Below are 144,179 nucleotides of genomic sequence, written 5' to 3' on the forward strand. Positions count from 1 at the left end.
AATTTATTTTCAATAACGCTGCAAATTTCATTCATTGTTGTTATATCATCTTCAACCAGTGGTATTGGAACAACAGGTTGTCCAAAAGCAGAGGAATGTAGTTGGATATTTTTCTTTTACTGTGTAAACATATAATTCAAGATGGTTAAGAGTTAAAACTATGAAGTACTTAAAAGAAAACTAGAGGGTAATTCTCCATAATATTGGATTTAGCAATGGTTTCTTAGATACAATACCAAAAGCACAAAAGATAAAAGAAAAATAGATAACTTAGAGTGGATAGAAATGAAAACTTTTGTTTATCTAAGGTTACTATCAAAATACATAAAAGACAATACACAGAATGGGAAAAATATTTGCAGATTTGATCAGGGTCTGTTATCTAGATAATATAAAGAAGAATTACAACTCCATCACAACCAGACACTGACAGACAACTCAATTTAAAAAGTGACTAGATTTGGAATGGACATTTCTTTAAAGAATATATACAAAAGACCAATAGGCACATGATAAAATATTCAACATCATTCTTCATTGAAGTAATGCAATTCAAAATCATTATGAGATATTGCTTCCTATCCAGTAGGATAGCTATGACAAAAAAATGGGAATAAAACTGACAGGTGTTGCTGAGGACGTGAAGAAATTGGAACCCTGTGCAATGCTTGTGGAAATGCCAAACTGTATAGCCACTTTGGGAAACAGCCGAAGTGTAACTTAAACACAGACTTTTTACATGACCCACAGACATCACTAATTGATATTTACCTCAACTTATCTGAAAGCATGTGTTCAAAACGAACTTGTGAAAGAACATTTATATCAAATTATTTAGAGTAGCCAAAAGGCATAATCAATGAAAATGTCAATCAAGTGATGAACATACATGTATTATTGATACAAATACAATAGAATATTATTTAGCCATAGAAATAAGTTATCCACACTACAATACAGAGATATCTTGAAAAAATTATGACAAGTAAAGGAAGCCATGCTAGAAGGGTTACATATTTTATAATTCCACTTGTGTGAAATATACAGATTATGTAAATCCACTAATATAAAAAAAACACATTATTTATTCTCAGATTATGGGGGTAGGGAGAATAGTGAATTATTGGTTTAAGGGGTATGGTTTCCTTTTAGAGCAATTTCTGAAATGGTAGCGTTTTGAAGGTTGCATACAATAGCAAATGTACTAAATGTCATTGCATTGTTCAATTGCTACATGTGTGAATGTTTTTGAAGCATGTATTTATTTATCTGAAAAGAAAAGCATCAGAGATGGAGGGTTGAGAGAGAGAGAGCAAGAAATCTTCCATCTTCTGGTTCACTCCCTATATGGCTTCAACAGCCAAGTTTGACCCATGTCAAAGCCATGATCCAAGAATTCCATTCAGGCCACCACATGGGTACAGGGTCCTAAGCACTAGGACCATCATCCATGCCTTACCAGACGCATTAGCAGTGAGCATTGGAGCAGAGTGGCTGATACTGAAATTGCCACTGTGATATAAGGCACCTGCAGTGCAAGCAGGGACTTAAACTGTTGAGCCACAACACGAGCCACCCGATATGGGAATTTTACTTTAATATAGAGAAATAATGCAGATAAGAATGAAATATTTTCCAGGTGCTTCTTCCACATAAGATTCCATATTGTGTTTTCAAGGCTTGTTAAGATGTAACACTGAGTAAGCAATCAGCAGATATGGACTAATTCACCTAAGTTTGTAGCCTTTTCCTTGTCATCCTGTGATGTGTAAACATACAGTGCTCATACACCAGATTCCTTTCACTGTAAGATTAATTAATCTTCACTATACCCTAAGGCAACTGATGAACATTATTTTCACTCTTAGAAAAATATCTAACATGAATATGCTCAGGAATTATTTTTAGTTTCTTAGGATAAGACACAATTCACATTATAGAAGGCAGTATAAACCCACTTATAGTAACTCTTCTATCTGTCATGATATATGGATGTATATTACATGAAGGGACCCATGAAAAAATAAGTTTATATGGGTATATTTTTGTGGCACAATGTTTTTGTTATTTTCTTTTTCTTTTTGAATTGTCATTTGGATCGTTTTGTGATGATCAGGATCAGTTCTTTAACTTGCCCTTAAATCCAGCCTTCCACAATCATTTCAATGGAAAGGTCAATCACTCCTTTCAGGTGCTGTCCTGAAATAAGGCAAATGAAATAAATGAATAGCCAGTAATTAAATGAAGAGCTCTTAAGCAGTATTCATTCTGAGTCCAAAGAGAGTTTAGTTTAATTACATTCAACCTGCTGTGTAATTATTCAGTGTCTGTAATATTAGTTCCTACCTCTGCTCATTATGTATCAAAGAGGAATTATGAAGGTAAATGAAATACTTGGACATAAAATACATGGAAATAAAATATTTTGATAAGATTTTGTATTCCACTAGAAATATGCTTTCTTTACACATTTACACATAGAATAAGTATATCATATATTTTATGAAATGTTTAAGTTCATATATGTTACATTCACTTCTCTGCTTTATCCTTCCTTTTCATATTTTCAACTTGATTTCCACTGCTGACAGAACAGTGAATTGTTTACTTCAGTCTGATAGCAAAGTCAGGCATTTATCCCATCACACACAGGCCCCAAACCCAACAAAACTGTATGGATATTTGCTAGGCCAGAGAGTTACCTCTTCCTGATTCCATTTTACAAAGTAAAAGGATTGGCTCACCAAATAAAAATAAATTCCAAATATCTTCTGTCTTTTCAGGTTCTTTCATTTTAATGTGATGAGAGGGTAAATTCTGGGGCCTGTACTGTGGCATAGTGGGTTAAGCCACTGTCTGCAGTGCAGGCATCTCATATGGGCGCTGGTTCAAGTTTCAGCTGTTCCATTTCCTATCCAGCTCCCTGCTAATGTGCCTGGGAAAGCAGCAGAAAATGGCTGTGGAAAGAGGAAACTCTGGAAGAAACTCCTGGCTTTGGATTGGCCCAGCTCTGGCCATTGCAGCCATTTGGGGAGTGAACCAGCGGATGGAAGATTGCTCTCTGTCTCTGCCTCTCTCTCTGTAACTCTGCCTTTCCAATAAATAAATAAATTTTTAAAAAAGAAGCTAAATTTCTGTTATATGTTTTTACTGTGTTTTTTAAAGATTTATTTATTTATTTATTTATTTGAAAAGTAGAGTGATGGGGACCAGAGGGAGATGGAGAGAGACCATCCATCTATTGGTTCACTCCCTAAAAGGCTACAATGAAAAGGCTGGGCCAGGCTGAATCCAGGAGCCAGGAACTCCATTCAGAACTCCAAGGTGGATGGCAAGGTCCCAAGCACTTGTACCATTCTCCACTTCCTTCCCAGGCACAAATCAAGGAGGTAGATCAGAAGCAGAACAGACAAAACCAGGTGGAATGGCATAATGTCTGGTTTTGACTCGGTGTTTCTATCTATGGGTTGTGCGACATGTAAATGTTATATATTTTCTCTGCTTCCATGTCCTATCTATTTAATGGTCCAAAACTAGTATATACTACAAACATTTTTGCATTTATTCAATGGATTAACATTTGCAGAATCATTTAAAAGACTATTTGGAATGGAATAAGATTATACAATTGTTCACTGATGCTTGACTTAAAAGATGTCTGTATCAGAGATGTTTATGTTTAGTCCCCTTGCTAGAGCTCACTGTGTTAGTGGCTAGCCTTGTAAACTCTTTATTGAATAAGCAATAATTTACCACTTATCTCTTTGTATTTTAGCTCAGGATCTTCTCTGAGTCAGGAATAAATAAGGTCTGTTAGATAATTTAATAGAAATAACAACACAAGCACTTCTATTAAAACTGAAAATATTTTTACCACATTTATATTTGTGACAAAGTATGATGAGTAAGAGCTGAGTAGGAAATGATTTCTGTATGAATTAAATAGAATCAGCATGTACTCGTGTTTCTTTCATCTCTGTAGATGAGTGTGCACTGTGAATTTTATTTGAAGCTTAAGATTCACTGAGCTTCTTGGGATCTACCATTAGTAACTCCTAGCATAGACTGCTCCCTTTGGAAAAGCAGGCATTTTAGAGGTAAAGTAAGCAGGTGCCCTTTTAGCATATTGTGTTTCTTTTGGAGTTGTCCTGACAGAGAAGAACTAAGATAGAAAGTGAATATTTGACAAAAGCTGAAAATATCAGACACTTTTAGTTTTTCATTTCACTCCCTACCTGGCAGTTCTGTTCCGTTGAAATCAACGAGAATCTTTAATGTGGGAGAGATCTGTTCAAGGCCAAGGGAAATGAAAGTCTGATCCATAAAGACCAGTATTCAATGAAAGATTAAATAATGCCCTGTCATCATTTTTATTAAATTATTTTTCTTGTCCCTATCAAAACAAATGAATTTGAGGGTAGACAGTTAGCTAACAACAGTAGTAATCTGATTAATTACATGGTACTAATTTACCTAAGGTTTAATTCAGCTTTGCTATGAATTAAAATATCCTGCAGATTTACTTACTTTATTTATTTCAAACAGTTACAGTAAGGAGGTAGACACTGTTACAGTTACAGTGAGGATGTTGACATTGTGATGTAACTTTAGGCTACTACATAAGGATTATTGAACACAAGTATTGTGATACCATCACCATCAATATTATAACCTAGGTGGCTACTATGTAACTAATGGCACATAGCATGTACATTGTAGTTTTTGCATTGGTAAATTAGCTAGGTGTGTGTATAAAGAGATTGGGTGAGAGAGAGGAAAGAGATGGAAGTGGATGAGAAAGACTTACAGAGTAACTGATTCAAACAGTTATGACAATTGAGAATTCCCACCACAGATCTTCTAAAGTCCTAAGACTCTGGAATGCAGGTAGCATGGCTCAGCTGAAGCCCAATAGCTTCTGAAGTGGGGAATCCAAAGAATCACTCACTCAACAAAGGGACTGATAGTGTTAAGTTCTAGAATCTGAAAGTCAGCTATGCATGTTGGGGACAGAGGGTATATTGCATTTCTTCACTGTATCTTCTTTTCAATTTTGCTGTAAACTATACACTACTCTTAAAAAATGAAACATATCAGCCTGGCATTGTGGCATAGTGGGTAAAGTTGCAACCTGTGATGCAGACATCCCATATTGGGTGCTGTTTGTCCCGGCTGCTCCACTTCTGATCCAGATCCCTGCTAACGGCTTGGGAAAAGCAACAGAAGATGGCCCAAGTGCTGGGGTCCCTGCTATCCATGAGGGATATCCTGGCTCCTGGCTTCCACCTGCTCCAGTCATAGCTTTTGTGGCTATCTGGGGAGTGAAGTAGTGGATAGATGATCTCTCTCTCTCTCTCTCTTTCTCTCTCTCTTTCTCTCGTGTGTGTGTGTTTGTGTCTTTGATAATTTATTTATTTTTAAAGATTTATTTATTTATTTGACTGTCAGAGTTACAGAGACAGAAGTACACACACACACACACACACACAAAGAAAGATAGAGCGAGTGAGCGAGCGAGCCTGGTGTGTCCTGGAACTTATAAACTGATTGTGTGAGATCTGTGCTTGCTTTCTAATGACTTTCTAATGTATATCAGGAAGATTTTTATCTTAGATTTATTTTGTAATAACCTAGTATGTGGGCAGCTGTATGAAAGTAACTAATCCTTGTTTGCCTCAGTTCAGTGGTACTTGCTACAAATTATTTGTGCAAACCAAATTTAACCAGGTCAGATTCAGCAAAATATGTAACACCATGCTTTCACTCTCCTGTCATTTAAGAAAGTAGATTTTATTTCTAGACTAAAATAATAACTTTTACAGAGCTATAGATTGTTAATTAAAATACAATTAATTTTGTATGTTCACAGACATTACCATTTACATCTTATAAAGCAGATTGCACATTGAGCTAGGAAAACACTGCCAAAGTTATTGAATTTTTAAAAATAAAAATTCCCTTATAACTAAATAAATTAGGCTAAATATTTACCTACATAAAATGCAAATTTGAAGCCAGTATATGGCCTCCAGAAAAAGTTATTAGTACTCATTTCAAAGATTTTATTAATTACTTACTGCTCTAGAAATATGAACAATGTACATTGTATTTTAGTTTGTTGCAGCAATGCTTTTGTTAAATCTATTTACACATCCAATGCATCTTGTGGCATAAAGATTTGTAAATTTAATTGTAGGTGGCTATTAAACTAATAACCCAGTATCTTTCCTTGATTTTTTTAACTTACATTTCTTCATGCAACACCTTTCCTCAATCAGTTATTTTGTTGTGTCTTATTCATTGTGTTTGAAGAAATCTTTCTGAGTTCATCCCTGGCAATGACACAGTTTATCCTTTCAATCCAAAAAAAGAATTGTATCTCTTTAAAAGTCCTGTTATTGGACATTTCCCATACTTAAAAATGTTTTGCCTTACATTTACATAATCTAAAATCTTACTTAAACAGCTTTTTAAAAAAAATATGAACAAGCCGGTGCCACGGCTCACTAGGCTAATCCTCCGCCTTGTGGCGCTGGCACGCCGTGTTCTAGTCCCAGTCGGGGCGCCGGATTCTGTCCCGGTTGCCCCTCTTCCAGGCCAGCTCTCTGCTGTGGCCAGGGAGTGCAGTGGAGGATGGCCCGAGTGCTTGGGCCCTGCACCCCATGGGAGACCAGGAAAAGCACCTGGCTCCTGCCATTGGATCAGCGCGGTACGCCGGCTGCAGCCCGCCGGCCGTGGCGGCCATTGGAGGGTGAACCAACGGCAAAGGAAGACCTTTCTCTCTGTCTCTCTGTCTCACTCTGTCTCACTCTGCCTGTCAAAAAAAAAAAAAAAATGAACAATCACCAAAATAACTTTGTTTTTTCAATTCTATGTAAGATGTCATTGAGAACACTATATTTTGTCTGAAAGAGTGATCAAACTAAACTGAGGGTGAGGTCCAGAAATAACAAGCACCTTATTTCAAAGGAATGGAGGGAGAGTGAAAGAGACTTCATAAAATTTCAGCTTCATTATGCTAAAAGTATTTTCAGTATTTAAAATTTGCATTAGGTACTTATAGGTTGTAACTTATTAATATGGAATATTTTTTCCCTATTTTTCCATGAGTTTTTCTCTTTTCTCCCTTTTATTTTCACTTTCTGACTCTTTGACATATTTCTCCTTATTTCGTTTCGTTCTGAGGACTGAACCCACCACGTTCCACAGAGCTTGGTAACTACCTAAAAGCTGGCAAGCTGTCCATGAAATATCAGATGGTAAATATTTTAGGCATTGTAGAACAGATAATCCCTTTCCCAGCTGCTTAATTCTGCCACTGTTGTATGAAACTGTCATGGAAAACTGTAACAGATGAGGGTAGCTGTGCTAATAAAACTGTTTTTATAGACACAGACTTGGATTTTCTATTTTCCTGTGCTGCAAACTATTATTCCTCTTTAAATTTTTTCAACCATTTAAAATGTAAAAGTATTCTTAGCTGATATGATGTAAAAAACAGGCAATAGGAATGATTTGGCCTAAGGGATATAGTTTACTTACCATGGATTTACTTTTTTCCACTGTTTTCATTACCATAATATTACTGCTTCAGGAGACACTTGCTCATGAGAGTTGAAATTTTATTTTCTTTCCAGAAACTACTGGGATGGACCATTTTTGCTCTTGTAAAGGAGTTTCATATTTTTAGAAAAAAATCTCAGAGCAGGTAATTTAGCCTGGTGATTGAAATTCCCATGTTGCACATCAGAATGCCTGGGTTCAATTCTCAGCTCGAGCTCCTTATTCCAGCTTCTTGCTGATGCAGAGTTAGTGGCTCAAGCACTTGGGTTTCTGCCACCCCACCTAATTAGGAGACATGGATTGTCTTTCTGATTCCCAGCTATAGCTTTGGTCATTGCGGGTTTTGTGGAGTGAACCAGAGCATAGGAGCTGTCAGACTCTGTCTCCCTGTCTGTCTGTCCCTGTGTCTGTTTGCCTCTTAAACAATAAATTAGTACGTAGTCCTTGTTTCCAAAATGAAAAGAGACTTTTCCTGTTCTCATTTTTCATACAGGAATTCCTTAAGACTTATAATTTTAAATATATTTTCTGTCAAAATAATATATAGGTACACCTTTTAAAGAGTGAATTTAAGTGGCCAGTGCTGTGGTGTAGTGAGTAAAGCCTCCTCCTGCAGTACTAGCATCCCGTATGGGCGCTGGTTCAAGACCCAGCTGCTCCACTTCCAATCCAGCTCTCTGCTATGGCCTGGGAAAGCGGTAGGAGATGGCCCAAGTCCTTGGACCCCTGCACCCACTTGGGAGACCTAGAAGAAGCTTTTAGCTCCTGGCTTTGGAGCTGCTCAGCTCTGGTTGTTGTGGCCATCTGGGGAGTAAACCAGCAGATGGAAGACCCCTCTCTCTCTCTGCTTCTGTGTCTCTGTAATGTGCCTTTCAAATAATTAAATAAATCTTTAAAATATTTTTAAAAGTCTGAATTTAAGATTGCTACCAGCATTGCAAAGAAGAGATGCATTTCTTAAGGTCTTTGGAGTCATTTTTGTAGTATGAAAACCAAGGAAGACAGAGTCCCTATCTGTCCCCTTTTGAGCTTAGGTAAATTATGTTCCCTCAGACTTGTAATAAAGATAGAAGTTGGGTCAGGCATTTTGTTCTGTGGTCAAGCTGCCTCTTGGGAAGTCCACATCTCATATCAGAGAGACTCAGTCAAAATCTCAGTTCTGTTCCTGATTCCAGCTTCCTGCTAATGTCTTCTGAAAAGCACTGGGTGATGCTCAAGTAGTTGGGGCCCTACCACCCATTTGAGAAATCTGGATTGAGATCCAGGCTCCTGATTTCTTCCTAGCTCAATCCTTGCCATTCCAGGCACTTGGAGAGTGAACCAGTGGTTGAGACATCTGTATCTGTCCCTCTGAATAAAGGAAATTTGCTAACAAATGACCATCTGATATACTAGATGAATTTAGGATAAATTATGAAAGAACATACAGCAAACTGTGTAGTGAGGTCCTTGGATATGAAGACATGTTTTGGTTGGTCTTAAAAGTATGCATGTGATGAATAGTATCTACATGGCACTATAAAGGATGAGATTTCTTGCTCCTTTGTAATCTCATTAGCACATTGCCAGTGATGCACATCACAGTAAAGCTTAAGGCTGAATCTCTAAAAATATTGTTTTTTTTTTCTTTACTTCATTTATGGAGAGATCTTTGAGTTGGACAAATGTTATATTTGTATTTTTCCTCCAATATTGCATCTACCAATCTAAAATATCATAATATGATTCGTAATCATTACTCAACAACTTTCACTTGAGACCATTAATAAGCTATACATCAGGTTTAGTATCTGTCTATCTCTGTCTCTCTGGATAAAATAAATTAACAAACACAAATGGTCATCATGTTTACAAGAAGAAATTACTGGTCTTGTCATTCCTATTCAGAGATGTTATAGTTGTCTCTGTTTTGATAACAATCTCCCTTCACAGGAAAAGAAAAAATGAATTCATCTAAACAATTAATAGCTTTTAAGAGATTTAGAAAGCTTGATTTTGACATCCCCCTCATTTTTAAATAGCATTTTTTTCATTTTAAAATAAAAGAACAGGCCGGTGCAGTGGCTTAATAGGCTAATCCTCCGCCTTGTGGCGCCGGCACCCGGGGTTCTAGTCCCGGTTGGGGCGCCGGATTCTGTCCCGGTTGCCCCTCTTCCAGGCCAGCTCTCTGCTGTGGCCAGGGAGTGCAGTGGAGGATGGCCCAAGTGCTTGGGTCCTGCACCCCATGGGAGACCAGGAGAAGCACCTGACTCCTGGCTTCGGATCAGCCCCGTGCGCCGGCTGCGGCGTCCCTGCCGCGGCGGCCATTGGAAGGTGAACCAACGGCAAAAGGAAGACCTTTCTCTATGTCTCTCTCTCTCTCACGGTCCACTCTGCCTGTCAAAGAATTAAAAAATAAATAAATAAATAAAAAAAGAACAGATTTCATGTATTTCCTAGATACAATTCTTTTTTTTTTTTTTTTTTTTTGACAGGCAGAGTGGACCGTGAGAGAGAGAGAGAGACAGAGAGAAAGGTCTTCCTTTGCCGTTGGTTCACCCTCCAATGGCTGCCGCGGCCGGCGCACTGTGGCCAGCACTGATCCGATGGCAGGAGCCAGGTACTTCTCCTGGTCTCCCATGGGGTGCAGGGCCCAAGGACTTGGGCCATCCTCCACTGCACTCCCTGGTCACAGCAGAGAGCTGGCCTGGAAGAGGGGCAACCGGGACAGAATCCGGTGCCCCGACCGGGACTAGAACCCAGTGTGCCGGCGCTGCAAGATGGAGGATTAGCCTAGTGAGCCGCGGCGCCGGCCTGGAGCTATAGCTCTTAACACTCTACAAGATAGATTTTCTAGAAGCTGCCAGTTCTTTGGAACTCTTAAAATTGAGTCTGCTCCAACCAGCTTGCAGGTGGTAGATATAAGATTGACAAATCTTTTCTCTAAGATGTTGGAGAAGCAGCTTGAATAGCAGGGAGTACAATTCATGGAGAAAATGTGTGGTAGTTTTGACTTCCCATTGGAGGATGGCTGTGGGGGTGAAGGAGTGGCTTCAGAGGTGAATGTGAGGAAGCACAAATGATAAGTGTTTCCCACATGGGTAAAGGTTGACTGCACAATCACAGTGGCTGACTGGGTGTAACTGGTGTAATGACTGGTGAAATGAATCCTCAACCAGCTTTGTCTCAAGATTAATTTAAAATCATTGTCAACATGGATCCAGTTACGAAGTTCTAAAATCTTCTGCTTCAGCCAGGCAGAGCTAAACTGTAAGAATACTCTGACTACTTTTAAAAATCACAGTTATATTAATATTTATCCAGGGTTTACATTGCCAGACTATAGACTGAAATTCAGCATTGGCAAATAGCGTGAAATACATTTGTTTTTATATGAACACTCCTGTTTTTCTTAAGCCTGAGTAAATCAAGCCGGATAGTGTACTACTGTTTTGCTGAATCACACACAACTGTGCATTACTAAGTTGATATGGTCATCATACTTTGGGATAAAATTGAATTTCAAGATAAAATTAGGAACAGTAAAATCCAAAAATAAGGTTAACAAAACCTTCTAATTAATTTTTGCTCAGGAAAGTGTATCTAAGGGTTTTTTTTTCTGAAAATTCAATTTAAAAGCTTTTCTTGAAATCTTCAACTATTACTGTTGAATTATATATCACTCCCCTTGTTTTATTAGTGTTGTCTCACATATACTAAGATTCTTGATAAGGTACATATATGGTTATACATTAATATATTAATTATTAATATATTCTCCCAGATCATTGACTCTATTCCTGTGATAAATCTCATTTATCTCTAGTAGAACTTTTAATTTTAATGTCTATTTTATTTACATTAGTATAGACATCTCACATCTCCTATGGTTGATCAAGGCAGAGTAGATCCCTTCTACTTTTTTTACTTTCACTATTTCTTTGACTCTAATATCTACTATTCTATTAAGTATTGTTAGGTTCTTGTTATCATTCTACCAATATTTTCATTTTCATTATATTGTGCAACCCTGTCACACTTAATGCTATTGTTGCTATGTCTACATATATGTATCTTTTTTACTAGCCATACTAGTTACAGCATATAACATTTGATCAACAGTGTGATGCATATATAACAGTAGTATATTAAGGAGCTGAAAAAGTCTTATTACCTGGTGATATTGTAGCTGCCATTATGTGTAGAGCAGTACATTAACCATGTGTTTGCAGTGATGTTAATGAAAACAAACATATTGCATGGCCAATTGTGCAAATATATAACACACAGAACTATGTACAGTACATAATATTTGATAATGATAATAAATAATTATATTACTGATGTGTGTATTTAACATATGGGACTTTTTTATTATTAAAGTGTACTCCTACTTATACACAAAAAATTTTAAAACTAGTATGATATATTCCACCTGCAGTATTTCATAAACATTGTGTTCACTGTGTCTCTGGATTGCATTGTTTTCTCTTAACCTTGATTTAGTACATTTGGTTTTGTTCATCATAGCCATGGGAGCAATATACAATGCCATATATACACACACAAGTGTGTGCATGTAACATATAGCTGAAATATAAGAGAGTTTATATTATCTGGGTTGGTGAATGTAGGTGCAGTGTTTTTCACACAATAATGAAATCACCTAATGACATATTTCTGAAAACATGGTTATTAAGTTTCAATACTATTTTCCACAGTGGCTGCAATAATTTACATTCTAACCAACAATGCATAAGAGGTTCCCTTTGTCCATATCCTTATCATTATCTGTACTCTCTGTCTTTTGGATAATAGCCATTCTGACAGAGGTTACCATGAAGTGCTATCTCATGGTGTTTTTTTTTTTTAACTTTTATTTAGTAGATGTAAATTTCCAAAGTACAGTTTGTGGATTACAATGGCTTTTTCCCCCCCATAACTTCCCTCTCACCAGCAACCCTCCCATCTCCCGCTCCCTCTCCCATTCCATTCACATCAAGATTCACTTTCAATTATCTTTATATACAGAAGATCAATGGTTAGTGATGCTGAGCAGGTTTTCATATACTTGTTGGCTATTTATTTTTCTTTTTATTTTTATGTTTTTCTTTTTACTTTTTTGAAATCACTGGATTGGTTGTTTCGATGTTGAGGTTATTGGGTCCCTGATATATTCTGGATAGTAATCCTTTGTTGGATAGGTAACACACTCTGTTGAATGTCTCTTCACTCTATTAATTTTTCCTTTGCTGTGCAGAAGTTTCTGAGTTTGACATAATCCCATTTGTATAGTTATGCTTTCAATGCCTGTGCTTTTTGGGGTCTCATCAAAGATGTAATTGCATTAATGTCTGAGAGCATTTTCTTCCAGCAAAATTATAGTCTTATTACATTTAGGCCTTTTATGTATCCTGAATTGATTTTTGCATGTAGTGAAATATTTTTATTTTTTTGTTCCTACATTCCTATGTTTATGTACATTAAATATGTATGTTCTGATACACTGTTTTAATAACCTTAATGGTTTTCATAATCTGAGATATTTTTCTCAGTGATTTTACTCTAAAGTTTAAAATATGCATCTTAACTTATTAGCATATGATTGGTTTATGGTGTAAATTATTGCTCTTAAGAATGAGGAACTATTATCTTCACAATGGTAAATAGGAATGCAGTTTCCCAACCTTTGTTTCATGTATTCAGTTCTGTGGAAAATCATAGAACTTATTCTTGTTATGGTTTTCTTCTCTCCCAGCATTAATCTCTGTTCTTCTGCTCCGGAACTGAGAACATGGATACCATGATCTGCTTTTTTAGTAACAACCTTACTCTACAAACAGAGTATTGGCTGCCCATTGTAATACTTTTCCCTACAAGTGAGCTGCTGGAGGGTAATGGAGCCTAGAATCCTTCGCATACTGCATTTGGATCACACAGAGCTTCTTCACTGCAAATGAACCCTGGATAGACAGTACAGAGAGAAAAAGGGAGTGTGAGGCCTTGCTTGTGATTCTTCTATAGACAACACAGCACTGCTGCTGCAAAGTAAGATTGAAGGGATGAAAATGTTCTTGGACTACTTCTCCCAAAAATTCACTGTCTCTGTAGGTTCGTTGCTGGGGGAGAAGGTGCCCTGTTTAGAGCTAGACTAGAACTTCCATCCCACAGAGCTGATAAAGGCATGGAGAAGGTTTTAATTCAAATGCCAACAATTTTCAACATTTTTACTTAAGATTTTGTAGATGTCCTAAAACACATCTCTATTTTCTATATGCTCTTAGGACAATTTACATTTGAAATGATTTTTTAAGGAAACATATGAAGAGATAAATATATTTACCCTAATTGGCCATTACACAGTATATACATCTATTGAAACATCATATAGTACCCAACAAATATGCATAATTTTGATGTCTGTTATCATTAATTTAAACATAAGTATAAATAAATAAGTAGCATGTAAAAAAGAAACATTTTTCACTATATTTTGTTGTTATTTTTCTGTGGAGCTCTCCATACTGTCATTTCAGAGTTATTTTCTTTTGCTATAAATTATATGAGAACCCCATGAAAGTCAATCCATCAATAGGAAGAGGAAGTGAAATGAATTTTTAGTTTCACATAGAGTATAAGGTATGTTTCAGTTGGTTTAGAGCTATTAGGCTGCTGGCAATAGTAGAAATTATTTGTACAACTATCACTTATTCTGGTTTAGAGCTATTAGGCTGCTGGCAATAGTAGAAATTATTTGTACAACTATAACTTATTCTGTGTGTCTTTTAAACAGCCCTTAGAGTTTTGTGTTCTATGTTTTTATGCTCTATATAATGTTGAATTTTCCAACTATAATTTTCTATATAGAAATGTGACATGGGTAAAAAATACATATATTTTAGTCATAATTTGCATTTTGAAATTTATTTCAATAGCTAGGAATGAACGGCTAAGTTGTACAAACTGAAATCTATAGGAACTATTCAATCAACTTGCAATAATTACAGATAATATATTTTCTTTATTTCTATTTGCTACTGGCTATTCCACTGTCCTCAACTATATATCACAAAAACTGAGATGTCACTTAAAAGTAATGACAATACATGCAATTGAGGAAATACTTGTGTTTTAGAGAAAATATGTAAGCATAACAGTAATCTCTCAAAACACTTAAAAGAATGATTTTGAATTCATTCTAATTAGCTGATTTAATATTAATGTTTAAAATTGAGTGATTTATTGATTTATTATAAAATAATTTATATTAATTTTTACAGTCCATATGTTGTACTATGAGTTGGAAAACACTAATTTAATAGGAGGCTATAAGATAATTTGAAGTATTTAATATTTACTTGTTTGTTTATTTTCTTAACATGTCAAGTCTCTTAAAAAGTTATATTTATTGCATTTATTTTAAAGACAGAGCCACAGAGTGCAAGAGCAGTAGAGAGAGGAAAAGAGAGAGAGAAAGATCTTCCATTTGCTTATTCACTCCCCAAATGCCTACAACAACTAGGGTTGAGTCATGCCAAAGCAAGGTGTAGGAAACTTAACCCAGATTTCTTACATGAGAAGGAACTAACCTACTTGTGTCATCATTTGCTCTTTCCCAGTGCCTGTGCTAACAGAAAGCTAGAATTGGAGGTGGAGCTGGGATTCAAACCAGGCAATCCAACATGTCAGACTTTTCAACCTCCATGACAAAAATCTGCCCCTGAAATTCCTTCTAATAAACGATGAGTCTTCACTATTTTAAAGAGCCAATTGGAACCATTACAAATCAATGAGTTCATTACTTTCTGCTGCACCTGATTTCCCAGTTTTCCTCCTAGATAAAGTATATAGATTGACTCCCAACAGGAAATTATAATTTGGAATCTAATTAAAATATAATTAATTTTGTGTGTATCTTGTTTTATAGTGCTTTAGTGAAAAGGACTATCATACTATCATATCTGAATTACATTCAGGTTGATACTTTACTATATGAGTTATACTACTACTGACACTACACTTTAGATCATTAACTTTGACAATAATTAGTAACATTGATGTTTTACAGAGAAAAATACACATAATTCTCATGAAAACTGGATGATGAAAATTGGATGAAGACAAAAGAATATTAGGTAATCATTGGCTTTATAACACTGAAAATATTTAAGTAGAAAATATTCTGGTTAGCAATAGCAAGCCATTTTTTTACATTCCAGATAAAATCATAATTTTAAAACACATTCTTTAATGCATTTTAAATTCTTTAAGTCACATTTGTACTGTTATAGTTGAAAATATAAAAAGATTGTGACTTTTTCTAAAAATATATTAGAAAAACATCAGTTCTGGGAGAATTTATTTGTAACACTCTACCTTCTTGCAACAAAGGGCCTGAGGTAATAATTCTGTCAACATACATTTATCTATACAGGGAATGACTTAGTTTATCTTAGTAACTAATGGAATATGTACATTTAAGGTACTGTTTAAGTGACTAATTCACATACCACTGCTCAAAAATAGATAATCAGATCTCTGCCTGAAGATAATGTACCTCAGCATCTTATCTTTCCTATTTAAGAGACTAAGGCTCAGAGGGTAGATATAATTTACCCAGGGTTCCACTGTGCTTTATGACACAATTGTTTCTGGAAAATAAGTTTCTTCATTTGCAGTCCATTGCCCCTTTCTCGCACATTATTTTGTCTCCCTTGTAAACTGCTTTTGAGGGTCCAATTAGAAAACATAGCAAAAAATATTTTCTTGATATTTCTTACCCTATTCAGTGTTACAAAATTGTAACACTCTGAACACTGAAGCATAAGAGCATTAATCTTGCATTCATGTTTTTATAAAGCTCACCTGTCTCTGAAAGTCTATGGCTATTATTTCGCTCCATTATATTATCTCTAAACCATATATTAGGATTTCTTTTGCCCAGTCTAAATTGTCTATTATGGAAACCTGAATTCAATGAATAATTGTGTAACCCTTTGTTTCCTTTGTCTAGAAATGATTTTAACATTTTCTCATTTCTATTTAGACAAGTAGAAGATATTGGTATCTGCTTTTCTCAGATTACTTTATTTGTCATGGCTATCATGCGATCTTTGTTTCTACATAGGATTTCACAACATTTGTAGGGAGGCTTGCACAGAATGATTTAGATCATATCCTGGGTGATTTTCTAATGGTCTATAATAAAAGAGTAATTGCAATGCTAACATAAAAGGTGTCAGGCATAAAACTAAAAGAGCATCTTTTTTAAAAAAATTATATTGGTGACGAGTGTATATGATAATGCTTTTCCATTTATTTCTCAGTAATTCAGGTTGTTGCTCAAAGGTATATATTGGCTATTATAACATCCATTTTATGTATCTATCCCGTATTAAAACATATCTTTTAGCAAATCCTTCTTTAGATTTGAACTGATGAGAGAAAGTTAGGAATTAATTAGATAATGTCTGATACAAAAATATGCCTTCAAAAGCCAAATTAATCTAAAAGTTACATATCTGAAACAGGTTAAGAAGGCTTTGCTATGAGGCCAGTATTGCGGTGTTGTGAGCAAGGCTGGCACATGCAATGCCGACATCCCTTATGGGCACCAGAGCATGTCCCAGCTGCTCCACTTCCCATCCAACTCCCTGCTTATGACCTGGGAAAAGCAGCGGAAGATGGCCCAAGTGCTTAGGTCCTTGTTGCCTTCATTGGAGACCTTGAAGAAGCTTCTGGCTCCTGGTTTTGGCCTGGGCCAGCACTGGCTATTGCCACCATCTGGGGAGTGAAACAGCTCATGGAAAGTGTGTCTCTCTCTCTCTCTCTCTCCCTCTTTCTCTCTGTAATTCTGTCTTTCAAATAAACAAATCTTTAAAAAGATTTAATAGCACAGCAAAGCTTTTCTTTAAAAGAAAGATTTATTTATGTTTTTTAAAGAGAAGAGAACGAGCCAGGCTGAAGCCAGGAGCCTGGGCCTCCATGTGGGTCTTCCACTTGGATTCAAGTGGCCCAAGCATGGGGGTCATTTTCTCTACTTTCCCAGGTGCGTTAATAGGGGGCTGGATCAAAAGCAGAGCAGCTGGGACTTGAACCAGTGCTCATATATGATCTTGATGTCTATGATGGTTTAACCTTCTGTGCCACAATTTCACCCTTGTGTTATTATTCTTAAATAGCAAGGTCAGTGGAACAGAGTCATCCATCTTTTCAACATCTATTGAACACCTAAAGTATAAAGTGCTCTTTGAGCTGGTGGAGAACACACAAAGATGAATTAGAATCACTACTTGTGGGAACAAACTACATACTAAGGAAAAATGATATATAAAACTAATTTCTTTCACTTTGCTGATGTTCATTTGGAGGAATTAAAGAATAGGAATGAGAATTTGTGTTACCTGAAGACCTTCATTATTCAATTTCAAAAGTAATACTGAATATTTATTAAGTATCAGGCTTGCTGCTGGTATCAGTAAGCATATTTTGTTTTTAAGTGAGATGGTAGTATTTTTGTCCCTATCTTACTTCTGGGAAAATGATAACACACAGGAAGTAAGCAACTTTTTCTGAGTTCAAGAGTATTGGTGCCATACTTAAAATCTGGGTCCTGCACACTCCCTTTCCTTATATGTCTGGGAACATATATGCAATATGCATAGAAAAGTGGGTATATTGCATTTAGTGAAACATGTTAGTGATAACTTTTTCCTTATTTTCTTCATTTTACTAACACTTTCCAAGATTTAAATCACTGTTGTAAACAAGTTTACTAGGGTGCTATTCTATTTTTATAAAATGGCACTTCAGAGTTAATTTTAGAATGGTATTTGTTCCTATTAGGTTGTGTTAAAATACTTTTATGTGATCCTACATCAAGTTTTTTACAACAGAAAGATTTAACACAAATGCTAGGGGTCTTTTTGGATTGTCAGAATTTATTTTGCTCAAGAAATTTTTTAAATTGCATTTGTAAATTTATATTTCATTTTAATTGAGACTAAATGAGCAGTGTCAGGGGAGATACTGATTGCTTTTTAAATGTGCTGACAGGGAAATCGATCTTATTAGATAGTTGAATTGCATAGATTTCTGTTTTGAATACAACATTGAAAATATATTAGAAATTAAAAAAATTTTAAGGTAAACAAATTTCATGTGTTTAATATATACAGATTTTGGAACATAGTGATACTTCCTACATTACTTTCCCTCAGACCCATGCTCCCACTCTTCCTCCTCCTTCCTTTCTTTTTCTCACTCTTAATTTTTACATCTTTTTAATCAGTCATCAGTTTAGGGACATCTGGGTTGATTCCATATCTTAGCTATTGTGAACTGAGCTGCAATAAACATGGGGTACAGATAAATCTTTCCTATGCTGATTTCATTTTGTTTGAGTAAATTCACATGAGTGGTATTGCTGGGTCATATGGTAGATCTATTTTCAGCTTTCTGATATATCTCCATACTGTCTTCCACAATGGCTGCACTAGTATTTGTTCTTACTGTGAGTGGATTAGGGTGCCTTTTCTCCCACATCCTCACTAGAATTTATTGTTTGTTGATTTCTGTATGAGAGGCATTCTAACTGGGGTGAGGTGAAAAATGATTGTGGTTTTGATTGGCATTTCCCTAATGGCTACTGATCCCCTAAGCATTTTTTCATGTCTGTTGGCCATGTGAATTTCCTCCTTTGAAAAATGCCTATTCAAGTCCCTTGTCCACATCTTAACTGGATTGTTTGCTTTGTTGTTGTTGAGTTTCTTGAGCTCTTTATAGATTCTTCCTAGTAATCCTTTATCAGTTGCATAGTTTGTAAATATTTTCTCCCATTCTGTTGGTTGCCTCTTCACTTTGCTGAATGTTTACTTTGCAGTGCAGAAGCTTCTAAGTTTGATGTAATCCCATTGGTTTATTTTGGCTTGGATAAACTGTGCTTCTGGGGTCTTTTCCAGGATGTCTTTGCCTATGCAATGTCTTGCAGAGTCTCCCCAATGTTCTCCTATAAGAATTTGATGGTATTTGGTCATAGATTTAGATCCTTAATCTGTTTTGAGGTGATTTTTTATAAGGTGTAAGGTAGTGGTCTTATTTCATACTTTTGCATATAGAGATCCCTTTTCCCAGCACTAGTTGTTGAAAAGAGTGTCCTTGCTCCAAGGATTGATTTTAGCTACTTTTTCAAAGTTTAGTTGATTTTTAACTCTTGAGCTGATTTCTATAGTTTCTGTTCTGTTCCATTGGTCTACATATCTACTGTTTTTTGCCAATACCGGGTTGTTTTGATTATAACTGTCCTGTAATATGTCTTGAAATCTGGTATTGTTTTTGTGTTTAAGATTGCTTTAGCTATTCAGGATTTCTTGTGTTTCCATATGAATTTTCGCATCTTTTCTAGATTTGAGAATGTTGTTGGTGTTTTGATTGTGATCACATTGAATCCATAAATTCCTTTTGGTAGTATGGACATTTTGATGATATTAATTCTTCCAATCCGTGAACATGGGAGATTTTTCCATTTTTTGTGTCTTCTTCTATATCTTTCTTTTATGTATTGTAATTTTCATGGTAGGGATCTTTCATCCTTCATTAAATTTATTCCAAGGTATTCAACTCTTTGTAGCTATTAGAATTGCTTTCATCTTACAAGTTATTTCTCAGCCATGGCATTGTTTATGTATAGGTGTATATAGAAAGGCCACTGATATTTGTGTGTTAATTTTATATCACACAATGTTATTAAACTCTTTTATAAGTTCAAATAGTTTCTCACTGGAGTCTTTTGGTTCCTGTATAGATTCCTGTCATCTGCAAATAGGAATAATTTGACTTCCTCCTTTCCAATTTGTATCCTTTTAATGTATTTTTCTTGCTTAATGGCTCTAGCTAAAACTTTAAGAACTATATTGAATAGTAATGGTGAAAGTCAACATCTTTGTCTGATTCCAGATCTTAATAGGAAGGCTTCCAACTTTCCCCATTCAATAAGATGCTGGCAGTGGGTTTGCCATAAATTGCCTTATAGTGTTCCTTCTATACCCAAGTGGCTTAAGTTTTTTTTTTTTTTTAACATGAAAGGGTGTTGTATTTTATCAAATGCTTTTTATGCATTGATTGAGATAATCATGTGGTTGTATTCTTCAATTTGTTAATGTGTTGTATCACATTTATTGATTTGCATATGTTGTACCATCCCTGTATGCCAGGGATAAATACCACTTGGTGCAGGTGAGTGATCTTTCTGATGTTGTTGGTCTCAAGTAAGTAATAGTTTGCTGAGGATTTTTGCATATATGTTTATCAGTTATATTTGTTCTTTCATATATAGGGTTCTTTTTATTGTATCTTTTTCTGGTTTTGGAATTAAGGTGATGCTTGGTTCATAGAAGGAGTTTGGGAGGATACCCTCCCTTTGATTGTGTTGGAATATGTTAATTCTTCTTTAAATGTTTGGTAGAATTCAGCAGTGAAGCCATCTGCTAGTGGAATTTTCTTCGTTGGAAGGGTCTTTATGATTGATTAAATCTACATCTTGGTTATTGGACTGTTTAGCTTTCTTTGTCTTCATAATTCAATTTTGAAAGATTGCATTTGTCCAGGAATCCATCCATTATTCTAGATTTTCCAATTTGTTGGCATATAGCTGTTGGTGATTCTTTTATTTCTGTGGTATCCATTGATACATATCCTTTTTCATCTCTGATTTTATTAATTTGGGTCTTCTACCTCCTTTTGTTTTGGTTAACTGGTACAATGGTATATAATTTTGTTTATTTTTTCAAGAAAACAGCTGTTCATTTCACTGATCTTTTGTATTTTTTGTTTCAATTTTGTTTACTTCTCTACCTTTAATTATTTACTTCCTTCTACTAATTTTGGGTTTTGTTGTTGTTTTTCTAGATCTTTGAAATGCCTTAATAAATCATTATTTGGGGCTGGTGCTGTGGTGCAGTGGGTTAAGGCCCTGGCCTAAAGTTTTGGAATCCCATATATGCACCGGTTCGAGACCCAGCTGCTCTACTGCCAATGCAGCTCTTTGCTATGGCCTGAGAAAGCAATACGAGATGGCCCAAGTCCTTGAGCCCCTGCACCCTTGTGGGAGACCTGGAAAAAGCTCCTCGCTCCTGGATTCAGATCAGTGTAGCTTCGGCAGTTGCAGCCAATCGGGGAGTGAACCATCAGATGGAAGACCTCTCTCTCTCTCTCTCTCTCTCTCTCTCTCCTGCCTCTTTCTCAGTGTAACTCTTTCAAATAAATAAATAAATTTTTTTTAAATAGCTCATTATTTGATGCCTTTCCTATTTCTTGATATATGCACCAATTGATATAATCTTCTCTCCTTAACACTGTTTTTGTTTTACCCCATAAGCTTTGATATGTTGTATTCTCATCTTCTTTTGTTTCCAGTATTTTTTTATTTCTCTTTCATTTTTTGTTGTTTTTTAACTTTTATTTAATAAATATAAATTTCCAAAGTGCAGCTTTTGGATTATAGTGGTTTTTACCCCAATAACCTCCCTCCCACCCACAACCATCCCATCTCCCACTCTCTCCCATCCCATTCACAACAAGATTAATTTTCAATTATATTTATATACAGAAGATCAATTTAGTATATACTAAATAAACATTTCAACAGTTTGCACCCACAGAGAAACACAAAGTGTAAAGTACTGTTTAGTACTAGTTATATTGTTCATTCACATAGTACAACAACATTAAGGACAGAGATCCCACATGAGGAGTAATTGCACAGTGACTCCTGTTGTTGACTTAACAAATTGACACTCCTGTTTATGGCATCAGTAATCACCCAAGACTCTAGTCATGAGTTGCCAAGGTTATGGAAGCCTCTTGAGTTCGCCAACTCTTATCTTATTTAGATAAGGTCATACTCAAAGTGGAAGTTCTCTCCTCCCTTTGGAGGAAGGTACCTCCTTCTTTGAGGGCCCATTCTTTCCAGTGGGATCTCATTCACAGAGATATTTCATTTAGGCCATTTTTTTTTTTTTTGCCAGAGTGTCTTGGCTTTCCATGCCTGAAATACTCTCATGGGCATTTTAGCCAGATCGGAATGCCTTAAGGGCTGATTCTGAGGCCAGAATGCTGTTTAGAACATCTACCATTCTATGAGTCTGCTGTGTATCCTGCTTCCCATGTTGGATCATTCTTTGCTTTTTAATGCTATCAGTTAGTATTAGCAGACACTAGTCTTGTTTATGTGATCCCTTTGACTCTTAATCCTATCATTATGATCAATTGTGAACTGAAACTGATCATTTTGACTAATGAGATGGCATTGGTACATGCAACCTTGATGGGATGAATTGGAATCCCCTGGTATGTTTCTAACTCCACCATTTGGGGCAAGTCCTATTGAGCATGTCCCAAACTGTACATCTCCTCCCTCTCTTATTCCCACTCTTATATTTAACTGGGATCACTTTTCAGTTAAATTTAAACACATAAGAATAATTGTGTGTTAAAGAGTTCAACCAATAGTATTAAGTAGAACAAAAAATATTAAAAGGGATAAAGTATTAAGTTGTTCAAAATCCATGAACAGTAGACTGGATAAAGAAATTATGGGACATGTACTCTATAGAATACTATACAGCAATAAAAAATTAAATCTGGTCATTTGCAACAAGATGGAGGACTCTGGAAAACATCATGCTGAGTGAATTAAGCCAGTCCCAAAGGGACAAATATCATGTGTTCTCCCTGATTGGTGACAAATAACCAAGCACCAAAAGGAAACCTCTTGAAATGAAATGGACACCATGAGAAACAATGACTTGATCAGCCCTTGTCCTGACTGTCGTGGAACAACTTAATACTTTATTTCTCTTTTTATTTCTTCTATGACCTACTGTTCATTCAGGACATGTTGTTCAGCCTCCATGTATCCGTATGTTTTCTAGAGATTTTAAGTTGTTAATTTCCAGCTTCATTCCATGTGTCATAAAATGTGCATTGCATGATTTTAATTCTTTTGAATTTTCTGAGACTTGCTTTATGGCTTAGCATATGGTCTAGCCTAGTGAAACTTCCATGTGCTTATTAAAAGAATATGTATTCTGCAACAGTGGGTTGAAAGGTTTTTTAAATATTGGTGCATTTGGTCCATAGCATGGATTTGCTCTGATGTTGCCTTGTTGATTTTCTGTCCTGTTTCTTTGTTCATTGATGAAAGTGGGTTGTTTTAGTTCCCCATTACTATTTTATTGTAGGCTATGTCTTGCTTTAATCCATTAACATTTGTTTTAAAAGCCAAATGTGCTGGCATTGGGTGTACATGCATTTATTATAGTCACATCTTCCTGTTGAAGTGATCCCTTAATCATTACATGTGCCCTTCTTTATTTCTTTGAATAGTTTCTGCGTTAAAGCCTATTTTGTCTGCTTTTAAAATGATCATACTTGCTAGTTTTTGCTCTCATTTAGCATGTAATATCTTTTTCCATCCTTTTACTTTCACTCTGCAAGTATCTTTGTTGGCGAAGAACTTTGTTGGTGTTTCTGTAGGCAGTAAATAAATGGGTCTTGTTTTTTAGTACATTCAGCCAGTCTGTATCTTTTAATGGAGAATTTTGACCACTTACATTCAAGGTCACTATTGATAAATGACTACTTGGTCCTGCCATTGTTCCATAAATATTCCAATGGTTTGCTTTGGCTTTTCTTTGTGATTTTACTGTGTGATTTTCTGTTTTTACATTCTTACATTATGGTTACTATCTTTCTGTGTTTCTGTGTGTAGTACATCCTTAAGAATCATTTGTATGATTGAACAAGTGGTGACAAATTTCTGCTTGTTTTAGAAGGTCTTCATTTCACCTTCATTCATAAATGAGTGCTTTGCAGAGTATAATATTCTGGATTGACAATTTTTCTTTTCTTTTGAGACTTGGACTATGTCTCTCCATTCCCTCTAGCCTGTAGAGAATCTGATGATAAATCAGCTATGAATCTAATTGGAGTTCCTTTGAAAGTAATCTAGCATTTCTCTTGCACACATTTTAGAACCTTTTTTTAATGCTTCACTATGGAAAGTTTGACTACAATGTGTCATGGTGGCCGGCCGGCACTGTGGCTCTCTAGGCTAATCCTCCGCCTGCAGCGCCGGCACCCCAGGTTCTAGTCCCGGTTGGGGCATCAGATTCTGTCCTGGTTGCTCTTCTTCCAGTCCAGCTCTCTGTTGTGGCCTTGGAAGGCAGTGGAGGATGGCCCAAGTGCTTGGGCCCTGCACCCACATGGGAGACCAGGAGGAAGCACCTGGCTCCTGGCTTCGGATCTACGCAGCGTGCCGGCCATAGCGGCCATTTGTGAGGGGGTGAACCAACGGAAGGAAGACCTTTCTCTCTGTCTCTCTTTCTCTCACTGTCTAACTGTGCCTGTCAAAAATAAAAATAAAAAAGACTACAGCAACAGTCCATGTAAATGGCCACTGGTGAGAAGGTCTAAAAATGACAGTAAAAGTAAAAAAAAAAAAATATCATAGTGAAGATCTTTTCTGGTCATGTGTATTAGGAGAATTAGCAGGAAGCTGGATTGGTAGCAGGGGAGCTGGCTTTCCTATACCATATGCAGGGAACTCAAGCACTGGCTTAACCAGCTATGCCACAATGTCTGCCACTTTGGTAGATTTTTAAATGAGAATGAGGGAAAATTTGTAAATAGTGAGCGATATAAATATAGACACACTCTTTAGCTGATGAATGGCAGTTTGATAGTACAATTTTCATGTCTCCTATGTGGAAACAGGATGAATGTACTCTCAGAGAATACCTAGACAGCATTTGCCCTGGCTTTATTCTTTTCCTGTCCTTTCTTCTTCTCTCCCTAACCATTCTCCTCATATAGCACTTACTTAATAAGTCCTTTGCACTCAAATCCTCATCCTATGAAGTGTTTATATGTGTGAAATACAACCTGTGACAGTTGGTAAGAGCCAGATTATGTTCTAAGTACTATCAATGGAATACTAGACAGAAAAAATGTGCTTACCTTTGTAGAACTTCTTAGTTGAGATTATAGAATATACAAAAATTGAGATATGGAAAGTGGAAGAATTGTGGGTAATGGAGTGGATGGGACAGAATTTTTGTTTCAATACCCAGCTCTAGTTCCCACTCCTGCTTACCTCTGATGCAGACTGTGGGAGGCAGCTGGTAATGGTTTAAATGACTGGATGCCTGTCACTGACAACAGAACCCTGGCTTGAGTTTCCAACTCCTAACTTTAGTCCCTGGCATTAGTCTCTCTCTCTCTCTCTCTCTCTCTCTCTCTCTCTCTCTCTCCCCTTCTTCTTCTCCCTCTTCCCCCACCTCTGTCTCCCTATTTCTCCATCTCTGTACCATACCCCATCTGCCTCTTAAATTAGGATGCATACATACTTAGATAAATAGATAGATCGATCGATCAATCCTGAAACTTGATTTTTGTCTTTGGATAAAACATTTAAAACATGTCCATGATGAAGGACTTATATCCAGAATATGAAATTCTTATAATTAAATAGTAAGACAAATAACTCAATTAAAGTTTGGCCAAAAGTTTGAAAAGAGGGGCTGGCTCTGGCATAGTAGGTAAAGTTGATGCCTGCAGTGCCAGCCTGCCATATTGGTGCCAGTTGGAGTCCCTGCTGTTCCACTTCTGATCCATTTGTCTGCCATGGCCTGAGAAAGCAGTGGAGATGGCTCAAGTCCTTGGGCCCCTGCACCTACACGGGAAGACCGGGAAGCAGCTCCTGGATCCTGGCTTCGGATTGGCGCAGCTCCGGCTATTGTGGCCAATTGGGGAGTGAACCAGCGGATGGAAGACCTCTCTCTCTCTCTCCCTCTTTCTCTCTCTCACTCTCTCTCTGCCTCTCCTTCTCTCTTTGTGTAACTCTGACTTTCAAATAAATAAATAAATCTTTAAAAAAGTCTGAATAGATATTTTACCCAAGAAGATATACAAGTGGCTAAGCAGCAAATGGAAGGATGGTCAATATTCTTAGCAATTTAGAAAGTGCCAAACTGATCTTCTGTATATAAAGAGAATTGAAAATGAATCTTGATGTGAATGGAAGGGGGGAGGGAGAGGGAAAGGGGAGGGTTGCGGGTGGGAGGGAAGTTATGGGGGGGGAGCCATTGTAATCCATAAGCTGTACTTTGGAAATTTATATTCATTAAATAAAAGTTAAAAAAATAAAAAAAAGAAAGTGCAAGTTAAAATCACAGTGAGACACCATTACATGCAAAATATAATGGCTATAATCAGCAAGACTATGAAAGTCAAATATTTTAAAGGATGTGGAAAACCTGGTATGTCTATAAATTGCTGATGCTACTATAAAAATGGTATGTTCGCTTTAGCACCTGTTTGGTGATTTTTATTCCTTGAACATATATCAACCATTTAATTGTTGTAACTTAACATAGGAAAAATACAAATACGTATCCATCCAATGAGATGTACAATGTCGCTCCCCCTCTTCACGGAGGAACGACACAGGACCCTGCGCTGTTCTTTTGTCTGCTCGGCCCTTCCCGGGTTTGCTGCTGGTTCTTCCCGGGTTGGCTACCGTCCCTCCACCTCCGTGGAGGGGCGGGCCCCCTGCCACTTTCCCCACTTCCGCAGGGGAGCGGCACACCGCCGGCCGGCTCTCTCGGGGGCTGCACAGGTGTTCCTTCAGATAGATGTTCCTGGTGCATGTTGTCTCTCTCCTCCTTTATAGTCCTCTTCCACCAATCCCAACTCTGCTACCCACACGCCGAGTACGCTGCTCTCCTCCAATCAGGAGCAGGTCCTGCTGTTTATTGGTTGAACTGGAGGCAGCTGTGTAGAAGCTGTTTCCTCCCTTCTCAGCGCCATATTGTGGGAGAGCAGATGCATAGAATAAGTCTTAATTCCAGTAACTTAGTCTAGTCCAAGTTGCTCCCAGTTGCTCCCCACAGTACAAAATTGTTCATATCAGCATCATTTATAATAGTCCCAAACTGGAAACAATCAGCATCATCAACTGGTGGATGGATAAAAACACAGTGCAAAATAAGAGAGTATTAGTTAACAAAAGAAGAAGGAGGAGGAGCAGGAGGAGGAGGAGGAGGAGAAGAATGTAATATTGGTGGAAGCTATCAATTGAGTGAATGTCACAGTCATAATAAATGAAAATAGACATATGTAAACAATACATATGTGTGATTTCATTTATATTGGATTTTTTTTAAAAGTCTAGTGAGAAAGCTCATCTTGAATGCCTTACATATAGTAAATTGGGATTAAGGAATTTCTGGTGATGATGGAAATATTTTGAAATAGATTTGATAAAGTTTGTATAGTTATATATATTTGTTAAAATCATTGAAGTGCATACATTCAGTGGGTTAATTTTATGTTGCATAAACTCCAATAAAGCTATTTTTTAAAATACCAATCCACAACTGATGAGTGGTAGAGGCAGTATTTCAAACCAGAAAATTAGCTCCAGAATCTGTCTCCAATTCCTGTATTATATAGCCTCTTTCCAGTGTCTCTGGTATCTCTGAATATTTTTAAATGCCTTGCTTTACTAACCTGTGTACAATTGTTATAAAGACGGTATCATTCTTGCTTCATCAAAACACAGAAGAAGTAATTTTTCTTTAATAACATACTGGTATACAATAACGCCCACATGAATTTCTATGTGCCTCGTATAGCTAAGGTAATATAAAATCTATAAACATTATATTCTTCAACATTTTACTGTAGAAGAGTAAAAAACTGTGAACACCACAAGAATAAGGATTGTCTATACAATTGAGAATAAAATAAAAGAGTGGAATTTTCTAAATAAATAAATACTCTATTTTTTCCCTTATGTGTCCTCTCCTCTCACGACTACTATGCTTTTTTAATATTTTTCCCTAGCTCTCTTTAAATGTCATTATTTATTGCTATATGGATTAAGGTTTTGTTGGCCATTATAAAATACTTATATTAATCTCAAAGAAGGTATTTAGTCATTGAAAATTTGATAATAATTTAAAGTGTCTGTTTAAGAAGCTATTTTTAGAAAATCTCTGACAAATTTGATTATCTATATAAGTAAAAGAAAACTACCAATATATATTTTGGCTGATCAGTACATATAATCTTAGAGGGTATGTTCACTATATTCTTTCAAGAGTGTATCAAAGTCTAAAGAGTTTGTTAACAAACTTCAACATGAAGTGCAATTTTGCTGACCCAAATACCATTTTGTGCCATCTCCTTTTTCTGCAAACTGAAAGTCACATCTATTACTTCCAACATGTTCTTTACCAACAAAAGTATTGAATTTGGATTTGGCATTCCACATATTAGAGTTTGTCAAATCTCTATTCCAGAAATTATGAAAGAGATCATATATTTATCCTCGTAATGTTCAGTGACAGAGTAAGTAATTATACTATTTTGGATACTTGATTCTATAAATGATTATAGAATAGTATCTATCAAACTAGTTCGACCTCTATTCTTTCTCTTATTTTTTAAAGTCATTTTCAGATTTTTTGATTTAGATTCTATATTGTTCATCCAATTTTCTTGAATTTGGTGATCTTAAGGGCCAAGAAGTCTACTAAGCATTTTATAGACTTTATTTAATATATTTATAACAATACTGTGAAGTGAATATTTTTTAAAGATTTGTGTATGTAATTACTTGAAAAGCAGAGAGAGAGAGATCTTCCATCTACTGGTTCACTCCCAAATTTGCTGAAATAGCCAAGTCTGTGTCAGGCTGAAGCTAGGAGCCAGGAATTCCATCGGAGTCTCTCTCTTGGATGGCAGGAACCCAGGTACTTGGAACAATCATCCACTACCTTCCTTGGTGCATTATGAAGAAACACCAAAATCAATTTTGTTTTTTACTTTTTTTAAGAATTTATTTATTTATTTGAAAGTCAGAGTTACAGAAAAATGGGAGGGAGAGAGACAGAAATACAGACAGAGGGAGAGAGGGAGAGAGAGATTCCCAGCCACTGCTTCATTTCTCAGTGGCCACAATGGCCAGGGCTGGGCCAGGCGAAACCTGGAACCTTGGGCTTCCTCCAGGTCTCCCACATGGATGCAGGGGCCCAAGGACTGGGCCGTCTTTTGTGGCTTTCCCAGACACACTAGCAGGGAGCTGGATCAGAATGAAGTAGCTGGGACTCAAATCTGCACCCATATGGGATGCTGGCACTGCAGATGTCGACTAATCCACTGCACCAAAGAGCTGGCCCCAATCCAAATCAACTTTAACTGCTTTCCTTCCTATGGTACAATATGGAACAACTTTTATAAAAATAGACATCTAATGCCTCATCTCCTTGCCTCTCCTGGGACTTTCCTCTTTAGTCTTTTATTTATCATTTTTTCTATTCCTAGTGGCTTCTTTCCTTCCATCTTTAAACACGAGTCTTCCCAGTCTTCGAAGGTCCTGCTTTGTCCCCTTCTTCCTCCCCACTACTTAATGTCTTTGTAAAAACAAAGGAAAATGGATCTTCCAGGTTTCCAGCTAACTCATTCAAGCTTACTACAGCTAAGAAGAAAAAAAAAAAAATTGGCTTTAAAACCCTGTGAGCCGCTCCTCCTACTGCCACACAAGGTCTTTCCATAGCCATTGCTATCACAGCACATGGCAGCATTTGCTCCATTGCTCAGACCAAAATTCCAGGTGTTGTCTTTGTTCAGATTGTCTCCTTCCAGTTTGACATTCAATTAGTGCTCCCGTTAATAATCCAGTCACCCCTTACAATTTCTCCTGTTTCACTCCAAGAGCAATTTCTCTTCTGTCCCCAGCTCACAATAATGTCCTCTCCAGCTTTCTTTACTTTTTTCATAATAGCCACAGAAAAGCCACATTTCTCTTTCTAATTTGTTCATGTATGTGTATTATGTATATGCCATACATGATGACCTAATATGTATCTCCTGCCTGTATACTTTTTATTGCTTCCCATAGCGATGTAATTCTACACTAATCCTCTATTTAAACTGCAACAATCATATTACAATGCTTCGGAGAACCAATAGTGATCATATAACTTATATAATCTTGCCTCCATACCTAAATTTAGCCACTGCAATTTTCCTCACATTAAGTTAATCATGGCCATTTAGTTTTTATACTGATTGTGTATAATTTAAGTTTAGTCTTTGCACTTACATTTCATTCTGCCCAAAATTTTACCACTGATGTTCTCTTGCCTTTCCCGTTTTCCTCATCTATATTCCTTTATAAATGTAAGCCATTTAAGAAAGATTCTTCTGATAGTTTTAGCAGGTAATTTAGTTTTCATTCAACTATTTACTGTAACTTCTAAGAGTAATTCTGTTTCATTTTATATTTTAAAAATATTTTATGAATTTATTTGAAAGGTATAGTTACAGATAATGAGAAGGAGAGACAGAGAGAAAGGTCATCCATCCACTGGCTCACTCCCCAAATGGCCACAATGGCTGGAGCTGAGCCGATCCGAAGCCAGGAACCAGGAGCTTCTCCCAGATCTCTCATGTGTGTTCAGGGGCCCAAGGACTTGGGCCATCTTCTACTGCTTTCCCAGGCCATTGCAGGGAGCTGGAATAGAAGTGGAGCAGCTGGGACTAGAATAGGCACCCATAGGGGATTCTGGTCCAGCAGGTGGAAAATTAACCTACTGGGTCACAGCGCCGGCCCCTTTGTTTTATTTTTATCAAATTTCTCAACATCTGAAATCCTAATTTTTTTACATTTGTGTGGATCTCTTGCCCCACCAGAACATACAGCCCATGAAAGTAGGAAGAAATTATGAAGCTGACACACATATATAAAATAATATCTAGTACACAGTAGATTCATATTTAATATTGTTGATTGAAGAAAAGACTTGTATTACAATGATTCCCATGGATCTATCACCATAAAAATGAAATGAGACAACTGTATTTAGAAATCTAAGTGTGTTTCATATATTTATCAATTTTAATAAATATATGATGAACAAGCTCTATTTTTAAAAATCTATGATTCATTTATAATGAAACTGTACCTGATAAAGGCATATTACTAATTTTGAGTTATTTAGCTTATAATATTTTAACAATGAAAATAGAACTGAATACATCTGAGAATTTATTGATTCTTAAAAATGATTATTAAAGTTTATTTTTCAACTTAATAATATTTTTTCTTAAATAACAGGTTTATTTATGTATTTGAAAGGCAGAGTTACAGAAAAAGTAGGAGACAGAGAGAGACAGATCTTCTATCTACTGCTTCATTCCCTAAATGATTGCAAAAGCCAGGACTGCTCCAAGCCCAAGCCAGGAGCCCAGAGCTTCTTCCAGGTCTCTCATGTGAGTGACCTGGACACAAATACTTGAGCCATCTTCTACTGCTTTCCCAAGCCCATTATCAGGCAGCTGGAGTGGAAGTGGAGCTACTGGGACAAGAATCAGCACCCCAGTATGACATGATGCCAGCATTGAAGGTGGTTGCTTAGCCTGCTGTGCCAGCCCCCTAAATCATATTTCTCTAAGAGCCTTATTTGCTCTTGATTCTGCTATTCATCCTTTACATTATTAATTTGAATTTCAGTCATGCTTCTCCACTAAATATAAAAGATCATATTCTTTTTGGATCTCTAAATTGACTCTTTATCTTCTGATAAGTTTCACTTTTATATGAAATTTAACTCAATCTTAAATTACAAGCAATATTGTGTTCCCAGTGTCCCTATTTACATCTTTATATGGACAGTACTGAGGTATTTAATTTAATTACTATGTGGTACTATGTGGTTCATTTGTCTCTTTCAAAATTTTAGTTTTTGTTTTTATTTACAAGTAAGCAGGGATCTCATATCCACTAGTTTGCTCCCAAGATGCCTGCAACAGCATGAATAAGGCAGGGTAAACTCAGTGGCCAGAGACTCAACCCAGGTCTTCTATGCCTGTGGTAGGGATTCAGTTACTTGAGCCATCGCTGCTAATTCCTAGGGTGCACATTATCAGGAAGCTGGATTTGGATTGACCAAGTCTAGTCTAATATAATCACTTTTAAAGACCACACCTCTAAATATCACTGTTGGATTAAGTTTCTACCCTCTTAATACCAATGACTTTGGGGATTAAAGTCCTACATGAGTTTGAGGAACTATTCATACCCAAACCACAGCATACATAGGTACAATGTAGTAGTTTGAATTTAACATAGATAGTTCCCCCTAAAGCATTTGATCCTTGGCCCTAATCTTCTTATTTTTAAAATTAGTGATTTAGTTATACTGTCTCAAATAATCGTTCAAGTTTTTAACATTATGTATCAGCAAATTACTCATAAATTAGCATTACATACTCAGAGAATATGATTTAATTTATATTTACTTTTATTTATTTCAAAATTGTGGGAAGATTTTTGTTTTGTTTAGTTTTGGAGTTATTTGCTGATACAAAGCTGCAGGCAGAATATGTATTTTTCATGTCATTTATTTTTACCATAGGTCAAAAAATATCTATATTCACTACAGTAGAGAAATTGCGTTTATGCTGTCATCCCTTCTCCAGGTCAAAGCATCTACCCCTTGTGAACATTACTGATTTGCAATGTAGGATTGTAATAAGATGTCAGTCTGTGAAACTTGGCAGTACATGAAATCACGGTGGGAAATCTCTTAGATTAAGGAGCAGCCTTTGTTTAATATCTTTGTTCCCTCAACAGAGCTGTGGGACTAATTGGCAAGTTGGATTACTTACAAAACCCAAGCATTTATCCAAGTGATAGCAGGAGGTTTTAGATAAATTGTAACCTGTATCTTTGAAATTTCTAAATTGGTGACTAAGCAGCGTCTGATAGCTGTTAAATGTCTTTTTCATTCTCAGTTACAATCCAAGCAACTAAAGTATTTGCTGTTTTGAATCAAATATACTCTAAGTGTAGATTTTATAAAGCAAAAATGTTTATAAAATAGTTTATGATATTTTCAAGTGGAAAAAATTTAGTTATTACCATGCATTCTTTCTCACAAAAGGGTATTTGAAAATTAATAAATTTAATAATAGATTAAACTATGACCTCGTAATAATTAAAAAAGTTCATACCATTAACTGGCTATTAGTTTTTATTTATTTATTTATTTTAAAGATTTTCATAAAATTTTATTTAAGGTATACCAGTTTCATGTATTTCATATATAAAATTTAGAAACATAGTGATCCTTCCTACCTACCCTCTTTCTGTCCATGCTTCAACCGTTTTTCCTCCTCCTATCCCCACTCTTAATTTTCACATGGATCTATTTTCAGTATACTTTATACTTATAAGGTTAACCCTACACTAAGTAAAGAATTCGACAAATAGTATGAAGAAAAAAAAAAAACACTATTCCCAGACAATAGAGACAAGGACTGTAAATTATCATCCAATCTCACAATGTCCATTTCACTCTAATACATTACATTTTAGGTTCTCTATTAGTTCCCAGATCATGGAAAACATATGATAGCTGTCTTTCCAAAAAAGGCTCTAGTTTTTTAATGCTGACATGGTTCTTAGAATTTTAAAACATTTAGTTGTTAAATACAGAAAAAGTCCTGTAGCATGCTTTGTCAATGGCTTTACAACTATTATTCTTTAATTTTCAGATCAAAATATAAAGTGTAACCATTTGAGTTCAAAAGTGCCTTCAAAAACATTGTGAAATCTTTTTATTAAGCATTTTCAGAATGTGTCATATACAGATAATCACTAATCAAAGCCAAATATATGTGGTCATCATTATGGATAAAATACCACAAATTGGCATCAGCATACTATTGTCGTCTAGGAAGTCACTGCTGTGTTCATCGTTCATACAGCCTAGAGATTTTGAAACCACTTTTACAGATAAAGCAAATAATTAATTAGATTCATGAATTTAAATCCTTAGGAAGTCACATTGGTTAGCAATATGTATTTATAAAAACAAGTTCATAGCCTGAAAGTTCTGTTACCAGAGTGATGTATTTATTTAGTAGAATATATAGTTTTTGGAATAGAGTAACACTGAGAGGTATAGTAAGAGAATTTATAATGTTTCCCTCATGCATTAACCTCTTTTATTATCATAGGATGTTCCTATTTATCTACATTAATGATCTTTGCCTTAAAATCAGCATTGTATGATAATACATATATAAAACAGTTTTATTTTGCTTAATGCTTGAATACATTATCACATCATATGGCTTTCCTATTGCTATATAATATTGTTTTAAATTATTCTCTCTTCCTTTCTCTCAATTTCTGTTGCTCTGCCTGTCCAGTAGACAAATAGAAAGTAGATATTTTTAAAAAGGGAAAATACATATAGGAGCCATTACTTCAAAGCCTGAAAAGCCACAAAGATGAATCAAAGAGGTTTAGAACTCTCAAAAAATAACATTTAATATATGATATATATGAGGAAGACAAAGAGAACCTATTTAAATAAATGAATGTATTTATACATGAAGGAATATAATGTTGATGAAATGAGATTTAAAAATTATGCATAAAGCTGGGATTTATTGGAAAACCCAAGGACCATCATAAAAGGATTATATACACAAAATATAATACATTACTTGATTAAAATGGGATCAAGACAGCTTTCTCTTTTATGCTCTGTGATAATCATGTGGTGAAATTACTATAAGGACTGATGTCAGCGAGACGGCAGAATAGTAATTTCCAGCATCTGCTACCCCCTCCAAAAAACCAAGTTACAACTATCCATGTGCAAAAATGTGTTAACTATAACTAAGGAAATAAGGTGAGAGGTTACAGCACACAGTGTAGCAGAGGACAAAGAAAAAGACACATTGGAGATGATAGGAAAGACATCAGCTGTGTCAGTCTCCGAAGCCTCAGGGAGTATAGCATGGAGAAGGAGGAAAGTTTTCCTTGCATCTCAACATCAAGTCTACACCAGTAAAACTCAGATCCACAAACACCTCTGCAGTCATAGATGGCAGTACAAAGGACCAAGTCTCTAGGCCAACTTAATGGGTAGGCAGGCCCCTGCAACCTCATATTTCAATACCTGGCAGCCTCCCACCTCCCTAGATTCCAGGCCCACAGTGGTAGATTCAGCTTCCAGGCCTGACCAATCATCAAGCTAGCCATGCAGCATCAAACTGCAAATCTGCCCAGACTTAAGCCCGCTTCAGAAGTCCCAAACCTTATGCTGTCCCTTACAGATTCAGGCTCAAGGCCTACCCGACTTCCAGGAAAACTCTAGTAGCTCTAATATCCTGACTTCCTCAGAACTGAACCAAGTCCCTTAGCCCTAGGATTCATGCTTACCAAGTTACAGGCTGCTTCTTGTTCCACTAATTACCAGATTGAATGCTAAAGGATCAAGATTCTAGGCTGGTTTTCATGTCTCCATGGCTTTCCTTAAAGGGCTAACTTCTAGACCTAACCCAGTGTCAAACCAGGATCCAGATTCTAGCTATAGGTCAATGCCTGCTGACCCATGCCTCAGTTTGTATCTGGCACTTGCCCTGTACCTGAACTCCAGGATATAGTCTGGCCCCAGAAAACTCAGTCTCCAGATCTATTCCAGTTATATTTGGCATCCTTGAATTTCAGGTCCAAGCTGACCACTATGGCATCATGCTGATGCTCCCAAATCAAGCCTTTATTCCAGTCATCACAGACTTTAGGTCCACAAGGCTGGACCCCAGACTATACCCTATCAACCAGCTTCTAAGACCTCCCAAGGGCCAAATCATCTCTGTTGACTCTAGGCTGCGAGCCAGCTGCTACAAATCCTGCTTCCAAGCTAGGACCCATGAATCCTGCATGCAGGCTGTTACCCATGGATTCAACCTCCTAACTGATGCTTATAGCTGCTGGAACAAGGAGAATACCCAGTATTCTAGGATCAAGGCTTTCCCTAGTAGAGGCCAGCCATAGGATCCAAGAAACTCTCCATGGCTCCAGTTCCAACTGAACCCTGCATACGGGCCTGCTCCACAAGCCTCAGGGTCCAGATCCATTCCAGTAAAACGTGCAATCAAGCCAGTCACTACAGACTGACTTCACACTTTGGCTGGATTCTTGACTTGGCCTCAAGGCTGTCCCTGTGGACCAAGGTTCTAGGCCCATCTGGAAAATAACTACCAACTACTGACACTGGCTCAAAGTTGACCCTATCTCCATGGACTCAGGCCTTAGATTAACCACTGTGGACTCAAGATCCATTTCTACACCAACAGAACAAACTCTGGGTCTCTGAGTGGTCCCAAGCTCCAAACTGAACCGCAAACAGCAAAAAGCCAAGTTGTTTCCTTGGTGACCAGGGCACAGGTCAGCTTGCTGTAGGACTCCAGTAGCAAACTTACCCATGCAACATAACAAATAGCCTTCCTAGAATCTCTGAACTGTGCTAAATTTGAAGGGCTATCCAGAAAAGGGAAGCATGCACGCAAAGACTAGAATAAGTACTTACTTTCATACTGACGCTAACTCATGCCCACAAGGATCATGAGCATGGCAAACACAGCATCACCAAAGGAACAAAATCAAACATTAGTAACTGACTTGAAAATTTATGAGCAGCCCCAAATTAATTAAAAATAATTACTTTAATGAAGCTCAAAGAGCTACACAAGAATACAAGTGGATAATTAAATGAAATCAGGGAAACAGTGGACACACAAAGTGAGAGGTTCAAGAAAGATAAAAATTACCAAAAAAAAAAAAAAAAAAAAAAAAAACCAGAAATTCTGAAGCAAATAAATACAGTGACTGTAATGGAGCTCCCATAGGAAGCTTAACAACAGATTCAATCAAGCAGAAAGATTCAGATCTTTTCTTAAAAAGATCCAGATAGATGAACAGAAAAAGAAAGGAAGGAAGGAAAAGATGGAAGGAAGGATAGCTGGACAAAAGAGAGAGAGAGAGAGGCAGGGAGAGAGAGAGAGGGAGAGAGAGAGAGAAACAGAAACAAAGAAAGAAAAATTGAGAAAGAAAGAGAAAGACTATAGGAATTAAAATACATAATTACATGAATCAATATACACATTATGGGTATCCCAGAAGGAGTAGAGAAAGAGAAAGCAAAAGTAAGCTTTTTAAAAAATATTTATTTCTTTTATTTGAAAGACAGATTTACCAGAGAGAGAGAGGGAGAGAGAGAATCTTCCATCTGCTGCTTCACCCTCCAAATGGCCACAATGGCCAGAGCTGTGCCAGACTGAAGCCAGGAGCCAGGAGTTTCCTCCAGGTCTCCAATGTGGGAGGCAGGGACCCCAAGCACTTGAGTCATCTTGCATTGCTTCCCTAGGCACATTAACAGGGAACAGGGAGCTGGATTGGAGGTGGAGTGGCTGGGACATGAACCAGCACCCATATGGGATTCTGGCTCTGCAGGTGACGGCTTTACCTGTTAACTTCAGTGCTGGTTCCAAACTAAACTTGTTTTTAAAATTGTTAGAGCCGGCGCCGCGGCTCAATAAGCTAATCCTCCGCCTAGCAGCGCCAGCACACCAGGTTCTAGTCCCGGTTGCCCCTCTTCCAGGCCAGCTCTCTGCTATGGCCCGGGAGTGCAGTGGAGGATGGCCCAAGTGCTTGGGCCCTGCACCCCATGGGAGACCAGGAGAAGCACCTGGCCCCTGCCTTCAGATCAGCGCGGTGCGCCGGCCGCGGCGGCCATTGAAGGGTGAACCAACGACAAAAGGAAAACCTTTCTCTCTCTCTCTCTCTCTCTCTCTCTCTCACTGTCCACTCTGCCTGTAAACAAACAACAACAACAACAAAAATTGTCAGAAATCTTCTCACATCTGGAGACAAACATCCAAATTCACAAAGCCCCCAAAAATTCTGGGTAGATTAAAGATAAAGATATCTTCTCTGAGACTTACAGTAATCACTCAAAAATTAAAGACAAGGAATACTTTGAAAGCGTAGAGAGAACAGCAACTATTTACAAGCAAGGGAACATCTGTAGACTATCATTAGATTTCTCAGCAGAAACGTTGCAGACTAGGAGAAAGTGGTTTGTTATAATACAACAGGACATTCTTAACCACAGTTTCAATTTCTGTAGTTTCAGTTACTCATATTCAACCACATACCAAAAATATTAAATTGAAATTCCAAAAATAATTAATGCATAAATTTTAAATTATGTGCTATTCTGAGTCATGTGATAAAACCTCACATAGTTCTGTTACAATCTATATGGAATTTGAAGCATTCTCTTACCAGGTTTAGCAACACATTTTATGCTACCTGCCTCCTTAATCACGTGAGAGCCATTTTGGATACCAATTTGATCTTCATGGTCACATCACTAGTATTCAAATACCCAGTATTCTTGTTAATAGGGGTCCCAAAGAACAAAAGTGTTAATGCTGGCAATTTGAATATGCCAAACAAAAGCCTTAAAATGTTTCCTTTATGTAAACATTAAATGCTCTTGACTTAAGGAGTGCTAAGTCTATGGTAAGGATGAGTCTTCTATTTATGACACTGTGCTAAACAGGTGCTAGTGTTATTGTTGTACCTCAAACTGTAAAAGTTTCAGTCACAGTGTATAATAAGTTTATAATAAGTGTATAGTAAGTGTACAATAAGCTTTGTTAAAGATGGAAAGATTATTAAATGCATGGGTGGAAAACATGATCAGAAAATGTGTTTTGATTTTTGCTGGAGTGCTGTGCCCAAAAGCATTGAACCTATAAAAAGACTTCAGCAAGACATCCCTGAAAAGAATGCCAGCAAGATATTTACTGAAAGTGAGAGTTAGTTGCACAGATTCAAAAATAACTTTGGAGCGAAAAGTACAGCAATTACTGGACAGGCGTGTCTCTAAATGAAAACACTGCTGCCACAATTCCTACAGAGTTGATGAAGCTGATTAAGGACAAAGAGTGTCACCCAAAGTAAATCTTCACTGAAAATAGTTGGAAACAGATGCCCAGTTGAAGCTAAATTCATAGAAGTTCAAATGAAGCACCTGAGCATAGAACATGAAAGGGCAGGTTAACTAAGCTATGCTATGGAAACCCTTCCAGGCAAATGATAAAGCCAGATATGATGCATAGAGAAAATAACTCATGCATTTCTGTAAAGAAAAACAATTGTCTTTATTTTGAAAGAGAGATAGATGACATTCATACAATATTTACTACAGTAAAATGTTGTTATTCTATTTTATAATCAATTATTATTATTAACCCACTACTATGACTGGCTTACTTTATAGTAAGTACATATGTATTAGAAACTCATAGTACTTATTGCCTTTTTAGTATCTGCAGTTTCAGGAATCCATTAGGGTCCTTAGAATGTATTCCCCATTTATGAAAGGAACCACTGCACCCAAAATGCTCAAAGAAGGGCCTGTGCTGTGGCGTAGTAGGTTAAACCTCCGTCTGCAGTGTCAGCTTCCAAAAAAATTGGCCTAGGTTTGATTCCCAGCTTCTCCACTTCTGATATAACTCCCTGTTAATGTCCTGGAAAAGCATCAGAAGGTGGACCAAGTGATTTGGTCCCTGTAACCGCACGGGAGACCTGGAAAAAGCTCCTGGATCCTGGTAGCTGTTGCGGCCATTTGGCAAGTGAATCAGCAGATGGAAGATCTCTCTCAACCTCTCCTTCTCTCTGTAACCCTGCTTTTCAAATAAATAAATAAATGCTAAAAGATAAAGTTATTATCCCAGACAACTAGGCTTAGCAAGGCTGTCTTCCAGAAATAAAGGAAAGATAAGGATTTTCCTGGACAAAGAAAAACTGGGTAATTCATCAACACTAAACTTAACCTGTAAGAAAGTCATTTTAGAGTTCTTCAAGTTGAAATAAAAGGATGCAAACTAACACAAAAACATGTAAAGCATAAAATTCACTATAAAGATAAGAATATAAACATATTCAGAACACTCTAACACTGCAATAGTGGTACCTAAACTACTTTCAATTCTAGAATGAAAGTTAAAAGGCAAAATTATTAAAAGAACTATAGCTTAAATAATTTTTAATGCATACAGAAGATGTGAATCATAGCATCAATAGCCCACAACACAGATGAAATACAAGTAACTAAAAGCATATTCTGATGGTTGGCATTGACACATGCTTTCCCTATTAAAGTGCTGGTTCAGGTCCCAGCTGCTCGATTTCTGATCCAGCTCTTTACTAATGCACCTAGGAAGCAGCAGATGATAGCCCAAGTACTTGAGTCCCTGCCACCCATGTTAGAGACCCAGATCCTGGTTCCTTGTTTCAGCCTGTTTCAGCCCTAACTGTTGCAGCCCATTTGCAGAATAAACTAGTGGATGAAAGATCTTCCTTTCTGCCTCTCCCTCTCTTTATGTCACTCTGTCTGTCTTCCAAATAAGTAAATAAATATATTTTTAACTGATATGTTGTTGAGGGGCTGGCTCACTCGATTATTCCTCCACCTGCTGCACTGGCATCCCATACGGGCACCAGGTTCTAGTCCCAGCTGCTCCTCTTCCAGTCCAGCTCTCTGTTGTGGCCCGGGAAGTCAGTGGAGGATGGCCCAAGTGCTTACGCCCTGCATCCACGTGGGAGACCAGGAGGAAGCACGGGGCTCCTGGCTTCGGATCGGCGCAGCTCCAGCTGTGGCGGCCATTTGGGGGGTGAACCAAAGGAAGGAAGAACTTTCTCTCTGTCTCTCTCTCTCTCACTGTCTAACTCTATCTGTCAAATAAAAAAAGATATGTTGTTGAAAGCCTTATGGTAACTACAAGTCAGAAACCTAGAGTGTATTCACACAAGAAAAATAAAATTTTAAAACTATGCCACTACAAACTCATCAAGCCACAAAAGAAGACAGCAAAAGAGAAAGAATAGAAAAAAAAAAAAACTAGAAAGCAAGTAACAAATATTCATAGTAAATTCTTATCCACTGACAATTATTTTAAATGTAAATATTTTAAGTTATATATTCAAATGACACAGAATGGCTGAATGGATGGTGAGTCAAACTCCAACTTTAGTAAATTCCAGACTTCAATACATTAACTTGCAGTTTTTCAAGCTTAGGTTGGTAAAAACACAATAAGCATTCACTAGAAGCCATACTTCAAATTTTGAATTTTAATTTTCTTTGGACTAGCAATATATGGCATGATTTTGGGCAGCTGCAGCAAAATAGAGGTCCCAATCAGCCATGCCATCATCAGAGTGAATAACATACTCTACAGTATTCTGTGCTGCTAACCTGTGCTATTGGATAGGTTATTTGTATAAAATGAATTTTTAGCATATAATCTTTTCAACTATGATAAGTTTATCAGGATGAAACCATAATATATGTCCAAGAAACTTCAGTACAGACATGTATCACTTCATTGTGCTTTGCTTAATTGTGCTTTCCAGATACTGCACTTTTACAAATTGTAAGTTGGTAAGAAATCTACACTAAGAAAATCTGTTGACCACTATTTTTCGAATAGCATGTGCTGTCTTCACATTTCTGTATCACATTTTCCTATTTTTGCATACTATTTTAGTTATGTTAATTATATCTATTTTGATGATCTGTGATCAGTGATCTACTATAATAATATTGTAATTATTTTTAGGTACTACAAACCATATCCATATAGCGGGGCAACCTTAATCAATGAGTGTTATGTGCATTCTGTTTTTGTTGTTTTGTCTCAATAAACGGTGAAGAAGAGAAATCTTAGACATGAACCATGTGTAACTAAGGACTTGGCAAATCCGGTAGGAGATGTGTTATACTTAAAGCACTAATAGTGAGAGATGCTGGATTAACCAAATAAATTTTAATGACGAGAGCGCAACTGTCATAAACCAGGTATTCTCTGTCAAAGATTGGAACTACTCCAACTTATATTACTGTAGAAAATTCCTGCAGAGATAAACCATGTCTTTTAGTGAGTAGGGATTAAGATTTGCTAGAAATATAAATTGCATTATGTGCCTTCCCCCAAGCTTATGTAGTGAAGCCCTAAAATCTAGTAAATCAAAAGGTAAGTATATTGGAGACAGGATCTAGTTTTTGTATAATTTTTAAAATTTATTCATTATTATTTATTTATTTTATTTGTTATTACATATTTTATTTATTCATTCACATATTCATTATTTGAGAGAGAAAGCGAGAGATCTTCCACCCACGATTCACTTTCCAAATTCTAACAGCCAGCGCTGAGTCATTCTGAAGCCAAGAGCCAGGAACTGCATTTGCGTAGCCCATGTGTGTGTCAGGGACTCAAGAACCTGAGCCATAACCTGCTGCCCTTAGGAAACGGAATCAGAAGCAGAGCTGGGACTCGAAGTCAGGCACTAAGATCAAGGATGTAAACATCCAGAGTGGCTTCATCACGACTGTGCCAAATGCCCACTCCAGTACTATTTGCCTTACTGTATCTTGTTTTAGTAAGAGATACAGAGGAGGGAAGCAAAGATAACTACATCTGCTGGTTCACTACAGAAATGTGACAGGCCAACAGCTGGAGTCAAGAACTCGATTTAGATCTCTCACATGGGTACCAGAGACTCAGCCCAGCTGCCTCCTGGTATGCATATTAGCAGAGAGTGTGAGACAGAATAGAAATAGGACTCATGAAACCAATCCACTTCCAACTGATGTGTGTCCATCTCTGACCATGGGTCTTTTCATTGGGCTCCACACCAAACAGGAGCATCCTTACTGCCACATTAGAGACTTCCCCAACCCAGCACTGCCCAGAATTGCCCAGCACCACTAATGTACGACCTCCTTGGGGAGGTGGTAGAGAGAAATACCACCACTCAGAGCATGAAATGTGCAAACGAAGCAGCCAGGCCTGTGCAGCACATCATGTCCACTACAACCGGAAGTACTGTGTGCCAAGGGTGACAAACCAGAGAAAAAAATGTTGGCCATGCTGTCCCAACCCAATGAAAACACCAGTTTTCTCTCCCACAAAAGAGCTATAGATAGAAACTCTCTCTGACATGCTGCTTCACTTGTGCTGCAGTTTAAAATCCAGAAAAAAATTTTTTTGGAGTGAACATGGATCTCTTGTCAATTTCTTTCTGTAAGCAAACCAAGAAACCCTGGTTTGGTATGAGCTGGTAATGGGAGCAGAGCTTAAATTAGGCACTGTGATATTGAATGTGGGCATCCCAGTCACTGGTTTAGCACCAGACCAAACACCCAGCACTGGAGATTAGCATTTTAAGAAGTCATTAAAGTTAAATGAGATCATATGGTGGATTCTAATCCAACATGTATGATTGTCATTAATAGTTAGGGTGTTCTATGAGTACCTTGTTTGTATATGCCTGATAGGAGAATTGTGAGATCACTAGAAAATATTTTCCTGAAGGTGTATGTGCCATAAGTAATATAACCTAATATATCTGATTTAAGATACCTTGTGTAACCAGTGTACTGTAAAGCACTGATAGGCTTTCATGACACGTAATTGCATATAGAATATTATGACTTCCATACTTATGCTCCTCACTAAAAAACTAGGTAAGAAATAAAAGCGATCCAACTTGTTATTTTTCATTCAAAAATAGAATGGAAGAAATCTCTCAGTAAGGATAGAGGAATAGATGTTATAGAGAAGGGATTGTTTATTAGAATTTCTTCAAAGGGAAGAGCTAGAGAAAGTTTACATACAGTCATTGATTATGTGTAATTACTAAATGGTTCCTTTTAAGACTATTTAGTATTGAACTCCTGATGTGATATAATTTTCTCTATTTAATAAACAGTATAACAGTAACTGTATCTGATAGATACCAAAAGCAAACCTAAAAAATATTATCATCCCACTTTGAAAAAAGTAGACATTTCTTTTTTTTCTTTTTCTTTTTCTTGACAGGCAGAGTTAGATAGTGAAAGAGAGAGACAGAGAGAAAGGTCTTCCTTCCATTGGCTCACCCCCCAAATGGCCTCTATGACTAGTGCTGCACCAATCTGAAGCCAGGAGCCAGGTGCTTCCTCCTGGTCTCCCATGCCAGTGCAGGGGCCCAAGGACTTGGGCCATCCTCCACTGCCCTCCCAGGCCACAGCAGAGAGCTGGACTGGAAGAAGAGCCGGACAGAATCCGGTGCCCCAACCGGGACTAGATCCCCGGGTACTGGCATCGCAGGTGGAGGATTAACCTAGTGAGCTGTGGCGCTGGCAAAAGTAGACATTTCTTAAAGAAGTAGTATTTTACTGGCAGCTCATTTACTAATGGATAAAAATTTCAAATTAAAGATGACAACAGAAATTTTTAAAAAGATTATTTTATGGTTAAATTCATTTGATGTTTTCTCTGTGAAGATTGAGATTGATTAAATTTCATAACACATAGTGATTTCTAAATCTCACAGAAGTTAGGAAAACATGTTTTCTTTTATGTTATGCAGATTTTACTAAAAGAGTTATTAATTCTACAGAATGGCATTCTTTTAGCATGAGAGGTAAACACAGTGTTGTAATCTAGTATATTCCATAGTATGTGTGATAGTTCACCATTGAAACAGAAAATTTTGGGGTATTGCTAAGTGTATCAGTTCCTGAGCATACATTAGATTTCTAAAGTTTTGATAAAATCCTTTCAGATAACAAAATTTGATGGTGTATCAATGTTAGAGAAAAGTTTTAAAAACAGAAACCATAATATTATGGAAAATAATGTCAATATTTCTATTTTAAAAATGTTTATTTCTTTAAAATGCAAAGTCACACACACACACACAGAGAGGGAGGGAGGAAGAGAGAGAGAAAGAGAGAGATGTCACCCACTGATTCTGCAATGACCAGGGCTGAGCCAGGCCAAAGTCAGGAGCCAGGAACTCCATCCTGATTTCCCATAGCGGGGCAGGGGCTAAAATACTCAGGCCATCTTCTGCTGTTTTCCAAGGCACATTCACAGATAGCTGGATCCTAAGGGGAGCAGGTAGGACCTGAAACAGCACTCAAATATGGGACGCCAGTATGGCTCAACCCGCTGCCCCCCAAACATTGGCCAGACAATATTTCTTAGTGTTACTGTAAATAAATTTTTGGCTGTTTTAGATATGAATACAATGCCATGAAAACTTTTTGCAAATTGATCTAAATGTTACCTTAAATGAGAGGCAATATATTGGTGAATACTTCAAAAAGCTTGTAGAGGAATGAAAGTTTGGTGTACAATTTCTGAAATCCATACAGGGGCCAGCACTGTGGCATAGTGGATAAAAGCCACCATCTGCAGTGCTGGCAATCCCATATGGGTGTCGGCTTGAGACCTGGCTGCTCCACTTCCAATCCTGTTCTCTGCTGTGGCCTAGGAAAGCAGCAAAAGATGATCCAAGTCCTTGGGCCCCTGCACCCACCTAGAAGACCTGGAAGAAGTTTTTGGCTCCTTGCTTTGGATTGGCCCAGCTCTGGTTGTTGTGGCCATTTGAGGAGTGAACCAGCAGATGGAAGATCTCTCTCGGTCTTTGCCTCTCTCTAACTCTGCCTTTCAAATAAATAAATAAATCCTTTTTTTAAATAAATCCATACAGGTTTTGTAATACAAAATTTCCAAGATTTTTTTAAAATATTTATTTACTTATTTTGAAAGTCAGAGTTACAGAGAGAGGGAGAAAGAGAGAGAGAGAGCACCAGGTCAAACCCAGGAGCCAGTACTGAGTTTCCCACATGAGTGACAGGGGCACAGGCACTTGTGCCATCTTTTGTTTCTTTTCCCAGGCCATCAACAAGGAACTGGATCCTAAGGAGAGCAGCCTGGACACTAACCAGCGCACATATGAAATGCCTACGTAGCAGGTGGTGGCTTTACCACCACCTTCCGGACTTTCCGTAAACTTTTTGAAGCTACTTGTAAGCATGGATTTCAATAATGTTGCATAAAAACAAACTTATCTTTTATTTCATTATTCCATCAACTTTTAAAAAATATTTACAGATTAATTTCTTTTCTTTTTTAATGATTTTATTTATTTTATTTGAGAGTTAGAGTTACAGACAGTGAGAGGGAGAGACGGAGAGAAAGGTCTTCCTTCTGTTGGTTTCTCTCCCCAAATGTCCATAATGGCAGCAATGGCCAGAGCTGTGCCGATTCGAAGCCAGGAGCCAGGCGCTTCTTCCTGCTCTCCCACATAGGTGCAGGGGCCCAAGGCCTAGGACCATCTTCCACTGCTTTTCCGGTCCATAGCGGAGATCCGCACTGGAAGAGGGGCAGCTGGCACTGGAACGGGCATCCATATGGGATGCCAGCGCCACAGGCAGAGGATTGATTAACCTACTTCACCGTGGTGCCGGCCCCCTGATTAATTTATTTTCAAAGTCAGAGTTAGAGAGAGAGAGAGAGAGAGAGAGAGAGATCCTCCATCTTGCTAGTTCATTCCACAGATGGCTACAATGGCCAAGGCTGTGATTGGCAGAAGCCAGGAGCTGGGAACTTCATCTGGGTCTCACAGCTGGGTGGCAGGGGCCCAAGTACTCAGGCCCTCCTTCATTTTTTTCTAGGCCAGTAGCAGGGAACTGGATCTCATATGTCTAAAATGTTTACTTCAAGAAAGGAAAATAAAATGGTTTTTATTGATGTAGTTGTTTTTAAAATGATTAACAACGTGTAAACTTGATCAAGAGCAATATTTTGTAATAAGAGTAAGCTTATGTATACATTAGCCATGTATACAAGCAAAGCAACACTTCATAATAATAAAAGTAGCAAATATGACTACACAGCCAAGTCCTGATTGGATCTCTAGGAATATAATGTTAAACAACAAAAACATCAAAAATAACAACAAACTAGCCAACGAAAGTACTAACATAATGTAAATATAAATATAGTAAAATCAAATTTTATTACATTATTTTGTGAAATACTGGGAAATTCAATAATTTTCCACTTCAAGTAAAAGCTTTAAAAATCTCACTTGACACATCCTTGTGAAATATTGCATATATCCATTTTATCATTTCATGTTTCTCAAAATATATTTGCTACTCAATCTCAATAGTTATGTGCAAAGTTATATAACTGAATCAACAGAAAATTGTTATTTTAGCCAGGAAAAATCAACTCATAATACTAGGTAAGGAAAGAAAGAATTGTATGAAATTAAATTACATAATTTTGTAGTTGAAAAGTCCCTTAGAGGTCATCTAAATGTTCAAATGTCCAATTTTACAGAGGAAGAAGCTAGGAATAGTAAGTCATAGCATATAATTCCTCAAGTAATTTACTTTTCCTTTTTTCTGTTGTTCTTAAGACAAAGGGGGATAAATGACTAGGTAGAAAGAAAAGTGAGTTTGGAAATAAAGGTCAGGTTGTTTAGATGACCTTTGAATAAGTTAGATGATTTCAAGGGGCCCGGGGCAAAACAAAATACAGGCTCAAAAGCTGCTAGCATATTACAATCAAAATTTGTTTGTGATGTAGGATCACATAATTGGCTGTAATATTCCTTTCTTGTAGATTTACTTCTGAGATAACTACTGATATATCTGCTGTATCTACCAACAGTGCTGTGGCATGGGCAAGGATTGGAAAGATATGCTATTGTCATATTAATTTTCTCATTTAACTTTTTATTGAGGAAAATGATTTTTCTAAATTGGGAGTAGAGACTTATTTGATTTTGATCTTCTTTTTTTTCCCCAGTTCATTTTAACTTAAGATCTATGGTTTACTACTTGCCAGAATTTCTCACAAGCTTTTGACAAACTTTTCTAATTCATTAATGCAATACATACAGTGTCATAAGACTCATAGAGATAGAAATTATAGGGAAGTCTATAAATAATAAAGCAATGTGATACTGCATAAATTTTATGTATCATTATTAAGCAATTAATATAGTTTGTCCTGACGCAGGTCTCTGGTGCATTGCTTAACATGCCATGTGGGGTAGCCCTGTCCTCTTTCAGAGTTCTGGATCCAAATCCCATCTCTACTTCGGATCCAACTTCTTCCTGCTGCACACCCTAGGAGGCAGAATCTGATGGCTCGAGTATTTTCACCATATGGGAGATCAAGATTAGGATCCAGGCTCTTGGTTTCTGCCTGGTCCAGCACTGGCAATTGCTGGCCTTTGGGGCAGTGAATCAATTGATGGAAGATCTCTCTGTCATTCAAATAAATACATAAATATATAAAATCTTTAAAGAGAGAAATATTTATCAACAATGCAAAGATCTCCATGATCTCTTCCAGAAGACCCGTTATTATCTAAAGGAAAACTTTTTTTTTTCTTTTTTATGTACAATTTCAGGCATGTGTATGTGTACATGTCTGTCTGGCTTCTTTCACTGTATATAATATCTTATTCCTTTTAATTGGCAAAAAAGTTCCATGTATTTTTAAACATCTACAATTTGTTTAATCCATACTCTTTGATAGATATGTGTTGCTTAGTAGTATCTTTCATGAAGAAAAATAATGATAATTATTTTGGAATTCTTTCCTCCACTTGGTATATTCTGTAGTTAAAGCTCTCAATCATATTTTTTATTTCACTGACTAAAGATTTCATCTCCAAAATTTCTACTTTGCTCTTAATTATTTCTATCTAGTGAATTTTTCATTCATGTCACTCACTGATTTCCTTCTTTCTTTAATCTATCTGTATTCTCTTGCATTACACTGGTTTTCCTTATAATCATTATTTTGAATTCTGTTTCTCAGAGTTTATAGATTTCCTTCAGATCAGAATCTAATTCTGGAAACATGTTTTCTTCTTTTAGAGGCATAGTGCTACCGCTACCTTGTTTCTTCATGTTTCCTGTGTCCCTACATTGATGTCTGCATATTTGGTGGAAAAAAATTTATGGCTTAGAAGGAACACATTCTATCACTTTGCTTTTTACTTAGGCTTTGGTTCTAGGTGAGCCCAGGAATGTAGCCTCTCATTGACTTCTTTTGCTTTAATCAATGTCAATTGTGTCTATAAATGGCATAGTGGTTTAGAACACTGCCACTTAGAGGGGTAGAAGTGTGACTTTGAAGTGAATGTGAACTTTCTAATGTGTATATCTTCAGTTCACAGGGCATTCAGTGTCAGTTACATTTATGATTCTGATTGCCAGGACCTTGTACTTGGTGCTGAGAGAGACAAAAGGAACTATCCTACCGACAAGCCTGAGTGACACTGGGGCTTGTGACATCAATAACCTTAGCTTTAAGATAGTGTGATATGGACAGCCCTTCCTCAGGTCCTGTTAGGAGAGTTAAACTCTCTCTGGGGCTTATAAAACCAACAGCCATAGTTTCGAGACCAGTGAATGTGATTCAGCATTACATTATGACAACAAAGTATACAGGAGATTTTGTCCTGGCAGGTATGGGTACAGAGATGTAGAATACAAGCAGATTCCTCCCTAGGTCCACCATGTAGAGTCCAGTGGGTTTGAGGAAATTAGCTCTGATTGTTAAAGTTTTCAAGTTGAATGATACAGTGAGGCCATTAGCTAGATCTCCCAGAATGGGAGTCAGGTATTTGCAACAGGGATGATCACCTGTATGAAGCAGCACAATATAGGTAGTGCAGATAGTACATTCCAGACCTCATGAGTGAGTACAAATAACTCTAACGATTATAACAGCAACAGCAACAGTCCTAGTTTCACAAAGCACAGATGAAACTGCCCCCAGATCTCAAAGCCAGGAAGAGTGTTGCAGGGATTTGTGCCTGGGTCTAGGAGATGTGGAGGGAACTACTTCAGGCCGGGTCTAGGTTTTTTAATGCAATGCTGCTGGTGCTAGCCCCAAGAAGCTGAGCAGAACCTGGATCATGTACAGTGAGTGAGAGCAGCTCCAGGGTTTATGCCTTAAACTCTCACAGCTGCAGAGGCAGGGGTTCTGTTCTCTGCCTTGCAAGTTTCCCTCACTCTGGCTCTGATCAGTTCTGGCAGCAGCTGAATGGAGATTGACTCTGGGACTTTTTACAGTGCAGTCATGCTGTGCATGGGTACAGAAGGCAAGGGAGATCATGTGGCTTCCCTTCTTAGAGTCTAGCAGGGCTCAATCCTAATCAAGTGCCCCAGGCTGGAGTTAAAATAAGTGGTGACTTTAAAATTCTCCATCACGTAAAGCTTCAGGTGGTGGAGAGAGCAAATCTTCCAATCTTGACAATGGAAGTTGGCATCTCCTAGCCGGCAGCTGGCTGTGCCACTCAGCTGGCCTCAGTAGCATGTCTGTCATCCTTCCTCACTGTCCCAGGAAGTCTTTTTCACCCTGTAATTTCTCCAGTGAACATTTCTGCCAGTCAGATCCCTAGAAATGTGGTCCTTCATTTGCTTCTTTCATATGCTATTGCAGGTGGAGTCAGTGTGGCCCGCTTCTTCCTAATCAACTGTTTGGAACCAATCCAGTTAAGAAATGGACAAAGGAACTCTGCAGACATTTCTCAAAAGAAGAAATACATCAAATATATGAAAAAGTGCTCAACATCAGTAGCCATCGGGGAAATGCAAATCAAAACCAGAGCATGAAATCACATAACCAAGAATGTCTATTTTATCCAAAAGATAGAGTAACAAATGCTGGTGAGGATGTGGAGAAATGGAAAATTTAAAGCACTGTTGATGGTAATGTAAGTTAGTGTAGTCACTGTGGAAAATAGTATAGAGATTTCTTAAAATAAGAAATAGACATGCCATGTGACTCAGCAATCCCACTTCTGGCTGTATACTCATGTATAACCATGAGACATGAACACACTGTATAAAAGGGAAACCTGCACCACCATGTTTATAGCAGAGCAATTCACAAAAGCCAAGATATAGAGTCAAGCAATGTGTCCATCATCAGATGAATGGATATAGTAGATGAAAATATAATGTACACACACACACACACACACACACAAAATGGAATACTGCACTGTTCATGATGAAAAATGAAATTCTACTGTTTGCATCAAGATGGATACAACTGGAAGACATCATGTTGAATGAAATAAACCATATACAGATGGAAAAATTTTACACCTTCTCCCTTACATGTGGGAGCTAAAATTAAAAAAAATAAAAAGAAATGCCTGTTTGAATCAGTATTGCTGCAAATACAGTTTTATCAAGCTTTGTTTTATATTTTTGTCAAACTAATGGTTAAGAATTATATACTATCATAGCTTTAACAATCTGTGATTATTTTAAGGTTTACTTTATATGAGTGAAATGGTCACAATTCATTTGATTATTATTTATAGCCCTTGGCTATTTCTTGCTGAACTAGTCTTTTTTTTTTTTTTTTTTTTACTTTTTAATTGTTGAATTCTTTATTTAGTGGTACATTAAGCTTTTGACTATAATTTAAATTAAAATATGTTATCTCAAAATCTTAAAAATAAAAGAAAGAAAGAGATAGGAAGAGTGATAGAGAGAGCAAAGGAGAGAGCATTTACTTTTGATCACTTTCAACCATTTTTTTTTAAGATTTATTTATTTATTTGAAAGGTGGAGTTAAAGGGAGAAAGAAGGAGAGACAGAGTGAAAGATCTGCTGGCCACTAGTTCACTCCTCAGATGGGCACAACAGTCAGTGCTGGATCAGGTTGAAGCCAGGATCCAGGAACTTCTTTCAGGTCTCCAGTGGGTGGCCATCTTCCACTGCTTTCCCAGGTGCATTAGCAGGAAGCTGGTTTGGAAATGGAGCAGCTTTGACTGAAATTTTGTCTGCATGGGATTTCTGCCTTGCAGGCTGCAGCTTTACACACTGTGCCATCATTTAGATCAATGACATGCTGGCTCCTTCTCAAGACACCATTTCTCTTTCCCTTTCTTTCTATAAGAAGTAGGAAAAATGTCTCCACTTCCAGGACTCATTTTCTTACATTGGTCCCCTTTTACAGAAAATCTCATAATATCAAGATCTCTAATCTTAATTATCTTTTCAATGTTCTTGAATTACACTCACAGAGTCCAAGGATGAAGACATGGGAGTCTTGACAGCTGTTCCACATAACACACTGATATTGCAGGCTTCTCTATAAAAGCCATTACTCAGAGTGTTACCATAGTTGCTGAGATATTTTTTTTATTACAAATGAACATTAAATTTTGCTTAATTCCGTTTCTTCAGTCTATTGAGAGGATCATAAGACTTTTTGTCTTTATTTTCTTAATATTGTGAAACATATTTTTTGAGTTTTCAAATGTAGGATTGACTTTATTTAAATAATACCTCTTGTTCATAACACATTCTTAGGTCTTATTTTTATGCTTTTGTATGTTTCCACATACTGCTCCAAGATAAAGTCAGAATCCTGAAAATGTAATATATCTGTTCCCCATTGAAATACCAAAACTTCTGAGAAAATTACACTAATGTGAGGAAAATAATATTCTTGGAACAAACATCATCTCATATACATTTGAATGTTTTAATTAGGAAACTCAGTATTACCTTAATGTTCCTAGATTCTGGTAGTCTTCACTGCTTACCATTCAACTTTGATTAAATCACAAATGCTTCGTAAATGCCTCATTAATATTGAAATTAGAATATAAAATTTTGAGGTAGCCATTTTAAATTTAGCTGAATTTTTCAAATTTTAGTTTGAATTGGTGAACTATTTAATTATAAATTAAATATTAATATATGATTTTGATCAAGTATTTTCAAATAAGAGATTTTTACAGTGTAAAGAACAACACTATGAACTTTTACGTAATAAACTTTTCTTTTCCTTTGAATACAACTTGTTGTTAATTCCCTTTAAAAATCCTTGGAAATTCTATCAAAGGAATTAAGTAAACATGTCATGTTAATTTTGCAACACCAAGTACATAATTTTCAATTGCTATGGAAACAAAAATAAGAAATATTCTTTTTCCCTTTTTCCTGGGTAAAAATCCTTTAGTTGAACTGTACTTTCTTCCTCTCAACTATTTTTGGTAGAGAGTTTGTGATTTATTTTTGTCATTTGTGTACATAGGTTTTATTATCAGATACTAAAAATTGTCATAGTACAGTGGTTTTTTTTTAAATACAATCTATATAATTAGAACCATATTGGATGCTTAAAAATCAAGATTACAAACTGCCCCAGAAGGTGGAAGTAGAAAATGAAGGTCCAACAAAAGGAGACTGTATTCGAGGTCACTTTTATTAATAAGGATTCATTTTCTATAGTATTTACTCTGTATCGGGTGGAAGAGTAATTCTTCTAGATAGATATTTTAATTTCTACAGAGTATATGAGTAAATATACTACTTTTCTTTCAAATTTCAAGTGAACATACAGATTTTTAAAAATCATAATTTGATCATGGCCATGCAGCAAATAGGCTACCTACTCAGAACTTACCAGGTACTGTAACTTAAGATCCTATTTTGTCAACCACAGTACTTTGAAGCAGAGGTAAACCTGGCTCTGTGGTGTGTGAGAATCAATATTGATGTTATATATAGCAGAGCCTTGTAGTATATTTAAGGATTTTCTAGCCATATAATTTCTGTGGCAATAATTCATTTCTGTAGCTGTATCACAAAAAGCAACTTATACAAAACACAAGCAGGCATGGTGTGTTTCTAATAAACTTTATTTACAAAATGGGCAATGGCCCAAATTTAGCAATGTTGTAGCCATACATTGCCAATTCCTGATAATAGCCCCAACAGGCTATTGTTTTATTCTTTTGATCTCAAAAAAAAAAAAAGCAAATAAAATATAGTAGAGTTGTTTATATTTTTTTAAGATTTATTTATTTATTTGAAAGATGGAGTTACAGAGGCAGAGGCAGAGACAGAGAGAGACGGAAAAGTCTTCCATCTGTTGGCTCACTCCCCAAATGGCCACAACAGCTGGAGCTGGACCTATTCAAAGTCAAATGCCTGCTGCTTCCTCTGGGTCTCAAACATGGGTGTAGGGGCCCAAGGACTTGGACCATCTTCTGCTGCTTTCCCAGGCACATTAGCAGGAAGCTAGATCAAAAGTGGAGCAGCCAGGACTTGAACACATCTGCATAAGGGATGCCTGCACTGCAGGCTGGGGCTTTATCGGCTATGTCACAGCGCTGACCCTGAGTTGTTTATAGTCTATGTTAGAATAATTTTTATAGCAAAATTAACATCTTATATACCCTTGTGTAGACACATCTAATGATATATATATAACTAGATGATGGAGGTTCTTTTAAAAGTTAATAGAAAATGCATGTATAAAAAATTATGTATGAATTTTATCTTTTCATACCAAAATAAGCTTGTCTTTCAATACTATTTTCCATGGTCTTCTTCAAGTGCCCTCTCATGTGACTCCTTTGGGTGTTTGACGAATAACTTAAAGAACAACACTAGGAAACCATGTGCATGTTTCTTGTGCCTCTTCACACAATTCCATCATTCATCAAGCATTTTTTGCATCATAAACCCATCTGTTAGACAGATGATATAGAGAGCCATAGATAGATGTCATGATTAACTAAAATGGATCAAGTTGTTTTGGAAGCCTCTTATCTTCAAATTTTTAGCTTGGTCCACTGACTTCATGAACATCATTGATTGATCAACAGAGTAAGAAATCTCATTTTAACTAATTACCTCTGCAATTTCCGTATTTCCCAATAAATTCTGAAATATTTAGACTTAGAAATTTACATATGAGTATTATGGGGGAGAATAAATTTTAAATCTAATAATATTTGTCCTTGAATTTTAAGTCAATAATGTTGATTCCCTTCTTAGAAAAAAATGATTCAGTATTAGGGGACAATTCTGATTTACCTTTGGCAATTACTTAAACACAGGGTAGGTATGCATCGTTTTCTAGAATTATAGAAATATATTTTTAAAGATTTATTTATTTGAGAGGCAGAGTTATAGAGAGGAAGAGAGAGAGAGACAGAGAAAGAGAGAGGTCTTCCATCCACTGGTTCACTCCCCAAATGGCCACAATGGCTGGAGCTGGGCTGATCTGAAGCCAGGAGCCAGGAGCTTCTTCAGGGTCTCACACATGGGTGTAGGGGCCCAATGCTTGGGCCATCTTCTACTGCTTTCCCAGGCCATAGCAGAGAGCTGGATCAGAAGTAGAGTAGCCTGGACTTGAAACCCATATGGGAAGCCAATACTGCAGGTGCTGGCTTTACCCAGTGTGCCACACTGCAGGACCCAAATTATAAAAGTATTTTAAAATTTCTTTTTAGTATGAAATACTGAAACTGGTTAAATAGAAGTCCATTTTAAGATATTAATACATTGGCCCCCTGATAGTCTAGTGGTTAGGTTTCAGCACTCTCAAGATATTAATACACCGTTCTTTGAAATATAACAGTACCATAAGGAAAAATAAAATTCAAAGACCCATGATTTAATGATTGGGTGGGACTTACTGGGTAAAATTAGTTAGGATATATGTATTTTTAAAAAGATTGCATTTATTTATTTGACAGGTAGAGTTACAGACAGTGAGAAGGAAAGATAGAGAGAAAGGTCTTCCATTCGCTGGTTCACGCCTCAGATGCCTGCAACAGCAGAACTGGGCAGATCCGAAGTTAGGAGCTAGGAGCTTCTTCCAGGTCTCCCAAGCAGACGCAGGGGCCTAAGCACTTGGGCCATCTTCTACTGCTTTCTACTGTCGTTAGTCTGGCAATAGATATTTTAGTATTATGATAAGATTACTGTAGTAATTGCCTAGAATTCAATTACAGGTAAAATTATATTTATTGATATAGTTCAATACTTACACTGATCATCTAAACTGAATGTTGAATTTTCTTAGTGTTTATTACTTGGCTATTATCATGTAAATATTCCCTACATTTACACAAGTGTTTCATTATAGACTATCTGAATCATTTTTTTCTTTTTATTTGAGTTTCATTTTGAAATGTTTTTTGATTTACAGTGCAGTGGTAAATACTGTACAGAGGTTTCCTCTCTATCTCTTACCAGTATCCTCTGCTTTTTCCATTTGTGTATTTACCTCAATTCTCAATTTGTCACCATTTTTACCAGTTAAAGTGTTCAATTCATTGGTTTTTAGTACATTCACAATGGTGCATTCACAATGTTATTCATCATTGCCACTGTCTAATTCTAAAATATTTTCAGAACCCTTCAAATAAACCTTGTACCCATTAGCACTTACCATCCATTTCTTCATTCTCCATTCTTAGTGAATATAAATCTGCTTCTGTCTCTATGGATTTATCTCTTATGGATATTTCTTGAAAATGGAATCATGCACTATACAATTTCTGTGTGTGGTTTATTTCATTAAACATGATGTTTTGAAGGCTTATCTATTTACAATGCCTTGTTCTTTTTCATGGCTAAATAATAGTCCACTGTTAATGAGCTTGCTGTACATGTGTGTATAATACATATTTCTTATTTGCTTGTGGCAATGAGCATTTTTGTTATTTCAACTTTTTAATTATGATAAATAATATGGACATTTATGTGAAAGTTTTTGTTCAAAAGTATATTCTCAATTCACATGAGTGTACGTTTAAAAGTAAAATTTTTGGGTCTTACGATAATTCCATTTTCAACTAATTGAGAAAACAACAAACTGTTTTCCATAGCAGCTGAACTGTTTACATCACCACCAGCAATATATGAGATTCATATCCTACCAACACTTGTTATTTTCCTTTTATTGATTTTAGCCATTCTGGGGGATATGCATTTCATTGTGGTTTTGATTTGCAGTTTTTCTGACTATTGTTCCATAACATCTCATGTGTTTATTGGCCATTTGCACATCTTCTTTGGATATTTTATGTCTCCTCAAGTCTTTCACTCAATTAACTTCATTATTTATCCTTTTGTCATTGAATTTTAAAGTTTAAGAGTTTTATATTTATTCTGTATACTAAATAGTTGCAAGATATATAATTGGAATATATATATATATACATTCTCCAAGCGGCTATGTTTTGTCTTGATATTGTTCTTTGATAATTGGAATATATATATATATATATATATGTATATATATATTCTCCAAGAGGTTATGTTTTGTCTTGATATTGTTCTTTGATACACAAAAATATGTGGTTGTCAAAATAAACTTTACTTCTTTTTTGCTTGCTTTTGGTGTCACAATTAAGGGGCAATGCTGAATCAATGGGGATAAAGATTATAACTATTTTTAAGTGTTTTAAACTTTTAGCTATTACTTTTAAGTTGTCCCATTTAGAGTAAATTTTTGAATAAGGAAGTAAAAGCTAAATTTATTTTGGCCAAAAAATTTTAGAAGTTTTATCTATTTACTTTGAAAGGCAGCATTATAGAGAGAGGGAAAGTCAGAGAGAGATCTTCCATCTGCTGGTTAATTCCCCAGATGGCTGCAATGACCAGCACTGGTCTAGAACAATAACAGGAGCCAGGAGATTCATCCAGGTATCCCAGGTAGCAGGGTCCCAAACACTTAGGTCATATTACTGTGTTTTTCCCAGGCCATTAGCAGGGCACTGGATCAGAAGTGGAGCAGCCAGAATAATAACTGGCACAATATGGGATGCTGGTGTTGCTGGTTGTGGTTTAACCTGCTATGAAACAATGTTTTGTTCTAGTACCATTGGTTGAACTCTGTTATTAACACACAATTATTATTAGGTGTTTAAATTTTAACTGAAAAGTGATCCCTGTTAGGAATTTGGAAAACATTATGCTGAGTGTGATAAGACAATCACAAAGGGAAAAATACCACTTGTTCTCCTTGATAGGTGACAACTAACTGAGCACCAAAAAAGGAACCTGTTAAAGTGAAATGAACACTAGGAGAAACGGTGACTTGATCAGCCCTCACCCTGACTGTTGATGAGCAACAGTATTTTTTTTGTTTGTTCTACTTAATACTTTTGGTTGAATTCTGTAATCAATACACAATTCTTCTTAAGTGCTGAAACTTACCTGAAAAATGATTGCTGTTAAATGTAAGAGTGGGAATAAAAGAGGTAAGAGATGTGCAATTCGGGACATGCTCAAGGTGACTTACCTCAAACGGTAGAGTTAGAAACATAACAGGGGATTCCAATTCAATCCCATCAAGGTGGCATGTACCAATGCCATCTCACAGTCCCAGTGATCAATTTCTGTTCACAATTGATCATAATGATAGGACTAAGAACCAAAGGGATCATATAAACAAGAATAGTGTATGCAAATACTAACTGATAGAATAAAAAAGGGAGAGAACGATCCAACATGGGAAGCGAGATACACAGCAGACCCATAGAATGGCAGATGTCCTAAACAGCACTCTGGCCTCAGAAACAGCCCTTAAGGCATGCGGATCTGGCTGAAAAGCCCATGAGAGTGTTTCAGGCATGGAAAGCCAAGACACTCTGGGAAAAAAAAAAAAAAAAAAAAAAAAAAAAAACAACCTAAATGAAAGATCTCTGTGAGTGAGATCCCAGTGGAAATAACAGGTCATCAAAGAAGGAGGTACCTTTCTCTGAAGGGAGGAGAGAACTTCCACTTTGACCATGGCCTTGTCTAAATATCATCAGAGTCAGTGAACTCAGGGGGCTTCCATAGCCTTGGCAGCTCATGACAAGAGCCTAGGGTGATTACTGAGGCCATAAACAACAGTGTCAATTTGTTAAGTCAACAACAGGAGTCACTGTGCACTTACTCCTCATGTAGGATCTTTGTCCTTAGTGTGCTGTACATTGAGATTTAATGCTATAACTAGTATTTTTCACTTTATATTTCAGCAAACTGTTGAAATCTTTACTTAATGTATGCTAAACTGATCTTCTGGATATAAAGAGAATAGAAAATAAATCCTCATGTGAATGGAAGGGGAGAGGGAGTGGGAAAGGGGAGGGTTGTGGGTGAGAGGGACATTATGGGGGGGGAGCCATTGTAATCCATAAGCTGTACTTTGGAAATTTATATTCATTAAATAAAAGTTTGAAAGCAAAAAAAAAAGAAACAATGCTGGCAAAACGTCTTGAAAATGTCAACAAAAATTTCATGGAAAATGCATTTCCTGAAAAGTACACATATGGATTTCAATTTTCATTTGCACAAAACAAATTCATCTTTTTATTCCAATTTCCATGTAATTATTTTAAAGATTTATTTATTTAATGTGTTTATTTGAAAAGCAGAGAGACAGAGGATACAGATTTTTACATCCTCTTGTTCGTTTCCCAAATGCTGATATGATCAGGGGCTTGGCCAGGCTGAAGCCAGGAGCCCAGAACTCCATCAAGGTCTTCCAGATGGTTGGGAGGGACCTAACCACTTGATCGGTAATCAGTTGCATACCCAGGTACATTAGCAGAAAGCTTGATGGTAAGCACAGTAGCTGGGATTTAAGTTGTCCCTCCATTCCCATAAGGAATATGGGCATAGCAAGCGACCACTTAACCCACTGTGCCACTACACTTTCCATGTAATTGTTAATATTTATTTATTTATTCATATGAAAGGCAGTGACAGAGGGGAGGGAAGAGAGAGAGGGAGAGAGAGACAGAGACAAACATTTTCCATCTGCTGGCTTACTCCCCAGATAGTCACAACAGTTGATGTTGGGCCATGCCAAATTCAGGAACCCAGAATTCCATTCAGATTTCCCATGTGGATAGCAAGGACCCTAGAACTTGGGTCCTCTTTTACTGCCTCCCAAGGCACATTAGCAGGAAGATGGATCAGAAGCTGAGCATCTGGGACTTGAACCAACATTCCCATATGGGATGTGGGTGTCCTAAGTGGTGGCTTATCCCACTGCGGCACAATGCCTCCTCCACCCCAAACCAAAGTACTTTTTCTTTTTTTTTTTTACATGGTGCAAGATATGTTCCTTGCTGCATTCTTTTGCATTATAAATGTTCAATTTTCATAGAATCATTTGTTGAAAATACCATTGTTTTCTCCATTGAATGGACTTGGCATTCTTGTTCAAAATCAGTTTTCCACATATGTGTGGGCTTATTTCTGGACTATCAATTATCTAGTGATTATCTATATGTCCATCTTTCTGCTAAAGCCACATTATTACTTGTCAGTAACTTTGAAAATTCAGAGGTATGAGTCCTCTAGCGTTATTCTTTTTTAAGGATTGTTTTGGTTATTTGGGATCACAGCAACGCCATACGAATTTTAGTATTAGATAATATATTTATACAAAAATGGTGGGTGAAATGTTGATGGGTATTTTATTAAATTTGTAGATTAATTTGGGAAACTTGCCATCTTATCAATATCAAATCTTTAAGTCCATGAAAACAGAATATTTTTCTATGTATTTATGCCTCTTTAATTCCTTTCAATAGTATTTTGTGGGTTTTGTGTGTACATCACTTTTCATCATTTGTTTCTTTTTTAAAGATTTTCTTATTTATTTGAAAGAGCTATAATGAGGGGAGGAGAAAGAAAGAATTCAACATTTATTTCTTATTTGCAGTATTATGATTGTTTCTTCCTTATGCTTTGTGTATCAATTGCAGATCTGAGTAAGAACAACTCAGATTCAAGACACTGTTTTCATTTGAAAAGCAGAAATGGGAATTATCTCAGCAAGCTAGAAAATTTTATCAGCACTCAGCCAAAAACAATTACTTCCTTTCATTTCATTTGTGAAATGGAACAACGACACACCATTGGTTTGGAAATTACACATGAACCTATTTCTTTCCATATCTTTAGGGCACTCAGTATTTTAAAAAGCAAGGCCTTACATTCCTTTAGGAGGCAGGAGAAATTGCCAACCTGAAATAACCACCTCCCATGGCATTAGCTCATCTCAGCACAGTGGCCTTTTTCTGCCGTGTGCATGTTTTCTTTCTTGTTTTACTTCCTTCACAATTTATTCTCTCATTTTATTCTTTGAGTAATATACTTTCCTCTTTTTTTTTTTGCTCTCTTTATCATAATTCCCTTTTAAACTGCATTTTAAATTCAAGAATTATATGTGAACAAATAGATTTTTATTTTCTGAAACTATTGACTCAAGGAGTTCCAGAGAATATGAAGGCTGCTCAGAACATCCATACTTCAAGCTTTAGAACTAAACTCTCAGCAAGTTTTGCTGGGATGCAGACTATTGTCCTAGTGCTTAAGACACCAGCTGAGACACCTGCACCCCATATCACAGTGCCTGAGTTCAATGCCTGGCTTTGTACCTTGACTCCAGCCTACTGCTGATACAGACCCCTAGGAGGCAGCAGCTCATGGCTCAAGTGACTGGGCTTCTGCCACACCATTTGGGAGATGTGGTTTGAGTTCTTGGCCTTCAGTTTTAATACTAGTTGAGGGCCATTGCAGGCATTTCAGGACGGAACCAGTAAATGGAATATCTGTCTGTCTGTCTCTGTCTCTTTCTCTCTCTGTTTCTCAATTGAAAAAAAAAAATAACAAAACTATCGCTGAGAGTATCTTTAATCATAAATTTCCATTGAGGGCCCCTTCTTATCATTCAGGTTTCATGTCCACTCTTATGTCCTCAGTGAGTTCATCCCTCAGCACCAAAGGTCAAGATTTTAAAGTAAGAGAGGGCAAGCCCAAGAATGTAATTGGAAAGATGGTGCCCCACTGGAGCCGTACTTTGGAAATTTATATTCATTAAATAAAAGTTAAAAAAAAAAAAAGAAAGGCAGGTGGACAGGCCTTAGTGAGTGGGCTGTCCTCAGTGGCCCTGGGCTGCTAGGTGTCTGAACTGATTCAGGATGAACCTGTCATTTGAGACCCTGCAGAGCCTGCTTGCCAGTTCCTACTCACAAGCAAACTGATGCACAAAGTGATAAAGCTCATTAATAAAACACGAGGCCCTCAGGTGCAAGAGGGGGGGTTGATGAATTGCAAGGTATTACTACAATGAAGGAAAAAGAAAACAAATAACCATTGAAATTGGTGGAGAAATTTGAAAATATAATAACTTTCATCATTTAAATCACTCAAGAAATTAGAGATAGAAGTTCCTCAGCTGGATAAAGGACATCTATAAAACTGACAGCTAATATTACCCTTAATATCAGGTTTATACACAAATATGAAGATTTATATATAGTTTAAAATGTAAACAATCATCTATTTATGTTTTGTTAGTAAAAAAGCTCTTCAAACAGACTATGGGTATCTTTGGAGGGCCCATTATTAGCCTGTCCCAGTTTCTCTTCTAACTCTCCAAAATTCATGTCTGACCCACGACTAACATACTTTACTCCCTTCCAAGGTCTCCAATATTCTTAATCTACTACACCCTGTAAACTAAAAGTTATAAATGGCTTAAGAAAATATATAATTTTGCATGTTTTATTTATGTAAATATGTGATTATCTTTTCAGGCTTCTACAGTTCTTCAGTGAAATTGGGATAAACTAATAATTTTTTACACAGAAACATATCAAATAAGGTTAATAATTGACAATGAATTCGCATCTGAATGAATAATTGAAATGGTAAATAATTTACTGAATACATTTGATTGTTTGTCATATTCTCATGTCATAGCAATGAGTTTAGAGTACTTTGATATGAAGTACTAAATGGACATTTCCTAAATGTCCAGTAAGTTTAATAACATAATAAGATCCTTTTTTTCATGATAAGTCAGGCTTACTAGACATAAGGACACTAAACACTGTATATAAGATATCAAACAACTGGATATTTTATGTGCTTATCTAGCCATCGGCAGTTAAATATTTCTGTATTTATCAAAATGATTATGTTGGGGTAGTTGTCTGGCCTGGAGGCTAATGGTTAAGCATCTGGTTAAGATGTTCACTTCCCATATCAGCATGCCTAGGCTTGTTCCCAGCTCTGGATCCTGATTCCAGCTTCCTGATAATGCATACTCTAGGAGGTAGTTGATGGCTCAAGTAGTTGGGTGACTGCCACCCATAAGGGAGATCTGTACTGAGTTCTTAGCTCCCAGCTTTGTCCCCCTCCTCCCAGCCATTGCAGACATTGGGGAAATGAACCAGTCTCTCAAATAAATTTTTAAATGATTTGGAGTTATGGTTATGTTTCATGGTTCATTTAGGAAATTATTTAGGTAATTGCAAGTTGCCTAACTGATCATCATTACATTTAAAATATGTATTGGAGTAATATTTGTTATCTGTTCTACCCTGAGGAATTTCAAATACTAAAAAAAAAAAAAAAGAGTAAACACAAAATCAGGCTTGAAGATAATAAATAATTGTAATCAGGACCCACACAAATTCAGAGAAAATAAAAATGATTGGAATTGTGTTGTTAGTAGATGAAAAAAAAACAGGTTACCAAAAAACACTTTTCTTTTAGAGAAATGACATTAGCTGTCAATTTGAGATTTTATGGCTCTTAGTTCATATTTCCGTACACAGACTTACTGTAGCTGGAGTGATAAATTCTTTAAAAAGTACCCACAAATTGCTGACCAAGAACATAAATTTCTTTTCATATATATCCAAGAAGTATAGTATCATAGTCATCTATCAGTGCAGAAAATGATATATATGAAATTCGGAAAGAATACAGCCAGGCCAAATCTTAAGGATTTTTTTTTCTTAGATGTATGAAAAACACAATCTCTCATTTTGCCCTGCATGCCCCAAACTATAAAGAATATAAGGACCAAATTTCACATGAACATAACAAATAATACCATGTGAAGAAGCTATTTATAGTATGCTATTTTCTTTATAATTTACACTACATGAACTAGCTTGCCAATGTCCTATAGCTACATGATGTTAAATTAACATATTTTCTACTTGACATCCTATCAAGCACCATGTTCAATAAACAGTAGATTCCTATTCAAAGTAGTCAAATAATAATTTTCTGTTATTCATGAACTCCATATGGAATTTTAGAAAGCAGAAACATTTTTTTATTTTGTCCCAAATCCTTGATTTCTTCCAGGATCATCCTCAGAGGCAAAACACCATAAAAGATTCATAGAAACCCCAAAGAGGGCAAGAGTACCTGTCTGCAACTTTTCCAGTGTGATAGTACTTGATTTTGCTGAGAATTACAGCCCCGGCATATAACAAAACTAAATAATAAACTGTATATTTTTTCACATCCGAGTAAGCCATAGCTGAACTTCGGTTCAACCGTCTCTTGAATTTCCCCAGAAAGATTTCTCATGCCAGTTATGCACATCTAAGGACAGCATGAAACACCATTCACTTTGGGATGCACTACAGGGCATAATTTTATGAACACCCTCACCATGTTGTATATGAGAAAATCAGCACGAGTTTTATCTGATTTATCTGGTCAACCTCTCCTCTCATAGTACTTTTATGTTAACTAGGCACTTCAAAATCCCTCGGATCCTTCATGTACATTGCAATTTTGCACAATATAACATGACAGTATAGTAGAGGAAAGTTAGTGTATATGGAAAATGTTTCATCCAGGAACTTTTATTCTCTGTGGGGACCCAAGCAGTCTTGTTCATTTCTATCAAGTTTTGAGGTTGTAGTATAGTATCATAGCCATCTATCAGTGCAGAAAACGATATATATGAAATTGAGAAAGAATAGAGCCAGACCAAGTCTTTTGGGTTTTTTGTTTTCTAGATGTATGAAAAACACAATCAATCTCTCTCATTTTGCCCTACGTGCCCCAAACTATAAAGAATATAAGGACCAAATTTCACATGAACATAACAAAGAATACCACATGAAGATCACTGTTGTAATAACAAATTAGAAATAGTACATAAAATAATTTACAGATTAAACATTACTTGTAAAACTAAACATTCTGTGTAATTACAGTTTTGAATCATTTATCTGTTCCTGCACCAAATTCTCCCTTTCCTGAATATTCTCCAGAATTTGTGGCTACATTTTTTTAGCCATACCGAAATCCATTCTAACATGAAAATTTTTCAATTACTGTTTTGTTAAATACCTGTTATCTCTTGTGACCCTTTATGACCGTAGAAATAGTTTATTATATACTGATCAGGTGAATTCCAATCCAAACATTTTATTATCTTGTAATTTTACTATTTTATAATAGACTATTTTTCAAAGTTGCTCAACAATTTTGGTGCATACTAGTGCAGATATGGTCCTAAATACTGGAATGTGCTCTATAAAGAACAAGGGACAGATACACAACAAGAGGGTTGGAAGGAAGAGTTAAGAAGGAACACAAGATACACAGGTATTGACTCATTCCTGCCTGTGAGAATTACTATAGCATAATAAATACATAGTGAATATGTACATGTTGATGGATAGAAAATAATGGAACATCTTGTTTTCTAAAAAATTATAAAATAGTCATAGAAGTTTTCAAATACTGATGTTCTGGTATTTATAGACAGAATGTATATAATGTATATAAATATTTAAGTATGTGAACATCTTTATAGTAGAAATGAACCAATTGTATGGGGAATTTGAATAGCTTTATGGATTTTTATAATTAGTGGCTTAGGCAATTCACCATACACCTTATAAGCCTAGTGATATGGAAACAGTGTAGGTTTATAGTGTCACTGATACAGCATTTGTTATGAAAATAAAGGAAAAATTAATTCCTTTGGGATACGCCAAGGTTTTGGTCAATTTAGTGATTCCTTAGAGTAGTAGGTAGGTGATTTATACTTATTCATTGACTTATGATGTAATGATGTGCTTGGCAAGAGTAAGTTAGTTTAACAAGCTGACCTGCTTACATAGGATCTGTAAATATCACATGGGATAAAGCATTAATTGGGTCTTTCAAATGCACAGTCTGAAATGAAGGGCTCCTCAGAGGAATTTTGTACCTTTCGCAGCATTTGTCAGCTTAACCTCACTCAATGAAAGGTCACAAGTTTGAAATACCTTCTGGATTTATTTTGAATTTTCTTCCTAAGCACCATTCGAAGTTCCAGTGAATAATGCAGGTAATTTGCTAACCAAAACAGATACCGGTGCCTGACCTAGTCACTGAGATTCCATATTTTTCCATTCCACTGAAAAGAAAAAAAGTATGAGCATATTTTATAAAAATACGTCTCCTTAAGTAATTATCAATAGAGATAAGAAAGAACATTATTTGCCCAGTTTTCATCAAATGTAAAATAAGGACTTTTTCCTCATTATCCATATAACATGAGTTTGTTCAATGTATTGCTTAGAAGAATCAGGTTTATAAATAATTTTAAAAGGGATGCTATAAAATCAATCAACCAATTTTGAATAAATTACACATTTCCAACTTTGAATGTGCAATGCAATATAAATATTAATTAGATAACACTATTATTTTACTGGATTTCAGTGAATGCACTTCACATTAACGATAAATTAAACTATATTTATAATTAATCATTCTATGTATATAGAATATTGTCTAGCAGAAACAGAAGCACAAGTTATTTTTCTACCAAAAAATTCAAATACTATTTTGCTTGAGGTTTATTAGTATAGACTATAACCCTAAAGATATATTTTCAGGGCATAAACAAGACAGAAACATTTCTGTCCCTGTTTTCTAAATGCATCTTGAAACCACTTCTGAGGCAGCTCAGATGTCTAAATGCTCTTTGGCAAACATTAAAATGCCATTTCAGTCCTTGTTTAGACATTATTGATTTTATATTACAAGTAGATGAGGGGTCCGCTTGGGGAATACTGCCGTATAATTGCTGAAATGACCTAGCCAACTAATACTACCCAGGGCAAAAGCCATTTAATCAAAATCAATGTAAAATGTTCATTTATCCTCCTCAAACTTCTAGGGTGTTGGCAGAGAGGAAAGGAAAAACACAAAATATGAAGAGTGATATTTAATGATGTGACAACAGAAATAAAAACAATTACTATCTTTACTAACTCTTAAATTTAAAAATTCTACATGACTGAATTCTGGAGTTGCATTGCTCATAAACATTAGAATAGGCAAACTGGTGAATTCTACAAAATCCCAGAGTGTTTTGAAAGAAGCTACATTAAACCAGTGCCAGGAGTGCAGATTTACAAAGTTGCCCAAACTCCACCCCTGTTTGTTGAAGCACATCATAACATATGTAATGAGTGTGACTTATCTCATGAATATATGATGTATTTAGAGGAAGGTTTGTATTTCCACCTTTCTTTAGAGCCTCCCTAGTTTTGCTTTAGTGGGAGGTATAATGGAGTCAACATTTCATACCTGCATAAAAATTATTTTCAGTCTGAGGATTATCAGTCCCATTTGTAGAATTCATGCTCTGCTTCATATAGACCAGCTTCTGGTATACCAAGAATAGGGGAGTATGATTGGATACTAGCAGTGGGTATCTTTATTAACATATGTGAATTTACCAAGAGTAGCTAAAGTTTAAGACCTCTTAGGTAGGGTAATGTCTGTGATTCTGGAAGGGACCCAGAGATCCGTATATACATTTCATATAGGTGTGTAAAACTTATGTGTATAAAAAGGTGAGATATTAGGCAGTAGTTGAGGTGCTGCTTGGTACCCAGTGTCCATGACAGAGGGTATGAGTTCAAATCCTGGCTTCACTTCTGAATCCAGCTTCTTGCTAATGCAAATTCCAGCAAGCAGGGAGTAATGGCTCAAACACTAAGATCCTAGTCAGATTCGTGGCACAGCTGTTTAAGCCACTATTTGAGATGCTGGCATTCCATATTGGAGCTCCATTTTGAGTCCCAACTGCTCCACTTCTGGTCTAGTTCCCTGATAATGTGCCTGAGAAAGGAGTAAAAGATGGCCCAGTACTTGGACCTCTGGCACCCAAATGGAAGACCTGAATGGAGCTTAAGATGCTGAAGTATACTTGAGACGAATCCGGCCAGAATTTTCCTCTCATCAGTAATAATTAATAGATATTTAGCAATATGTCAGGTAATAAGAGGGTTTGGAAATTTATCATCTGAGATAGAATCAGGAGATAATCTTTTTTTTTAATTTTTGTATCAATTTGAAAATTAGAAAGAGACAGACACAGAGAGGTCTTCCATCCCCTGGTTCACCCCTCAGATACCTATACAAGCATTCCTCTGTTGAAAGCTTCCTCCTAATCTGCGAAATGAAGATACACATCCTAGGAAGTCCACATTCATCATAAAGCCACACTTGTATCCCTATGAACTACAGTAGATTAGACCACTGTGTCTCTTAAGACAGAACTGACATTGATTATAGCAAAACAAATCACTGAGAGACTGTATGTCTGGACTCACATAGAGCCAAAGCCAAAGCAACAAATCAAGCCATATCCTGCATTCCATCTAAAACATTAACACTTTTTCAATAAAAACTACTCCATAAAAAAGAAGGGCCTATTACATTAGATGTGCAGGAGTCAACATAGGGATAAAAGAGACATGAGGAAGCAAAGGAGCACTATGCTTCTGAAAGAACACAATTTTCCTCCAGAATTATGAACCAAAGGAAATCTATGAAATGCCAGAAATAAAATTCAAAAAAACCCAATGTGAGGCAAGAGAATACAGATAGATAGCTTAAAGAAATTAGGAAATCAATGAGTGACATGAGTGAAAAATTCACTAACGGGCTAGAAATGATTAAGAAGAATCAAGTAAAAATTTTGGAGGAGAATTCTTCACTGTGAAATAAAAGCTGTGATTGAGAGCTTTAGCAGCGGAAAGGACCAAGTGTAGCAATGAATTTCTGACATGGTGGAAAAGACTTTTGAAATAACACAATCAGACAAAAAAAAGAGAGAGAAAGGAATTAAAATGAATGAAGAAAGTCTATGTGAAACATGAGATACCATTAAAGAACCGAATACTCATTTTATAGGTATCCCTGAAGGAGAAGAGAAGGAAAAAGGCACTTAGAACCTACTGAATGAATTAATAGTTGAAAATTTCCCGGTTCTTGAAACAGATATTGTCATCAGATACAAGAAGCTCAATGGACCCAAAGCTGACTCAACCTGAAACAAATCTTTATTTTGGTAGTCAAATTGTCAAAAGTTAAGAACAAACAGAGAATCCACAGACAGCAAGAGAAAAACATCAAGTTGCATAACAAATAGACTAACATCAGACTTCTCAGCAGAAACACTACAGAATGAGATTGATATGTTCAAGGTCTTCAAATTAAAAAAGAAAACTTCACACCAAGAATATTACATCCAGCAAAGCTATCCCTTAACAGTGAAAGAGAAATAAGAGCTTGCAGATAAACAAACACTCGGAGAATTCACCACCAACAGCCCAGCCTTACAATAAATTCTGAAAGAAGTCCTGCATTAGAAGTAAATGTCACCGACACCGCGGCTCACTAGGCTAATCCTCCGCCTAGTGGCGCCGGCACACCGGGTTCTAGTACTGGTCGGGGCGCCGGATTCTGTCCTGGTTGTCCCTCTTCCACGCCAGCTCTCTGCTGTGGCCAGGGAGTGCAGTGGAGGATGGCCCAGTTCCTGCACCCCATGGGAGACCAGGATAAGCACCTGGCTCCTGGCTTTGGATCAGCGCAGTGCACCAGCCGCAGCGGCCATTGGAGGGTGAACCAACAGCAAAGGAAGACCTTTCTCTCTGAGAGTCTCTCTCTCTCGCTGTCACCATAGAATCACTTTCAGAGCAGTTAGAAACAGTGTCCAATCAATAAGAGGACAGGTGTTGGTTCTTATCTATCCATTTTAACATTGAATAGAAACAGATACAATTCTCTAGTCAAAAGACAGGTTGACTGAATAGATAAAAAACCCAGACTCCACTGCATTTTGGCTACAAGAAGCTCATGTGACAAAGATACACGCAGACTGAAATGAAGAGCTGGGGAAAGATATTCAAGGCAAATGGAAATCAAAACATCACTATCCTAATATCAGAAAAAGACAGACTTTGAATAAGAAAACTGAGACAAAAAACATTATATTTTGTTATAAGTTTTGATTCAGCAAGACAACATAACAATCAAAAATATATATAGACTCAAAACAAGACCATCCAGATACTTACAGCAAATATCATCAGACAGAAAATGTGAGATCAACTCCTAGACAATTTTTTTTTTTTTTTTTGACAGGCAGAGTGGACAGTGAGAGAGAGAGAGAGAAAAGTCTTCCTTTGCCATTGGTTCACCCTCCAATGGCCGCCACAGCCAGCGCGCTGTGCTGATCTGATGGCAGGAGCCAGGTACTTATCCTGGTCTCCCATGCGGGTGCAGGGCCGAAGTACTTGGGCCATCTTCCACTGCACTCCCTGGCCACAGCAGAGAGCTGGCCTGGAAGAGGGGCAACCGGGACAGAATCCGGTGCCCCCACCGGGACTAGAACCTGGTGTGCTGGCGCTGCAAGGCGGAGGATTAGCCTATTGAGCCACGGCGCCAGCCTACTCCTAGACATTATTAGTTGGTGACTTGAATACCCTACACTCATCAATGGACAGATGATAAATAAGAAAATTACTACAGATGTATTGAAGTTGAACCATACTAACAAAGGGACCTAACAGATATTTACAGGGCCTTTCACCCAACAGCCACAGAATACACATTCTTCTCATCAGCACATGGAACATTTGAAATCACAAAAAGTATCTTCTCAGACCACAAAAAAGTAAAACTGGAAATCAACAACAAGAAGGATAAAACACTCATAAATACATGGAGATTAAACAAAATACTACTGAATGATCAATGGGTCGATGAAGAAATTTAAAAGAAAATCAAAAACTTTTATTGAAATAAGTGAAAATGAAAACAAAATACATCAAAATCTATGGGATACAGCAAAAACAGTATTAGGAGGAAGTTTATAAAATTTACTGTTTACAATTAAGAAAAAGATTTCTCTAGGAAGAGATCTAATATTGCATCTCAAAGATGTAGAATAACAAGAAAGATGGAACCTCAAATCAGCAGGAGGCAAGAAATAATAAGGATCAGAGCATAAATAAATGAGATTTTTTTGCCTTTTTACCCCTAAGAAACCTTTTATTTAATGAGTACAAAATTCATAATTACAACTTTAGGAATATAGTGATTCTTCCCACCATACCCACCCTCCCTCTCCCACTCACACCCTACCTCCTCCTCCCTCTCCCATTCTCAGTCCCATTCTCCATTAAAATTCATTTTCAATTAACTTTATACACAGAAGGCCAACTCTATACTAAGTAAAGATTTCAATGATTCACACACACACACATACACATACACACACAAAACTGAGAACAAGTTTTACCGTTATTGAAACAAAAAAATACAAAACATCAATAAAACAAAAGGCTGGTTTTTTGAGAATATAAACAAAAGTGATTCAACTTTAGCCAGATTAACAAAGAAGAGAGGATTAAAAACCTCAGATAAATAAAATTAGAGATAAAAATGAGATATTACAACTGACACTACTGAAATACAAAGGATCGCAAGAAAGTACTATGAAAAAACCTATGGTAATAAGCTAGAAAAGCTCAAATAAATGGATAAATTCCTATACACATATAACCTATCAAGATTAAGTCAAGAGGATAATCTAAATAGATCCTTAAAAGCAATGAGATTGAAACAATAATCAAAAGACTTCCATCACGTAAAAGTCCACATGATTGCTTCTCTACTGAATTCTACAAAGCATTTAAAGAGGAACTAAATCCAATATTCTTCAAACTTTTCCAAAATATTGAAAAGAGTGTAATTCTACCAAAAATGTCAAAAATATCCATGTTTGCAGATGACATGATGTGTACATGAAAAAAAAAAAACCTAAATACTCTACTGAAAAGCTGTAGAACTAATAAACCAATCCAGTAAAGTTATAGGTTACAAAATCAAATTACAGAGCACATAGCTTTTTTATATGACAATGATGAACTTACTGAAAGAGAAATCAAGAAATAAATCCCATTCAAAGTAGTCACAAAAAATCAGATATTTAGCAATAAATTTAACGAAAGTAGTGAAAGATTCCTACAATGAAAATTATAAAACACTAATGAAAGAAATCAGCAAGGACACAAAAAAATGGAAACAAATTTCTTGCTCATTGATTGGAAAAATCAGTAATCAAACTAAGAAACTTCTACACAAGAATCAACCAACATAGTGAAAAAACATCCAAAGGAATAGAAGAAAATGTTTGCAAATTATTTATCTGACAAAAAATTGATATTAAGAATATATAAATATGGAACTCAAGAATTTCAATAACAAAGAAATAACGTAGTTAATAAATGAGCAAAGGTTCTGAGTATACATGACTGTAAAAAATTCAATACAAATGGCCAAGAAATTACATGAAAAAATGCTCGCTATTATCAACTATACTAGCTGTCAGGGAAATCCAAAGCATAGCCACAATGAGGTATAACTCGAGTTGGAATGGCTTTGGTTTAAAAGACAAGAAATAAATACTGGCAAAGATGTGAAGTAAAGGGAACTCTCATACCCTGTTGGTGGGAATGCAAATAAGTACAGTTACTATGGTGAACAGTATGGAGGTTCTTCAAAAAACTAAAAATAAGTCTACCATATAACATAGCTAAACCACTTCTAGGTATACATCCAAAAGAATTTAAATCAGCATTTGAAAGAGATACCCATAGTCCTATGTTCATTGCAGCACTAGCCATAATTCTCAATATACGAAAAATAAATCTAGGTGTCTATCAGCAGATGAACAAATAAATAGAATGTGATACTTCTATACACTTGAAATTGCTTTGCCATGAAAATGATTAAAATTCCTATATTTGTAGTGTGATAGAACTAGAGGTTATTTTGTTAGATTAAATAAGCAAGACACAGAAAGACAAATCTCCTGTTATTTCTCATATGTGGAAGTTAAAATATTCCATCTGAATTTAAAATGGCAACTACTGCTGGATAGGAAGTGTGCGGGCATTGTGGGAGGGTAGAGAGGAGGGCTGGATTGTAGATACCAAACATAGAAGTAGCAGATTGACTATAGTTCCCAATGGTGTTTTATATATCACATAAAGCACTTGAAGAGAGGAGCTGATGTGCCTAAACATGGGGAAAGGACAGGGGAATGAAAAGATAGTTCCCTGCTTCGACTGACAATTTTGGATACATACATTGAAGAATTGCTTTATATAAAAGAATTGCTTTATATAAAAACAACAAGGGTTATATGTCAATCAAAATGTTAAATGATATGCATAAAAAAGACTGGCCAATACAGCGCTCTTCTCCAAACACTTAGTAGTCAAGCAGGTTTTAATAAATGTAAATCTGATAATATTATTCCCTTTGCCTAACTCTATTAGTCAAGGGATTTTTAATAAATGTAAATCTGGTAATGTTATTCACTTTGCCTAACTCCTTTCAATGTTATGCATTTACTCTTGGACTAAAATGAAATTCCTTCTCATAGCTTATGAAGATTTGAGTTACTTTTCTCCTTACTCAGACCACCTAGTCAGCTCTTATCTTCTTTTTCTAGAACATGTCATGTCTCTCTTTGTGCCTTCAAAAATGTTATTCTCTCTTTCTGAAATGATTTTATCTATTTTTCTTTCCACATCCAAGGTCCATCTTGATTTAAAAGTCATCTCTTCAGAAATGACTTTCCTGGCATAGTATCTAAAGTGAAGTTACTCTATCCATCTCTTAACTCTTAGTAGAATTTTGAATTATAAATCTATTCAGTTGTTTATTTTTGTCACTCTTTTCACTAGAACATAAGTTCCGATAAATCAGCACAAGAGTTTGGTTTATTTACTGCTTATTGAATATCCAGAAACTACTGCCATATCAAATGCACATAAGTCTTCACAAATTCTTTTGAATACATTGATATCATGAAAATTGATATGCATGATTAAATTAATACCTTAAGATTATTCAGCAGACAACTAAGTACCGAACTGGGACTCATATCCAATAATATCTGTTGTCTGTAAAGATCCAACTATTAGAAAAAATATTCAATAAAAACACATTTTTGCTTGCAATGCATTTAGCCCTTGTTGATTCAGTTTTGTTAACCCACACCAAATATTAATGAACTGATCATTGAATTATCTTACACTAAATGGGTCATTAATTAGGTGAGCATAATTTTAAGAATTGTATTCATATGACTTATAATAGTAGTTTTAACTTAGACTCACATACTTTAGAAATACTTATTAAAAATTCACAACTAAAATATGATGGTTAAATTATTTATGTACTGAAACAAATATGTTCTAGTATCTTTATTATATAACTTGATCTACTTGAGTAGAGACCGCTGATAAATATTTAATAATATATAAATTTCAGTTCCTTAAAACTAATTCATATTATACCAATTTAACATTTTATTCTAATTGATATGATATTCTGCATCAATTAAAATAGGCAGTGTTGTTTTATACTGAGCATTAACCTTAAATATTAAAGAAGTAAAAGAGCAAATACATATTTCCTACCATATATCTTCTACTGGTTGGCTTAGGCTCTTTTACACACCATCATAACTAAGGCTAAATGGATAGTTTCTCTCTGGAACTTTGTTATGGTTGTTATGATAGAGGTGAATTAAACTGTGGTAAAAAGTAAATTGGTGGGGCCATAGCTGTGGCTTAGCAGGTAAAGCAGTTGCCTACAGTGCCATCAACCCATATGGGTGCCAGTTTGAGTCCCAGCTGCTCCACTTCTGATCCGGCTCTCTGCTATGGCCTGGGAATGCAGTAGAAGATGTCCCAACAAGTCCTTGGGCCCCTGCACCCACGTGGAAGACCTGGAAGAAGCTCCTGGCTCCTGGCCATTTGAGGAGTGAACCAGAGGATGGAAGACCTCTCTCCTTCCCTCTCTCTCTCTCCTCCTCTCTCTCTCTGTTTCTCTCTCTCAACCTCTGCCTCTCTAATTCTGCCTTTCAAATAAAATAAATAAATCTAAAAAAAAGTGAATTGGTTTTTAAATATTATCAAGATACATGTCACTCTCATTTCTTTTTGTTGAGAAACACAACGCACTTTTTTGAAGTCTAAAGTCACTGACACAAGCAAAAATAATTTCTCCTGTTAGTGACCCTGTAGGTAATGACATATCTGTGACACTTGGTAGCCTCATTTGTCTGGCATGATTTCTATACAACTACTAGACTTATTTTACTTTAGTTTTCTGAGATTAGCAATTTGATCTTCTCTTTTCAAGCTGTTCCTCTCTTTTTCTCTCTCTTTCTCAGATAATTATGAACTCTTTTTTGACCATATGCAGTTTTGAGTAGGGCTTGGTAATCACTAGGTAAAATATTTCCTAGAAGATTCTTTTAGTTGAAATATTTGGGAACTGAAAGGAACATGTTGCTATACTTTTAAATAAAGTGTTTTAAAGAATAAAATAATTTGGAACAAATGGACAGATAAATATAGAATATGTTTAGAAGTTTTGTTATAATTATCCAAACTATAAAGTTACTTGGGAATGTCTTAAATATAGTTGGAGTCATAAATTGCATAATCTTTCCTTGGGCATGCTGTCCAAGGGAAAATAATAATTGACAAGAAATTGCCTTTTCAGAAGTTGACTTAACATTATTATTGCTGAAAAAAGATACAGAGTGAAATAAAACAAAAATTTATAATAAATCATTACACTTGGTCACTTTTGTTCTGCATGAGGATAAGTTTCAATTTAAAATGATCACACTTTGATCCACAAGATTAAAAAATTAGACCAAGGCTCATATTTATATATACATGACAAGATTTTATGCTATTATCATACATATGATATAGAAAATATTATATTCAATATGTATACAATAATATATTTGATATATGTATAACCTTTAATGTAACACATATAAATATTTAATATAAAATATTTAATATAATATTTAAATGTAGCCCCATTCATGGTCATTTTGTTAAGGAAATTGAAGTCTAAAGGTAGATTGAGTTTCCTCATGTGCATGACCAGAGGAAAATATTATGTATGAAATTCATATAACTTTGATTATGATGCTAAAATTTCCATTTGCATCATGGAACTTTATTTCATATTTCTGCTACCAAAGTTGTTGTTAATATTTCAAACTTGAAAATGAGTTGACACTGGGAATAGCACTCAGTTCTGTATTTTTAAATGTCTGTAATGAGTCTAGAGTATGTCTTTCATCAATGCTTCACTTAGATTCTGAAAAATCTGAGTGGACTTTGCAATAAAATTTGATGAACCTGTTATCTCATTTTATAGAATTGTGCCCAATGATCATACCAGAGAGTATGAAACTGATGTCTAAAAATCAATATTGTCAAATAACAGTGTCAGAACTTGCATTTAGGTCTGTAAGACACATCGAGACACATCGAATATGGGAAAAATGCATTGAGTATTGTTTATAAAAATTTCCTAGGAAGCACAAAATGTAACACTATCTAATCATTAAGAAACTTTTGGACATCACATTGATCTGGTTATACATCTTATTCCATGGACTTATTGTGTGATCCTGGGAAGATATTTAACTGCTTCACAATTTTATTTCCTGTTTGCAAAATGAAGATAATAGAAACACTTTACTCAAATATTTACTCTGAGAATTCAATAATGCTCTCAAAATTCCCATAGATAGTGTTTGATTAAGCATTGTCACCAGTAGATGGGAAGAGAAGGTCTACACATTCTTCTCTATTACGACCATATTCACCATGTCCAAACCTGAGTCTTTAGAACAAATTTACTTTAGGAATACAAGATTTTCTGCTTAAATCTTATGGAGATTACCTCAGAGAATTGTATTTTATACTAATTTTTACATGAACAAGTAGATGCTAGAAGCCACTTTGGAAGACGTTTATTATGTTGCTACATTTACTAAGACCCAGAGGTGATGAAAGTTCATATTAAATATACATTTCCCCAAATAATACACTGTTGAAAATAAGAACATAATAATTCCTGTTAGATCTGAAAAAAAATTAAGAAAATACATTTGATAAATAACAATAGCAATGTGAGGCCATTGATCCATTTATCTACAGTGTTTAAATTAACATAGACTAAAATTTTTGTTTTCAAGAACAATGATATGTTCAGAAATTTCCTGCAAAGTTTCCAAAATTTCTAAGATTATAAGCATAAAGACATGGAGAATTCTTAAGCTAGAAAGTCTGTTGTCTGGGAAAACTTACGAATACTGGAATAGAATGACAAAAGACACAAAATAGCAATGGGAAATCTAGGCCAATCAATTAACCTATAACTGGTACTGATCACCTACTCATCTTGGCACGTCTTGGGTTATAAAGAAAAGGAATTCACATATCATTGCTTATGTGGTCTTTCTCTTCCCTGGAGGCCTAAAAAGAATAAATGTGGGACATTTTCTAAGCAGTTGCATAAATTATATTATCAATGGAATAAAAGACACGATGGCTGTTCTATGATCACATCCAAATCATATACATGTTTATTCTAAATCAAGCAGCTTCACAGACTTATGATTGTCATCTTCCTATTTTTGTGTTACCTGAGTTTGCCAGTGTAATTACACAAATACTATTACTGTCTGGAATGTGACTATCGTGGAACTCTATGGTTCATAATCCCATTTGCAGGAAATCAGTGCTGAAACTGGATGCTCAGTAGCTAAACTTCTTAGATATAAATAATGCAATGATGGCTGAAAAATGAAAATAGTTTTCATGGCTCTTATTTCAGTTGAATAGATATTCCATTAATATAAGTGTGAGCATTTGGAATAGCAATTAGTGCCTGCCTCCATATCAGAGTGCATGAACTTGAATCTCAGTTTATCCGGCTGCCAGCTAATGCTCGCTCTGGGAGGCAGCAGATGATGGGAGATTCTATTTTTTTCCCTTTGCCTTTCAAATAGATAAAATAAATTTTTTAAAAAAGAATTTTGGTCAATGCTTCTGTTTGATGAGAGCTGCAGAAGTTGTATTTGATTTCAGATAATCCTTTAAACAGTTTGTAGTGAGACAACCACTTAGACTCAAATCATGATGCTTAATCTTCCTGTAACTCCTTTTTCAGCATTACCTCCATTGAACCCAAGAGGAGATGCCTCCTATTATGTTCCTTTATGAGGTTTATCCACTAGAAGTCAGGTAGTTACTATTCATTATTTACTTATCACAAAGACTTGAAAGGCTTCAAGGGATCACTTGCTCAAATGAGATTTATTAGTAATATGAAATGTAAATGCACATAACAATTGTAATGTATTTCTTATATATTACATATAGTCATTATCAGGTACATGTTTATATTTCATTGAATATGCAATGACTCCAGATTTTGTTCATACTTGAACATTACTAATTTATTAATCAATGTAGGCATTTCATATAAAAAACATCAATATGATCCTCAGTTCTATTTTTAGTGGAATATTATTTCAACATATTTTTGTGGAAATTCCAAAAACAGATCCATTTTTTACTGAAGAAACTACAACACAGGTCTGTCAATTGCCAGTTCAATTTAACTGGATTTTTTGATAAAGTGGTAAATATTGGGTCAAAGCTCTATTACCTTAAATGATCTGGGTATAGTTTTAAATATTATATGTATTTTTCATTGTATTCCAAGAAACTCTATTGCTGCATTGAAGTATTATATTTAGTATATCATAGATTCAAGGCTTAGATACATCACTATTCTTATTTGTTAATATACAGATATATGTCTATTTTTAAGCAAGGTCTTACTAGTCTTTGTGTAGTATCTCCATGTCTCTTTTCCCTTAGTCATGAGCTTGGCGATGTCCCAGATACAGGCTGCCTTTTTATCCCAGTCCTGGAAATAATTGGATGTGGATATAAAAAACAATTACCAGAAGTAAATATTTCATTACTTTAAGTCAGAAAGGTATGGTGGTTAATGTTTTTTATACCACATTGTTACTTAGTTTAAATTTGTACAGAAATATTCACCAAAATAATGTAAAAATATGTGACTTAGTTGTTTTTCTTACTAAAACACAGTGGCATTAGAAACAGCAAGCACAATAATCCCATGTTAACTTTAATGTCATGTAGTACAGCAACTTTTATAGAAATTTTATGTTGGACATAAAATTAACAACAAGTATTTAGAGTTCTGGCCTTTCATACCATGCTATGAGCATAAATTAGTACAAACTTTTCAAAGGGTAAATTTTATATGTCTAAATTATACATATACATATATATACTATTAAAATTATTATATTCTTCAATATAATAATTCTTTCTTCAAAAAATTTAAAAAGACATTGCATTTCTCCATGTGTTTAAATGTTAGTTTACCTATTTGGTTGCAAAATAAAAAATATGAAATGACTAATTGTCATTGCATTAACTGTTAAATTGGAAAACTGTAGCATACAGATTAAATCTGTGTCTCTAATATGGACCATAATAGTATATTGCTGCTTTGTATATTCCATGATACATGTAGTCTCAGGATGGAAAATGTATTGATACCACTCAAATGATTGCAACTTCTAATGTTAAGTCTCTTGATGTGCCTCAGAAGGTATCTGAGTGCCAATAATTTGTTATCTCTAGAGAATGAAAATATCTCCTGTTTTGTTGTTGTGTATTTCCAAATTTTAATTTAATTCTAACTACTGTTAAGTAGCATAGTTAAATGGTTACAATAGAATTGCCAGTGAAGAAAATTAAAAACAGCCCCATTCATGTAACTACTTAAGTAAAAACACATTTTCATTATAAACGCATAAGCTTTTGATGAATTTTATTTATGTTTAGATATAAGTGTTGTTTAGGATTTCATTCTGTTTATTAAGGTTTGTGGCTTCTATTAAACAAAGTAGTATAACTTTTTGAAGAGAGAGATTCTATTAATAAAAATCAATTGTTAACAATAAAGATGTTTTCTAATTACAAGGTTTTTGTTTTGTTTTGTTATGAAAATACACAAAACTCATGCATGAAAATGGTGGTTTTTCAAAGAAGGATGTACTTTTCTCTGAAGGGAGGAGAGAACTTCTACTTTGCTTATGGCCATGTCCAAATACTGATGGAGTTTGTGGACTCATAAGGCTTCCATAGCGTTGGCAGCTCATGTCAAGAGCCTTGGGTAATCACTGATGTCATAAATAAGAGTGTCAATGTTAAATTTTTTTCTTTTTTTAAGTTTTTCTTTTTTTTATTTAGTAAATATAAAATTCCAAAGTACAGTTTATGGATTACAATGGCTTCCACCCCCACCCATAATTTCCCTCCCACTCGCACCCCCCCATCTCCCGCTCCCTCTCCCATTCCATTCACATCAATATTCATTTTCAATTATCTTTATATACAGAAGATCAATTCAGTATATATTAAGTAAAGATTTCATCAGTTGGCACCCACACACAAACACAAAGTGTATGTAAAATACTGTTTCAGTACTAATTATAGCATTACTTCACATTGGACACCACATTAAGGACAGAGATTCCACATGAGAAGTAAGTACACAGTGAATCCTGTTGTTGACTTAACAATTCCCATCTTGTTTACGGCATCAGTAATCTCCCTAGGCTCTAGTCGTGAGTTGCCAAGGCTATGGAAGCCTTTTGGTTTCACCGACTTTGATCTTATTCCGACAGGGTCATAGTCAAAGTGGAAGTTCTCTCCTCCCTTCAGAGAAAGGTACCTGCTTCTTTGATGGCCCGTTCTTTCCACTGGGATCTCACTCACAGAGATCTTTCATTTAGGTCATTTTTTTTTTTTTTTTACCAGAGTGTCTTGGCTTTCCATGCCTAAAATACTCTCAGGGGCTCTTCAGCCAGATCCACATGCCATAGGGCTGATTCTGAGGCCAGAGTGCTGTTTAGGACATCTGCCATTCTATGAGTCTGCTGTGTATCCCACTTCCCATGTTGGATCGTTGTCTCCCTTTTTTATTCTATCAGTTAGTATTAGCAGACACTAGTCTTGTTTGTGTGATCCCCTTGACCCTTAGACCTATCAGTATGATCAACCGTGAACTGAAATTGATCACTTGGACTAGTGAGATGGCATTGGTACATGCCACCTTGATGGGATTTTATTGGAATCCCCTGGCACGTTTCTAACTCCACCATTTGGGGCAAGTCCGATTGAGCATGTCCCAAACTGTACATCTCCTCCCTCTCTTATTCCCATTCTTATATTTAATAGGGATCACTTTTCAGTTAAAATTTAAACACCTAAGAATAATTCTGTGTTAATTACAGAGTTCAACCAATAGTACTAGAACAAAAAAAAATACTAAAATAGATAAAGTATTACATTGTATATCAACTGTCAGGACAAGAGCTGATCAAGTCACTGTTTCTCATAGTGTCCATTTCACTTCAACAGGTTTCCCCTTTGGTGCTCAGTTAGTTGTCGCCGATCAGGGAGAACATATGGTATTTGTCCTTTTGGGACTGGCTTAATTCACTCAGCATGATGTTTTCCAGATTCCTCCATCTTGTTGCAAATGACCATGTTTCATTGTTTTTGACTGCTGTATAGTATTCTATAGAGTACATGTCCCATAATTTCTTTATCCAGTCTACTGTTGATGGGCATTTGGGTTGGTTCCAGGTCTTAGCTATTGTGAATTGAGCTACAATAAACATTAATGTGCAGACAGCTTTTTTGTTTGCCAATTTCAATTCCTTTGGGTAAATTCCAAGGAGTGGTATGGCTGGGTTGAATGGTAGGTTTATATTCAGGTTTCTGATAAATCTCCATCTGAATTCCATAGTGGCTTTACCAGTTTGCATTCCCACCAACAGTGGGTTAGTGTCCCTTTTTCCCCACATCCTCTCCAGCATCTATTGTTGGTAGATTTCTGAATGTGAGCCATTCTAACCGGGGTGAGGTGAAACCTCATTGTGGTTTTGATTTGCATTTCCCTGATTGCTAGTGATCTTGAATATTTTTTCATGTGCCTGTTGGCCCTTCAGATTTCCTCTTTTGAAAAATGTCTATTGAGGTACTTGGCCCCTCTCTTAAGGGGGTTCTTTGTTTTGATGTTGTGGAGTTTCTTGATTTCTTTGTAGATTCTGGTTATTAACCCTTTATCTGTTGCATAGTTTGCAAATATTTTTTCCCATTCTGTCGGTTGTCTCTTCACTTTCCTGACTGTTTCTTTTGAAGTACAGAAACTTCTCAACTTGATGCAATCCCAAATGTTAATTTTGGCTTTGACTGCCTATGCTTCTGGGGTCTTTTCCAAGAAGTCTATGCCACTATATCTTGCAGGGTTTCTCCAATGATCTCTAATAATTTGATGGTGTCAGGTCGTAGGTTTAAGTCTTTAATCCACGTTGAGTGGATTTTTGTGTAAGGTGAAAGGTAGGGGTCTTGCTTCATGATTCTGCACGTGGAAATCCAATTTTCCAAACACCATTTGTTGAATAGACTGTCCTTACTCCAGGGATTGGTTTTGGATCCTTCATCAAATGTAAGTTGGCTGTAGATGTTTGGGTTGATTTCTGGTGTTTCTATTCTGTTCCATTGATCTATCCATCTGTTTCTGTACCAGTACCATGCTGTTTTGATAACAACTGCCCTGTAGTATGTCCTGAAATCTGGTATTGTGATGCCTCCGGCTTTGTTCTTGTTGTGCAAGATTGCTTTAGCTTGTAGAGGTCTTCTGTGTCTCCATATGAATTTCAGCATCATTTTTTCCAGATCTGAGAAGAAGGTTTTCGGTATCTTAATTGGTATCACATTGAATCTGTAAATTTCTTTTGGGAGAATGGACATTTTGATAATATTGGTTCTTCCAATCCATGAGCTTGGAAGAATTTTCCATTTTTTGGTATCCTCTTCTATTTCTTTCTTTAAGGTTTTGTAATTTTCATCGTAGAGATCTTTAACATCCTTGGTTAAGTTTATTCCAAGGCATTTGATTGTTTTTGTAGCTATTGTGAATGGGATTGATCTTAGAAGTTCTTCCTCAACCGTGGCATTGCCTGTATATACAAAGGTTGTTGATTTTTGTGCATTGATTTTATATCCTGCTACTTTGCCAAAATCTTTTATGAGTTCCAAAAGTCTCTTAGTAGAGTTCTTTGGGTCCCCTAAATAAAGAATCATATCATCTGCAGAGAGGGATAGTTTGAGTTCTTCCTTCCCAATTCATATCCCTTTAATTTCTTTTTCTTGCCTAAAAGCTCTGGCTAGAACTTCCAGAACTATACTGAATAGCAGTGGTGAGAGTGGGCATCCCTGTCTGGTACCAGATCTCAGTGGAAATGCTTCCAACTTTTCCCCATTCAATTAAATGTTGGCCGTGGGTTTTTCATAAATTGCTTTGATTGTATTGAGGAATGTTCCTTCCATACCCAGTGAGCTTAGAGTTTTCATCATGAAAGGGTGTTGTATTTTATCAAATGCTTTCTCAGCATCTATTGAGATAATCATATGGGTTTTTTTTTCTGCAGTTTGTTAATGTGGTTTATCACATTGATTGTTTTGCACACATTGAACCATCCCTTCATACCAGGGAATAATACCACTTGGTCTGGATGGATGATCTTTCTGATGTGTTGTTGCATTCTACTGGCGAGAATTTTATTGAGGATTTTTGTATCTATGTTCATCAGGGATATTGGTCTGCAATTCTCTTTCAATGCTGCATCTTTTTCCGGCTTAGGAATTAAGGTGATGCTGGCTTCATAAAAAGAATTTGGGAGGATTCCCTCTTTTTTGATTGTTCTGAATAGTTTGAGAAGAAATGGGATTATTTCTTTAAATGTCTGGTAGAATTCAGCAGTGAATCCATCTGGTCCTGGGCTTTTCTTTGTTTGGAGGGCCTTTATTACTGTTTCAATTTCTGTCTCAGTTATGGGTCTGTTTAGGTTTTCTATGTCTTCCTGGGAAAAGAACATTAAGAAGTTCTCAAAAAGAAATTCTTGAACTACAGAAATCCTTAAGGGACAAGATAGAAAATCTCTCTCACGAAAATGAAATATTAAGGAGGAATCAAAGTGAAATGAAACAACTATTAGAACATGAAACTGTGATAGTACAAGAAATCATAATGAAATGAAGAATTCAATAGATCAAATGACAAAAACATTGGAGAGCCGTAAAAACAGAATGGGTGAAGCAGAAGAGAAAATATTGGACTTAGAAGACAGAGAACAGGAAAGTATACAGTCAAACCAAAGAAATGAAGAGGAAATTAGAAATCTAAAAAATATTGTCAGTAATCTATAGGATACTATTAAAAACCCAACATTTAAGGTTCTAGGAGTTCCTGAAGGGATGGAGAGAGAGAAAGGATTAGAAGGCCTTTTTAGTGAGATACTAGCAGAAAATTTCCCAGGTTTGGAGAAGGACAAGGACATCCTAGTGAAGGAAGCTCATAGAACCCGTAATAAACATGACCAAAAGAGATCCTCACCATGACCCATTGTAATTAAACTCACCACAGTTTAACATAAAGAGAAGATCCTAAAATGTGCAAGAGAGAAACGTCAAATTACTCTCAGAGGATCTCCAATCAGACTCACAGCTGACTTCTCATCAGAAACTCTACAAGCTAGGAGGGAATGGCGAGATATAGCCCAGGTACTAAGAGAGAAAAACTGCCAGCCCAGAATATTATATCTTGCCAAGCTCTCATTTGTGAATGAAAGTGAAATAAAGACCTTTCACAGCAAACAGCCCTGCAAAAGATGCTTAAAGATGTGTTACACACAGAAACACAGAAACATGGTCATCAATATGAAAGAAGGTAAACAAAGGAAACCTCACAGCAAAAGATCACAGGAAGTTCAAAGCATATATTAGAAAATATCTTTGGCAAATGGCAGGGCAAAGTTACTACTTATCAATAGTCACATTGAACATTGATGTCCTGAACTGTCCAGTTAAAAGACACCAATTGGCTGATTGGGTTAAGGAACAAACCCCATCTATTTGCTGCTTACAAGAAACACATCTTTCCAACAAAGATATATACAGACTGAAAGTGAAAGGCTGGAAAAAGTTATACCATGCCAACAGAAATGAAAAAAGAGCGGGTGTAGCCATCTTAATATTGGACAACATAAACTTTACCACAAAAACTGTTAAGAGAGACAAAGGGGGACACTATATACTGATTAAGGGATCAATTCAACAGGAAGATATAACAATTATCAATGTATATGCACCTAATTACAGAGCACCAGTTTATTTAAAAGATTTGTTAAGGGACCTAAAGGGAGACTTAGACCCTAGTACAATAGTACTGGGGGACTTCAATACTCCACTCTCAGAAATAGACAGATCAACAGGACAGAAGATCAACAAGGATACAGTAGATTTAAATGACACTATAGCCCAAATGGATCTAACAGATATCTACAGAACTTTTCATCCTACACAGAAAGCATTTACATTCTTCTCAGCAGTACATGGAACCTTCTCTAGGAATGACCACATACTAGGCCATAAAGCAAGTCTCAGCAAATTCAAAAGAATTAGAATCATACCATGCAGCTTCTCAGACCATAAAGGAATGAAGTTGGAAATTGGCAACTCAGGAATCCCTAGAGCATATGCAAACACATGGAGATTGAACAACATGCTCCTGAATGAACAATGGGTCATAGAAGAAATTAAAAGAGAAATCAAAAATTTTCTGGAAGTAAATGAAGATAACAGCACAGCATACCAAAACTTATGGGATACAGCAAAAGCAGTGTTAAGAGGAAAATTTATAGAAATAGGTACCTACATCAAGAAATTGGAAAGGCACCAAATAGATGAGCTTTCAATTCATTCAAGGATCTAGAAAATCTGCAGCAAACCAGACCCAAATCTAGTAGGAGAAGAGAAATAATGAATCCAAAAAAACATTACAAAACATCAGCCAAACGAGGAGCTGGTTTTTTGAAAAAATAAACAAAATTGACACCCCATTGGCCCAACTAACTAAAAAAAGAAGAGAAAAGACCCAAATCAATAAAATCAGAGATGAAAAAGGAAACATAACAACAGACACCACAGAAATAAAAAAAATCATCAAAAATTACTACAAGGACTTGTATGCCAGCAAACAGGGAAATCTATCAGAAATGGATAGATTCCTGGACACATGCAACCTACCTAAATCAACTGTTAAATTAACAACAGAAGTCACTCTGCACTTACTCTTCATGTAGGACCTCGGGCCTTAATGAGTTGTATTATGAGAATTAACTGCAAAACTTGTTCTCAAATAGTACTTTACATAGTGTGTGTGGGTGTGTGTGTGTGTGTGTGCATACAAACTGTTGAAATCTTGACTTAATATAGAGTTGGTCTTCTGTATATAAAATTAATTAAAAATGAATCTTAATGAAAAAAATTCACATTTACAGAATAATAAAGTCAGTTCAAACCCCCCCCCCAAAAAAATGAATCTTAATTAAGATTAGAATGGGAGAGGGAGTAGGAGGTGGGATAGGAGTGAGGGTGGGTATGGAGGAAGAACCACTATATTCCTAAAGTTGTACCTATGAAATTTAAATAAAAGCTTTAAGAAAAGAATATGGTTATGTTTTATGAAAATTAACAAAAGATTTCATTTAACTGATTTTCAGAATTAGAAGACTTGTAAAATAAATCACAGTAGACAAAGTGAAATATTATAACCATTAAAATAACATTTTAGTCACTGGGTACAGGCTCCCCACATAGGATCTCTGTCCTTAATGTGTTTTACTATGAAACTTAAAAACAAGCCTACTAATCGAACAATACCCTATACCTTGTGTGGTTGTGTGAGTGCAGCCTGTGGAAATCCTTGCGTAGTATATACTAAGTTGATCTTCAGTATATGAAGGTAATTGAAAATGAAACTCGATGGAGGGCAGAATGGGAGAGGGAGTGGGAGAGGGGAGGTCCATGGGAGGGAGGGAGGTTTGGCAGGGGGGGAGCCACAACAATATACAAGTTGCACTTTGTAAATTCACATTTATTAAATAAAAAAAAACTATAAAAAAGGAACTAGGTAACATCAGCAATGTTGTGGGTAAGAGCAAATTAAAGGTAGAATTGATAACAATACATGACCTGGATTCTCTAAAATTATGAACACACACTGAAAGATGAGAAGGAACAGAATATCTTTGAGAGTAATTATTAATGAACATTCAATATTAACAGATAATTATTCTTTGATATGGAACACTGTTATGATTTAATGAAAACTAAAAAGTGCTTACAAAAGATAACCAGACAAGACTCTTCTTATTCATTTACAAAGGTAATTTAAAGAATTTATGAAAAATTAAATTATAAGATAAATGTTTATTTTGATGCAAAAAGTTTTAGATCCATGCATATATGTGGTCTTAGAGAACTTCATGAAAATTGTGAATAAAATTAAGCATGGCCTTCAAACACTTTTTGTACCAAGAAAATTGTCTTTTAATTCTGTTTTTCTGCGGACTTTTGAAATCTCCTTTACGTAAAGTTTTAATATGTGCCTTCAGTGGGGGAAAGCTCTTTCTTTTGTTTCTGTGCCCAATTTGTCTGCATTTGTTTATGCTTTTACCCTCATCTTCGCACAATATTTTATTTGCATTTTTCTGGCTTAGAATTCTGTTGCTGATGTTTTTAAGTCAAGGAATCTCAAATCTCTAAAGTAAAGACAAATGCAAGCCTCTTAATAATATTCTTATTATCTCAGTTTCTAACTAATATAGAGATGCAGAACTCCTGGTAATTAAATGATATTTTGTCATTAATTCCAGCTAGGACTGCTGATAATATGTTCCAACATGAAATCCTCTAAGATATCTCATAGACCATTGATAAACAGCCGAAAAGAAGAAAATCAGGGGATTAACAGTAATTATAGCAAAGTGTTCTGCTATGAAGTTAACTGAATTAAAAGTAATTGGATTATATATGATCTTCAACAGCTACTAGATTATAAATTTTAATTAAATCGTCATAGTTCTCATTCAAAAGTGAATGTTTGAGCATAAACTATTTTTAAGCAATAAGAAGAGCAGAATACTAATCAGGGCCGACTACACCAACAACCTCAGTTTGAAAGATATACCAAATCGATCACCAACCAGTTTCATCACCAAAAGAACTTCAAGTAATCATTTGTAGTTTTTAAAAATATTTTTACTTGATAAGAAAACAATTAGCTTTGAATGACAACTCATTTTTTAAATAAGATTTATTTAATTATTTCAAAGTCAGAGTTATGGAGGAGAGAGAGTCATTCCACAGATGACTGCAACAGCCAGTGTTGGGCCAGGCCAAAGCCAGGAGCCACGATCTTCTTCCAGGTCTCCCATGTGGGTAACAGGGGCTCAAGCACTGAGATGAGCCTCTGCTGCATTTCCCAGCCATTATCAGGGAGGTGGGCCAGAAGCTGGAACAGAAGTGGAGCAGCCGAGACTAGACCCGAAGCCCATATGGGATGCTGGTATTAGAGGTGGCAGCTTAGTCCACTTTGCCACATCATTGGCCCCAGTACAGCCTCTCTCAGTGCCAGAGTGGCCACATAGGGAATGCCGCTGTAGCACAACGCTGGCCCCTGAAATGCATTCTTAAAAAATTATTCAGGCTGTATGCAATAAAAATATGTAGCTTTTAAATTTTACGGGGAAAATTTTAGAGTCAACATTCCCCAACAAGTCTAAAATTATATTTTATCTAACATGTCTTGCCTACCATGGCAAAAAAAAAATTATAAATAGCTAGTTTTATTCCCATATCATTTTATTAGTGTTGTAAAGTAAAAATGAATAAATGGATATTTTATTTAAAATAGTATACACACACATTTTGGATACATGAATACATGCACACATATATTTTCATATGCTCTTCCATACAGCCACATACATCTATTATATCAATTGAGATGTCAGTTAGTCTGTTAAGCAGCTCAGGAAGCTACTTGAACTCAGTAGAGACTGTATTCTATACTGCTTGCATTTCACCACCACTGCTAGCCTACCCACAGAGATATTTCCAATGGGCCATATTGAACACATCACACATATTACCATCAGTGTAGAGGAAAAATTCACCACACATTTCTATGTAGCCTCTCTTTTCTTTCTTTTTAAAGATTTATATGAAATAATAAGGTAATATTATGCCTCTGAAGTAACTCAGTTACTTGCTAGCCGCAGACTCCAGCCTCCCCAGCAAAGGAGATTGATTATAAGGACTAAGATAAGAAAACAGATTAAAAAAAAGATAACAATCATTTTTTAGCGGGGGAGGGTCTGGGACTGTAGCAAAGCAGGTAAAGCCGCTGCTGTGGTGCCGGCATCCCATATGGGCCTTGCCTCTAGTCCCAGTTGCTCCACTTTCGATCCAGCTCTGCTACGGCCTGAGAAAGCAGTAGAAGATGGCCTAAGTGCTTGGGCCCCTGAACCCGCATGGGTGACCCAGAAGAAGCTCCTGGCTCCTGGCTTCAAATCAGCCCACCACCTGTCCTTAGTGAAATATTAAGCTTTTTATGGTAAAATAAATTTAAAACATGTTATTTAAAAAACTACATAGAAACATAAAGGGACTAGGGTGGCAGCAAGAAAGTGGGAGGGGAGAGGAAGAAGAAAATAACATTATGTTCTTAGAATTAGTATCTACTAATCATACTGAATATAAAAATTAATTTAAAAAATTTAAAAATAAAAAGAACATTCAAAGCTATTTAAAATAGACAGTTGAATGAAATAAAAAACAATGTATGTTGTGAATGAAAAATGCAGCACAGATAAACATATTAAAAGAATAGGCCTGTGCCGTGGCTCACTTGGTTAATGCTCTGCCTGCAGTGCCGGCACCCCAGGTTCTAGTCCTGGTCGGGGCACCGGATTCTGTCCTGGTTGCTCTTCTTCCAGTCCAGCTCTCTGCTGTGGCCCAGGAGTGCAGTGGAGATGGCCCAAGTGCTTGGGCCCTGCACCAAATGGGAGACCAGGAGGAAGCACCTGGCTCCTGGCTCCAGATCGGCACAGTGTAGTGGCCATTTGGGGGGTGAACCAATGGAAGGAAGACCTTTCTCTCTGTCTCTCTTCTCCCTCTGTCTAACTCTACCTGTCAACAACAACAACAAAAAGAATAAAATAAACAAACAGAAATCACAGGAATAAAGAATTCAACAGTGACATGAAAAATACAGAATTGTACATTAGAAAGATTGTTCACAAGGATCAAGTGTGATTTATCCCAGAAACGCAATATGGTTCAACATATGCAAATCAATAATGCAATACATTACAACAATAAAATGCAGGATAAAATCCATATGGTCATATCAATAGATGCAGAAAATTAATTTGAAAAGGTCAGTATCTCTTGGTGGTAAAACCCTAAAAAGCAACTTTAGAAGGACGATATCTCAACATAATAAAGACTGCGCCCAATGAACCCACAGCCATCATCATAGTGAGTGTTGGAACATTAAAGGTATTTCCTCCAAGATCTGAAACAAAATAAGGATACTCCCTACTGGCACTCTTATTCAGTATACTACTGGACATTTTAGCCATAATTAAGTAATATATGGAAATAAAAAGCAAACAAATGGGAAAAGGGAAAGTACAAGTGTCCCTGTTTGCAGATGATAAGACTCCGTAAAAACCTCAAAATTCCCCCAGAAATCTTTTAATTGATATTGAAAATGTTCTCTATTTACAATAGTTATAAAAGAATAATATACCTATTAACAAGTTCAACCATAGAAATAAAAAAATATCCTCTACAATGAAACATAAAACACTAATGACCAAAATTGGAAAAGACCTAAAAAGGGGGAAGGCTCCTACATTTATGGAAGAATTAGTATTATTAAAAATATCCATAGGATGTTATTTATAGATTCATTTTAATCTCCATAAATATACCAATAGTATTCTTCGTAGAATTAGAAAAAAACACTAAAATGCATATAGAATCACAAAAGAATCCATTGACCAATGCCATGTTGAACAAAAGGAACAAGGTAAAAGTATCACAGTACTTGATTTCAAATCATACTACAGAATTTCAGAAATTGAAACAGCATTATACTATCATAACAGACATTTATAGCTATGGGACAGAATAGAGATCCCAGAAACAAACTCAAGCATCCACAACAGACTTACTCTTGACAAAGGTGCAAAAAACATACAAGTGAGGAAGGATGGACTCTTAATTAAATGGTGTTTGTTAAACAGGATTACCATATGCAGAATATTGACACAAAATTCCTTAATTATCATTGAATGCAAAAATCAACTTGAAATAGAAGAAAATTCTAAATGTAAGACTCACAACCATAAAACTCATGGGGCCAATGCTATGGTGTAGCAGGGAAGAGCTGTCACCTGCAGTGTTGGCATCCCATATGGGCACTAGCTCAAGTCCTGGCTGCTCCACTTCTGATCTAACTCTCTGCTATAGCATGGGAAAGGAATGGAAGAGGGCTCAGTCTTTGGGCTTCTGTACCCACAAGGGAGACCTATAAGAACCTTCTGGCTCTTGGCCTCAGATCAGCCCAGCTCTAGCTGTTGCAGCCATTTGGGGAGTGAACCAGAAGACGGAAGACCTCTCTCTCTATGTCTCTGCCTCTCTCTAACTCAGCCTTCCCAATAAATAAATAAATCTTTAAAAAAAAAAAAAAAAAAACCTCCAAGAACAACACATAAGAGACATACTTCAAGAAATCAATATAAGCAATTATTTTATGGGTAAGACCCCAAATAACAGGGAACAAATGAGAAACTAGATAAATGTGATGATAACAAATCAAGAAGTTTCTGTTCAGCCAAGGAAACAATCAACAGAATAATGAAACAACCAACAGAATGTCAGAAAATATTGATAAACTTCATGTTACAAAGTATTGCTAGCAAGCCATTTAAAAAATTAAAATATATGCAAATAATATAAATACATAGTTCTTAAAATAAGAAATACAAATGACAAAAAAATGTATGACAAATTGTCAGTATTCTTAGTCATCTTGGAAATGCAATTCAAAGCTATAATGACATTTCTAACCCTAGTTAGGATGACTTCAATCAAAAAGACAAAAAGTAAGAAATAGAGGGTATGAAGAAAAAGGAAACCCTATAAGTGTTGGTGGGAATGTAAATTAATGGAGCAATATTGAAGGACTATATGGAGATTCCTCAAAAAGTAAAAATAGATCTACTATAGGATCCAATTATTCCATTTCTTGGTATATATCTGCAGGAGTTTAATCAGCATATCAAAGAGTTGTCTGAATCTGATGTTTATTGCTTCATTATTCAAAATAGCCAAAATATCAAATCAATTTATGTGTCTACCAATGTAGGCATGACATTTGTATACAATGAAATATTATTTAGTCATAAAGAAGAATGAAATACTCTCATTTTTGACAATGCTGAAAGAAAATAAGAAAATTAGGTGAAATAAGCCAGTCATAATAAGACAAATGTCACATTTTCTTTTTTTATGTGGAAGATAAAAATAAATAACTTGATCTGAATGCAGAATATTGTTTACTAAGGTTTGGGAAAGATGAGGAAAGGAGAGATATGGGGCAGAGATAACAGGTACTAAAACACAGCTTGGTAAGCAATATACTCTAGTGTTCTACAGCACATTTGAGAGACTATAATTTACGATAAACTAGAAAATATTTTATGAAAATCTCCAAGCAAGACGCTCTGGCCTCCAAATATGAATAAATGATAACAAATTTGAAATGCTAATTATTGGGATTTGATAACACAGGTCTCATATGTGGAGTCCTATACATATTTATCTTTAATTATCACCATTTTAACATTAAAATGTAACAATCCTTGTGTAATTAAAAATAAAATTATAAAAAAATTGGAAAACAAAAAATACACATTTTCAGATTTTTAATAAAATGCTTTTGGTTGGTTTTTAATTTTAACCCTGGCTTTCTCTAGCTCTTTATGACAGGTCTAGGTCAGTTACCTTTCTAAAAATTATTTTTTAAGTTTTATTTTATTTTACAGAGTGACAGGGGAAGAAAGAGAGATTAAGAGAGGGGAGAGACAGTGAGAGAAAGAGAATCTTCCACTGGGTCACTCCCCAAATGGTTGCAACAGCCAGGACCTGGTCAGGCAGAATCCAGGATCCTGGAACTTCATCCAGGTCCCCCACGAGGGTGACAGGGACCCAAGTACTTGGGCCATTCTCTGCTGCTTTCCAGGCACATTAGTAGGGAGCTAGACAGGAAGCAGAGCAGCCAGGACCTAAACTGTTTCTCTGATACGGGATGCTGGTGTTAAAAGCAGCAGCTAACTGTCTTGCTCCACAACACCAGCTTCTATGTAAATATTTTAAAGCTTATATTTTTAAAGATTTCATTTTTTAAAAATGGCTTCCCTATTCTATTTCAGGATTATTTTAAACAAAGAAAATAAAATTAAGAAAACAATTTTTTTTTATTAATTTGACACATAGAGTAATATACAGAGAAAGAGACAGAGAGAAAGATCTTCCTTATGTTGGTTCACCCCCAAAATGGCCGCTACAGTCAGAACTGCGCCGATCGAAGCCAGGAGCCAGGTGCTTCCTCCTAGTCTCCCATGCGGGTGCAGGGGCCCAAGCACCTGGGCCATACTCCACTGCCTTCCCAGGCCACAGCAGAGAGCTGGACTGGAAGAGGAGCAACCGGGACTAGAACCTGGCACCCATATGGGATGCCGGTGCTGCAGGCAGGGATTAAACAAGTGAGCCACGGCACCAGCCCCTAGGAAACTTAATTTTTATTATCAGGTACCTTATATTCATTATTTCTTTCATTTTCCCCAGTCATACTATAAGAAAATAATTTCCCTTTAATAATTGGATAACTGCAACTCAGACGTTATTAGTACTTTGTTTAAGGTTGCACAGTGAGTAGATGCTAAAACTGGAAATAAGTCTCAAAGCACTGTTCATTACACTTTCCATAAAAGATATGAAGATGCCCCTGGATTACAAAAGGTGAGGAAAGGGTGAAAAGAATGGATTGAAAAATGTTTCTTTAATTAGTTCCCCACAGGCAGTTCCTCTACCTCAAAGTAAATCCACTAGATTGACCCCTACCACAGTCCTTGATCCTAAATTTAATGCAGAAAGATTGACAGTTTTAGATTTAAAATTAACTTGTCACACCTTAGGTTATTTAGTGAAATTAATGTCACTGGTGAAAGATAAAGTGATCCCTAAAGATAATTCTTATATATATATATATATATGTATATATATAAGACAATGATTTCAAGTACCTAATTGTATATATATAAATGCTTTCAAGTACCTATTTATATATATATAAATATATATAAAACAATGCTTTCAAGTACAGTAAGATTTTATACACAACAATGGAAAATGTCAAATGATTTATGATCATCTTCAATAGGCTGAGAGCAAATGAAATTTTTATTGATAAATATTAAGATATACTGAATATTCAGGAAATAAGATTCTCTAAGGCTATTAAATGATCTTGATCCCCTTGGATAAATATAAGCAACACTCATCAGCAGTTTTATTAATTTATTTATTCAGTAAAATTTTGATAACAAATTTCTTTGTGCCAAACAATGAGCAAGATACTATCATAGTAATCTGTTCTTGAGTATCTCATTAGATAGATGGGAAAAGATGTACATCATCAAACTATGACGTAATATGATAAATCTTATAATAGTGCTAGAATCAGAGCCTTATGGATTTTAGAGATGGAAAAGATTAGCAAAACTGAAGAAGTCAAACAAGCCTTCATTAAGGAAATCACATTTCAGAGTGTGGAATGTAGATAATAGTTTGAGGAGTTCAATATTTCATTTACTTGCCATGAAATATAATTCAAGTGTTTCATTATCACTTGGATTGGAGACTTCTGCTCCAAATTCTTAAAACTATAATTGGGTGTTGATGATGTGATTTTGGTAATGGTAGTGAGGATGGTGGTAATGGTAGTGACTTTAGTCATTACAGAAGGGTTATAATTATAATAATTATGATGATTATATGGAATACTCAAGTTATAACTTGCTCAACATAATTGACAACCAATTAGTAGCAACAAAATTAGTTACATTGTTGAGTACTTTTTCAGATTTATAATCCTAAATCTTTATTAAATATATATTTTGAAGATGTATTTGAAAGGCAGAGTTACAGAGAGAGAGATCTTCCATCTGCTGGTTCACTCCTCAAGGGCTAGGGCTGGGCCCATGGAATGCTAAGAGCCAGGATCTTCTTTTCTGTCTCCCATGTGGGTGGCAGGGGCCCAAGTCGTTGGACCATCTTTTGCTGCTTTCCCAGGTGCATTAGCTGGGAGATGGATTGCAACTGGAACAGACAGGAGAGCAACTTGTACCCATACGAGATCCTACTATTGCAAGCGATGGCTTAATCCACTATGCTTCAACATAGGTCCCATGAATCTTTTTTGAAAAGATTTTTTTTTTGGCAAAGCAGAATTCCATGGAGCTGGTGCTGTGGCACAGTGGTTGGAGCCACCGCCTGCAGTGTCAGCATTCCATATAGGCACTGGTTTGAGTCCCGGCTGCTCCACTTCTGTTCCAGCTCTCTGCTATGGCCTGGGAAAGTAGTAAAAGATGGTCCAAGTGCTTGGGCCCCTGTATCCATGTGGGAGACCTGGAAAAAGCTCTGGTTCCTGGCTCCTGGCTTCAGATCAGCACAGCTCCGGCCATTGTGGTCATCTGGGGAATGAACCAGCAGATGGAAGACTTCTCTTTCTCTCTTGCTCTCTCCTTCATTCTGCCTCTGCCTCTCTGTAATTCTGCCTTTCAAATAAATAAATAAATAAACATTCAAATAAATAAATAAATAAAATGTTTATTTTATTTATTTAGTTAGTTAGTTAGTTATTTTAAAAAGCAGTGTTCCATAGAGAGAGGGAGAGAAAGACACAGAGATCTTTCATCCACTGGTTCATCCTCAAATGGCCACAATGGCCTAAGCTGGGCCAGGCTGAAAGCAAGAGCCTAGTGTGTCATCTTGGTCTTCCACTTGGAGGGAAAGGGCCCAAGTGCTTGTAACATATTCAATAGCTTTTCTAAGCATATTAATAGGGAACTGGATTTGAATTGGAGCAGCCAGGATTTGAACCAACACTCATGTAGAATGCTAGCATAATAGTCAGCAGTTTTACTCACAGCATCACGATGAAGACCCCCATAATGCCAAATCTTAAATTTAATTTGTGTATACTTTAGTGGCTTTGAATCACAAAACTAGGCAGTTCAATTTAAAAAAAAAATTAGTGTATTAAATTTTTTCAGGCACACAGAATAAAGAAAATCCATGTTAATCCAAAAAGTTAATTTAAATCAAACTTCAAAATCAATGAAATGAAGAATGATACACTTAATCTACATTGACATCTACATGCTAAGCCTATCTTCTGTACTCCCAAATTTTAGTAAGAATTTTATAAGGAAACTTCAAATATGATTCTTTCAAACCATTAATTATGGGCTTGTTGCAGATATTCACAATGACGAAATAGGGATCTAGAAGGTGAGAGGCATGTGTGGAAAAATAAGACAGTTTATCTTGTGTTGTTTTTTTCCTTGAAAGTGAGGCATATAAAAAGGAAGAGTATGGATTTGTTTTGTAGACCACACAGCTAGAAAAGCACAAGTAAGACATTTGGAAATATAATTTACAGTACATTGGAATGAAAGTTGCAGATGCATGTGAGTCTATTTTAGAAATGATGTCACAAAATAACAGACACAAAACTTCACCAGATGGAATCTCTAACATTTAGTGAATGCTTTGGTTCTTTTGTATCACCTGCATTCAATTCTTTCATGAAGAAATGCTGTGGGGCTTTCATGAATTTACATGATGTTGTGCATGTGTGATAGCTCATCTACCAGCTCTCCACTCAAATGTTTTGATTAAATTTCTAATCAAACATGATTTCCTTTTTAACATTGGATTAGTATTATATTGAGTGTTGACAATTATTTATGCACCCTGGATACAAGACTTTTATCCCTTATGTGATTTGCAATTATTTTCTCCACATCTGTGTCTTGGCATTTTGTTCTTTCTCTTTTTAAATATTGATTTATTTGAAGGACAGGAAGGCAAAATAGCAAAGATAGAGGGAATGATATATGATAGATAGATAGACAGACAGACAGATATAGATAGAAGCAATCCATGCAATGATTCAGTCCTCAAATGCCAGCAACAATCAGAACAACACTACAAGTAGGAGCCTGAAACTCCATCTGGGTCTCTTGTGTTGGTGGCAGGGTCTAAATTCCCCAAGTTATCTTCCACTTGTTTCCAAGATAATCAGGAAACAGGGTTATTACCAAACTTATAAAGAAGAATTAACATTAATCCCTAAATTAAATCAAAAGAGAGAAAAGGGGGGAGGGAGATCTCTTCCAAATTTGTTTCATGAAGCTACCATTACTTTGTTACCAAAACTAAACAATGGTACAACAAATAAAGAAAGGAATAGGTCAGTATCCTGGATGAAACTAGATACTAGCAAATTGAATCCAAAAGCACATTAAAACGATTGTTCACCATGATCAATTAGGATTCATTCCAGGGTGAAATAATAAGCAGTATCACAAACCAATGTATGTGGTATATCACATCAGCTGAATTAAGGACAAAAATCTATAATCATCTCAACAGACACTGAAAATGAATTTGATAAAATTTAACATCTCTGACCAGATTAGATATATGAGGAACATACCCCAACATAATAAAGGCCATTTATAACAATCCAACAGCATTTTGTTGAATGGGGAAAAGCTGAGTATTTTCTCTTTTAGGATCTGGAACAAGATAGATACCCTATTTTCACCCCTTTTGTTCACCATACTGTTTTATTACTATTGTTTTGTAATATGTTTTAAAATGAGATGGATCTGATTTTTCTTGTCAAGACTCTATTGGTCACTGTTTGTAGTCTATTGACATTCCTTATTTTTTTTTGTTTTTTTTTTTTTCTAATTTACAAACATTGACTTTGGGATTTTAATAAGGAATACATTGCATGTGTAGATTGTTTGTAGACTTTAACAATATACATCTATCTAATCCATGAACACAACACATTTTTCCATTTGTTTGTACCTTTGATGGCTTTCTGCAATGTTTTTATGTTCAATAATTTGCAATAGATAGTTGTTTATTTCTAAGTAGCTTACTGTTTTGGATAAAATCACACAGGGGATTATCTTTTTAATTTCCTTTTAAGATTTTTCATTTTTAGTATACAGAAATTCAATTTATTTTTTTCAGGTTAATTTTATCTACTGCAACTCTATTTGTTTTCAAGTTATAAAAATTGTTAATTGTGTGTGTATGTGTGTGTAGTTTTTATGTCTTTAACCATTTAACACAATGTGATCTACAGAGATATTCTTTTCTTCTTTTATCATTTTGAAGCTTTTTGTTTCTTTTACTTGACTAATTGTTCCAGCTAAGATCTCCAGTCCTTTTCTGAATAGTGAGAATGAGCATCCTTGCCTTGTTCTAGATCTTACAGAAAAATCTTCCACTTTTCACCATTGAATATCATGTTAGCTGCAGGCTTTTCATATGCCCTATATGTTGTTGAGGTAATTTCATTCTATTCATAGCATGCTGAATGTTTTTACCGTGAAAGGGTTTTGAATTTTGTCAAATGCTTTTTCTGCATCAGTTGAGATGTTGCTTTTTTTTCCTTCATTCCATTAGTGTGGTGTATTATGCTGATTGATTTTGTTATATAGAACCATTTCTGCATTCCAGGAATAAGCACTTGGTCATGGTGTATAATTCTTTTACTATGCTGCTGAATTTGGTTTGCTATATTTTGTTGAGGACTTTGCATCAATATTAATCAGATCTCATTCTATAGTTCTCTAGTTTTGTCTTTGGTTTTGGGAGCAGGGTGATGTTAGCCTCATAAAAGTGGTTTTGAAATGTTCCTTTTCCTTCTATTTTTTTCAGGAGTTTAGGGATTGCTATTATGTCTCCTTTTAGAATTCAGAAGAGAGACCCTCAATACTGGGTCTTTGGTGAATGACATTTGTTATCAACTATATATCTTTGCTCACTATTGGTCTATTGTGATGTTTTTAAAAGATTTATTTGAAAAGCAGAGTTGAGAGGGGAGAAAAGGAGAGAAGAGAGAAAAAGAGGGAGGGAAGGAGGGAGGGAGAAGGGGAGAGAGAGAGAGAGAGAGAGAGAGAGAGAGATCCTTCATTCACTGGTTCATTCCCCAAATGGTCACAATGGCCAGGGTTGGGCCACACCAAACCTAGGAGTCAGGAGCTTCATCCAGATATCCCACATGAGTTCAGGGGCCCAATAACTTTGACCACCTTCTGCTGCTTTCCCAAGTGCATTAGCAGGGAGCTGGATTAGAAGTAGAGCAGATGGGACTAGAACCAGGACCGGTATGGGATGCCAGCATTGCAGGTAGTGGCCTAACCCATTAAGCCACAATGGAGGTTCCTGTTCTGTTAAATATTTTCATTGAGAAATGTATGTTTCTAAGAATTCAGATCATACAATTTATTGGTATATAAATTTTCATACCAACTTGTTGTGGTCCTCTTTATTTCTGTTGAATCAGTCATAATGTCTTCTCTTTCATTTATAAATTTATTCATTTTAGATTACTCTCTTCTTTTGCTTAGTCTAACTATATGCATGTTAGAAGGGTTCATGTCTGTATTGTTTAACACTTACCCCATGGTCATACATATAAGTGTTTGATACCCCTTAAAAACATTGCTCATTATTTAAGAATCTTGGTTAAATTGTGCTTGAATTATTCATGTCTGAGATGGTTCCTGTTGTCCCCAATATTGTGCTGTTGAAGTATATGGGTTATACTTTTCTCATATTCATAGTTCTAACTGATCTTGCTGATCAAAAATACCACGTTCAATAAGTGGTTCTGAATGTAATATAAAAATATAATAATTTATTTTGTTGCAGGTTCTTCAAATACATCACTGAACAAAAGAATGTTCTTTCTTTCTTTGAGTTTACTGTTTACTGTAGAGAAACAAATTGTAGGGGCCAGCATTGTAGTATAGCAGGAAAAGCTGCCTCCTTAAAACAATGATGGCATCCCACATGGTGCCAGTTTGAGCACAGCTGCTCCATTTCCAGTTCAGCTCCCTGCCAATGCAGCAGTGAAAGCAGCAGAGAATGGTCCAAGTACATGAGTCCCTGCACACACGTAGGAGACCCAGATGAAGCTCCTGGCTCCAGCATTCAGTCTGGACCAGCCGAGGCCATTGCAGCCATTTGGAAAGTGAAAAAGAGGATGAAAGATTCTCTCCTCCTCCTCCCCCTTCTCCTCCTTCTCTTCCTCTGTAACTCTTTCAAATAAATAAATATATTTTTAAAAAGAAATAACTCTTAAACAATTGTTAGATACTCAAATTGATAAATGTTATTTTTAAAAAGTGGCACTGAATGAGGAGAAAGTGGATGATCACAGGACTAGAAATTGTTGATACTTTACTACAGTGGCCAAGAAAACCTTCTTGAGTAAAATAACCTTCACAGTCATGAAGGCATGTGTATATGGGGAGCAGAGACTGGTCGTGAGCCATACTTTTATTTATATCAGTATTCAAACTCTTTAAAATAATAATCTAGATAGTGAATACTTTAGGTGTGGTAAGCCATGAAGTCTGTTCAACTTTTCATGGCAGGACAAAACTAATCATACATATTATACAGACAAACAAGTGTGACTGTGGCTGAATAAACTTTACACATACAGACAGTGGACTGGATATGACCCATGACCCATCATTTGTTGACACCTGATTTATTAAGATAATGTTCCAGAAAAAGGCAACAGCAACTGCGAGAACCCAGAAAATGTAGCATCCTTGACAAATTTGAAAAGGAGCAAGCAATCCATTGTAAATTAAATTGAATGAAAATTGATAAACAGTTGTTGAATTATAATACAGTACCAAACCTTATAGTATTATCAGGATATGGGGGCTTTAGAAAAGTGGATTGATTTAATCTTATTGACATTTTTAAAAGAACAACTCAGCATCTCATTTCAAGAAGAGATAAATAGTGATTAAAGAGCAAAATTGAAAGCAGACTAATATTTTATGTAAGAAATTATGGTTATTTGCTTTGGAGTGGTGGTATAAGAAAAGGTCAGGAATGGACAAATTCCACTTGTATTTCAAAGATGGGTGCACAGAATTTCTCCATTTCTTGAATATTATGGATTAGAAAGTGAATAGTCAGATATTGCAGAATTTAAGTGTCAAAGGCTTTAAATTTTCCTTTTATTATAAAACATAAGAAATCATTAGAAGTAGGAATTCATTCAATACCCTTTAAAATGAAAATGACTTCAAAAAAGAAAATTCATGTTTATATCTAAGAGTTATAGTTCTATACCATTTAGAATTGAAAATATCCCACCCAAAGGGAGGAAAATATATACTCTGTAACGAAGAAACCTGAAATAGGAGGAATCACTGTAATAAACAAATTAATTTATTTCTATTTTAGTTTTATATTTTGACTGTGAAAATTGCAATATATATGTATATATATATACATATATAGTTTGCTAATAAAGTGGAAAGTTCATTCTGTAAAGTAATTATGCTGTTGGTAGAAGGATGGGAGTAGAGGGTATTCAAATACGAGGTGGGAAAGTTTGACCCTTTAGGTCTATATTGCCTGAAAGTTCACAAGTTAAGTCAAACAATACCCAAAATCCATTGTATGTATTTGATCCCAAGAATATTTAGATATGCGGTAATCAATATGCTTTATTTCCTAAGGAGTAACCTGGACATGGGAAGGTTCTGTAGATATAGATTTAAAGGGGATATTTCAAACAAAAGCAACTCACTCAGATATTTACACTTCAGTGTGCCAGACGTATTTTACCAGTCAGCATTCATTACTTGATGTCCAGAGCCTTGATTTCAACACATATAGTATCTTGAGTTCAACTAGTGATTATGTTTTATTAGTTTAATATCTTTCCTTAATATCTTGAAATGTTGTGTGGTTTAGCAAAAATTAAGGGGACTAGTGTAAACCTTTTAAGAATGTAACCAGCTCAATTATTAGATTTAAAAAGCAAAATTGGGGTTGCATTTTTTGACTTCTAATCATACATAATTGCATATGATCTATTTATCATCTGTCTGTTGATACATCTATCCATTCATGCATCTGTCTACTCATATTTCAAATCTTTATCTTCCCTTCAAAAACAGAATTTTACAATAATTAACAAAATATCTAGCAAAATATTGGGAATTTAATTTTGAAAACAGTGTAGGTTTACATACATATATGACTATAATGACCATAATAGATTCAAAATAATCTGCAGATCTGCAGGCCTGTATTCCAATGCCTCAGGGGAGAAACAACATCACTGCAGAGAGACAAGGGAAAGCCAGCCACGTGCGGATTTTCCTCAGAATTCGCAATACCTTACATTTGAAGAAAACTAACCTCTACGTGGGTCCAAATCTGTTTCAGGTAATATACTTATGTTTAGAATTATAACAGTGTCCTGCCATAGATGATTAATATGGAAAATAATGTATATTAATTTCTCAAGAAACTTGTATTCTCTTCATCCCCATTTTATACTGTTTAGATGTGTCACATGCCCTCATTGCATGATTTATTAATGATAAAGATACAGGTTCACTTTCTATATTTTGAACAATAAAAGACTAATATTTTATCAGTATTAATACTATTACTACTAATATACTAAAAATACTAATAATATTTAGTATTTTTTCAGAGAAGTGAACAAATATATATTTTGAATCACATGTATATCTAGCAAAGTTAACATACTAAAAGCTAGAAAGGAAACACAAAGTCAGAACTGTCTGGTAGGTAGTAGTCGCCTCTAACCTAGGGAGGGAAATACAATTGGAAAAGGAACAAGGAAAAAATTTTAAAACGATACTTCCACTAGACTTCATGAATCTCTCTGATGTAAATATGTTAAAATCTTGGCATTTGTTAATCAATATGTAGTAAGACATTTTTATCTGTATTTATAAAAAGTTCGAACAATGAAAAACAGATATTGCTTTTAAATAATAATAATATTCATCTATTAAGTGCCTACTGTATGAATACATCAGGCAAAATTTTAAGTATTTATGTATTTGCCATTTTTAATCCTAACCTACAGTAATTAGCCCCATTTTACTGAGTTCTCAAATTACAATTGAGTTCTGAATTTTACAATTCAGTGGGTGTGCATTCATTTCCAGAGTTTCTATGTGAATTCTTTCTATAACTCAGAGACATTTTCTTTTTGGTGTGACTTGTGTTTTAGTTCTTTCCACTCTCTGTATCACTTTGAACATATTTTTAAAAGATGAATTTTTCTAGCATGTCTTCTATCCAGGCTTTCTGAGGGACAGCTTCTACCACTCATCTTTTTCTACTTGTCTTTATTTTATTCTGCATATGGATCATATTTTTCTGTTTATTTCCAGCTCATAGTTTTTGTTTGGCCACCAGGCATTTCAAATAACACAAAAAGCCAACTATGAGAATGGGTTTCTCCTTCCTCCTCAGTATTTGTTGTAGCTTATTATAGCACTTGTTGTTTCTTGTCTGTGGACTTTTCTAGACTAATTCAGTAAGTCTGCCTCTTTATCAGCTGTGATAACTGAAGTCCCAGCTGACTGGTCAGCTATTTACGGGACATTAATTTCCTAAATATCTGAAACTAATAAGTCTCCCAAACTTTGCAAAGGAGCTCTTTGTAAGTATCCAGGCTCTGTTCAGCACTTATCTAGGCAGTTTTCAACTTTCCTTAGCCTTTCCTTCCCTATTCCTTCCTGGACACTCACAGTCAGTCAGAGGTGAGAGCATAAGACCTATTTTAAGGTTTTATTTTTTTAATTTGTTTATTTGAAAAGTAGAACGAGAGAGAGAGAGAGAAACAGAGACAGAGACAGAAGAGAGAGAGAAGGACAGAGATAGAGATGGGAGGAGAAGACATCTTCCACACACAGATGCATGCAGCAGCTGGGACTGGGCCAGGCTCAAGCCAGGAACCAGGAACTTTGTGTAAGATCCTCACATAAGTGGCAGGGGCCCAGTTACTTGAGCCATCATCTGCTGCCTCCCAAGGTGACCATTACCAGGAAGCCAGATCAGAAGCGGAGGTGGGACTTGACTCCAGGCACCCTGATGTGGGATGTGGGTGTACTAAGTAGTGGCTTGAAATGCTGTGCCACACTGTTCATGCCTGCCCAGACCTTTAAAGTGCGTCTTGGCCTTATGCACAGCTATGCACAGCGCTACATAAGCATGTATCCCTGCAGATACCCAGGATGTGGTTGGAACTTCTCAAAATCCCTGTGGAAACCTCTTTCCTTTAGAACATTTTTGTTTTATATATCGTTTGTTCTGACTCTTATCAATCATATCCAACTCTTGTGATGCTGAAACACTCAACAAGCATCCTCCATCCCATATCCCTGAGACATGTTCAATTCTGGACAGTTAAGACAAGGCTTCCAGGGAACCACCAGACAGGTCAAACAGAGATGTTCGTGAACAAGATCCTTGCTCCTCTTTACGGTGCCAAGAGTGAGAGATGTTACAAGGCTCTCTTTAAGGTTAATGTAGTAAAAAATGTGTTTGTACACTAGTACATAGTTGGTTTACATATTCTTTGTTGGTAAAAATGTGGTTGTCTTTTGAGACACAGCATGTTTTGGACAGTCTTGTATTTATAACAGATGTTTTAATTTATATAAACAAGTTTATCCAACCTACAAATACTCTGGCTGATTTCTCAAATTTTGGTAATCATATTGTGTTTCTCTTGTCTCTGCAACAAGAAACTCCATCAACATTCCTCAAGTAATACAGGCCACTATTTCTATAAATACTTTCAATATTCTAGCTTTTATTAACTGCTGTCATCTGCCATCATCTTTGCTTTTTCTACATTTTCAGCTGACATACGTGTTAGTGACCAAGATGAGCGCTGTGCAAGTATATACATGTCATTATGTCTTAAAGAGATTCTGATGTAAAACATGCATAGACATTTTCTAAATTATTTACAAAAACTTTTCTACAATGAACTTTTAATTAAAATTTTTCATATAATTACTTAGAAAAATGTAACTGTTAGATAACAATAATGATATTTAAAATTGTATTTTATTGAAAAACTGTGCTCACAAAAACAACTACTTTAGACAAATTAAAAAATGTATACAAATGCAATGAGTCAGCAAATGAAGTAACACTTGACCGAAAAACAAGAGATCAGTTTTTAGCAGGAAAAGGCAGCAAAAATTTTGGAATGTTATTTCAACTTATAGTGATTTTCATGAATTTGATGCTGAATGAATTTTTATTCATAATTAATTGATCAAAAAACATGCAACCAGCCAGAATCCTTTTAATGAAAAGATTGAAGAATAAAAATAAGGTTTATCTGTTAAACTTTTTGTGTCAAAATTCAAATCTGAAATAATCCCTTTTAGGAAAATAAATGTTCAGCTTTCTAGGAACATATAAGACTGTCTTCCAAAGTGGCTATACTAGTTTGCATTCTGACAGCAATAAATGACAATTTCCGTTGCTCTAAGTATTCACCAGCATTTGGTTCTGTCAGTTTTATAGAATTCAGTCATTTCACTAGGTGTATATTAGCATCTAATGACTATTTTAATTAACAATTCTTTCATCACATACTTTTTGACTGTAAAATAATAATTTGGGCTTAGCATGATCATCCCATTTAATTCATGCTCAGTAAGAAATAACGAGATAGTCCTAGATTTAAAAAAATACATTTATAATAAATCATTGAGGTAAGAAAATTGAGCAAGAGTTCATTATGTAACTCAATATGAACATGTAGTATATAATTTGGAATCAACATTAAATATTCAAGATTTATATGCCTTATGTTTTTGATGTGCTAGTAAATATTTTGATGTAACTGAATAACTTGCAAAATGAGATAGTTGTCACATCTTTCAGTTTTTTTTAATTTTTATTTAATGAATATAAATTTCCGAAGTACAGCTTATGGATTACAATGGCTTCCCCCACCTATAACTTCCCTCCCACCCACAACCCTCCCCTTTCCTGCTCCCTCTCCCCTTCCATTCACATCAAGATTCATTTTCAATTCTCTTTATATACAGAAGGTCAGTTTAGCATATATTAAGTAAAGGTTTCAACAGTTTGCACCCACATAGAAACACAAAGTGAAAAATACTGTTTGAGTACTACATACAGCATTCAATCACAATGTATAGCACATTAAGGACAGAGATCCTACATGAGGAGTAAGTGCACATTGACTCCTGTTGTTGACTTAACAAATTGACACTCTTGTTTATGACTTCAGTAATCACCCTAGGCTCTTGTCATGAGTTGCCAAGGCTATGGAAGCCTTTTGAGTTCCCCGACTCTGATCTTATTTAGACAAGGTCGTAGTCAAAGTGTAAGTTCTCTCCTCCCTTCAGAGAAAGGTACCTCCTTCTTTGAGGACCTATTCTTTCCACTGGGATCTCACTCACAGAGATTTTTTTTTTTTTGGCAGGCAGAGTGGACAGTGAGAGAGAGAGACAGAGAGAAAGGTCTTCCTTTTGCCGTTGGTTCACCCTCCAATGGCCACTGCAGCCGGCCCACCACGCTGATCTGATGGCAGGAGCCAGGTGCTTATGCTGGTCTCCCATGGGGTGCAGGGCCCAAGCACTTGGGCCATCCTCCACTGTACTCCCAGGCCACAGCAGAGAGCTGGCCTGGAAGAGGGGCAACCGGGACAGAATCCGGAGCCCCGACCGGCACCAAAACCCGTTGTGCCGGCGCCACAAGGCGGAGGATTAGCCTAGTGAGCCGCGGTGCCAGCCAGAGATCTTTCATTTAGGTCATTTTTTTTTTTTTCCAGAGTGTCTTGGCTTTCCATGCCTGAAATACTCTCATGGGCTTTTCAGCTGGATCTACATGCCTTAAGGGCTGATTCTGAGTCCAGAGTGCTATTTAGGACATCCGCCATTCTATGAGTCTGCTGTGTATCTTGCTTCCCATGTTGGATCATTCTCTCCCTTTTTTATTCTATCGGTTAGTATTTGCAGACACTAGTCTTGTTTATGTGATCCCTTTGACTCTTAGTCCTATTATTATGATCAATTGTGAACAGAAATTGATCACTTGGACTAGAGAGATGGTATTGGTACATGCCACCTTGATGGGATTGAATTGGAATCCCCTGGTATGTTTCTAACTGTACCGTTTGGGGCAAGTCAGCTTGAGCATGTCCCAAATTGTACATCTCTTCCCTCTCTTATTCCTACTCTTATGTTTAACAGTGATCACTTTTCAGTTAAGTTTCAACACTTAAGAATAACTGTGTACTGATTACAGAATTCAACCAAAAGTATTAAGTAGAACAAACAAAAAAATAATACTAAGAGGGATTATGTTTTGAGTTGTTCATCAATAGTCAGGACAAGGGCTGATCAAGTCACTGTTTCTCATAGTGTTCATTTCGCTTTAACAGGTTTCCTTTTTGGTGCTTGTTTAGTTGTCACTGATCAGTGAGAACACATGATATTTGTCATTTTATGGAATGGCTTATTTCACTCAGCATAATGTTTTCCAGATTCCTAACAGGGATTACTTTTCAGTTAAAATTTAAACACCTAAGAATAACTGTGTGTTAATTACAGAGTTCAACCAATAGTACTAGAACAAAAAAATACTAAAATGGATAAAGTATTACATTGTACATCAACAGTCAGGACAAGAGCTGATCAAGTCACTGTTTCTCGTAGTGTCCATTTCACTTCAACAGGTTTCCCCTTTGGTGCTCATTTAGTTATCGCCGATCAGGGATTACCTGAAAAAGATAAAAATTCAGTCAACAGAATTGCCAGCTCTTTTACAGACACTGAGAGCAATTTCTAAAACTTGAAAGAAAATTTTACTTTATTAAATTTACTTCAAATTGCATCACATTTAAAGAAATTGATTCAAATCATCGTATTCAATGTCAACTTGCATTATATACAGCTTGGTTTGGAACATTTAAAATTTTAGTTAAAATATGAATATTTTTATGTTAAAATATGGCATTGTCAGTCACTAGTTACTGTTTTCATTTGAAAACACATTTTTCTGGCTGCAAATGATGATCTCACAGGCTTATTTACCCGATATTCATATATACTTAAATGTATTGATATTTAGATCTGAGGAAATATGCTTTGTGTTGTGTATATGTTTATAGTTAATGAAAAGAAAACAAATCTCTTTAGCCATTAATGATTACATATACTAATCACTGCCATTTTTTCACATATTTCAGTAGTACACAAATACATAGTGTTCCATTTTATAGTTATGTGATACTATTTTTCAAAATAATTATGCTCTATTTCATTTCATAAAAATTATATAGAAACGAAAAATGCTGAAATGGTTATCTGTGAGCTATAGGTAGAAACATCATAAAGAGTAGTCAAAACTTATTCTGAATTTTTAGTGTTCTTGTTAACAGAAATAACAGTTGAGCTTATTGGGTAGGTGTTCCATGAAAATGTTTTTGTGACTCCCATATCATGTGTTAGAAGTAAACAGAAGAATCAACTAAAGAAATAAGAACAATGTAAAAACACTACTGCCTAAATGTAAAAACATAAGCGATGAAATCTCCCACTCTAGTACTATACAATACTCAATGATTTTCTAATTCAGTAAAATGATTCTTTGGCTGGCATTGTGGCTTTATGGGTAAGTTGCCACTTGTAACACCATCATTCATTCCATTTGGGCACTGGTTTTGAGTCCTGGCCATTGAACCTCTGATTTAGGTCCAGGTTAATGTGAAAGCAGCAGAAAATGGTTCAAGTGCTTTGTCCCCTATATCCACATGGGAGACCCGGATGAAGCTCCTGGCATAAGCCTGGCCCAGTCCTTACTGTCGTGCCCATTTGGGGAGTGAACCAGCGGGATGAAAGATTGCTATTTCTATATCTTCCACTCTCTCTTTGTAACTCTGCCTTGCAAATAAATAAACTAAATCAACAAAAAAATGCAGTGATATTTGCACAACTGTAAAAAAAAAAAATAAAGGACTATCTGGTTTCAAGGACATCAAGCTGCACCTCAACCCCAAATACATCTCCCCACCAAGGACTAAGCTGTCTGATATTCTTTTATTCTGCACCCTCTTTTAGAATTCTGAAGCATTTTAGTTGTGAAGAGTATTTCTTTGGGAAGTATACAGGATGGTACTGATAATCTATTAAGCACGTTTTATCTACTACAACATGAGCCTCAAGAATATGGAATGATTCTTCATTAAGCATTAATTTGGTATTTGCTAGTTTTAGCAGCTAAAATTTATTTGTAATCTTCAAATTCAGTACCCCCAGATATTTCAAAATCAGTTGCAGACATGTGCAAGGCAACACAAAATTTGTGTCTTCAACATAAATATACTCACCAAGGATCAAACAGGGCAATACTCTGTCTGCTCATTTAAGCTTCCATATTAAGAAAAAGACATGTCTTTTTTATTTAACTTAGTGCCATATTTTTTCACAACTTTATGCTTTTTTTTATATTTTACTGCTTAAAATGGCCTCAAACAGGGGTCAGTGTTATGAGGCGACAGGTTAATTTCCACTTGCAAGGCCTAGCAGCCCATATCAGAGTGCCAGGAGTCCTGGCTACTCTGCTTCAGTGCAGCTCCTTGCTAATGCACCTGGCGAAGCAGTGGATAATGGCCCAAGTACTTGGGTTCCTGCCACCCGTGTGGAGAGCCCAGATGCAGTTCAAGGCCCCTGGTATGGCCTTGCCCAGACCTTGACTAGTGTGGCTGTTTACTGGAATCAGCCAGTGAATGAAGGAATCTCTCCCCTTCCTTCCCTCAGTCTCTCCCTCCCTCCCTCCCCCCCCTCCCCTACACACACACACACACATACACATGCACACAACTTCACTCTGTCTTTAAAATACATGAATGGATGAACAAATAAATAAATATCTAAGTATTTTTTAAATGACCCCACACACATGCTGATATGCTGACTAGTCCTCAGCAGCAAAGGAGGGCTGCAGCGTACCCTCTGGAGAAATGGCACATGCTAGATAGTCTTTGTTCAGGCAAGAGTTATGGAACTGTTGGTAATGGGCTCCATGTAAATGAATTCCTATGTTGTGTAATCAGAAAAAGAGGGAAGCTATTAATTGACCTTTATGTACAATCACTTGTAAAATCAAATGTATATTATGAATCTACCAATAAGATACAAAAGAGGTTATGTTTGTGGTTTTGTGATAGAGAAATGTATAATATGACCGAATCATTAATTAAAACAACCATGAGATTCTAATCCGTAACCATGAGATTCTAATCCGTACCTAGGAGAACTGCTAAGTTCTAAAATATTAACAACCGCATATGATGGCGAGGACATGGAGCAACAGGAATTTTCATTTCTTGGTAATGTGGATGCAAAATGGTACAGCCACTTTGGAAGACAGTTTGGCAATTTCTTAGAAAGCTAAATATATTTTGCCAAATGACCAAGCAGTCACACTCCCTTTGTATTTATTTACCCAACTGAGTTGAAATCTGAGACTTACACTAAATCTGCACATGAATACTCATAGCAACTTTACTCATAATTGCCAATTCTTGGAAGCAGTTATGTTTTTCTTGACTTTATGGATAAAGAAATTGTGGTGCCTCATATGATGGAATATTATTTTACTGACAAAAAGGAATGATCTATCATGCCCTAAAAGACATGGAAGAAGTTTAAGTGAATGTTACTAATGAAAGAAGCTGATCTGAAAACACTAAGTACTGTGTGACGTCAAATGTGTGATATACTCGAAAGGAAAAATTACGGAACCAGTGAAATTTTCAGTGGTAGCCAGAATAGATAAACAATAGAGAATTTTTAGAGAAGTGAAAATGTTCTGTATACCTTAATGGTAGATACATGTCATTAGACATTTATCCAAACCCTTAAAATGTGCCAACACCAAAAGTGAATTCTAATGCAGCTGTAGACATATTGGGACACTCTGTAGTGTACTCATTTCCCTGTAAACCTGAAACAGGAAAATATATCACATGTCAACTTGTAAAAAATAAGAAAGGGAATAGGAGAGGAGGGTGAAGAAGGGTGGGGGCATGGGCAGGAGAGAGGGTAGGGTGGAAAGTATCACTGTGTTCCTGAATCAGTATATATGAAACACATGAAATCTATATACCTTAAATAAAATTTTAGAAAATAGGCTAATCCTCCACCTTGCGGCGCCGGCATACTGGGTTCTAGTCCTGGTCGGGGCGCCGGATTCTGTCCCGGTTGCCCCTCTTCCAGGCCAGCCCTCTGCTGTGGCCAGGGAGTGCAGTGGAGGATGGCCCAAGTCCTTGGGCCCTGCACCCCATGGGAGACCAGGATAAGTACCTGGCTCCTGCCATCGGATCAGCGCGGTGCACCGGCCGCGGTGGCCATTGGAGGGTGAACCAACGGCAAAGGAAGTCCTTTCTGTCTGTCTCTCTCTCTCCCTGTCCATTCTGCCTGTCAAAGAAAAAAAAAAGAAAAAGAAAATTAAAATTAAGGAATAAAGGAAATCTAATGGACACAATTGTAGGACTGAAAGCCTGAGAAATTTATGGTTGCTGGACACATACTGAGGAAAATATTAAACACTTCTCCATCAAGAATTATTGCTTACTACATTTTAAAAGGTAGCATGGAAATGTTAAGTTTGTTGATCAGGTAGGTTCTGAAGATTGAAGGTTGCAGAAGAATATTTAAAATGCCTACCATGTGTGGTACAGGAAAATGAATAGTTGGCAAACCTTGTTTTCAGTGGGGATAAGACCGTCTTGTTTGTGAGGATGTTGGTAAATGAAGCATATAATGCAAATGGCATTCAGTTGACAAAGCATTGTGATAAGAGACTCAGAGTATAAAACCCTGAATGCACGTTTCCATATGGAATAATGTTCAGTATCTGCTAATTTAGTGTCCGTAGTAACTTACAGACTTTAGCTAGCACAAAAAGAAACGAATGAGCTATAGTTGCACTATTTATGTGTCTACAGTTTTTATTTATTATTATTTACTTGAAAGGTAGAGCAATAGAGAAAGAAAGAGTGAGAGAGGGAACAAATTGGAGAGAGAGACAGACAGAGAGAGAATCTTCTATCTGCTGGTTCAATACCCAAATCCTGCAACAGCCAAGGCTGGGCCAGGCTGAAGCCAGGAGCCAGGAATTCCACATAGATCATCAATGTAGTTGGCAGTGTTTCAAATAGTCAAGCCATCATCTGCTGCCTTCCAGGGTGCATTAGCAGGAAATCATGTTGAAAGCAGAAACAAGACTCCACCCCGAGTACTCCACATGGGATAAGAGTGTCCTAAGTAGCAGTTTAACCACAATAACACAACAACTGCCCTGTATGTCTAATTTTAAGTAGGTAATGGCACATGCACAGACAGAGTGCAAAACAGAACAGCATAGATGCTGCAGTCCCTTGTTTAGAAGCATGCCTATGGAAAGCCAAGACACTCTGGCAAAAAAAAAAACAAAAAACAAAAAAAAAAACAAAAAACAAAAAAAAAACCACCTAAATGAAAGATCTCTGTGAGTGAGATCCCAGTGTAAAGAACAGGTCTTCAAAGAAGGAGGTACCTTTCTCTGAAGGGAGGAGAGAACTTCCACTTTGACTATGACCTTGTCTAAATAAGATAAGAGTCGGAGAACTCAAGGGGCTTCCATAGCCTTGGAAACTCATGACTGGAGCATAGAGAGATTACTGATGCCATAAACAGGAGTGTCATTTTGTAAAGTCAACAACAGGAGTCACTGTGCACTTACCCCTCATGTAGGATCTCTGACCTTAATGTGCTGTACATTGAGACTTAATGCTATAACGAGTACTCAAACAGTATTTTTCACTTTGTGTTTCTGTGGGTGCAAACTGTTGAAATCTTTACTTAATGTGTACTAAACTGATCTTCTGTATATATAGAAAATTGAAAATGAATCTTGATATGAATAGAAGGGGAGAGAGAGCGGGAAAGGGGAGGGTTGCAGGTGGGAGGGAAGTCATCAGGGGGTGGGAGGGGGGGAGAGCCAATGTAGTCCATAAGCTGTACTTTGGAAATTTATATTCATTAAATAAAAGTTAAAAAAATAAAAAAATAGAAGCATGCCTAGGAGATTTTTCTTACAATACTTTCTGTAAGTATTTTTTGAATATAGTGTTTGTATTTCAATATAAGTATTTTCTGAATATAGTGTTTGTTATTACATGACAGAAAAGTCTGTTAGATTTAAATAAATTGCCTATCAAACATGAAAATAAATTAGTCAAGCAATGGTGAATATAAAAGAGCTGAAGTGAGTGTAATTAGCTTTGTGTTCCATTGTGAGATTCAAAAGTCTTCCAAATTATCGTGATGATAGAGAAATATTTAAAAAAAGACCTTGCTTATTTTCTCCAAAGCAAGGTAGAAGCAAAGATACCAAATAAATGAGCGCTACATTAACACATCTAAATAACCTTAGTATTACCTAACTAGCAATTATGAAATTATCTCTCAGAGAAAATAAGTATTAATTAATTTACTTGTTGAACTTTTCATAAATAAAGGCAGGAGTAAAAGCCACAATGGCATATGAGTATTTGTCAAAAGAGATGCCAAAAGTAGACTGTAAGGAACTCAATTACCTTATTAAATCTAAGTAAGAAGTGATCAAGTAATTATGTTTATAGAGGAATAAGGTCTTTTCTATTGCAATAATTACTTTCTCTATCTATTCTTGGACATCTACACTGTTTCCATTGATTGAATTTGGTTACATAGAGCATACAAGATCACAGATTATGTTTTTCATGATTTAAATAGTTAAAAATAAATAGCTCCCGGGCCGGCACCGCGGCTCATTAGACTAATCCTCCGCCTTGAGGCGCCAGCACACTGGGTTCTAGTCCCGGTTGGGGTGCCGGATTCTGTCCCAGTTGCCCCTCTTCCAGGCCAGCTCTCTGCTGTGGCCAGGGAGTGCAGTGGAGGATGGCCCAAGTCCTTGAGCCCTGCACCCCATGGGAGACCAGGATAAGTACCTGGCTCCTGCCATTGGATCAGCGTGGTGCGCAGGCCACAGTGTGCCGGCCTCGGCGGCCATGGGAGGGTGAACCAACGGCAAAGGAAGACCTTTCTCTCTGTCTCTCTCTCTCACTGTCCACTCTGCCTGTCAAAATAAATAAATAAATAAATAAATAAATAAATAGCTCCCCAGGCCATCAAGGAGGGAGGCACCTTTCTCTGAAGGGAGGAAGGAACCTCCACTGTGATAGGGCCTTGACTAAACAAGTTCAGAGTTGGTGAACTCAAGGGGCTTCCATAGCCTAGACAGCTCATACCAAGAGTCTCGGGTGATTGCTGATGTCATAAATAAGAGTGCCAATTGTTAAATCAACAACGGGAGTCACTGGGTACAGGCTCCCCATGTAGGATCTCTGTCCTTAATGTGTTTTACTATGAAACTTAAAAACAACACTACTAGTCGAACAATGCCCTATACCTTGTGCGGTTGTGTGAGTGCAGCCTGTTGAAATCCTTGTTTAGTGTATACTAAGTTGATCTTCTGTATATGAAGGTAATTGAAAATGAAACTCGATGAAGAGCGGGATGGGAGAGGGAGTGGGAGAGGGGAGGACCACGGGAGGGAGGGAGGTTGGAGGGGGAGCCACAACAATACAAAAGTTGCACTTTGTAAATTCACATTTATTAAATAAAAATAAAATAAATAGTTCCCATAATTTTGAAATATATTACTATAATATAAGTAATTCTTCTTTCTCAGAAAATTCAGGACTTTTTTTGGTGGCTTCAAGCATAATATAAAATGGTCCCATTAGTTTCAGACCAGTTGTGAAGTGAGAAACATTAAAGTAGTAGGAATGGACTCATGTGACTTATAGAATGTTGATAATATAATTTACTTTCTACTCATCCAAATGTAACTACCATTGAAAAACAAAGAAGAGATTAAGGAACATGTCCTTGGAACTCTAGAGAGAGAAAGGAAACATTTGGAAAATAAGCAGAATTAGGGAGTAGCTGACAGAAATTAGAAGGACAATTTTATGTAATTTTCAGGTTGCAAAAAGGATGCACTTAAAAAGTGCATATAAATGTTGAGAAAAAAATTACAAAATAAATTTGTTGAAATTCTCTTAAGAAACCAATTTTTAAATTCATGTTCATATATAATAACAATTAATTTAGCTTCAAATGTATTCTATTTTACCGTGATTTGTGAAGAAGTGTTTGCAATAATATGATATTTTGCTATTTACATTTTGAAAATAGAATAAGTCAATGACTAAGTCATTGTTTATTTTGGTAGGGAGGGAGGGAGGAAAGGGAAAAAGGGTAAAAAAAGAAGGATGGAAGGAAGGTAGGAAAGAAAAAAATGAAAGGGAGAGAAGGAAGAAGGAAGGAGGGAAATATCATTATAGTTATAGAACTGTACCTATGAATTACCTTAAATCTATTGTCTTTGCATTAATTTTACATCAAGAAGATACTTGTCAAAATCACTCAACTAATTACAAATTAAATATTAATAGCAGTAATCCATAAACCACCGCCACTTCTTTTTTCTTTAAAGATTTATGTATTTATTTATTTGACAGGTAGAGTTACAGAGACGGAGAGACGGAGAGAAAGGTCTTCCATCCTCTGGTTCACTCCCCTGATGGCCACAACAGCCAGAACTGAGCTGATCCAAAGTCAGGAGCCAGGAGCTTCTTCCAGTTCTCTCATGTCCTTCTTCCAGGTCTCCCAAGTGGGTGCAGGGGCCCAAGGATTTGGGCCATCTTCTGCTGCTTTCCCAGGCCATAGCAGAGAGCTGGATCAGAAGAGGAGCAACACTGACAAGAATCAGTATCTATATGGGATGCTGGCACCACAGGTGGAGGCTTAGCCCACTTCACCACAGCCCTGGCCCACACTGCCATTTCTTGAGTGTGAAAATTTGATGTTCATTTTTAGCTAAGGTTTTTTTTCATGTAAGATATATATTTTAAATGTTTCATATCATGACTTGATTTTAGTTATAAATATTCTAGATTTTATGTTGCTAATTTTAAATTTGCTGTTGCTTTCATTATTTTTAATTTTTAATCTGTCTTAACTTGCTGGGGTGCACAAGTTAATGGAGAGAAAGGACATGGAAACCCTTTTTCCGAACAGTGCCACCAGGCTAACCCAACGTGTTTTCTTTATTGATAAGGATTACAACAGTCTACAGTGTCTGTGCATGTTCGTATAACTCTAAAGTTTCTCTAAAACATGTTTAGCAAGACAGACAAGCATGTCTGGGAAAGCAGCTGCATGTCCTTATGAAGCCAACGTTCCCAGAAGGGCTCAATGCTCTTCTTGATAGTAGGTCATAAACTATCCTTAATCAGTCCCTATAGTCACACTCTGTGCTCTAGGGAGAAAATACCTTCACTAGGAGTTCATTGACAGAAATCTTATTCTCCACAATAACTCTCTTTATAAAGTTTATATGCTTGTATCTTCTTTTTTTCACTTTTCATTTCTAAATATTTGCCTTCTCAAACATTTGCAACAAAGCAAACAAAATGCTGGAGATTCCCTTTATAAATATTATTTTTAGCTGATAGCATTGCAAATCAAAGCAATATAGATGGACTATGGCTTAATGCAGATTTAAGGGTCTCTATTTTAAAATACTGCACTATTTAATCATTCTCCATATGAAATTTATTGTGATTTATCATCATTTTTGTTTGTTTTTTTTTTCTGAGTTCTTTTATATTTCTGTATGTTGTGCAATCATTAGAGATACAAATTCAGATTTTTTATTAAGTAAGCAAAATATTTCAGAGTATATTTTGAGAGCATGCAATCATATCTGTCTCATTATTTATTTTAAAAAAATTTTATGTGAAGACCTTGTATCTTCTTGATATTTATTAAATATACACTGTGTTGCTATAAGCATAATGCTCTTTTTATAGCTCTTTTCTTATATTTGCTCTGACAAAACTATGCAATTAAAAGTCATAGTCCTTAAAATAACTACAATAAGCTATTAAGAATAATGAGGCTGGCTCCGCAGCTCAACAGGCTAATCCTTCGCCTTGCGGCACTGGCACACCGGGTTCTAGTCCCAGTCGGGGACCTCTTCCAGGCCAGCTCTCTGCTGTGACCAGGGAGTGTAGTGGAGGATGGCCCAAGTGCTTGGGCCCTGCACCCCATGGGAGACCAGGATAAACACCTGGCTCCTGCCTTCTGATCAGCGCGGTGCGCCCGCTGCAGCGCACCAGCCGCAGCGGCCATTGGAGGGTGAACCAAGGGCAAAAGGAAGATCTTTCTCTCTGTCTCTCTCTCTCTCGCTGTCCACTCTGCCTGTCAAAAAAAAAAAAAAAAAAAAAAAAGAATAATGAGTAATCTAGTTACTACTAATCTACTCGATTTTTATGAGATCAACTTTTTTAGATTCTATTTATGAAAGAAAGTCAACGACAAATGCTGGTTAGGTAAAGGAGAAAAGAGTACCCTAATGCACCACTGATGGGAATGCAAATTGGTAGAACTATTATGGAAAATCCTATGGAGATTCCTCAGAAAACTAAAAATGGACACAAAATATGTCCACCTCTCCCACTTCTGGGAATAAATCTAGAGGAGCTGAAATCAACATATGAAAGAGACACCTACATGCTCTTTCATGCTAACAGCAGCTCAATGCACAATAACAAAGATAGATGTCCAGCAACTTAAATATCCATCAACTGATGATGGGATGAAGAAAATGAGGTACACACAGAGGATGGACTATTGAGAAGCCATAGAAACAATGAAATCTGACATTTGCAACAAATGGATGAAACTGGAAATCATTATGCTAAGTGAAATGAGCCAGACCCAGAAAGAAAAATGTTCCATGTGTTCTCTTACTTGTGGACATTAATATGCAGGAAGGATAAAAGTTGTGAGCATATGTTATCATCTGATATATAGATATAAATATTATTTCACTGAATCATACCGTGTATTTTCTTTCCCACATTTTGCTCATTGCCATGAATTCCTCATTTGATGATATTAATATCTCTGTTTTCAAGAAAAAATTGTATATATGTATATATATAATGTCTACATATAAAGTAAATGTAGCTAAACTGTTAACTTATAAAATCCTCCAAAACTATACTTTGTTAAAAAAAAAAAAGGAGATCATTCAGTATTTGTCTTTCTATGCCTGCTTACTTCATTTATCATATTATCCTCTAGGTTGTCTGATACTATTGCAAATGGCAGGATTTCATCAAATTTTATGGCTGAATTGTATAAATAAACCACATTTTCTTTTCCTTTCATTCTATTCATTCAATATTTAGGCTTATTACATACTTTGATTAATAAATCTGGGAGTGCAGGTATCTCTTTTATATGCTGATTTTACTTCCATTGGATGCATGGTGGTAAGTTTGCTGTATCTAATCACAGTTCTATATTTAATATTTTAGGAACCTCCACACTGTTACTCATAATGATTGTACTAATTTACATTCTTACCTACAATGTGTAAGAAATTGTTTTTCCCAAAATCCTGGCCAGCATATATTATTTTTTTGTTTTTTGTTAATTGTCATGGTTTCTGGAGTGATGTAATATCTCATTATGTTTTTCATTTGTAATTCCCTGATGACTAATGATATTGAGCATTTTTTTCATAAGCCTCTTGGCCATTTGTATATCTTCTTTTGAGAATATTCTATTTAGATATCTTGTTATTCTTTAGAAATGTAGAGAGAAAATGTAATTCTCTGTTCTCACCACAAAAATACTGTGAGGTAACACATTGGTTATGCAACTAGATTTAACCCTTCCACAATATATGTTTACTTCAAAGCCTCTTACTGGTCATGGTAAATTCAACTGACAATTATCTCCAACAATTTAAGAAAAAATGAAGGATAATATGGGGCTGGTAATGTGGCTTAATGGGTAAAGCTGCCGCCTACAACACTGGCATCCCTATGGGTGCCAGTTCATATCCTGGATGCTCCACTTCAAACCCAGCTCCCTGCTAATGGCCTGGGAAAAGCAGCAGAAGACGGCCCAAGTGTTCTTGCTCCTGCACCCATGTGGGAGACCCAGTTGAAACTCCTGGATCTTGGCTTCAGTCTGGCCCAGCCCTGGTTGTTGTGGCCATTTGCAGAATGAACCAGTGAATGAAAGATCTCTCTCTCTCTGACTCCCTCGCTCTCTGTAAACTCTATGTTTCAAATTTATAAGTAAATCTTTTCAAAAAAGAATAATGAGTCAAAAACCATGCAGCCATTTTCTCATTACTTATGATTGTTTTCTCCCTGATCCAGGCTTTCCTGGTACAACATTTGCCAAATATTCAAATTGTAATAGGTAATGGTACATTTAACTTCTTCTGTTTATAGGATCTCAAGTGAGAACTAGTTGGAAAAATGTTTTAATGGATGAATGTTAAATATACAAATAAAAATACAAGGAAATCTTTGATAATGGTGTATGTTCATTAAATAATTTAATTGATAATTCAGCACATGGGCGCACTTTGCTTGTCGCTTGCTATAATTAGCACTTAAGGCATTGGATGATTCGAAGATAGCAAACAATAATAAATTAAAAAATTTGCACTGTGGTTCCTAAGCCAAGTTGATATTTATGCTAGTGGACACAAGTTGTGTAGAAGTTGAAACAGAGATTGAATAATTACATCTTAATTGACAGATGGTGGAAATTGAGTTAAAGAACTATGCTTTACTGTCCTCCATTCCTTGAACAGAAGGAAAGAATAAATATTTTGAAGATGAAGATAACAAGTAACTGAGTCACTTTTGAATTTCTACCAGTCCACATTTCACTTTTGAAATACAAGTATTTTTTACTTCCTCAGTAGAAAGAAATTCGGATTTTGTTTTCTCAGACCCAAAGTTACCTAAAATTTAGGCAAACTCTTAGTTACTTGACATTTTCAAAGCGATTGCAATTTGTTTGTCAAATCCATATTTGTTGTAAAAGTTGGGGAAAGTTGTTCAGCTCTGATCTCTAGTGATATTATAGCAAAATAATCAGCAGTTGTCATTAGGTCTACAATTAAAGTACACATTATACATTAGTGTAATGAGATTGGAGTGCTTGGGAAATATTTAAATCACAACTCATTATTAAAGGTTGAGTTATCTTAGGAAAACAGATTTTTTTGTATTATGGTTTTTATTTTTAGGTAGACAATATAGTGTACTACTTTACTTCAGAGACTTTAGAAGCATACGGTATGAATTCACCTCCTACTGTTAGTTTTGTAAGCTTCAGCAAGGTACTCTCCTCTCAAGGAACAGAAAAGAAAGCAATTTTTTTTTGCCTCATTCATGTGCAGCCCTCCTACAGCTGGTTTGTACTGGAAAAAGGGAAAAATATTTTCAACCAACCTTGTGGTCTTGATGATTAATTCTACTCTGAACTTAAATACTGAACACAGACTGCTTTTGCGGACATAAAGTGGACTTCTTGTTTTTTAATACATTAAAAGTTAATCACGGCCGGTGCAGCAGCTCACTAGGCTAATCCTCTGCCTTGCGGCGCCAGCACACCGGGTTCTAGTCCTGGTCGGGGCGCCGGATTCTGTCCTGGTTGCCCCTCTTCCAGGCCAGCTCTCTGCTGTGGCCAGGGAATGCAGTGGAGGATGGCCCAAGTACTTGGGCCCTGCACCCCATGGGAGACCAGGAGAAGTACCTGGCTCCTGGCTTTGGATCAGCGTGGTACGCCGGCCGCAGCGCGCCAGCTGTGGCGGCCATTGGAGGGTGAACCAAGGGCAAAAGGAAGACCTTTCTCTCTGTCTCTCTCTCTCACTATCCACTCTGCCTGTCCAAAAAAAAAAAAAAGTTAATCACAAAAGACGTGAAGCATTCTCCTTGTACCATTAAATGCGGAGATAAAGCTAAACGAATTAGTGCACTTAAAGGCACAGTATAAACAAAAGTAAATCAGTTTATGATAATATGCCATTATTCTGGATGTATGCAGTAAGAGCTCATTTATGTTTTAAGTGTATAGTCACTGCATGAGGACTCTTCCAATCCACTGTTGATATTTAACTTTACAGAATGAAACTTGCTTGGGCCCCTGCACCCGCATGGGAGACCAGGAGGAAGCACCTGGCTCCTGGCTTTGGATCAGTGTAGTTCCAGCCATTGTGGCCATTTGGGGAGTGAGCCAAAGGATGGAACACCTTTCTCTCTGTCTCTCCCTCTCACTGTCTATAACTCTACCTGTCAAATAAATAAATAAATGAAAAGTGTAAAGGGACTCTATTCTCTTCCTTTAACATTGCTTCCTAACATTCCTATTTTCTTTCCAACTAAAACTATCTCATGATAATTGTCTTAAAATAGACATGATCACTACATGTTGCATTCCTATAACCAAAATAACAATAACATTAACATTTAATACAATAAATGGGTTAAAATGCCAGAGGATTCTGTGTGAAGCAAATACTTGGTATTCAGAATAGCTGAAACAAGTCTCCGTTGCTCACCAACTACAACACAGTTTACCACAGCAAGTCGCTGTTCAATGTGACTTTCTGCCATCCCCTACTCACACCCTGTGAAGGAAAAGAACATGTGGATAAAAAGAAATGGCAGCATGTTCCTCACCTTCAATCAGTATTAAACCATTTACATAGAAACTTAAGGGAGAATTACTAAATAATCAAAACAAAAATCGATTACCCCGATGCATCTGATGTTAAATACATGACCACTTATCTGCTATTGTCATTTACTGAATAAATATTCTGTCACTGTCAAGATAGATTATGTCTATGATTTTATAGGAAACAACAGAAATCATACATTATTTTCAACTGGATGCATATGGAGATGTTATAAAGAGTAAACAATTTAAAACTTCAGGCAGAGAACGGCACACATTGGATTCCCTATATAACAATTCCTTCTTCCTTCATATTCTTGTTTGTATTTACATGGAGGAAGACGCTGCTCTTTGAAATTTACACATCTCCTAGGATATCTACAGCACCCAACTGAGTGTTTCACCTAGAATATATTCTGTTCTACATGTGATTCTCTTGGATCCATGCCATTTTGGGGGTTCATATTTACAATTTCTATTTTATTTTAATTATCTACAGACAACTCAAACAGCAAAGCATGAAATAATGCATATTAATATGATATTCAAGACTATGTGGTAATGTAACCCAAAATGTATTCTCCTAGTTTTGAAATGTCCAGGACAACTATCTAAACATTAAATATATTCTTCCACAGATCAGAGTAAGCCTGTGCCTTCTTTTCAATGTCCTTCTTAATACAAGAAATTTTAGGAAATTGAAAGCTTATGTGAACAAGTATTTCCCCTCTGTATGATACATTTACTATATGATAAAATAATAGCATGTGATGTTTCTCCTGTGGATTTTCTCATGTTCCCTTGCTGTCAAATATTTATATTGATGAATCACTCCTGTGATATCATTTATATAACTTAAATAATTGTATTATTTCATTTTCTGTTACTATAAAGAAATATCTGAGGCTCCTAAGAGAAGAAAAAAAAAAAAAAAGAGAGGGGCAAACATTGTGATTAAGCAACATTAGGATACCAGTGTCCTAGAATAGAGACCTTGGATTGAGTCCCTGCTAGTTTGCCCTTACAATCCAGTTTCCTTACAATGTGCCTGGGAGACAGAATGTGATGGCCCAAGGACTTGAGTTCTTGCCACCCAAGTGAGAGATCTAAATGGAGTTCTTGTCTCTGGTTTCAGCTTGGCCAGCCCTGCCTGCTGTTGGCATTTGGGTAATGAACTAATGGATGAAAGATCTCTCTCTCTCTCTCTCTCTCTCTGCCCCCCCATCCTCTCATGTTGCCTTTCAAATAAATATTTTTAAAAGATGTAAAGATGGTTATGTAGCACAAAATTCTGGCATTATTCTGTCATCTTCTTGACTCTAGTGAGGGTGTGATAGTAGATGACATCACAGTGGCAGGAGCACAAGTGGGAGGAAGATATCACACAGCAAGACAGCAAACCAGAGAGAGGACAGGATTCTTATAACTTGAGAGCTTTTCTTATAATTGAGAGCTATTTTTATACTTGAGCGCTAACTCAGAGTCCTTGGGAACCGCCTTCATCCCTTCCAAGGATGGTGATCCTGATGACCTAAGGAATCTTACAAACTCCCCTCAAAGTTTCCTCCATCCTTCACATCACACTACTGAGGACCAAGCCTCCAACAGTTGAATTCTTGAAGGACAGCCAATACCCACACCAAAGAACCAACTATGAAAATACAGCAAAATATCATAATGGTAAACAAACAAAAAAATGGCCACGTTAAAACTGAATCTTGATACTCAAGATATAGCTCTCAGATCAACATCAGTAGCATCTCCTTGACAGTTTGTAAGAGCTGTAGAATCTTAGACTCATACCAGGCTTACTCTATTACAATCTGCATTTGAAAATATTCTCAATGCATATGTGTATGTGTGTGTGTGTAAAGGCAGTTCTAAAATTAGAACTGGATTCTAATTCAAGTATACTCTTGCAATAATAAAAATAATTGAAATTGTAAAAAAAAGATTCTTAGGATAGAGCATATTTAAAAATAAAATTCATGTTATAGGAGCTAATAATATTTACCAATGCTTTAAATTGTTTAAATTTTACATAATCTCCATGCAAATACATAAATCTAGCCCTCTAGGAAAATATATCCATACTGTAATATCCAAGAGAGTAATTGTCTTCCCATAATTGTTCATCAACTATATGGATAGAGTACCTATGTACTAGACTCTGATTAAATTAAGTTTAGATATATATGGCTGATTATGATGAAAATTTAAGAGATGGTTGCTGTATTTCATATGAGAGTAAATAATGCTAACCCTTCCTCAGATGACAATTTTAATATTTTGACAAAGATTGACATTAGAAATTTTAAACATAAATAGCATATATGTTTGACAGCAATGATTAGATCAAATAAAAGAAGGCAGGAAACAGAGAGTATTCATCATTTTAAATAAGGACATTGCATTTGTTGCAAAATTGAAATTTTGTGTGACTAATGTTTGCACTCTAACTAACATCACTCTGCTTTCCTCTCCTCCAGGTGCTGGGGGCCGTTATTCTATCTCTGCTCCGTTAACTTTGATTATTTTTAAATTACTTATTAAAGTGAGATCCTATAATGTTTGTCCTTCTGAACCTGGCCTGTACCATTTTGTGTAGTACCTTCTGGATCTTTCATATCGTTGCAAATGAAATACTTTCCTTCTTTTCTAAGGTTATGTGATATTCCATTGTCTGGTATATAGCACACTGTCTTCACTCATTAACCTGTAGTGGACATTTATGTTGCTTCCATGTCTTTGCTATTGTGACTACTGTGACAATAAAGATGAACACGCAGATATCTTGTTGGTATTTTAATTTCAATTCTTTTAGGTATATCCCCAGAAGCGGGATTGCTAGATTTTATACCAATTCTCTTTTTTATTTCTGAGGACCTTCCATACTGATTTTTCTATAACTGATCTGCCAAGTGACATCCCTAGCAATGGTGGATCCGGGTTCCTTTTCTCCATGTCCTCTCCAGTCCTCGTTAGCTTTGTATTTTTGAGAATATCCATCCTAAAATTGTATAATATGTCTGCTTTTTGGCCAGTATTATGTTGTTTTGATTACTGTAGTTGTATGGTATATCTCAGTAACAGAAAGTGTGATGTCTCCAGCTTTGTTCTTCTTGTTCAAAATTACTTTAGCTTTATTTTTATTTATTTTTATTTTTTGACAGGCAGAGTGGACAGTGAGAGAGAGAGACAGAGAGAAAGGTCTTCCTTTGCCGTTGGTTCACCCTCCAATGGCCAGCGCGGCCAGCGCGCTGCGGCCGGCGCACCATGCTGATCCGAAGCCAGGAGCCAGGTACTTATCCTGGTCTCCCATGGGGTGCAGGGCCCAAGGACTTGGGCCATCCTCCACTGCACTCCCTGGCCATAGCAGAGAGCTGGCCTGGAAGAGGGGCAACCGGGACAGAATCGGGTGCCCCAACCAGGACTAAAACCCGGTGTGCCGGTGCCGCAAGGCGGAGGATTAGCCTAGTGAGCCGCGGCACCGGCCCTACTTTAGCTTTTTGAATTCTATTAGGGAATCCTTATGAATTTTAGGAATTATACCATTTGGAGAGTGAACCAGTGGATGGAAGACCTTTCTCTCTCTTTCTCTCTCTCTCTCTCTCTCTCTCTCCTTTTCAAATAAATAAATAAATCTTTTAAAAATCCATTGAGAGTTTGATAGGCATTGCATTGAAATAGTTCTAAGAGTATTTTTGTGGAATCTTTAGAACTTCTATGTATAAGATATTGTCATCTGAAAGTTTACATGTTTCTACCTCTTTCTGATTGGGATGCTTTTTATTATTTTTCTTGTTCAATTATTCTGGCAGTGCAGTATATTAAGTAGGCTACACCACCAGAACAATTAGGCAAGACAAAAATAAACTGTACAATGTTGCACAGAACTGGTAAAGATGGGTATTCATGCCTTTTGCTGTACTTTTAAAGGAAAAGCATTTAGTTTTTTTTTATTATTGAATAAAAAAGTTTGAAAATGTATTTCTTATTTATTTGAAAGGCAGAGTGAGAGAGAGAGAGAGAATCTTTCATCAGCTGATTCTCTCCCTAAAAGCCCCCAATGCTAAGTCTAGGCTAGGCCAAAGACAGGGATCAGGAACTCCATCCAGGTCTCTGACATGTAAGGCAGGGACCCAACCACTTGATCCATCACCTGCTGCCTTTCTAGGTATGCATTAGCAGGAAGATGAATTGGAAGAAAAGGCAGGGTTGGAAACCAGGCCCCTCATGTGCGATGCAGGCATCCCAAGTGCTTAAGCACTGCTCCACAAGGCCCATTACAAAGTATGTAATTTCTGTAATGAATTTGTTGAAAGATTTTACAAGGAGAGGCTGTCTTCATTCATTTATTGAGATTATCATGTGATTTGTATCTTTTTTTCTAGTAACTTGATATATTACTCTCATTGATTTTTGCATGTTGAACCATGCATGCACCCCAGGAATGAGACTCATTTGACCACTGATGTATATTCTTCTACTGTGCTGTTGAGTTCAGTTGGTTAACATTTTTCTGAGGATTTTTGATTCTATAGCATCCAATATATTGGCTTATAGCTTATTCTTTCCTCATGGTGTGTCTTTGTCACTATATCAGTGTAGGAGATTCAAAAAAATAAAATAAGCAATGAAAAAGGAGGCATTATATTTAAAGCTATAAAATTTAAAAAAAAATCACACATGACTATTATGAAAACTAATATGTCAAAAATTAGAAAACATAGAGAAACTGCAAAAGTGCCTAGAGGCAGTTAACCTGCCAAGACTGAAACCAGAAGAAATAGGAAACCTGAATAGCCCAGTAACACATACGGATATTGGTCAATAATTCAAAACATTCTAAGAAATTCCTAGGACAAGTTGGCTTTAGTAGGTGAATTCTAATAAACATTTAAAGAAAAATCAGCCTCAATGCTTCTTAAACTTTTACAAAAAATAAAAGACAGAACATTTCCTAATTCATGTAATGAAACCAGCTTCACTTATTCTATACTTACTATGCTCCATCAAGCAATAATTTAGACTCATTCCAAAATTTCGCTATAATTTCATGACTGTTATTCTCTGATTTTTCCTTGGTAATACATAAGGTAGCATTTTTTAACATGGCCTTCTTACTTACAAATATTCAATCCAATGTTGATATAAATATCAATTTTTATTAAGATGGCATTTAATATAAACCCCTTACTGAAATTTTATAAATGTAAGTACTGGCATAAGGTGTTAAGAGTAAACAAAACTGACAGATAAACAATAAAGGTTAGATTTTGTAGAGTAGTCCATCCTTATTGTCAATAAAACAAGTTTTATTAAGTGGATGAGTACTTATTGGGTAATAGCTTCCTACTTTAACTTACTCCTTTGTTACTTTGGCTGGCTTACTTGGTTACATACTTGTTTATGAGTTTATTTCTTCAGACAATTTTGTTGTAGAATACAATTCATCATTAAACACTAAAATAAGTAAATACAATTCTGCCATTAAAAAATGAAAATTCCACTCTTTTTTTAAGGATTTATTTATTTGCTTGAGAGGCAGAGTTACAGAGAGAGAGAGGAGAGACAGAGAGAGTCTTCCATCCACTAGTTCACTCCCCAAATTTCCATAATGGCCGGAGCTAGACTGATCTGAAATCAGGAGCCAGGAGCTTCTTCCCAGTCTCCCATGCTGGTGCAGGGGCTCAAGCGCTTGAGCCATCTACTATTGCTTTCCCAGGCCATCAACAAAATCAAAAGTGTATCAAAAGTGGAGCAACTGGGACTTGAGCCTATGGCTATATGGGATGCCGGTGCCATAGGCAGATGTTAACCTACTATGCCACAGCACTGGCCCCGACAATTCCATTCTTGAAAGGTGATTGAAATTATGCCACAGAATAAAAAGCCAGGTTTCACAGCTTCTATTTACAAATTGACTTTATCCATTTCCCCAGTTTTTCTACTTGCCCAAATGATAGGTGGCTTAATGTGCCCTAAGCCTCTCATAAGCGGTAGCATGGGCTGTACTCCAGGTGGCTGGAAGGGCAGTGATGACAGAGAACTTTCATAATCTTTCATATTTAAGCAAACAAAAATGCTAAAATTATTATCTGAATGTGTGTCACATGACCAGTTAAGACTATAGTTGAAACTGTAAGTATTGTAGAAGTCTACCAAGACCATCCTAGATATTTTATTTTTATTTTATTTGTATTTTTTAAAAGACTTTTGAAATTGCATTTGAAAGGCAGAGTGAGTGAGAGAGACAGATCTTCCATCTGCTGGTTCACTCCACAAATATCTGAACTGGCAGGAGCTGTGCCAGGCCGAAGCCAGCTGTCTGGAGTTCCAACCAGATCTTCCACATGGGTGGTAGAGCAAAAATACTTAGATCATCTTCCACTGCTTTCCAAATACCAAGTTTTATAAATTTTTATATTTAATAGTGGGAGAGAAAAGAATTATTACCAATTAATTCATGGAGAGTAACATAATCTTTGCAGGAAATCTAGTAAGAATATTACACACTGGAAAAGTTAAAGGTAGTTATGAAAATATTATAAAAACAGAATAATAACAGAGCCAATGGTACTTTTAAGCAGAGAATGGTTTAATTTTTAAAAATCCAACAATAACATTTGCCATAACACAGGATTAAAATTACATGAAAGACAAAATCCTGAATAAAATGAATTAACTTTTTTCAAAAGAAACTCTAATTAATGATGAATTCTTAAAAATTATTATTCTTAACTGATATATTTTTTAAAATTACCCAGTTTTATACAAAAAAACAAATTCAGTCATTATCATAGACAAAATTCAGGATTCTGCACAAAATAATAATTAGGAAAATAAAATATTCAAAGATTTTGAAAGAAAGCGTTCATTGTCAAAGTTGACTATGATTAGATGATCAATACTAAAAATGTAAGAATCAATGTACAAACTACTAGAATTATCAATAAGTATCAGTTCATTTGCTAAAATCAAAATTAGAGAAGTACGGAATTTAAATATGAGGTAATTCATTTAGTCATGCATACTTATACAGATACTGGCAAATTAAATCTTCACATAATATTGATAGGTGTTTGAATCATTTCAGTTTGTTTTCAGAACAACCTAGTAGTCATTGGTGAAATGAAGCATGTTTATGATCTGGGACTCAACAGACCTCTCTTCACTATGTCTCCCAGAGTAACTCTTACGTAACAGGATCTACAAAAGCAATGAAGCATGTGGGAGGATACTGAACACAGGGTCACAGTGGTAGGAAGTAGGGATTTGCCTGAGTCTTTATCATGGAGCAGATATAGGTAGTATGTGGAGAGTGCAGAAAAGCTGTCAAAAGCAAGTAATCAAATACCCATACAGAAGCACTTGGTTACCTTAAAGCCAGTACTGATTGGATAAAATGTTATAAACCAAAGGAACATGTATCTTGATAATAGTTGAATGGGAAATGCACAGTTAACAAAAATACTTTACAAAGACAGCCACTTCTTCAAGGGCAAATGCGAAATGCAATAAGCCTTTACATGCAGGGAATGGGAACATGCAAGAAATAATTTAAATAAAACAAAACATAAAACAAAACGGGACCTACAGATACAGTGCCCTGTGCTCTGAGAATAGGAGCAATTCAGTTCTCTAAACATGAGACTAAACCATTAAATAAATGACATTTTATCAAATAAAAATAAAGCTTTATTTTGCCTTATACTGCTTTATATTCGGCACCTAATCCTTACAAACATATTATATAATTACTATAAATAGTGTCTCCCGGATATTAAATTTGTAGACATTTACCCTATGACATAGAAATATAGTCAAATTTTATTGCACAAAATATTGGTGCTTTAGTTCAGAAATAAAAAAAGGTAATGCAAGTGAAAGAAAAATGTATGAATTAACTAATTTGTGCTCGAGATAGCTTTTAACTGCAATATATTTTCTGGCTGTGAGTGGGTAAGTTAACTTATAAATTGGCACCAACTATTTTTGGTTTCAGTACCAAATTTGATAAATAAACTTTACAGAGGAAAAGAAAATATTTCTCCTTTCAGGGTAAAGCTATTTTCAATACTGTCATTTCAGAAACAGCCTAATTTATATGAAGTATAGACGTGAAGCTGCAGGCTAGGAAGCACTCTAATGACTCGTGATTGGCACCATCAATAACTTCTGTGTTTTCTTATTTTGACTATCACAAAGCTGCTTTGTACTGCATATATTCTTTTCTGTCTAGGGCCCTGCACAGAGGAAATCAGTGGATTTCCTGCAGCCCAGTACTAATCAGTATACTTTCCCTATAGCATTTGCTGGCTGAAGATTCAATACTGTATTTTCAAATAGAATTTCAAGTTTTACATGAAAAGGTCCAAAAATTGATGTAATTCCAAATTTTAAAGATTGAAAAATATAATTATGCTCATATATAGATTATTTTGATTGCATTTTAAGAGATTTTGTATACAAAATCATAAAGTATGTTGAAGGAGAATAATATTTACTCTGATATACTAAAGAGTATGTTGATATAACTAATTTGAAAGTACATGCTTTGGATGAATATATGCAGAAAACTGTACTGTTTCTATTTTTTAAATATTTCTGATGTAATATTTCAACTATCACATAGCTACTTACATAGACTGCATATATCAAGGCATACATATTTATAAACATTTGGCAATAATAAGAATAATTAATAAGCATATAACAATACAGTATGGTAAAGTTAAATATACTATGGATATGTAAAATCTTGAAACTGTGATCTATGTTATTTTAAACAGCAACAAAATTTTTAAAAGTTAAATATTATCAAGTTATGTTTCCAAATATATATTTTAAATTTGTTTTTATGTATTTGAAAGGGAGAAACAGAGAGAGAGACAGAGACAGAGATAGATAGATACAGAGACAGAGACAGGGATTTCCATCAAATGGTTCACATTCCAAAAGCTTACAGCAACAAGATCTAGACCAGGCCAGAGTCAGAAACCTGAATTCACTCTAGGTCATGGGCGGCAGATACACAAGTAGTTGCCTCTTAGGGTATGCATTAACAGAAAGTTGGAATTAAAAGTGGACTAATACTAACTCAAGAAGTCAGATACAAGATGCAGGCATCCCAAATGGTGTCTTAACACCTGTGCCAAAAGCCCAACTTAGTTTCTAAATATTGTGTCATCATTCATAAATATCAAAAGTGCTATAGATTAATAAGTAGCCATAGATATTTATAAGCTACTATTGATATTTATAAAATTTATTTATCTTCATTCTTTATAAAGTTACTTTCCAATTCTGCATTCTTTGATGAAACTGATTAAAGCATAGTAATGTGCATGTATTTTTTATTTTATGCATACATTTTAAATGCAATTTCATTTTTTTCAGAGCCCGACCATCCTAATTATTAACAAACAAGTAACGACTACTATTTATTAGCTCATAATTTTTCTCAGGCAATAGGCTCAGTTAAATGCATGCAGTATTTTTTTTCTTCATAATATTACAGTGAGTCTGGTTATTGTTATCACCATCATCTAAATTTCACAAATGAGGAAAGTAAGTCATACAAAGATTTTTAAATAGTGTGCACAAAGCTAAAAAAAATGAAATGATTGAGTCAAGATTTGAATCAATTCCTTGTACTCCAGACTTTAGGCACTAAATCTAGTTCTATGCCAAATCATATTAAGAAAATCTTATCCCATCTGTCATGGTCTGAATGTTTTTGTGCTTCCAAAATTTTTATGTAGCTATCCTAACCTCGAGTTAGGACACTAGTGATATTATTATAGGTGGTATGCTTGGAAGGTAATTGGTTCATGTTGGTAGGGTCTTCTTGAATGGGAGAGGGAGAAGGAGAAGAGGAGTAAAGGGGGAAGGAGAAAGAGGAGAGGAGAAATGAAGAGATGAAATTTTAATTCACAGAGGAAATATTGTGAAGGGCTGTATCTCAAGGAATAGCAGCCCTGAGGGACTTGAAGGAAGCATTTAAACATTTCCAGGCTTACTCCTCCACCAGCTGGAGCCAGGCAACAACAGTACCTTGTAGGTTTTGTTGGCTGCCTCTATCAGCCAGGCGGGAAGTAAAGCAGGAAGCTTGTTCTGAGGACCAGGAGGCCTCAGAAAAATAAAGTTTTGAGTTGAAAATGGTGGAGTCCCTTTTCCAAACAATGGCCACCCTATTTAGAGAGTGTTTGGAGATCTATGTCTGCAATCTTTTCTATTTACTAACTATAGGATCTCTGAAATAAGAGCACCGGAAATTTTCAAATGTTGTATCAAATATATTTATCATAACACATCCTAAAGAAAATCATTTTAAGAACTTTCATCACACTCTAAGAATTAGGCCTTCAGCTTCTTATTGTAAATTCTAAGGAACACAAATATTCTGTATTCCATACAGGAACACAAGTATTCTGTATTCCATACAGCATCTAATGCATTATTATGGAACAGGGGACAACTAGTCATCACTGTGTTACATATGTCTGTTAATATAATTGAGAAAAAGTATAGTGCATGCGTTTGCTTGAATCATCAACCAAATAGTCAATATTTTCTTGTTTCCACTACAAATTGTTAACAAGCGTAGCATCTCACTGTTTAAAAATTGTTTTAATATCATGCTAATACATTTATAAATGAGCAAACTAATGTTCAAATAAATTAAGTGATTCACCAAAATGGAAAAACGAAAGGACACCAATTTGGTAAAGGAAATTAGCCTAAGTTTTGGCATTCATTCCCCAGCACTCTTTCCACTACTGAGCACTACCCCCAGTGAAGTGCAGAATCTGCATAATATTATGAAAGAAGGCAAGGGGAAGGGGAAGGAGGAGGGGAAAGGGAAGGAAGCGGAAGGGGAAGAGAGGATGGCCCAAGTCCTTGGGTCCTTGCACCCACGAAGGAGACCTGGAAGAAGCTCCTGGCTCCTGGCTTTGGATAGGTGCAGCTCCGGCCATTGTGGCCATCTGGGGAGTGAACCAGCAGATGGAGAACCTCTCTCTCTCTGTCTCTGCCTCTCTGTAACTCTGCCTTTCAAATAATAAATAAGTCTTTTTAAAAAATCCTCCTACTTTGTGTTTAATTGGCTTGTTATTTTCCAGAATCCTAATGCACGTTTATATTATTATTATATATTTTTCTTGTATAATACAAATTTTTAAAGCTATAAATGTCCCTCCAAAACAGCTTTATCTTTATCTCAATTTGCTATCTTCTACTTTTGTTATCATTCAACTTGAAAATGATCTAATTTACATAATTACACAAATTGTCTTATTAATGAGTTATTTTAAATTAGGTTGCTTAATTTCAAATATTTGGAAGTATAGCAGATTTAATTTTATTGATTCATAATTAAATTCTACTCTAGCCAAAGAGTATACTTAGTATGATTTTAATAATTTGAATTCAATTTTGACTTGGTTTTTAATTCTATATTCTATTTAATATATTCTATATTATATGTGCCTCTGAAAAAATGCATTTTCTCCATTTTTGGTTGTAGAGCTTTACTAACTATTCTCTCTCCATCTCTCCCCCCCTTATCTCTATCTCTATCTCTATCTCTATCTCTATCTCTATCATCTCTTTATCTATCTTTTTCTAACCTGATTTCCCATCCCATCTGAATCATTCTGTGGTCCTAAAATGCTTTTGGACTTGAGGCAAAGAAAACATTCTGGATCATTAACATGGGCTTCTGGATTGAGAGCATGTTGCCATTTAGGAATTAGTATCAATCTACTTCGTAGACTGTACAAGCTTGACATAAAATTAGGGTAAATCTTCACTCTGGGAGAACTGAGAGTGATTTATTTGGTAGTGGAAGAGATAGGTTTTTACTTTGGTGAACCTATAGGATCTTAGACTTTTGGTGTTTGGCTAAGATCCTTGTGGCTTGGCAAAAATTTGGTCCTAGTTAACAGACAATAGAGAATAGCCATCACATCTCCACAAGGGTACTCCAGTAAGTACCTAGCTATGAAAATTCAGGAATACTAAGGAAATCATGTGAAATGCTCCCCCTAGAAGGCTTATCCAGATCAATATACTATCTGCCTAGAATAAAGAAGAATTTAGTATATTGGTTTTCAGATTATGAACAAATGATCTAATATTTTACTTAGTCCGCCTGCACCCTATGAAACATCTATTGTGAGAACTTTGTCCAATATAAACAGAAAGGAATCCCTTTAAATAACTGTGTGTAAAATTTCCCAAGGCAAGCTCCTATTCAGAGCAGGCAAATAGATCACAATGAACCTCTTCCAGTAGCCAGAGAAAGCTAAGAGAGAGTATGACATGCAAACAAGCTTTTTCTATTTTAGAGTACACTGATTCTCTAATAGATATATTCTGGGGCATAAATCTAAAGATTTTGAATAATACACAGTTTTTTATTTTTTATTTATTTAAAAGACAGAGTTACAGAGAGAGGTAGAGACAGAAAGAGAGGTTTTCCATCCGCTGGTTCATTCCCTAGATGGCCGCAACAGCTGGAGCTGCACCGATCTGAAGACAGGAGCCAGGAGCCTCTTCCAGGTCTCGCACATGGGTGCAGGGGCCCAAGGACTTGGACCATCTTCCACTGCTTTCTTGGACATAGCAGAGCGATGGATTGGAAGAGGAGCAGCTGGGACTAGAGCCGGCGCCCATACGGGATGCCAGCGTGTCAGGCCAGGGCATTAACCCACTGCGCCACAGCACCGGCCTCTATACACAGTTTATAAACTTGATATACTTGCATATTTGTCTTCTAAGATCAGAACTTCAAAAATGGACTAAAAGTATAATTTTACACATGCATTTCATAAACTTGTTCACTTTCAGAGCAGTGGTATAATTGAAAACTTGAATACGCAATTCAGACACTCCTACACAACAGGTAGAATGAAAGGTCTTAAGAATCAGTTTGGTTGGTGTGATATAGACTGATTCTCAAGTGATTTGCCTTCTGGTGTTTACATCCCTTGTTTAAGTCCCTCTTCTTGAATGTAGAGCAGATCTGTGACTTACTTTTACACAATAGAGTATAGCAAAGGTAATGACATTTCAATTCTGTAACTACATTATAAGACTGTCTTGCAATGGCTCTTTTAGGAGACTTTTTTTTCCTTGCTGGCTTAACGAGATACAAAGTCATGGTAGGGAAACTCCCATAGTGAGTGTGGCAAACCTCTAAAAACCGCAGAAATTTCTACGAACCGAAGGTGATTGTGGGCTGACTTGGTGGAAAAAGCAAACCTGAATAAAACTGAAACTCCAAGTCCTAACCACACATAATTGAATTCTATCAAAACCTCTATGTGTTTGGAAGTCAATTCTTTAACGGAGCCAACTAATACTTTCACTTAGGAGATCCTAAGCATAAAATCAGGATATATTGTGCCTGTACTAAGAAACTAGCAGGTGGTAAATATTTAAACTATGTGTTGCTTTAAGTCATTATGTTTATGGGAATTCATTACACAACAATAGATAATTAATACTACTGCTTAAACAAATTTGTCCTAAAATTAAAAATTGGAAAAAAAACAAAGCTGAGAACCCACATATGTACATCTTACTCATCAACATCACATGGAATGAGATTATATTCTCACCAAGGAGGACTATCTGATCTTCTTATCACAAACTAATTGGGTGTCTATAACAGAACCAAACTCCAGCTGTTAGAGAATTAGCCAAATAAATTAATTTATAAGGCAACTATGGTAACCCTAAATTATGACAGAAAGTGTGATTGGACAGATAAAGGAATTATATTTTATCATCCTTATTGAGGAAAGAATGATGATGATGATGCATAATGGTATCTAAATGGAGGTATTTGTAACAACCTGTACTATAATATCTGTTACACCTCTGTCAACTAAACATATGGAACCCACAATTTACTGAACAGTGATGACCTGTAGTCACACATCCATTAATCAGAATATTTGAACATCAGAAGATGTTGCTTCTTTTTTTTTAAACTTTTATTTAGTAAATATAAATTTCCAAAGTACAGTTTATGGATTACAATGGCTTCCCCCCCCCCATAACTTCCCTCCCACCTGCACCCCTCCCATCTCCTGCTCCCTCTCACATTCCATTCACATCAAGATTCATTTTCAATTCTCTTTATATACAGAAGATCAATTTAGTATATATTAAGTAAAGATTTCATCAGTTGGCACCCACACAGAACATAAAGTGTAAAATACTGTTTCAGTACTAGTTAGAGCATTAATTCACATTGGACAACACATTAAGGACAGAGATCCTACATGAGGAATAAGTACACAGTGACTCCTGCTGTTGATTTAACAATTTGACACTCTTGTTTATGGTGTCAGTAATCTCCCTAGGCTCTAGTCATGAGTTGCCAAGGCTATGGAAGCCTTTTGAGTTCACCAACTTTGATCTTATTTAGACAAGGTCATAGTCAAAGTGAAAGTTCTCTCCTCCCTTCAGAGAAAGGTACTGCCTTCTTTGATGGCCTGTTCTTTCTACTGGGATCTCACTCGCAGAGATCTTTCAAAGACTTTTTTTTTTTTCCAGAGTGTGTTGGCTTTCCATGCCTAAAATACTCTCATGGGCTCTTCAGCCAGATCCGAATGCCTTAAGTGCTGATTCTGAGGCCAGAGTGCTGTTTAGGACATCTGCCATTCTATGAGTCTGCTGTGTATCTCACTTCCCATGTTGGATCGTTGTCTCCCTTTTTTATTCTATCAGTTAGTATTAGCAGACACTAGTCTTGTTTGTGTGATCCCTTTGACTCTTAGACCTATCAGTATGATCAACCGTGAACTGAAATTGATCACTTGGACTAGTGCGATGGCATTGGTACATGCCACCTTGATGGGATTGTCTTGGAATCCCCTGACACATTTCTAACTCCACCATTTGGGGCAAGTCCGATTGAGCATGTCCCAAATTGTACATCTCCTCCCTCTCTTATTCCCTCTCTTATATTTAACAGGGATCACTTTTCAGTTAGATTTAAAGACCTCATCATTAATCAGAATATTTGAACATCAGAAGATGTTGCTTCTATTGAGATGAAATGCAACATAATACTATAATTTGGACTGACAAATACTGAGAAATTTTTATATTTCTCCATTAGAGATTTTGAAAAGGTGTAACAAGGAGTTTAAAGTTTATTCATGTAACTAAATAAAAACCAGACTTAGACAAATAAAGAAAGATTTATTTTAGCAAAAGGAGTTAAAAACTGCAGTTTATATAGTAAGAGCAGGAGATCATTGGCCATAAAAATAGTAACTTTGGCCATGGACCTTCAAATAAATGTCTTATCAACACATACTCAAAATAAACAAATAAATCTTTAAAAACTAACATATAAAAATGTTCAAGTAAACAAATGGAATCAGCTTATGAAAGCATTATCCAGTACCCTCATATTCATCACAGTTCAATTCATAATAACTAAGGTATAGAATCAACACAGATGTCCAGGAACTGATGACTGGATAAAGAAAATGTCGTATATATCCACTATGGAATACCAGTCAGCTATAAAAAAGAATGACATCCTGTCATTCACAATAAAATGGATGCAACTGGAAACCATTATTCTTAGTGAAATAAGTCAGTCCCTAAAAGACAAATATCACAGGTTTTCTCTGATCTGTGGTAACTAATAAAGTACAAAATATGTGATGTATATCAGCAATTGACATTTTTATTTGATTATTGTTTACAGTCCTTTTCTCTATTGTTGAGGAACTGTTTTTTTTTTTTTCTTCTCACTATTTGTTGAACTCTTTACTTGGTAGAGAGTTAAGCTCATGATTACAAAATAAACTGAAAGTATGTCATTATAAAAATTAAATGAAAGGAAAGAGGAGTGAGAGTGGGAGTGTGGACAGAAGGGAGTTTAAGGTAGGAAGTATTACTATGCTCCTAAATCTGTACATATGAAATATATGGAATGTGTTCACCTTATATAAATTAAAATTATTTAAAAAAAATTTTAAAATCTTTAAGTAGAAATGATGAAATAACTAGTTTTTTCTTCAACATTACAAACATTTGAAATATAAAAAAATTGAAAATCATCAGTAAAAATTCATATATCTATAATTACTTCTATAATTTTAATAATTTTATTCTATTGGTTTGATAGTGTATCTATCCTTTATGTCTCATTTGTGTGCATTTGAAGTAAGTTGTAGGCATTACTTTTCTATAACTGTCATCTTAGAAGGTGGAAAGAAATTGAATTGGAATGAACTCTGTTTGATTATAATTAACCTCTAAAGCAGTTCATAATGTGTGAATTTACTACAAATCTTAGCATTCATAAACTAGTAAGATCCCACATTACTGCTAACAGCCTTTAGAAAGTAATATTTTAACTATCTTTTGATATTTTCCACATGACTTTGAGCTGCCCTATACTTCCAACATTCATAAACAACCTTTACTATTTTACAATAGGTAAATGCTACATATAATATTATTTTCTCCAAAAGCTGTTTTCTCCATTAAGTTTATTTTCAAACAAAAGCCTCATATTGCCATCTTAAATAGTAGCACTTATCATAAACAAGTTAAACAGTTTTTTCTATACATTAAAATAAATTCGTATCTATTAACTAGGATGTATGTTCTTTGTACAGTAATGCACACCTTGGCTTGCAGAGCACATTTTAAGAAATATAGTGTTGTAGTCTCCATCCTTCCCCTTTTCCTATCACGAATATTTGCATGCAAGAAAAACCAAAACTAATTTGGAATTTGAGCACGGGGATAGCACCCTGTTCACTATTTCAGGTACAAAAACACCTTGTCCGAGTAAAACACTTGCCTAAGCCCTGTCTTGATTTGGCCTTGGAGAGAAGTCTCCTATGGTTATAGTACCAGAAAATGAGGGCTGCCAATACCCAAGTACTTGACTTTGCCTCAAGAAGGAATTAGTGGCATGTCAGTGAGTAGCAAATAGCAAGCAGCAAGGGTGTTATTGAGAAAGCAAAAGATATACACTCCACAGAGTGGGACCTACGCATAGGGGAATTTTGCTGTTTCTGAATCGTGTTTAACATTGTTTGGGTCATTCAATGAAAGAGTGGTGCATTCTAATAAAGGGTGGTGCACTGTAATAAGGGAGAGGAATAGTCATGGTTTCTGGGAAGTAGGTGGAGCTTTCTCACAATCTACTCCCTGCCCCTTTTGCTCTTTATGTGGTCTGATGTTTCCTGTGGCAGCTGGTAGGTGTGTCATTTATTGTGCCAGTGTATTAAAAGGATCAATCTAGATCAGTCATGGCTCCCTAAACTGATAAGCCTGAACCAAATATGGGGTCTGTTTATCTTTACAGCAAGGAGAAACAAACTCATATCCTGTGTCTCTTGAAATAACGAGGTCCATGTTCTCCAAGTGGCTCAACTGCTTCCTCTGTCTCCTGCCTCAGAGGACTAGGGATGGTCAGTGGCAATGTGAGATTACGTCTTAAGGAGAACCATTCTTCATGAGTTTTGAAGGCTCCAGACTGGCAGAAACAGAGCTAAAACCCAGTCCTTGTTGGTTAGATGTCTGCTTTGGAGACTTCTCTGCCATCCACCTGACCATATTATCTTTTGCATTTTGCATCTTCTCCACCAATATGTCTTCCTTGAACTGCCTCTGAAAGGGATCGTAGGAGACAAGCACATCCATCTTTCCTTCATGACAGAGGAGCTGGATAGATAGAAATCAAAATACCAAATTCACTACTGGTAAAGGTAAGCTGAGAATACAGCATGGGTCCATGGCTAAGTGAGTTTCTTCGTGTGTCCCCTGTGATCTGACTGTTCCTATCTAGTTATTGGCAGAATTAGTAAAATCCAACCTTTCCTGGCAGATACAGAGCCTATCACAATTATTAAAAATCAAATTACCAACAGTCTGACTATTTAGTGAAGGAACATAGAGGCTCCCACCCAAGTACACTCAAGTCCTTCACAGTTCACTTCTCAGATGCCTCTATGTGACTTGGAGAAGCAATGCATTAGAAAGGAAAGAGATGCTCCCATCCCTTTCCTCTTGAGAAGTGAAGAATTTCTTTGCTTTTATGGAGGCAAGGAGAGTACAGGATGTTATTATTCCCTGACAATTACCTCCTATTGCTTCTTCCTGTAATAAACTAGTATCATAAGAAGAAAAATCAGACAGCACTATTTTTTTTTTTTTTTTGGACAGGCAGAGTGGACAGTGAGAGAGAGAGACAGAGAGAAAGGTCTTCCTTTGCCGTTGGTTCACCCTCCAATGGCCGCCGTGGCCCGCGCGCTGCGGCCGGCACACCGCGCTGATCCGATGGCAGGAGCCATGAGCCAGGTGCTTTTCCTGGTCTCCTATGGGGTGCAGGACCCAAGCACCTGGGCCATCCTCCACTGCACTCCCTGGCCACAGCAGAGGGCTGGCCTGGAAGAGGGGCAATCAAGACAGAATCCGGCGCCCCGACCGGGACTAGAACCTGGTGTGCCGGTGCCGCTAGGCGGAGGATTAGCCTAGTGAGCCACGGCGCCGGCCCAGACAGCACTGTTTTGTCAAAGTTGTTTGGGTAGTCAAGGTCCTTCTCATGTATTTACTCTAATTTGCATATGCAATTCTGACATTCATAACATTTTTATTAGGTGACTTGTTACAAGCCTTTGTGAGTTAGGTGACTTGCTAAAAGGTTCCTTTGTGATTAGGCCTATGTAAATGAATTAAGAACTGTTTGGTGATAGTGAAGGATGTAGAGAGCTGTGAAGTTGGGATGGTAATACAAAAGCCAACAGACTTTCAGAAGGGAACAAGACAATGAACTGTTTTGGTAGCATTGAGGGGCCACAGAGTTAAAAGAAAGAATCGAGAATTTTAGGTGTTTCTCTAATAATTCATAAGCATAGTCTTTTTTTTTACCTTTTATTTAATGAATATAAATTTCCAAAGTACGGCTTATGGATTACAATGGCTTCCCCCCCATAACGTCCCTCCCACCCACAACCCTCCCCTTTCCCACTCCCTCTCCCCTCCCATTCACATCAAGATTCATTTTCGATTATCTTAATATACAGAAGATCAGCTTAGTATACATTAAGTAAGGATTTCAACAGTTTGCTCCCACACAGAAACATAAAGTGAAAAATAATAGATGATTTTTTTTTAAATGATGATGAAATCAGATCAGACCTATTGTCATGTTTAATCCCAGTGAGAGTCAAGTTGGGAACTGATCATTTCTTTCTTTTTTTTTTTTTTTTTTTACAGAAGATCAGTTTAGTATGCATTAAGTAAAGATTTCAACAGTTTGCACCCACATAGAAACACAAAGTGAAATATATTGTTTGAGTACTCGTTATAGTATTAAATCTCAATGCACAGCACATTAAGGACAGAGATCCTACATGAGGAGTAAGTGCACAGTGACTCCTGTTGTTGACTTTACCAATTGACACTCCTGTCTATGGCATCAGTAATCTCCCTATGCTCCAGTCATGAGTTTCTAAGGCTATGGAAGCCCTCTGAGTTCTCCGACTCTTATCTTGTTTAGACAAGGTCATAGTCAAAGTGGAGGTTCTCTCCTCCCTTCAGAGAAAGGTACCTCCTTCTTTGAAGACCTGTTCTTTCCACTGAGATCTCACTCACAGAGATCTTTTGCCAGAGTGTCTTGGCTTTCCATGCCTGAAATACTCTCATGGGCTTTTCAGCCAGATCCGAATGCCTTCAGGGCTGATTCTGAGGCCAGAGTGCTATCCAGGACATCTGCCATTCTATGAGTCTGCTGAGCATCTCACTTCCCATGTTGGATCACTCTCCCCTTTATTTATTCTATCGGTTAGTGTTAGCAGGTACTAGACTTGTTTATGTGCTCCCTTTGTATGTATAATTTGGGACATGCTCAAGCTGACTTGCCCCAAATGGCAGAGTTAGAAACATACCAGGGGATTCCAATTTAATCCCATCAAGGTGGCATGTACCAATGCCATCTCACTATTCCAAGTGATCAATTTCAGTTCACAATTGATCATAATGAAAGGACTAAGAGTCAAAGCATAGTCTTTTTAAATAAAGATTTATTTATTTATTTGAAAGGCAGAGTTTCAGAGAGGCAGAGGCAGAGAGAGAGAGAGAAAGAGAGAGAGAGTGATCTTCCATCCACTGGTTCACTCCCCAGATGTCCACCACGGCTCATCTTACGTCAGGAGCCAGGACTTGGGCCATCTTCCACTGCTTTCCTAGGCCATAGCAGAGAGCTGGATCAGAAGTAGAGCAGCTAGGTCTCAAACTGGCACCAATATATTTGAGTTGTTTTCTAGCAAACAGGCAGATCAGCTTAATCCTATCAAACTGTGGTTTGGGGAATATTTAGGCAAGATACTGGCCTAGACAGTTCCTGTTTCTAAAACATCTTTCTAGGATCACAGTAGCATGATTGACTGTTCAATGAGGAATCTCAATTTTAACAGTCACATCTCCTAATTCTGCCAAAAAAGTACATCATCAAAAGAGTACATTCATCTTCCTGATCCACTCACTTGCTCTGTGACCTATTCTCTGCTTCACCTGGCACTTTTGCCCAGTGCTACTCAAGTTAGTATTCAGACAAGATGGTCCAAGAGGAAGCTATGCCATCTTCTAGATCTGCTTGTCTTTGCAACTCCTTCATGGTTGGGTTCCTGTCAGGTGATTCCCCGTTAATTTAGCATCCCTAGTGATGCACTATCTTTAAGTTAAATCTGGTGTTTCACTACAATTTCTAGCCATATACATAAGTTTCCTGAAAATGAAATTTTGTCTATGTAGCAATTTCTGGTGCTGTAATTTGGATAGTGAGGATCACAGAAAGCCAGGGCGCATGTGGATGTCACCTCCTAGGTTCATTTCTTGCAGGCATCACAGATCTGTGCTGTCCTGTTCCTGGTTAGCAGGTGTTTTGTATTTGTTGACGGCTTTTCCTCGCTATTGTTAAAGGCAAAGGGTAAGTGCAGTACCTCCTGCAATGTGAAGGCTCTGACATGCTTATTATTTTCAATGCTTCCTTGTTTTTCTTCACTCCCTTCAAATTTGTTGCTTTATTTATAATTTGAAAAGTAGGAATATTTCCTAGCATTAAATTAAACAAAATCTTAGATTTGATCACTATATTATCCAAAATTACTTTAAAAATAATTATTCCTGGGGCTTGCATTATGGCATAGTAAGTTAAGCCTCTGCCTGCAGCGCCAGCATCCTATATGAGCTCTGGTTACTGTCCCAGCTACTTCTCTCCCAATCTAGCTCTCTGCTATTGGCCTAGGAGCAGAGGAAGATGGCTCAAGCCCTTGAGCCCCTGCACTCAAGGGGAGACCCAGAAGAAGCTCCTGACTCCTGGCTTTGGATCAGCCCAGCTCAGGCTGTTTTGGCCAACTGGGGAATGAACCAGTAGATGGGAGACCTTTCTCTCTGTCTCCCTTCTCTGTCTGTAACTCTACCTCTGAAATTAACAAATAAAATCTTTCAAAAAATTAACCATAGAAACACGTTACAAATTATCAGGGGACTTAAGAATCAGTCTATTCCTCTCAGAATCCACAATATAAAGTGAGAAGCTTTCAAATACCCAAATTATCATATTTTCCAAGATAATGAAGATGTGAATAATGGATTTAAAGGATTGTTTAAAGGATGATGTGAAACAATGAAGTATTTTACAAGTTATAATTTATACACAATTCTTAATATATGGAAAATTATTAAACCATTGAAGATGTTTACTTTTCCAAAATCCAAAAATTTAGGAAATACCAAGTGTCATTATAAAATCACTATCTAATTCAGTTATAAATAAAATTCATAGTATCTATAGATGACTGTGATTAATGAAAAAACAGGTCTATTCAAATAAATAGTTGTCATATATACTTATAACTTTGATCATATCCTAAGGATATATATCTAATGAATTTTGAATGTAAATTGACATTAAGAATTTTTTGACTCATTTCTTTTTATTTGAATTTGAATTTATTTCAGTTATTAATATGTATTCATGACTTACAACCTGTTTTCAAGCTGACTTAATGCCAGATACTGCCTTACTTAAGATTTCATGACGGAGTTGAAGAAATCTTGAGTTGGAACACCATGTCCTAGAATTCCCCATTCATTCATTCCATGATCTGGTTCTGGTTCTGGTTCCTCCAAAAAGCTGAAGG

Source organism: Oryctolagus cuniculus, chromosome 11 (assembly GCF_051225735.1).
Source record: "Oryctolagus cuniculus isolate XC-2025 breed Fujian yellow rabbit chromosome 11, ASM5122573v1, whole genome shotgun sequence".
Classification (NCBI taxonomy): domain Eukaryota; kingdom Metazoa; phylum Chordata; class Mammalia; order Lagomorpha; family Leporidae; genus Oryctolagus; species Oryctolagus cuniculus.